We start from the raw sequence: 106805 nt of genomic DNA, 5'->3' as shown, positions 1-106805 counted from the left end.
GGGTTTCTCTGAAGTTTTGGAACCTGTCCTGGAACTAGCTCTTGTAGACCAGGCTGGCCTTGAACTCACAGAGATTCGTCTGCCTCTGCCTCCCGAGTGCTGGGATTAAAGGTGTGCGTCACCACCACCTGACTTGGTACAGTGTCTCTGTGTAGCCCTGGCTGTCCTGGAACTAGCTCTTGTAGACCAGACTAGCCTTGAATTCACAGAGATTCACTTACTACTGCCCACTGTGCTGGGATTACTACCATGACTGGCAGGATTTTTATTTTTATTTTTTGGTTTATTTCATTGTTTGCACTGCCAGCATTAATTCTAGTGCTTCAAAGTAAGCAAGCATTAAGTTAAAAAAAAAAAAACAAAACTTGCCCTAAAGGCAAGTTAGCATACCCTGCTTGTCAGTGCCCATCACACTGCATTACAAACTCTACAAGAATCTTTAGCTCTTGGGAGAGATTGCTTGGGGTTAAAACATTTTTGCAGGGGACCTAGATTCCCTGTGATCCAAGTGGTGGATCACAGCCATCTCCAGTTCCAGGGAATCTAATGTCTTCTTTTAATCTCTATGTGCACCAGCTGTGTATGTGGTACATAGATATGCATGAAGGCAATTATACATATAAAACACTTATACATATAAAAAGAGAAAGAAAGAATCTTTGGTATGTTTTTATTTTGTTTTTGAGGTATGATCTCATGTAGCAAAGACTGAAAACCTTATGTAGTTGAGGATGACCTTGAATTTCTTTTTGAAAAAAAAATCAAATTTTATGTGTATGTGTATTTGGTTGCAAGTATTTATGGGTACCACATGTGTGCAGTATCCACAGAGGCCAGAAGAGGGTATCAGATCCGCTAGAATCAGAATTATAGACAGTTGTGAGTCGCCACGTGAATGCTGAGAATCGAACTAGGTCCTCTGGAAGAACAGTCAATGCTCTTAATCACTCAGCCATCTCTCCAGACCCAGACTTTTTTATAATTCTCTTTCCCTATCCTCCTCCTCCGAGGTATATTCCCAGTCCAGATCTTGCATTCTTGACAGCCTTCCCTCTTGTGCTTCCAAGAGTTGTTTGACTCCTTAGTACATAGTGGGCTCTCTAACAATAATGTAAAAAATTGAACAGACAAACAAAGGATTCATCGAGTTGGAGTTGGTACTACGTATCAGCTCTGAATTCATAAGAATAAATACAGGAAAAATGTGCATCGTAGGCAAACTTCTTAAAATTGTAATGGTTTGGGGGAGCAACGTCAGTAGCTAATTAAATATCAATTCTGTTAGAGGCTTCCTAAATCGATCCGACTGGCGGAAGGCGGGGCGTGAGCCTACCATGGCCACACCCCTCGCCCAGAAATCCACATTTAGTCCCGCCCCCCTCGGCTCGGGCTGCAATTTCAATTGAGGCTTTGGCTAATCCATCAGTGCATCTCGGTGTCTATTGGGTGAGTTTCTGAACCCGGTTGCGCACTTCCTGGAGTTGGGAACGCGGAGCGGACGTCGTCTTTCCGCCATTGCTCTGCGGGCCGAGCCGCTACCTGAGTGAGGGGCGACAGGTGGGTGGCGGGCGTCCGAGGCTGGGCTGCAGACGGTCGGGTGGGCTGAGTGGGCTGAGGAGCAGCGTCAGGCCCCGGCTGCAAGCGCTCAGCCCGCCCGGCGTGCAGGCCAGGTGGCTCCGGACGCATTCCATTTGGCCCTTGTGGGCCCGGGCCTAGCGGCTTAGTTTTGGCTTCCTTCTCATCTCCAGATTCTTCCGGCATGGCCGGAGTCTTTCCTTACCGAGGGCCGGGTAACCCGGTTCCCGGCCCTCTAGCCCCGCTGCCGGACTACATGTCAGAGGAGAAGCTGCAGGAGAAAGGTGAGGGGCGGGTGGGAACCGGACGAGTGGGAACGGCGCGCGCGGGCCGGAACGTGCAGGCGGGTACCCTTCATCCTCAGTAGGCATATCATCGGGGGTCCGATCCCTTGTTAGCCGTGTTTAATTTTTTTTTAATTTAGTCAAATCATTGAAAGATTGGAAGCGCCAGTTGTTTGCAGGAGCTAATGTGTGCGTGTGTGGGCGCGCGCGTGTGTCTTAATAGCAGTGGAGACGAAAGTCTTTTTTGGAGGGCTCACTTTATGGAGCTTGCTTTACAGTGAAGGAATTAGACAGCATTCCCTTCTAAACATCCTTAGAAAAAATGTCAGGTAGTTTGGAGGGAGTAAAATGTCAAGATGCTTGTCAGGGAGTATCCGTGCCAAAGAATGGGGGCATAGGGGTAAGAGTGGGTATAACTGGGAAGGGTGTGCAGCCCTTTAAACCGATGTGTCGTTATAGCTCGAAAATGGCAGCAGTTGCAGGCCAAGCGCTATGCAGAGAAGCGGAAATTTGGGTTTGTGGATGCTCAGAAGGAAGACATGCCCCCAGAACATGTCAGGAAGATCATTCGAGACCATGGAGACATGACCAACAGGAAGTTCCGCCATGACAAAAGGGTCTATTTGGGGTAAGCAATATCCTGGGATAATTTCATGTGGAGTTTGGTGTCTTTCCCCTTCTTAACAGTGGTGGATAGAGGGACTATCATTTGAAACGTCTCTCTGTTACTCTCTCTCTGTCTCTCTGTCTGTCTCTCTCTCTCTCACACACACATACAGGGTTTCCCTATGTTGCTCTGCTATAGACCAGGACTGACTGGCCTCAAACCCAGAGATTCCTGTGTCTCTGGCCTCCCAAGTGCTGGGATTAAAGGCGAGCGCCTCCATGTTCCTGACTGTACATAGTGATGGTTATAAGAGTGAGGAAGAACCACTGGAACTCCATGATATAATTCACATCTTCTACTTATGCCATTGCTCTGCTTTGCCTGCTAATGTCATTGTAAAATGTCTGTTATTCTGAACTGTTTGACGCTCAGACTGAGACACTGTATGCACTCTGTTTGCCTTTAACTTTCCAGTCACCAGAACTTGGGGGTTTGGGGCGTTTAGTTCCTGGAATCTCTGTACCACTGCTAATTCTTCAGCCCTAAGCTGCAGAGATTCTTAGCATTCCATTTGGATACAAAAATTTGGTCTGTTAGTGAGTTGGTATAGGGAAACCTTGGAAGTTTCATTTCAAAAATAATTTCCTAACCAGCCACGGGAGTGTATACCTCTACACCTCTATAATCCTGGTACTTGGTTTGCAGAGACAGGATACTCAAAGGCTCAAGGCCAACTTGGACTATTCCATGAGATGCTTCATTAAAAACAACAAAAGCAAGATGTGGTGGTACAGGCCTTGAATCCCTGCACATGGGACAGAGGCAGGTGAATCTAGCATTCTACATAGTGAGTTCCAGGCCAGCCAGGGCCCTGTGGTGAGACTCTGTCTCAAACAACAACAAACATCAAACATTATTTTTATTACTATTGTTATTGCTCTTGATGCTCAGAATATAGCTGCGAACAGACAGTATTGGTCCTCTCCCTTTTTTTTTTTTTTTTTTTTTTTTTTTGAGGTAGGATTTCTCTGTGTAGCTTTTGGAACCTTTCTTGAAACTTGTGACATAGACCAGACTGGCCTGAACTTGATCCTCTCTCCTTTTAAGAGCATACAATTTAGTGGCGTGACAGATGAGAGACAGAAGGTTGCAGCATAGTACAGTGAATGTGTTGGTTTTCACATGAAGGGCAGAAGGAAGCTACCTTCTAAAGATGACAGTTGGTTTTAGAGGCTGAGTCCCGGTGTGGTGGAACTAAGACATTTAAACCTAGTGAAGGTTGAGGTGGGGAGGTAGGACTCTTAAGTCATGAAGGACCGGAGTCCTAGCTTTTCTGTGGAACGTGTGACCATTTGTGGCCATCAGCACGGGTCAGATACTTAGTCGTCTCTAATGGTCTCCTTGCTCACCTTGCAGAGCCCTCAAGTACATGCCTCATGCCGTTCTCAAGCTCCTGGAGAACATGCCCATGCCTTGGGAGCAGATTCGGGACGTGCCTGTTCTCTACCACATCACTGGTGCCATTTCCTTTGTCAACGAGATTCCCTGGGTTATTGAGCCTGTTTACATCTCCCAGTGGGGGTGAGAAGGGCTGAAATGTGGTGGGTGGTGGTGGTTGGTGTGGTACTTCAGGATGGTGGCAATGGAGGAGCTGTGGGTAGAAACTGTTGTATAATGGTCTTGCCTTCTAGATCGATGTGGATCATGATGCGTCGAGAGAAAAGAGACAGGAGGCATTTCAAGAGGATGCGGTTCCCCCCATTTGATGACGAGGAACCCCCCCTGGATTATGCTGACAACATCTTAGATGTTGAGCCACTGGAAGCCATTCAGCTAGAATTGGACCCTGAGGAGGATGCCCCTGTGTTGGACTGGTTCTATGACCACCAGCCATTGAGAGACAGTAGGAAGTGAGTGGAACTATCCTGTGAGGGGGTGGTGGGTAAGTGGCTTGGATCAATGCCTACTTGATATGGGCCCTCCATCTTTTCCCTAGGTATGTCAATGGTTCCACTTACCAACGCTGGCAGTTTACACTGCCTATGATGTCCACTCTCTACCGCTTGGCCAATCAGCTTCTGACTGACTTGGTTGATGACAACTACTTCTATCTGTTTGATCTGAAGGCCTTCTTTACCTCTAAGGCCCTCAATATGGCCATTCCTGGAGGACCCAAATTTGAACCTCTTGTTCGAGACATCAACCTACAGTAAGTTTTGGAGACTGTCAGTTTTTTAAGCACTTTGTATGTATTGAAATCTACTCTTTAGTCTTAAGATCCTTGTCTAGCAAGGAAAATAGACTACTCATTTAATTTCCTGTTCTAGGGATGAAGACTGGAATGAGTTCAATGATATTAATAAGATCATCATCCGTCAGCCTATTCGTACTGAGTATAAGATTGCTTTTCCTTACCTGTATAACAACCTTCCACACCACGTTCACCTGACCTGGTAAGATGCCTGGAACATAGCAGTTAGACAGGAGAAAGTTGGTTTCTGGTCTGGGCCCGAGCAGAACTTTGGCTGACTCTTGCTTTCCTTACAGGTACCACACTCCTAACGTTGTGTTCATCAAGACTGAGGACCCTGATTTGCCCGCTTTCTACTTTGATCCTCTCATCAACCCCATCTCTCACAGACACTCAGTCAAGGTGAGAGGAAGTCACATGCATTTGGGGGTGTCAGGGAGTGAGAGCCCTGAAGATTGAGCTTGGGGTCTGTTGCATGCCCGGCAGGGTTTCTGCCTCTCAGCAGCCTCTGCCCACTGTTTTATTTTTGGACACAAATTTACTGTGTTGTTCTGGGTTGATCTTGGCACTCTCAGTCCTTTCTTCTGAGCCTCCTCCTAAGTACTGGGTTGTCAGGCTCCCTTCCCTGAGCTCATTGGAGTTTAGTGGGAACTACATACAGTGGGCACCTCCTGTTGTGAGGTACTGGAGCTCCTTTGGGAGGCTTTTAGTGAGTGGTAAGCAGATGGGTTGTTTCCTGGGTTAGCTCTACCTTGTTTTTGCTCCCTTGGCTCCTTTGCCAGGCTCTTTAGGACTCCTCTTGTTAAGCATCCCAGTCTTAATGGCATGTGTGTCACTGTGCTTTGTCCCAGAGAGTTTTCTGCTCATCTCAAGTCTGCACTTAGTGGAAACTGAATCCTCGTGGATTTCTCTTTTAGAGCCAGGAACCACTGCCCGATGATGATGAGGAATTTGAACTCCCAGAGTTTGTGGAGCCCTTCTTGAAGGACACACCCCTCTATACAGACAACACAGCCAATGGCATTGCCCTGCTCTGGGCACCGCGGCCCTTTAACTTACGCTCTGGTCGTACCCGCCGGGCTCTGGACATACCCCTTGTCAAGAACTGGTAAGGTTTCTACCTAAGGGTCTGGTAGAAGAGGCATAATATAGGAAAAAAGGCTGTTTGGATGGGCACGCAGGCTTTCCCAGAATGTCCATAAGAAGAGGGAGGCAAAACTCTGATGGGCTTATTTAACCAGGTATCGGGAACACTGTCCTGCCGGGCAGCCTGTGAAGGTGCGAGTCTCCTATCAGAAGCTGCTTAAGTACTATGTGCTGAACGCCCTCAAGCATCGGCCTCCTAAAGCCCAAAAGAAGAGGTAAGGTGCTTGAGGCCCCTGTACAACTTCTGTTGCAAAGTGTCAGTATTCCAGCTTTAACTCTGTTCTTTGTTCTCACCCAGGTATCTCTTCCGCTCATTCAAAGCTACCAAATTCTTTCAATCCACAAAACTAGACTGGGTGGAGGTAGGACTGCAGGTTTGCCGCCAGGGCTACAACATGCTCAACCTTCTCATTCACCGGAAGAACCTCAACTACCTGCACTTGGACTATAACTTCAACCTGAAGCCTGTCAAGACACTCACCACTAAGGTGCCTTCATCAGACCTCTGGGCTCTGCTGGGCTTAGGGGTGGATGGCACTGTGCCATCCCTCCTTCTGTGGCCACTGGCATTAATGGTTCTTTCTGTTCTTGTTCTTCTCAGGAAAGAAAGAAATCTCGTTTTGGGAATGCCTTCCATCTATGTCGGGAAGTACTGCGTCTAACCAAGCTGGTCGTGGATAGTCATGTGCAGTATCGCTTGGGCAATGTAGATGCCTTCCAGGTGAGGCCAGGTTGCCCTGACCTCTGCCCAGATGGGGAGGTAGGATGAAGCCTGAGCTGGCTGTGGAGCTGGCTCGGGCTCGAAGTCTGACGGGTGATTTTATTGCAGCTGGCAGATGGATTGCAGTATATATTTGCCCACGTGGGACAGTTGACCGGCATGTATCGGTACAAGTACAAACTGATGCGGCAGATCCGCATGTGCAAGGACTTGAAGCATCTCATCTATTATCGCTTCAACACGGTGAGAGCCTGCCTCACTGCCTGCCTTCTCAGATGCTCTTTTGCTTTTTCCTTGCAGTTAGAGCTCTTTCCCCAGACTTCCTTGGAGAGAATCTCTTGACTATGTCATTAGTAAACTTGTTGAATCTCTCAGCACTTCCCCCCAGATCTACCACTGGTTCCATGCAGGAGCTTCACTTTCTACCCTGAAGTTCTCCTAAGCTTCGCTGTTTGAGATTTTGAGGACTCGAGCATTTACCCTGTCCTGCTGCCTGACAGATGCTCTTCCTTCTCTAGCTCTGCCTGCTTTTCTATCTTTTCCTAACAGAATTGTCACTGATGTTTCTGATTTACCATAGGGTCCTGTAGGGAAAGGTCCTGGCTGTGGTTTCTGGGCTGCTGGCTGGCGAGTCTGGCTGTTTTTTATGCGTGGAATTACCCCTTTGCTAGAGCGCTGGCTGGGCAACCTCCTGGCCCGGCAGTTTGAAGGTGAGTGATTTTCTCTACCACATTGTCTCGTTTCTTCAAAGGTGGATCAGGTGTGCCTGTTGTTGCATTTTTTTGTTGGCATTTGTCGGTGTTGTTGCTTCTAAGTTGGTTTCTGTTCTGGTGGTGTTCTGGTTCTTGAACTGCTCTGTGGGATTTGAGCTATCGTGCATTTGCAGCAGAAATTCCTCGGAAGCATGGCTGTGACTGAAGTGACTTGTCTTTTTGCATGTGTGGAGCGTGTGGGCACTTGTTACTATTTACTAGTTTAATCTCTGGGCCATCCTTCCCTTCCAGGTCGTCACTCAAAGGGAGTGGCAAAGACAGTAACAAAGCAGCGAGTGGAGTCCCATTTCGACCTGGAGCTCAGGGCAGCTGTGATGCATGATATCCTGGACATGATGCCTGAGGGCATCAAACAGAACAAGGCCCGGACAATTCTGCAACACCTCAGTGAGGCCTGGCGCTGCTGGAAGGCCAACATTCCCTGGAAGGTAGGCATAGGCACTCATTAGTGTACCCTTAGAGGACTGTCACCCCCCACCCCTCCTTACTTGGGACAGTTTCACTGTGTTGTCCTGGCTGACCTACCTGTACTGCAGGCCAGGCCAGCCTCAAACTCAAGAGATCTGCCTGCCTTTACACTGTGACACAGATGTGAAACTACAAAACTAGACTCAGCTCCCATTTTTCATTGTGTTTGTATTTTCAGGTCCCAGGGCTGCCAACACCTATAGAGAATATGATTCTTCGGTACGTTAAGGCCAAGGCTGATTGGTGGACCAATACTGCCCACTACAACCGTGAACGAATCCGCCGTGGGGCCACTGTAGATAAGACTGTTTGCAAAAAGAACCTGGGCCGCCTCACCCGCCTGTACTTGAAGGCAGAACAGGAGCGGCAGCACAATTACCTGAAGGTTGGGCTGGCTAGGCTGGGTGTGAGGGTTGGGTGGTAAGGGTGGCTGCAGAGTGGGGATCATGCTTTGTCCTCATCTGGATGATAGTGGGAGACTAATTCACGTTCACCTTGCAGGATGGGCCTTACATTACAGCAGAAGAAGCAGTGGCAGTGTATACTACCACTGTGCATTGGTTGGAAAGCCGCAGATTCTCTCCCATCCCATTCCCTCCGCTCTCCTACAAGCACGATACTAAGTTGCTCATCTTGGCTCTGGAGCGCCTCAAGGAAGCTTATAGGTGAGGGGTGGCTGGGAGGATTCCTGCTGGGAGGGTAACAGGAATGGCATTGTGATCAGAGTCCAAAAAAGGTATAGTCCTTTCTGGTTTAGCATCTTCTTGGGTTCTTATTTACCTTTACTTTTGCTTCGTCAGTGTGAAGTCTAGGTTAAACCAGTCTCAGAGGGAGGAGTTGGGTCTGATCGAGCAAGCCTATGACAACCCCCATGAGGCTTTGTCCCGCATCAAGCGTCACCTCCTCACACAGAGAGCCTTTAAAGAAGTGAGTGAGATGTTCCCTGAGCTTTCTTTTGGTCTGTGCTATTTATTCTTGGCATCTAGAGGGTGCCAGGTTGGCTATGTGAATTGATGTGAGCCAGGTTCCTTCTCCCACAGGTGGGCATTGAGTTTATGGATCTCTATAGCCACCTGGTGCCAGTGTATGATGTGGAACCCCTGGAGAAAATAACCGATGCCTACCTGGACCAGTATCTGTGGTATGAAGCAGATAAACGCCGTCTTTTCCCACCCTGGATCAAGCCTGCTGATACAGAACCACCTCCACTGCTTGTTTACAAGTGGTGCCAAGGTAAAGCTTGGCTGGACTTAGCATCCAGCAGAGAAAGGGGGTGAACTGAGTTCTACGTGAAAAGTCTTACCTAGGCTGCGTACTCATTTTACTCTTTTTGCATAAGAGTGAATACTAGGAGGCTGGAGAGATGGCTCAGACGTTAAGGGCACTGGCTTCTCTTCTAGAGGTCCTGAGTTCAATTTCCAGTACCCACATGGTGGCTCACAACCATCTGTAATGAGATGTGATGCCCTCTTCTAGCCTGCAGGCATACATGTAGGCAGAACACTGTATACATAATAAACAAACAAATAATAAATCTTTTTTTAGAAAAAAGAGTTAATACTACTATTCGGTGGTGGTGGCACAGGCTTTAATCCCAGCACTGGGGAGACAAAGGTGGGCAGATCTATGAGTACAAGGCCAACCTAATCTACAAAGCAAGTTCCAGGACAGCCAGAGCCATACAGAGAAACCCTGTCTCAGGAGAGAGAGAAAGAAAAAAAAAGGAATAGTACTATGTTGAGCAAAACTGACACTTGTAGCAACTTGGATGGATGGATGGATGGATGGATGGTAGAGAGTTTTGGAATGTGTTGAGAGCTGCTATAGTTACTCGACCAGGAAAGGAATTTCTAATCTACTATAGCTCTGTCTTGCTTTTTTTAGGCATCAATAACCTGCAGGATGTGTGGGAGACCAGTGAGGGCGAGTGCAATGTCATGTTGGAGTCACGCTTTGAGAAGATGTATGAAAAGATTGACTTGACCCTGCTTAACAGGCTGCTTCGGCTCATTGTGGACCACAACATAGCTGACTACATGACAGCCAAGAACAACGTCGTCATTAACTATAAGGTCCGTCTTGGAGCAAGTAGCAAAAAACGTGTTAACTTGTCTGACCCGTTGAATTAGGATTTGCTGAGGGAGAATGAAGGACCTTGGACCCTGAAGCACCTGCAACACAGCCAGCCTTAGCTATATCTAAGAGTTGTGGTTCTTTTTTTCTTTTTTCTAGGACATGAACCATACAAATTCATATGGGATCATCAGAGGTCTGCAATTTGCCTCATTCATTGTGCAGTACTATGGCTTGGTGATGGATTTGCTTGTATTGGGATTGCACCGGGCCAGTGAGATGGCTGGGCCTCCTCAGATGCCAAATGACTTTCTCAGTTTCCAGGATATAGCCACTGAGGCTGCGCACCCAATCCGACTCTTCTGTAGATACATTGATCGCATCCATATTTTCTTCAGGTAAAGAACATGAACACTGAAGTGTGTCCTGCCTGTGAAGTGGCTCTTATAGCTTAGTTGTCTAATTGCTGAGTTGGGGCTGTAAAGTGAGATGAAGTCTAGAGTGGCTTAGGGTCCCCAGCTGTGGAGCTGACATCCTCAACAGTGTACCTTGTCTTAACCTTGTGTAGGTTCACAGCAGATGAAGCTCGGGATCTGATCCAGCGTTACCTGACAGAGCATCCAGACCCCAACAATGAAAACATTGTTGGCTACAATAACAAGAAATGCTGGCCCCGGGATGCCCGCATGCGCCTCATGAAACATGATGTCAACTTGTGAGTCTCAGTTGGGTTTGTAGGATTTAAAAGGACATCAGTCCTAGGGACCCAGAAAGCAATTAATATTGGGTAGGAGAAATATGGGCCTGTTGGGTACCTTCTGTCTGGTCTTTGAATGCAAATGTCTTCGACAGACTGAATTGCCTATATGTTCTATGTGACAGGGGTCGGGCAGTGTTCTGGGACATTAAAAACCGGCTGCCACGATCAGTGACTACGGTACAGTGGGAGAACAGCTTTGTGTCCGTGTACAGTAAAGACAACCCCAACCTGCTGTTCAACATGTGTGGCTTTGAGTGCCGCATCCTGCCTAAGTGTCGTACCAGCTATGAAGAGTTCACCCACAAGGATGGGGTCTGGAACCTGCAGAATGAGGTACAGTCTGGGAAGGACATGGTCTCACTACTCCTTTAACTGTGGCGTCAGTGGAGTGAAGAACAGTCATACCTTTCACTTTCAGCTCCATTAGCCGTGGGTGGGTTGAGCTTCGTGGTGATCATGGTTAATCCTTGCTTGTGAAGACAGGGTCTCTCTGTAACCCTGACTGACCTGGAATTCATTTTGTAGACCAGACTGGCCCTGATCGTGTCAGAGATATGTGTCTCCAACTCTCCCGGGTTAGGATTAAGGCATGTGCCACCATGCCCAGCTGTCTCCTTTTTTCCTCTTCCTTCCTTCCTTCCTTCCTTCCTCCCTCCCTCCCTCCCTCCCTCCCTTCCCCCCCTCCCTCCCTCCCTCCCTCCTTCCTTTCTTCCTTTTCTTCCTGCCTTCCTTCCTTCTTTCCTTTCTTTTCTTTCCTTCTTTTCTTCCTTCCTTCCTTTTTTAATTTTTATTTTTTGAGACAAGGCTTTACTGTATAGTGTTGGCTGGCCTGGAACTCTGTATAGACCAGGTTGGCCTTGAATTCACCAAGGTCCACGCCCACCTCTGCTTCCTGAGTACTGGTGTTAAATTCATGCACTACCATGTCAGCTTTTCACCTTTTTTATTGCCATGGTACTTTGTGGAGGTTGGAGGACAGCTTGTAGTCAGTCCCACTGTGTGGGTTCTGGGGATTGAACTCGGGAAGTAAGGCTTGCTAGTAAGTCCCTGTGCCTGCTATAATCGTGTCGCCAGGCCCTCTTTTCTGGGACAAGCTAACACTGACTTTGTGGCTTAGGTTACCAAGGAGAGGACAGCACAGTGTTTCCTGCGTGTGGATGATGAGTCGATGCAACGCTTCCATAACCGAGTGCGTCAGATTCTAATGGCCTCTGGCTCCACCACCTTTACCAAGGTATGTAGGACCCTAGGCGTCGGCCTCAGCTTCCCTGCTATTCTCTGTCCGTCCTTCGTTCCTTTCAACTCCCGTGGTTGGAGCTTGCACTTTCCCATGCTTTGTGGGATGGCAACTTAGAGTGTTGGCTCAATTGGGCTTTTTTTTTTTTTTTTTCTGGTTTTTCGAGACAGGGTTTCTCTGTGCCCTGGCTGTCCTGGAACTAGCTCTGTAGACCAGGGCTGGCCTTGAGCTCACAGAGATCTGCCTGCCTCCCTCCCAAGTGCTAGGATTAAAGGCGAACTTCATCACCATCTATCCCAATTGGGCTTTATTTCTGAGAATTCAGTACAAGAATTTATCAATCTGCATCTGTGGGGGTTTGATGATGCATTTTATTTTGATGATTTTAGATTAAGGCAAAAGTAAAAGTTTTTAATTTGAAGAAAAGTATCTATTTTGCATTTTCCCTTAGACTTGTTTTTGTTTGGTTTTTGTTTTTTGAGATAGGATTTCACTGTGTAGCCATGACTATCCTGGAACTCACTCTGTAAGACCAGGCTGACCTCTTGAACTCACAGAGATCCACCTGCCTCTGCCTCCCAAGACTGGGATTAAAGGCGTGCGCCACCACTGCCTAACCTCTTTAATTTTATAATTCTTTACCATATAATAGCTTAGAATGTCAGTTCTGGCTTGTTAGTTTATGGAAAGAGGGTTGTTGCGATAGGGTCTCAAAGTTGAGGCAGCTGTCACTTGTTGAGAATACAGGTGTGCACCAGCCATCACACCTGGCTTTTGTATCCCCGTGGTGCCTTCATCTCTGGAGTAGCTGGGCCTTTGGGATGTGCTGCTATGCCCAGTTTCTTTTTGGGTGGTGAGATTACAGGTGTGTTCCAACAAACCTGACTAAAATAATGTTGAACATTCGTGGACATGGACATTTTCAGCCAGCTGATTTGTTGTGGGAGTTCCTATGGGTATTATTTGGCACTACCCCCAACATTTACCTATCAGATGCCAGTAACATTCCCTATGTTAGAAGCAAACATGTCCTGAGATACATATACCCCCGGGTGTGAGGAGGGTATAGACCTGGCAGTCTGTTGGTGTAGAGGTTGAGAGCCCAAGGGGTGTGTGAGACTGCCAGGAAGAGCAGAGAGTAAGAAAACGAGGGGCAGGTTAGGATGATGGGAACACAGAGGTGTACTGACCAGAACCAGCAGTGTTGGGATGTGGGAGTCGAGGCTGTCAGGAACTGAAGTCCAGAATTGAGCAGGTGTTTACAATGTCAGTTGCCTAAGAACAGTTTGGTTAGAAAAGGACTGAATAGGAGCCAGTGGAATTGGCAGTTAGGACGTCATTGGTGACCTTAGAGCTATTTCAGAAATAGTTGGGATGGAAGCCAGCTGGTGTGGATGTGACTTTATGGGAGATGAGTGGAGACAGTGAGGACAGTTTGCCAGAACTGGAGTAGATGGTTAGAAGCCTCCGAGAGGGGCTGTCTGTCAAAACGGGCAAAACGGGGCTTTGGTTTTCTTTGTTTTGTTTTTTGTTTGTTTGTTTTGTTTTGTTTTGTTTTGGCTTTTTACTTTTATTCACTTTTCTTCCTTTTTTTGTTTTATATGATTTCCTTATGTACAAAGTATTGTAACCATATTGCTCTCTCTCTCTTACTTTTTTTTTATTGATTTTTATTGAGCTCTATATTTTTCCATGCTCCCCTCTCTGCCTCTCCCTCATCACCCTCTCCCAAGATCCCCTTGCTCCCAGTTTACTCAGGAGATCTTGTCTTTTTCTGCTCCCCCCATATTGTTCTCTTATTACCTTCTTTTATTTTCTTCCATTCCTGCTGTCCCTCCTGTAAAGGATGTTTGTGTGGGGGTAGGTGTGTGTGCGTGTGTGCGTGCGTGTGTTGTGCTGCTCTGTCACCCTCTTCTTATTCCTTTGAGGCAAGGTTTCTCCCAGTGGGCTCCAGCAATCCTGTCTCTGCCCTGCTCAGAGCCTGTTGGTGGGGTGACTGAGAATTGAGGGAGGTGCTTCGCAGTCGTGAAACACAATCTAATCTAGAGTCAGGTTGCATTGTTGGCTCTGTTGACCTCAGGCATGTCCTCCACCCTTGCCCTTTACCCCCTTATCTATAAAGTGAGGGTAACCATAGTTGTAGCTCAGAGGGTTTTTGTGAAAATTAATGAACTAATGCATAAAGTAAGCCAATAAGGCTTTTGTTAGAGATTATAAGAGCATAATGTTGGATTTGAACTTTTTTACTCCCCTTTGTTTTGTTATTTGTTTGCCTGCTTGAGGCGAGCTTTATCTATAACCCAGGATGGCACTGAACTCTGTCCTTCTGACTCAGCTTCCTAAGAGCTGGGATTATAGGTTTAAGCCACCCGACTCTGATTTCAGGCCTCCACATGTACATGTTCCCACATGTACATACATGTGGATACATATTCTTACCAACAGGTGTGTGTGTCATGCACAACCACACCAGAAAACTTCTAATCCCTCTCTCCCCTCCCCAGGGGAGGTTAATAGAAGGAAAATTTCCAGGGGGGCTGGCGGTGAATGCACCTTAAAGCTCCCCTTCTTCTTGATTTATGTTATGTCTGTGCTCACAAATATACACATGCCACAACCTATGTGTGGAAGTCAGGACAATGTGCAGGTGTCAGTGTTCTACCGTGTGGGGTCGGAGGGATCAAAAACCTCTAACTCCACTGAGCCAGTTTATCTTTTCAGTTTTTTATGCTATGCTGAGGATTGGACTTGGGGCCGTGCCCATGCTAGGCAAGTGTTCTGCCACTGACCCATGTTATGAGAGTAAGATTTTCCTATGTTGTCCAGACTGGTCTTGAGCTCAAGTGACCTACTGATCTTAGCTTCCCAAATAGCTGAGACTACAGGTATCCTTCACTGTCTGTTTTCCATTCTCTCCAATTCTGTTAGAGTCATGATGTCACTACCATCTTGGGTGCCACCGCCCTTGCTAGGTGTGTGCGATACATTTAACTCAAGCAAGAGTGTGGCCCTTCTCTTAGGTCATATTCCTGATTAACATACAGGCTGAACCATTTAAACAAGACCTTGATGAAGTTCAGGAAAATAGAGCGATAGACTATAGTCTGACTGACAGCTTTGCTTTGTAAAGACCCCAAGGTCGCCCTCCTGATGAATTCCTCCTGCATTCAGCATTGCTGTTTTCTTCTTTGATCTGATCATCACCACAGGTTTCTGTTTGTCTCAAAGGGATAGTGTATTTGAAATCACTAAATAGAAGTTTGACAGCTTATCCTAAGAAAATCTAGTGTTGGGCTGGAGAGATGGCTCAGAGGTTAAGAGCATTGCCTGCTCTTCCAAAGGTCCTGAGTTCAATTCCCAGCAACAATATGGTGGCTCACAACCATCTGTAATGAGGTCTGGTGCCCTCTTCTGGCCAGCAGGCATACACACAGACAGAATATTGTATACATAATAACTAAATAAATACTTTTTTAAAAAAGAAAATTCAGTGTTTTTTCCTTTATGTATCAGTATATTATTACAGATGAAAAATTTTGTGAAATTTTGTTCCCTTTGCTTTCATTGTATTGTCTTATTTTTTCCTTACATTTTATTTACATTTTCCTTACATTTTATTTCATGAATGTTTTGCCTATATGAATATATGTGTACTGTGTGCATGCCTGGTGCCCACATAAGTCAGAAGGCATGGGATCTCCTGAAACTGGAGTTATGATAATGTGGGTGCTAGGTCCCCTGTAAGAAAACAAGAGGTCTTCACCACTGAGCTGTCCTTCCTGCCTCTGCCATCATCATCACAGTCTCCTCCTCCTCCTCTCTATTTCTCTCTGTCTTTCTCTTTTTCTTTCTTTCTTTGTTTTTTTGAGACATGGTTTTATCATGTATTACTGACTAGTCTGCAGCTCAAAGATTAAAAATGCACATCACCCAGAGAAAAATGTAGAGCTCAATAAAAAAAAATCAATAAAAAACACACACACCACCATGCCCAGCACTAAGAAACATTTTCTATTACATTTATTGAGGGGGAAGGGTGCCACAGAGTGCTCGTGGAGGTTAGAGAAGAATCGTGAAGAAGTGGGTTTTTTCCTTCAACTATGTGGATTTGGGGGATTAAACTCAAGTCTTTAGGCTTGGTTACAGTTCTTTTACCCACTGAGCCGTCAAAGTGTCCCAGTCATCTCTCTCATACGATTGTTTCTATCCTAGTGGGTATTAGTATCTCATCTTTTTATTTGTTTGTTTTTTCTACTTACTAATAAGTTTAAGATTAATGCTTTCTTGTATTAGGGTTGTAACTAACTAGATCTAGGCCTGCATTGCTCATGTGGAATTTACTCTTTCCCACGAACTTTAGATTGTGAATAAGTGGAATACAGCTCTCATCGGCCTTATGACATATTTTCGAGAGGCTGTGGTGAACACGCAGGAACTCCTAGACTTATTGGTAAAGTGTGAAAACAAGATCCAGACACGTATCAAGATTGGATTGAACTCCAAGATGCCAAGCCGGTTCCCCCCTGTTGTGTTCTACACCCCTAAGGAGCTGGGTGGACTTGGCATGCTCTCAATGGGCCACGTGCTCATCCCCCAGTCTGATCTCAGGTAGAGCTTGCTTGTCAACCTTCATGTTAGTCTCATTTCTTAGACTCTGAGAGAAGTGGGTATTTCATTTCTTTTGATTTTGCTTTTTATCTCTTGTCTTGATTTTCCAAATCAGGTGGTCTAAGCAAACAGATGTGGGTATCACACACTTCCGTTCAGGAATGAGTCATGAAGAAGACCAACTGATTCCCAACTTGTACCGCTACATACAGCCATGGGAGAGCGAGTTCATTGACTCTCAGCGCGTCTGGGCTGAATATGCACTCAAGAGACAGGAGGCTATTGCTCAGAACAGGTGGGCATCCAGGAGGTGTACCAATCTAAGGGCGGGGGTTGGGCCACAACACTGTGGGCCTTATGTGGAGGTTATGGGCAGAGTATATTTTTAGAAGTTAAGACTGATTCTGCTTATCCTTGGCCAAAGAATGTTGAATATTTCTCTTTGCGTGAGAAAGGATGTTGACTTCATTTTTTCTGGCAGACGGTTGACTTTAGAAGATTTAGAAGATTCATGGGATCGAGGCATTCCACGGATCAATACCCTCTTCCAGAAGGACCGGCACACATTGGCTTATGATAAAGGCTGGCGTGTCCGAACTGACTTTAAGCAGTACCAGGTATATGGAGTAGAGAATGGAGCGAATTTCTCCAAATCAGGATAGCTTTTGGCATCACTGTCATTAGGGTGGTAGGCACTCAGAAGCTTCACCGTTCTTGCCTCGTTATCCAGGTTTTGAAGCAGAACCCCTTCTGGTGGACACATCAGCGGCATGACGGCAAGCTCTGGAACCTCAACAACTACCGCACAGACATGATTCAGGCCCTGGGTGGTGTGGAGGGCATTCTGGAGCACACTCTCTTCAAGGGCACTTACTTCCCTACCTGGGAAGGTCTGTTCTGGTAAGGACTCTGGTTTATAGGACTCGTCACAGCCACCTGAGCTCCTCACTGCTCTCCTCTACTGGGCTGCTGCCTCTCAGTCATCCCTGTGAGCATTAGCCATCTGGGAGATGGACGGGCATCATCTTATTTGGTTCCTCTGCCCCTCAGGGAGAAAGCCAGTGGCTTTGAGGAGTCCATGAAGTGGAAGAAGCTAACCAACGCTCAGCGATCGGGATTAAACCAGATTCCTAATCGTAGATTCACCCTCTGGTGGTCCCCAACAATCAATCGAGCCAATGTGAGTATGAGTCCTCCACATGAGAGATAAGAAAAAGATGATTCTTTTGGCTTCATTTTGTCCTAAGAATTGGTCTCCTGTGTTCTCTGGTCTCTAATGTCATTTCTCTTTCCTGGCAGGTATATGTAGGCTTTCAGGTGCAGCTGGACTTGACAGGAATCTTCATGCATGGCAAGATCCCCACACTGAAGATCTCTCTCATTCAGATATTCCGAGCTCACCTGTGGCAGAAGATCCATGAAAGCATCGTGATGGACTTATGTCAGGTGGGCTGCAGTTGAGGGTGTGGACCACAGAGTCACGTCAGCTTGCTATTTTGATTTTTTTTTTTTTTTGAGACAAAATATTTCTATGTGGCCCTGACCATGTAGACCAGGCTGGCCTCAAAACTCCTAGAGGTCCACCTACCTCTGCCTCCCAAGTGCTGGGATTAAAAGCATGCACCGTATGACCAGCCAGCTTCCTTTTCTGAATATGAGAAATTTGTCCTGGACGCACCAAGGATTAGACTCTTACTGCCTCATTGAACTTCTGTCAGCTCTCACTGTAAGTGAATTTCTGTAATAAGGTCCAGTCTTTTCCTCTTTCCCTCAGGTCTTTGACCAGGAACTGGATGCACTGGAAATCGAGACAGTGCAGAAGGAAACAATCCATCCCCGGAAGTCCTATAAGATGAACTCTTCCTGTGCTGACATACTGCTCTTCGCTTCCTATAAGTGGAATGTCTCCCGGCCCTCACTGCTGGCAGACTCCAAGTAAGTGTTCTTTGGCTCAAGCTTTAGCTACCAGGAACCTTAGAGTTACTATGATAGCCATGTTTCTTAAGGGATTAGTCCTGCCTTTCTGTTTTGTTATTCTGGCTTTGACCTTATAATCCTATTGCCTCAGCCCCCAAAATGCTCTACAAGAGTAGGCACCATTCCCAACTTCTTGCTTATATTCTTTTAAACTTGGAGCCGGTGTTACCCTGTAATCACCAACAATCAGATCTGCCTAATGCTTGGGGTCTTACTCACCTTTTTGTTTTGTTTTGTTTTGTTTATTTTGGTTTTCAACACAGGGCTTCCCTATGTAGCTAAGGATCTTGCTGATCCTCCTGAATGACGAGGGGATGGTTCTGAGATTTAGTTGCAGTGTTTGGGAGTTCTTAGGATTCTGAGAAACCTGAACTTTTCCTGCCTTAGGGATGTGATGGACAGCACAACTACACAGAAGTACTGGATTGACATCCAGTTACGTTGGGGCGACTATGATTCCCACGATATTGAGCGCTATGCCCGGGCCAAATTCCTGGATTATACTACAGACAACATGAGTATCTACCCTTCACCCACAGGTGTGCTCATTGCCATTGACCTGGCCTACAATCTCCACAGGTGAGTTAGGGCTCAAAAGCATGTGTTTTCCATTAGCCCTGTACTTTCTATGTTTTGTTTCATTTATTTGAAGCAGAGTCTCACTATAGCCTTGGCTGGCCTGGAAACTGCTGTGTAGACCAGCTTGGCCTCAAACTCAGCGATCTGTCTGCCTCAGCCTCCCAAGTGCTGGTACTACAAGTGTGTGCCACTACACCCTACACATTAGCCCTTTTATACCAGTTTTAGTTTGCCTGGCTAATGAGGTTTTATCTTTCAGTCACTGACTACTTGTCTCGCTGTATGTGTATACGTTAGCAGATTATCACATAAGCCTGGACAACTGGCTTTGTCCCTTTGCTGTACTTTCTTTCACCTTTTCCTTGGGGCTTTCTGCCTGTGCTTAAGTCTTGGGCCCTTTCGTCCTTACAGTGCCTATGGAAACTGGTTTCCAGGCAGCAAACCTCTGATACAGCAGGCAATGGCCAAGATCATGAAAGCAAACCCTGCCTTGTATGTGTTACGTGAGCGGATACGCAAAGGACTGCAGCTGTATTCATCGGAGCCCACTGAGCCTTATCTGTCCTCCCAGAACTATGGTGAACTCTTCTCTAACCAGATTATCTGGTTTGTGGATGACACCAATGTCTATAGAGTGACTATCCACAAGGTGAGTGTGGGCATGCCGGCCTCAGATGCCTGGAGAGTGGATGAGTGGATGAAGGCAGGGTGGTTATGACTAGTCCATGTTAACTAATATAATTTGTTCTTTAGACCTTTGAGGGGAACTTGACAACCAAACCCATCAATGGGGCCATCTTCATCTTTAACCCACGCACGGGGCAGCTTTTCCTCAAGATAATCCACACATCTGTGTGGGCTGGACAGAAGCGTTTGGGTCAGGTAAGCAGCTGACATGATAGTGAGGCCGTGGAACGTTGCTCTCTCGTTCTTGGTAGGGGTGGAGGGGCGTGATAGAAAATACCTTTTTTTCTATTGAAAGATGGCATTGCTGGGTGTGGTGGCCTCTATCTCAGTACTCAGGAGGCAGAGGGAAGAGGATTGCCATAGGTTTGAGGTTAGGCAGGCTCCATACAGTCAAAGAAGTGGAGATACTGTTTTGTGTGAATCTTGTGCTGAATGCCACTTACTTGGCTTCTTAAGCATCAGGGTTATGAGTGGCCCACATGCTCATGCTTGACACTGAAGTGGGTGCTGGCAATCAGACTCTGGCCTCATACTTGCCCGGCAAGCACTTGACTCAATGACTCAGTTCCCCACCCCCAGAGAAATATTCCCTTGGAGGAGGTCCAAGCATGTGAAGGCCTTCATTACCTCCATACTGGGCTTTCAGTTTCCAAAGCTTATTTCTCCCTCTATTCTCTGTCTGAGAGAGCAACCAAATGCCATCTTTATAAAGGGAATGCATACGCCATACCGTTTGGCTTCCTGGACATTTGATGCCTGGGCTGGGCTATACCTAGCCAGCCACAATTTCTCTTTTCTGTCTTTTTGTTTGTTTGTTTTTGTTTTGTTTTTCAAGACAGGGTTTCTCTGTGAAACAATCCTGGCTGTCTTGGAACTCACTCTGTAGACCAGGCTGGCCTTGAACTCACAGAGATCCACCTGCCTTTGCCTCTCAAGTGCTGGGATTAAAGGTGTGTGCCATCACTGCCTGGCTTTATTTAAATATTTTTTGAAAATGATTTTATTAGACTGGGCATGGCGGTACATGCTTTTAATTCTAGCAGTTGAAAAGCAGAGGTAGGTGTATCTTTGTGAGTTTGAAGTCAGCCTGACCTACATATTAAGTAAGTTTTAGGCCAGTCAGGATCACATAGTGAGATCATGTCTCTTAAAAATAAACATTATTTTGTTTTAATCTTATGTGTGAGTGTATGAGCATGTTGAGGAGAATCAAATCTGGAACTAGAGCTACGGGCAGTTACAAACTGCCTGGTGTGGGTGCTGAGAACCAAGCTCAGGTCCTCTGTAAGAGCAGTACTCTTGAGCTGTGGACCATTGCTCTGGCCTGTATTATTTTGCTGTTCTGAACTATAATTCATTATTAAACATGTAGGTACCTTTTTCTAATTAATAAGTTCAGCAACTGTTTTCATGTTCACTATTGAAATACTTTATTTCAAGATTAGGATTTTTTTAGTTAATTGAGGAAGGTAGACTCAGTTTTGTTTTGTTTTTCTTGGTTGTTAGTTGGCCAAGTGGAAGACAGCTGAGGAAGTGGCTGCCCTGATCCGATCCCTGCCTGTGGAGGAACAGCCTAAACAGATCATTGTCACCAGGAAGGGCATGCTGGATCCATTGGAGGTGAGAGGTGGACACAGCAGAAGAAAGTAGGCCTGAGCCCTCGGGGCTTTCGCTCTGACCTTGGACTTTGCCTTAGGTACACTTGCTGGACTTCCCCAACATTGTGATCAAAGGATCGGAGCTCCAGCTCCCCTTCCAGGCTTGTCTCAAGGTGGAGAAGTTTGGGGATCTCATCCTTAAAGCCACAGAACCCCAGATGGTTCTCTTCAACCTCTACGATGACTGGCTCAAAACTATCTCATCTTACACGGTAATTTGGCACCTTAGGAAGAGGGTTTCTCTGGGGTGGAATTGGTTCCAGGAGAAGATACTGTGTCTTGGGGTTCTCCACAAACCCCTTGATGAGATCATTTTCAAGTTCTTGAGCTACGTATACAATGACCTCTTTTGGCTTGTGAGGGCTTAGCACCTGAAGAATCTGGAGATCATGCTTGCTTTGCCGTGAGGCTAGGGTATGTAACATGAGGGGCGGTTTGTTGGGGTTTCTGTCCCACCCAGTACCCCAACAAGCCAGCAAGTCCCAAATAAAATCACACGGCGTCTACATTAGGTTATAAACTGATTTGCCCATTAGGTCAGCCTTCTTGTTAACTCTTATAACTTATGTTACCCCATTATCCTTATCTATGTTAGCACATGGCTCCGTACCTTTCTCAGCTGGGCAGGTTACATGCTGGCTCTTCAGTGGTCTGCACAGGAATGGCGAGAGAGCTTCTGCTTCCAGAATACTCCCAGTCTTTTTGCTCCACCCCTACTTCCTGTCTGGCTTTCCCACCTATACTGCCTGCCTGGCCAATCAGCATTAAAATATGATTGACAGACTACAGACAGTTCTCCCACACCAAGGGTAAGGAGGGGAACCCCCACAATGCTGCTATCTCCATCTTCTTCCACATCTCCTTCTAGGCTTTCTCTCGTCTCATCCTGATTCTGCGTGCTTTGCACGTGAACAATGATCGGGCAAAGGTGATCCTGAAGCCAGACAAAACCACTATCACAGAACCACACCACATCTGGCCCACGCTGACTGACGAGGAGTGGATCAAGGTGGAGGTGCAGCTCAAGGACCTGATCTTGGCGGACTATGGCAAGAAGAACAAGTGAGTAGGGAGGGCCAGGGAGGCTGCTCAGGACATAGGTTCTGGGGTTTGGAACTTTTAAGCTTAGAAGTTTCTCAGATTTTTTTTAGCTGTGTTTGGTAATGCATGCCTATAATCCCAGCATTTGGTAGGTAGAGGCAAAGGCATCAGAAACTCAATGTTATCTTCAAGTACATGAGTTAGAAGAGGTTAATCTGGGCCACATGAGGTCTTTTCTCAAAAAGAAAAAGAGCATCTCAGAGGTGCTCAGGAAGAAATGTAGTCAATATGCAGTCTCACTATTGACCGCTTGTTCTCAGTGGAAGTTACTGACGCCATTTTGAATAGATGCACTCCTTACTCTCTTGGTTTCTGTTATGGCAGGGTTTCATTATGGATCCCATGTTCTCCTTGAATTTCCAACAATACTCTTGTTTTAACCTTCCAAGTGCTGGATTATTGGTGTGTCTCACTACACCCAATTTGGGATTTCCATTTTTGAGAGTTGTCCTGTGTTGGGGCAAAGTGGGAGAAAAGTAAGAGTTACAGGTGCTGACTAGCTCAGAGTACATGTGCGCTATTGCGTCAGGCTGCTTGGGTGCAGCGGTTCTTCAGAGTGTCCCTGCATCCCCTTGTCATGTAAGTGTCAATTAAAGGATACCAAGCCTTAGGACCTTAGTTCAATCCCTAGAAGCCACAAGGGAAAGAAACCTCCCATAAATTGCCCTTTGACCTCTATACTTGCACTGTGCTATATCCCAGAGTAAATAAATATAAAATTAAAAAGTAAAGAATTGTTCAGATTATCTTGGCAAAGTATGTCCTGTCTACCCAGTTCTACTTTGCCATTAAGACAAAAATGACTGGGAGAGGGATCCTCTTTAACTGACAGTGTCCCCACAGCGTGAACGTGGCATCCCTGACACAATCAGAAATCCGAGACATCATCCTAGGAATGGAGATCTCAGCACCGTCACAGCAGCGCCAGCAGATAGCTGAGATTGAGAAGCAGACCAAGGAACAGTCACAGCTCACTGCCACGCAGACTCGAACTGTCAACAAACATGGCGATGAGATTATCACCTCCACCACTAGCAACTATGAAACCCAGACTTTCTCATCAAAGACTGAATGGAGGGTCAGGTACTGTGGAGGGCAAGAATGCCGGATGGATAGACCCCTTGATGGTGCTGGGTGTGCTTGGGCTGAAACGCTGATGCTCCTTTCTGTTCTTTAGGGCCATCTCTGCTGCCAACCTCCATCTACGGACCAATCACATTTATGTTTCATCTGATGACATCAAGGAGACTGGGTATACTTACATTCTTCCCAAGAATGTGCTTAAGAAGTTCATCTGCATATCTGATCTCCGTGCCCAAGTGAGTAACCACACAGCCAGACCTTATTGTGAGCCCACTTAGTCTGTACCTAAATTTCATTTTTTTTTTCTTTTATTTGGTTTTTCGAGGCAGGTTTCTTTGTGTAACAGACCTACAGTCCTAGCTGTCCTGGAACTAACTCTTGTAAACCAGGCTGGCTTCGAACTCACAGAGTCTGTGCCATATCAAATTTCACTTGATATTTCCATGAACTTTGGGGTGCTGGTTTCAAGACTCAATGGATGAATGAGTAACTTGGAAAAGACGGTGGATCTCTGTGTGTTCAAGGCCAGCCTGGTCTACAGAACAAGTTCCAGGACAGCCAGGACTGTTTCACAGAGAAACCCTGTCTCAAAAAAAAAAAACAAAAAACAAAATAAAGAAAAAGAAAAGGAAAGTGAGAAAAAGAGACATCACAAACAAGAGGGTATCAAAATATTTCACAGAACTATGACAATTAAGAGAAAATATTGAAGTAGAATTTATTGGCAGAGAATAATGGATTCAGATATGTGCATAGTCAAATCTTATTGTTGCATGCTTTATGATATTGAAATAGGAAAGAGCAGGGCCCTTTTTCACACCTCTCAACAAAAGTAAAAAACTATGGATGTAAAATACTAAACTGTTGGAAAATACTGATAATCTTAGTGTTGAGAAAACCTTTCACAGCATCAAACACAGCTGGGCAGAGTGGTGCACTCCTTAATCCTAGCACTTGGACAGCTGAGGCAAGAAGGTTGCTGGGAGTTTAAAGACAAGATTTCACTACCAGCCAGACAGCTGTCTTAGTCTGATATGGTAGCACAGGCCTCTGAGCCAGCTTCTGTGGCCCAGCTGCTACCAAATGAAACTTTCTCAAAGAAATAGATGAAAACCCATTCTAGGCTTGTGTGAAAATGTCAGGCTGGCAAAATTATTCCGTAGGTAAAGGTGCTTGCTGCCAAGTCTGTTGACCAGTTTGAGCTCCAAAATCTATATGATAGGAGAGAGCTGACTTCTGTAAATTGTCCTGTGACCTCCATATTTTCAGTGTGACACATATACTCGCGCATATACATACACTGAATAAGTAAATGGTTAAAGTTTAAAATAAAACCCCAGAAATTGTCCTTGGGCCCCAGGTAACTCAGAAGATAAGGTGTGCTGCACAAAGCTGGAAACCTGAGCAGGGGGAGAATCTGCTCCTCAGAGTTAGCCTCTGACTCTCACATGCACCGTGGCATTTATTCATCTGTAAGTGCACACATATAGTAATAGAGTTAAAAAAAAAGATAGTCTCCTTTTATAACACAGTGCCATGTGAGTTTGAGGCCAGCTTGATCTGCATAGTGAGTTCCAGGATAGCCAGAGCTACCTAGTGAGCTCCTGTCTCAGACACAGAGAGACAAATTTAAAGGGAAAGAAAAACACTATAGAGAAAGCTCAATAACAAAATGCTTGCCTGCCATGCTCTAAGGCCCTGGGTTCAGTTTCTTGAGGAGAAGAAAAAAAAAAAAAAACAACCTGAGGCTGGTGAGCTGGCTCAGAAGGTAAAGCACTTCCCACAAGCTTGACACCCTGAGTTTGATTCCACAGAACTCTGTAAAAGTGGAAGGAAAGAACCTATTTCACAGACTTGTCCTCTGACCTTCACATTCACTCAGTGCCACACAAGTCCTTATGTATATATCTTATGTATATATACATGTACAGAATTACAAAAAGTTAAAAATGTTTTTAAATTAGTTTTATATGCATTGGTGTTTTTGCCTTCATGTATGCCTGTGTGAGGGTGTTAGATCCCCTGGAGCTAAAGTCACAGACAGGTGTGAGCTGCAGTGTGGGTTCTGGGAATTGAATCCAGGTCCTCTGAAAGAGTAGTCAATGATCTTAACTAGTAAGCCATCTGTCCAGCCGTTATATACATACACATATCTGTATGTGTATGTATGTGTATATATATACTTTATGATATTGAAATAGGAAAGAGCAGGGCCCTTTTTCACACCACTCAACAAAAGTAAAATCTAAATAGAGTAAAACTATGGATGTATATGTATGTGTATATATATATATATATGGGTGTTTTGGCTGCATCATATGCATGCAGTACTTGTGGAGGACAGCAGAGAGTGTCAGGTGCCCTGGAACTGGAGTTACAGACAGTTGTGAACCACCATGTGGATGCCAGGAATCTGTCTCAGGTCCACTGGAAGAGCAACCAATACTCTTAACCACTAAGCCATCTCTCCAACTCCAATGATAATTTTTAAGACCTTCTGGGTCTAGTAGGTAAAGAGGTACTTGGACACCAAACCTAATAACCCAAATTTGATTCTCCCAGATCATGGGGGGCATTTGGAATGGGGTTTATGTGTAACATTTTGACCAAGTAACCAGATGATTCTGTCCCAATGGTTTTTGACTGTATTTTGAAAAACCCACCGTTTTCTTGGGATTGGGAAGAAATTATGGCACTCGGAATTGTACTGAGAATAGTTTCTGATCACCTCATCTCTAGATTGCAGGATACCTATATGGGGTGAGTCCTCCAGATAACCCTCAGGTGAAGGAGATCCGCTGTATTGTGATGGTGCCACAGTGGGGCACTCACCAGACTGTGCACCTGCCCAGCCAGCTGCCCCAGCATGAGTACCTCAAGGTTTGTGATGGTGGTGGAGCCTGGAAATTGAGCTTATTGCAGTGTTACCCTGATGGGTGACATTTGTCTGCAGATAGGTTGAACCGCTCCTTATTGCTCTTTCCCTGCAGGAGATGGAGCCCTTGGGTTGGATCCATACTCAGCCCAATGAGTCTCCCCAGTTATCACCCCAAGATGTCACCACTCATGCCAAGATCATGGCTGACAACCCGTCCTGGGATGGCGAGAAGACAATTATCATCACCTGTAGGTAGGTGGGTGTGGCCTCCTTGAGTGGAGATGTCATAGGGTAGGTATTGAGGTTGGAACCTGAATTAGTGGCCTGAGCACTCAACCTGTCTTTCCCCCCCCCCCAGCTTCACCCCAGGCTCCTGCACACTGACAGCCTACAAGCTGACCCCCAGTGGCTATGAGTGGGGCCGACAGAACACTGACAAAGGCAACAATCCCAAAGGCTACCTGCCCTCGCACTACGAGAGGGTCCAGATGCTCCTATCAGACCGATTCCTCGGCTTCTTTATGGTTCCTGCCCAGTCCTCCTGGAACTACAACTTTATGGGTATGTGGTCGTGTGTGACGGCACGGGAAGATGGAATGGTGGTGGAGACAGAAGCCAGCACTCTCGTCTCTTGGGGTCTGACTGCTCAAGGGCCCAAATCAGGTGAGGCAGGGAGACCTTGTTAACATCTGCTGTTTCCCCTTCTCTAAGGTGTTCGGCATGATCCCAACATGAAATATGAGCTGCAGCTGGCAAACCCCAAGGAATTCTACCATGAGGTCCATAGGCCCTCCCACTTCCTCAACTTCGCCCTCCTGCAGGAGGGTGAAGTCTATTCTGCAGACAGAGAGGATCTCTACGCCTAGTTACTTCTTGCTTCCTTCTGCTTCAGATTCCCCAAAGGCTGGAACCTCTGACTCTCCACAGACAAGCTGCTGACATTCAGCAGCCTGGCCCCTTTGTGTTTTGTGCTTGTGTTGTTGATAGACTGTAATTCTGAACAAAATGTAATAAATTTTGTATAAATAGGAGTGCTTTTGTTTTCTTGCTCTTAAGAGTTCAAATTCTGGGTATTGATAACTCTGGGGACTGACTTGGACAATTCACAGCAAGGTACTGCCCCACCCCCCTTTCAGGACTTTGAATATATCCTAGCTGAGTTGGGTCTGGGCCTTCACACTCTATAGACTTTGGCCATTTTTACTGGTTTCTCTGTACTTGGAAACCCACCTATTTTAACATCGCTTCTAGGACTCTGTGGTCCTGTAGCTGTAGTGTCCAGCCTTGTCCATTTGTAAACTTTGTCGTTCCTCATAGAGCAACAAGCACTTTGCTGGCTGTGCCTGCAATCCGGTAGAGGCTGTTTGCTGACCTTCAATCTTTCACCTCTCTGAAGAGCTTGGCAGCCAAGACCAGGGGCGGAGTCTGTATCAGGCGCTATGGGGAGGGTTTTCCTAAAGTGACCACTTAGAGCCCTAGTCCTCAGCTCTTGGATATCTGCTTGGAAATTGGCTGTCCTGTATCCAGTGACCTTGTAGGTGAACCAGAACTGGGCTCCAAAGCACGCCGGGCACTCTCCCACCCCAGGGCCTTTTCCCCTTTTGCTCCTCCCTTGTTGCTTCGTCTCCGCCCCTTATGGCCCTAAACTTCCTGGGCCGGAACTGTTTGGCTTGTTCCTGCCCCAGTTGAGGGTGGGGGCGGCTTTTGGCCTTAGGAGGGAAAAAAATGGAGCCCAGGAGGGCAGCGTCCGGATCACCCAACCAGGGGTGTGCTGTGGGCGCGGGGTCAGCCGCGGAGCTCGTGTATCACCTAGCTGGGGCCTTGGGCACTGAGCTGCAGGAGCTGGCACGCCGTTTCGGGCCCGACGCGGCGGCAGGGCTCGTGCCACTAGTGGTGCGGGCGCTGGAGCTCTTGGAAAAGGCTGCCGTGGGGCCGGCGCCGGACTCGGTGAGTCACTGGCTCCTCCTCTTACCCCGGGCAGCCGGCAGGCCCTAACCCTGAGTTCCCTGGCTCCCCCAGCTGCAGGTGTCCGCGCAGCAGGCCGAACTGGAGCTGCGGCGGCTGAGCGAGGAGAACCAGCGCCTCCGCCAGAAGCTAGGCTCGGGGCCGCAAGGTGAGTGCGGGTTCCGCCCGAGCACAGTGAGCTAGGGGCTCCAGGGCCTTTGGCACCCCGGAGACCGGTGCTAAAAACACCCCATCCTCAGAGGAGCGCGAGCTGCTGCGACAGCTCAAGGAAGTGACGGACCGACAGCGGGACGAGCTTCGGGCACACAGCCGAGATCTAATGCGCCGTAGCCAAGAGACCGAGGCGGTGAGGGCGGAGCCCGACGGGCGAGCGGAGTGGGGCGGGGCTGTGGCCGGCTTCGGAGCCCCGCCCACTAGCTCTCTCGCTCCACCCCCAGCTGCAGGAGCAGCTCCAGCGCCTCCTGCTGGTCAACTCGGAGCTGCGGTACAAGCTGGCCGCAGTGCAGACCCAACTCAGGGCGGCGCAGGACCGGGAGAGGGAGCGCCAAATAGCTCTGGATGGCTCCCGCCAGCTGGCTGAAGAACAGAGACTGAAGCCCGAAGCGGCAACCTTAGATGACCGGGTGAGAGCCGGAGCGGAGTCAGGACATCCCAGAGCTCACAGCATTCAGCTCTTGGTGGGCCCGGCCTGGGTGTGCCATGCCGTATAGAAAAGGTCCACAGGAAGTCCGAAAACTACTGCGTTTCAGTTGCACCTGAAACCTGTCCTCCACCTACTGTAGCAGCCATTTTGTCCCCTAAGTTTTCCTACCAGACAGTTCCCCTAACATTACTGTGAGCACTGGGGTTTAGGGGAGGGCCAAGAGTGACTACCGTCTGACCATGCCTGACCTTGCACAGGTGGATGCTCAGCAGCAGCCAGGGCAACCTCCAGAGGCCGTTCAATGTGGCTTCACCCGGGAGGAGCTTGAGCAGATCCTTCAGGAGCGGAATGAGCTCAAAGCCAACGTATTCTTGCTCAAGGAGGAATTGGCCTACTTCCAGCGGTGAGGGGCCGGAAGCCAGGATGCCTGTTCCTGGCCTACAGGTCACCCCACCTCATCTTTTGGATTATGTATAGAGTCAGCAGTGACATTTGCCAGCATCCTACTCAGGCATTGGGAAGAAATAAATTCCATCGTCCCTGCCCTTCTGGGATCTCATTCAAGCAGGGCAGCACCAAGGGTCACTAAGTGGAAGCAGTAGGCTGGAAGTATCCTGAGAAGGGGCCGCAAAGCTCAGAGGTGTTAGCAATAGAGTGCCTTCAGGTGTTTCCAGGGGAAACAGCTGAGCTCAGGGACTGGCCTGAAACCTACTGTTTCTTCCCTCTCCCACCCATTCTTTAGAGAGCTGCTCTCAGACCACCGGGTCCCTGGGCTTCTACTTGAAGCCATGAAGGTGGCAGTCAAGAAACAGCGGAAGAAGATCAAGGCCAAGATGTTAGGGACACCGGAGGAAGCAGAGAGTAGGTAAGACCCTGCTTCCAAACCTGCTGAACGAACCCTTCTGCCTGCTGCAGTTCTACTACCGTGCCCAGTGAGCCAGCCTCGCTGTGCCCCCTTACACCTCACCTCACCTCACCTACTATCCAGCTGCCATCCTTCCCTCCGGAACCCGCTGCTCCCCTTTGTCCTGGCTGCTGTCCTTCCTGCTGAAGAATTGCTAATGCCACTTCTCCGCATTCATTTGTTTCCTTCCTTGGCTGGATCTCTTTACTAAAGGAAGCTGTGGCTGCAGCCTTGTGAAGGGCTATTGTTTGCCAGGCTATAAAGTGAAACCCTCAAGATGTCCTGTGTCTAGTGTCCCTCTTCTGCCCTGAGGCCTCTCCAGTCACTCCATACTCCCCTGACCTCCTGAAAGTCCTTCACAGGAGCCAGACTCACAGTATCCCTTAAACCCCACATCTCTTTATCCCAGTGACGATGAGGATGACTCATGGCTCCTGCTCTCCAATGACAAGGAAGATGCTCCTCTGGTTCCTGGATCCAGAATACAGAATTTGTAAGTTGGAGGAGGGAAGGGCAGGAGGAGGGTGAAAGAGGGGTCTGCCTGGTTCTTCTCCCCGCCACTTTTCTGCCTTTGGCCCTGTTCTCCCTCCTGCTTCTTTGCCCTGAATGCCTTCTATCCCTGTGACTTTGTACCACCTGCTCTCCTCCAAAGCCCCTCTTCACCTCTCTCTACCACCCGCTCTCCTCCAAAGCCCCCTCTTCACCTCTCTCTACCCTCAGCCTGCCTCACTGGCATCTCTTGTCTTCCTGGTTCAATGTACCTCTCTTGGTTTTCCTTCCAGCTTTAGCTTATGGTATCGCGGTGAAACTGAGACCCCTGAAGCTGAGACCAGCAACACAGCTCCCGGCAGACTACAGGAAGGAGAAGAGGCCCTGCAGCAACGCCACCCGGAACTTTCGGGCAGCCTTTCAGCCCCCAACTCCTGACTAGTCCTTCTCTGCTTTCAGTGACTGTTGTGGTCTGAGGGCTTCAGCTACACAAGAGGACTAACTTTGGGTTCCGGTTGTGTATGGATGTGTGACCTCAAACAAGGGCGAGGCGTCTCTCTATACCTAGCTTGCACTAGACATGATGGGATTTCAGCCTGTCTCCCTTTCTTAACATCTCTGTCCCACACTTCAGAGCCAGGGGTAAAGGTGTCTCTGAGTTCCACTTTCCCCATTGTGAGACAGACGGCTGCCTGCCTTCCTGAGGCTCATGCAACCAGTGCAATAAAACGTTGATCCATAATGCCCCTAAAAATGTTCTCTCTGTCTGTCTGTTGTCTGTTAGTGGTCTGCGTTACCTCCCAGCCCCGCCAGGAACAGAGGCATGGTGATGTTTCATTACAGGGTCTTCTTGGCTTCTCTTTGAGGATGAAGAATGCCTCTTTATTTTGGGAGTATGGCTCCCACCCTCACCCCACCGCTTTGCCTGTCTCTAATACTAAGAGAACCTGTGATTTTAGTCTTTTGGCCTCCTCTAGGCTAAGCTGCTTCAGGCTTCATCATTGTCTGATTTCTCTTTCATTTCTGTATGTTCTGCTGCCTGCCCTCTCAGGGAGGTGCCTTGTAGCAGCCCGCCCTCTGTGCTGGCTTCCTCAGGAAAAGCCTTGAGAGGAAGCAGGAGGGGGTTGGGAGCTGTGGGGATCAGATCAAACCGGGCCCTCCTACTCCACTGGCCGCCATGGGGCCTGGGTTGGTGGTCCCCCTGCTGCTGCTCTGGACTCGGGGTTCCCAGGGATCCACACTGGACCCAACTGGCCAGCACGTCTGTAGAGGCAGCAGGTGGGTCTTGTGGGAGCCTGCCGATAGAGATCACGGCTAACTAGGCTTGGGTCCTTTTGAAAAATAACGAGGAGGGTAGGAGGTTATGGGCCTGAAAGAAGGGTCTCTGAGGGGCAGCCTGGCAGGGCAATAGACGGCAAGGGCAGATGGTGGGAAGGGCAGGGAAGGGGAAGAGAGGGCTTGGGACCATGGGTACTATGACTACACACTGTGACGTCATGGCTAAATTTTCTAAGTGGGGCTGGGAAAGACTCCCACATCTCAGCCAGCATTAGTGACCCATGCTATGGGGACACACTGTCCCCTTTTTGCCCTACAGCCCCTCTGAGCTCCAGTGCTGCCCAGGCTGGAGGCAGAAAGATCAAGAATGCACCATCCGTGAGTAGCAGGACAGTCCCCTAGCCAAGGAAAGGCAGGATATGACCCAGTGACAACCCTTCCTACACTACCTCCCCTCCTGAGCCCTGGAACCAGCGTCCACCCTATGACACATACCACTCTCCAGCATTAAAAGGATGACTTTGAAGGGAGCAGAGCCCCAGGAGTGGGTGAGAGGGGCAGGGATGCCCCTTACGTGTGTCCCAGTCCTTTCCAGCCTGGGTGGGGTGTTTTTCAGCCATCTGTGAAGGGCCTGATGCCTGCAGGAAAGATGAGGTGTGCGTGAAGCCGGGCCTCTGTCGATGTAAACCTGGATTCTTCGGAGCCCAGTGCAGCTCCCGTGAGTTTTGGCGGATGAGTGAAGTTGTTGGGCAGAACTGGGTGAGGGGCAGGAAGTAGGCAAAGCAAACAGAGATGTAAATTTAACCCTTCTGGGAAACGGGTTCATAAATGGGCAATGACCTAAGGAGAGCCTTGGGTGGCCTGGATTTTATATGCTACCTTCCCTTTTAAACTTCTCAGATAGGACAGATAAAGAGGTGGGCAGGAGGTCACGAGTCTGTGATCCCTACTAACTTCCTTGTGATTGAGTAGAAGGAGCCTAGGCTCTCAAGAAGGGGTACCAAGCTGGGCAGTGGCGCACGCCTTTAATCCCAGCACTCAGGAAGCAGAGGCAGGCAGATCTCTGTGAGTTCAAGGCCAGCCTGGTCTACAGAGCGAGTTCCAGGACTGAGTCCTAAACTACACAGAGAAACCCTGTCTTGGGGTGGAGGGAAGAAGGGTACCAAGAATCCCTGGGTTGGAAGGGGCCTCCCCTGCCATCCTGATGGGCATCTTCTACCCTAAATCCAGGTGTCAGTCATGGTCAAGGGTAGGGGGACACCTCAGCATAGAAAGGGAAGGGACTTATGAACAGAATCCCACCCACTTGAGACTGAACACATCACTGTCAAAGTCAAGATTTGTGTTCTAGGATGTAAAATGGAGGTTAGGCCAAGGCAAGGGAGGTGGTTATCTGAATCTGGGGCCGGAAATGAACTGAATCCCAGGAAGAAAGGCTGCCAGATGCTCCCAAGGTCTGTCCTTGGCTCTTGAGGAGCAGGCTTCTATCTTTTTCCTTGAGGAAGGGACAGGGCAAGGACCTGTGCCCAGCCTTGAACCCTTTTATCTCCCATTCCTAACCTCACAGCCTGCCCAGGCCAGTACTGGGGCCATGACTGCCGTGAGACCTGCCTTTGCCATCCTCATGGCCAGTGTGAGCCAGCCACTGGTGTGTGCCACTGTCAGCCTAACTACTGGGGCAGACTCTGTGAGTTTACCTGCACCTGCGGCCCCCACGGACAGTGCGACCCAAAGACGGGCTTGTGCCACTGCGATCCCGGCTGGTGGACATCCACGTGTCTTCGTCCCTGCCAATGCAAGCCAGTAGCGCGCTGTGACCAGGCCACCGGAGCCTGTCTGTGTCCATCCGGCTGGTGGGGCCGCCGCTGCGGCTTCAAGTGCAACTGTCACACCTCGCCCTGCCGACAGGACTCTGGTGACTGCATCTGCCTAAAGGGCTGGTGGGGTCCTGAGTGTAGCCGTAGGTGCCAGTGTGTGCGAGGCCAGTGCAGTGTTTCTTCTGGCCACTGCTCCTGCCCTCCTGGTTTCCACGGAGCCCGCTGTGAGCTGCCCTGCGACCCTGGCCACTATGGAGCACAGTGCAGAGAAAGGTGAGGGGGAAATGGGAGCTGCAGGCAGAGGGGTGCAAGAAATAAGACAACCGTATAGAGGGAAGTATCTCAGGTGACCTCCAGAATACACACAAGGCAGGAATGAAAGAAACAAAACCCCTCAATTCATCTATGTCAACCCATGCCTTCTCCCAGCCCATTAATGTTAAAAAGTAGGACGCTAGGCCAGATGGTGGCGATGTTAATCTCAGCACTCAGAAGACAGATATCTATGAGTTCGAGGCCAACCTGGTCTACAGAGCTAGTTCCAAGGCTATACAGAGAAACTCTGCCTTGAAAAACAAACAAACCAACCTCCGGACTGGAGAGATGGCTCTTCATTATTCTGCTTTTTCAGAGATCTGTGTGTTGTTCTCAGGACCCACATCTGCTGCCCTCTGCTGGCTGATAACTGCACTCAGGTGCACACACCTCCATAGGGATGCTCAGGTATATGGAGCAGTGGTCCACCCTTCCTAAGACTGCGACCCTTTAATACAGCTCCTCATATTGTGGTGACTCCCTAACCATGAAAATTTCTTCATAACTGTAATTTTGCTGCTGTTATGAATCATAATGAAAATATCTGATATGTGGGATATCTGATATGCAACCCCTCTGAAAGGGTAATTCAGCATACTAGCTCATATTTTAATCCCAGCTCCAATGAGCAGTGGCAAGCAGGTCTCCGAGTTCGAAGCCAGCCTGGTTTACATAGTTGGAGGCCAGCCAGAACTACATAGTGAGAGCCTGTCTCATATATCTATATCCCTTATAATCCCAGCACTCAGAAGGCTGAGGCAAGAGAATTCCCTGTGAGGCTGCAAGTTCCTAGCCTGGCTTACATACCAAGTTTAAGCCAGTCTGCATTACAAAAGTGAGACTCTCAAAAACATAAAACAAACAAAAATTCCTGCACAGCCTGTTGTGGTTGGGGTAGGCCTTGAATCCCAGGACTTGGAAGGCTGAAGCATAAGGATGATTACACATTGGATGTCAGCCTGAGGTAGCCAGACTATGTAAGATCAGTAGTAACAAAGTAGAGTAGAGGCAGGAGGTTCCATTTAATACCATCTCTAACAACATAGCAAGTCTGAGGCTAGCCTGGGCTACATGAAGACATTGTCTCGATGATTCCCTTCCCCACAAAGTAGCAACAAGCCACATTTAGAAAAAAGAATGGGTTTGGGGATTCAGCTCTGTAGTAGAGAGCTGGCCTGGCATTCACTAAGCCCTAGGTTCAATTCCCATCACCAGAAAAGTCCAGGAGCAAACCGTGGAGTAAGACATTAGATCCCATGGTAGTGAGTATTTGAAACAAAAGCTGGAGACAAAATATAACCAGACAGTAAAACTCAGCCTTCACTATAACAAACAAGAATGTACCATAGTCTTTTTGTTTGTTTTCTTCTCTCTTTTTTTAAATTTCTCTCTTTGGTTGGTTTGTTCTTTTTTTAGTGTGGGTTTCAAGCTCATGTAGACTAGGCTGACCTCAAACCTCTGATCACCCTTGCCTATACCTCCCAGGTGCTGGGATTACAGGCATGTACCACGGCAGCCAGCTCCTCCCCTCCCCTTTCTTTGATATATTTGAGACAAAGTCTCACTCCATAGCCCATGCAAACCTGGGATACACTATCTAACCCAGGCAATCTTCCTTTCTCTGCTTCCTGAGCACTGAGGTTTCAGGTCCTAGCCACCACTCCCAGCTTGCAGCATTTTTTTTTCCTGAATGCTAGTCAGAATCAGTCAAACTGATTTTTTTTTAATGACAAGGTCTTTTTAGTAACTCAGGCTGGTGTTCGTTTTGCAGAGTTCTTCCTGACTCTGCCTCTGCATGCTAGGATAATGAACATGAGGCCCCACACCCAGTTCAGCTAAGCTAATTTTATGGTTACCTGTTCTCCCTGATAATGGATCCCAGATTATTAAGAATCTGGAGAGAAGAATCAAGTTCCTAGTAACATCAATGGAAAATTAAGATGCACTGATCCTAAAATTATCATGATGATAATTTCTATTTGCTCTATCTATCTATCTATCTATCTATCTATCATCTGTCTGTCTGTCTATCTATCTTTTGGTTTTTTACGACAGAATTTCTCTGTGTAAACTTGACTGTCCTGGAACTCACTGATCTCACACTCAGAGATCCTCCTGCCTCTGCCTCCTGAGTGCTGGGATTAAAGACATTCGCCACCACTGCCTGGCTCATTTATTTATTTTTAATAAATTTTTTATGCATGTGGGAATTTTATCAGCATGTATGTCTATACACTAGTGCCTACAGAGGCCAAAGGCCAGAAGAGGACCCCCCAGATCCCCGAGAACTGTAGTCACATATATTTGTAAGTTACCATGTGGGTACTGGGAACTGACCCTATTCCTCTACACTATTGGTTCCCTTCCTAAGGCTGTGGATGAATGAAATGAAATTTATGCCCTGGCAATGCATGGGTAGCCTGTATATGGCTGTTCTGTTGAACTTGTTCATATTGGGTTTCATGGTCTAAGTTGATGAGGATGACTGACCAGATCTCTTCCTCAAGAGGGCACCAGATCTCATTGTAGATGGCTGCAAGCCACCACGTGGTTGCTGGGAATTGAACTTGGGACCTTTGGAAGGGCAGGCAGTGCTCTTAACAGCTGAGCCATCTCTTCAGCCAGGATATCTGATATGCTACTCCTGTAAAGCGTCATTCAATCCCCAAGGTGTCAGGACTGAGAACCACAGCTCTGCAATTGTTCTTGACTATTGAGCCATCTCTGCAATGCCTATATATATTTTTTGGTTTTTGTTTTTGAGACAGGGTTTCTCTGTGTGACAGTCCTGACTGTCCTGGAACTCACTCTGTAGACCAGTCTGGTCTCAAACTCACAGAGATCCACCTGCCTCTATCTCCCAAGTTCTGGGATTAAAGGTGTGCACCACTATCGCCCAGAGTAAGTACATTCTTATATATAAACTCACAGAGATCTACCTGCTTCTGCCTCTGTGCTACTACATGATTTTTCTGGTGCTGGGATTAAAGATGTGTGACATTACAGCCTGCATTATTTATCTTTTAAAATGACAGAATCTTGGGGATTGGAGGGATGGCGCAGCAGTTAAGTGCACTGGCTGCTCTTACAAAGGACCGGGGTTTGATTCCCAGAACCCACAGGATGGTTTGAAATTATCTGTAACTCCAGTTTCTGAGGCTCTGAAGCCCTCCTCTGGCCTCCTCGGTCACCAAGAATGCAAGTGCTGTACAGATATACATGTGAGCAAAATACTCATGCACATCAAAAAGCAAACAAACAAACAAACCAGGATTTCTACTGGCCTCCAAGGCTGGATCATGTGTGTGATCAAGAAGAACGAGTCTGTAGACTTTTCTGTTATAGTTAAACTAATACACCTTAAAATAAATTTTAAAGGACAGGGTCTCTATATGTTGCCCAGGCTAGCCTCAAGGTAGCCTCTTCTCACAGCCTCCTAGGCAGTTTCTCATGTGCTTGTGTCCCTGCCCCCAGCCGCTCAGAGATTGCGTGAACAGAGAAAGGGGAGGAAGAGAGAGGGGGCGGGAGGGAGGCAGAGAGTGGGTGGTAGCCTCTGGCATCCCTTGTGAACCCAGGGAAGGATGAATCACAGAGCAGGGTCTCAGGAGTGAGGCAGAGACCTGTGAGTCCTCAGGGATCATCTGGCCGACCTTTCCAATGCTCAGCACTGATGAGGCTTGGGTTTGACTGATCCATCTGGGACCTGGATGTTCTCCAGTGTCCCGAGGCCTGAGTGGGCAGTGTGGGTCGTTCACAGGTCGGAAGATATGGGACTCAGTCTGCTCCCAGTGAGCCCATGAACCCTTTTTCTCGCCAGCTGTGGTCACTGCGCGCCAAATGCAACATGCTCTCCTGTCACGGGCAACTGTGAGTCCTGCAAGCCGGGCTGGAATGGGACTCAGTGCAAGCAGCCATGTCCTCCTGGCACCTTTGGTGAGAGGTGCGGTGAGCAGTGCCCCCGCTGCTGGCTTGGAGAGCCCTGTCATGCAGAAACAGGGCAGTGCCAGCGCTGTGAGCCGGGTTGGCTAGGGGACAGGTGAGGGCCTCCCTTTCTTAGAAGACATTTTTCTCCTAGACCCCTCCTCTCAGCTGCTCTTTCTGGGAGGGCTGCCCCCTCCACGAAGTTCACATTCACACAGCTCAGGGCAGCCTTCTGGCCTGCTGAGGGCAAGAGGAGGCTCCAAGAGGGCTCTGGGAAGGGTGTACCTCTAGCGGCCTCCTCCTTGAGTCTTTCCTTCCTCTCCCTTCAGGGACCTGTAATTTGTTACCCACTTGGGTTTGACTCCAGCTCCTAGGCCATGTACACATGAGCTTTGCTGCAGGGGAATGACCCTTTTGGGAGCCTGAGTTCAGGAACATGGGGAAGTCATAGGGTTTTTCTGTCTTCTGAGTTTTGCTTCCCCTATGTGACCCCAGATGTGAGAACCCCTGTCCCCCCGGTTCCTTTGGGGAGGGCTGCATCTCTACCTGCCCTGCCTGTGTTCAGGGGACCTGCGATGCGGTGACAGGGGAATGTGTCTGCAGTGCTGGCTACTGGGGGACCAGGTAAGGACTAGGCTCTGGGGACGGGGTTATGGGCAATGGAGATGAGGTCAGGCCTCTGTGTGCTGTTTCCTCAACATCCCTCACTGAGCCTCTCGACTTCCCAGAAACCCTCCCGTCCCACAACTAACATGTGAATTCTCCTGTATGGGTGGCGTCTTCTGAGGAAACTCAGTGGTTAATCTAAAGGGGTTAAAAAAATAAACGAGACTTTTTAAAAGGAAAGAAAAAAATCATGGGAAAAAAAGGGGGAATGGCAGCTCACTATTCAGAGGAGGACTTAACTTAGGGGTGGGACACAGATCCCTGCTGTTGTTCCTCTAGTTCTTCGGGTGTGAAGCAGCCAGCATCTCCAGGCAGGTGTCCATCTGAAGGCCAGCACATGGTGTCCAGTGGAGACCTGTTTTACAGAGGAAGGGACGAGGGTCCAAGGTGTTTGGGGCAGGACAGGTCCTTCAAGGCCTGCACCCAGCTTCTCCTTCATTAAGGCTGAGGGACGAGGGTTGTCAGAAGCAGGTCCTACCTGAAGTCTCTACAGTCACTCTCACTTTGCATGTGACTTAGAAGTCAGAGGGGTCTACTATCAGGGGCCAGGGACAATACCCAGAAATCTGCTTCTATCTTCCCGTCTGGGGTCCCTTCAGCCTGCCTTTCCTATTCCCTACCCCTAGCTGCAATAGTTCCTGCCCATCTGGTTTCCATGGAAACAACTGCTCCATCCCCTGCCAATGCCCAGAGGGGCTCTGCCACCCTGTGTCTGGGGCCTGCCAGCTGGGTAAGTGGAGGGAGGATGAGGGAACATTTGGTCCTTTCCATGGTCTTCGGGGGTCTCATCTGAGGGGATGGATGTGCTCACTTCAGAGATGGGATCCTCGAAAGCCCTGAATATGTGGTCCTCTCCCATGTCCCTAGGCCACCATGGTAGAAACGCCCTCATTGCGGGTATCCTGGTACCTCTGTTGCTGCTCCTCTTGGGTGTCATCTGCTGTGCCTACTGCTGCTCAGCTAACCGGCTGGCCCCTAAGGACAGGTAATCGCTGGCCCTTCTGTGTGTTCCTACCAGGGTGGGAAGCGCTGAACTTGTCACTTTTCAGGTAGTGATACTTGGCACAGACTGAAGCCTGGCACTGCTTGTCTTCCTTAGAAACCTTTGACAAGGAAGTGTCTGAGTCACATGAACGTGAGCAGGGGAAAACCGAGTGGCGGGAGACTCAAAGTCAGGCTGCAGCAGAAGGCCAGGCCCATGACATCATGACAAGGGCAGGGACAGAGGAGAATCCACACAGCTCAGCAGAGAAGGGAAGAGATCAGATCTCAAAACGTCAGGAAATCCTGGCGGTGGTGGTGTACACCTTTAATCCCAGCACTCAGGAGGCAGAGGCTGGCAGATCTCTGTGAGTTCAAGGCCAGCCTGGTCTACAGAGTTAGTCCCAGGACAGCCAAGGTTATACAGAGAAATTCTGTCCCGAGAAACAAGCAAACACACAAAAGTCAGGAAAGAGGGACAGGAAAGTCTGAGCTGTGGTTTGACAGACAGCATGGCCTGAGAGGGGGTATGGGAGCAGTGTCAGTGAAGGTCAGTGAAGGTCGGGAGAATGTGTTCGCCATCACATTGTTCTCCAAATCTCTTGGCCTCTTGGACACTCACCACTTTGTGGAAGTTTGGAACCGGGATTGTAGTGCTGAGAGGATTCTTTTCCTTGATTTACTCAGACGCTGACGCTCATGGTGTCTTAGCTGCTCATTGATGTGGGGTACCGGGCGGGACAGAAACCCCAACAAGCCGGCCCTCCTACTACAGCTCATGGCTCACACGGAGGCCCTGGATACTTTGACCAGTGTGTTCTTTCTCCTTCATCTTGCTATGAATCATAGCCACAGCTTGGATGGGTTAGGCAAGTGCTCTACAACTGAGCTACACCCTCAGCCTTGCTTGCTTGCTTTTGTTTGTTTGTTTGTTTTTTTGAGAAAATACCTCACTATGTAGACTAAGCTGTCATGAACTGGACATCTTCATGTCTCAGTCACCTGAGTGCTAGGACTCCGGGAATGTGCCACCATACTAGACCCTAATCCTTGATTTGATCCTCTGTGCTACAGGACATTTATAGGTGAGCAAATAGCCTGAGGGTAAAGAAGCAGCCCACCCTACCCCCAGACCCCAGAAGCTGATAAGGACCTGTCCAAAAGCTGTCAGAGAAATTTGACAAGCTGTCATTCCAGTTTGGGGGTCGGGTAGAGTGGGGACAAATGCAGGTGATAGTTTCTCCCAGGATGATAGTCACAAAGAATACCTAGGTACCTGAGAAACCACTGCAGGTACCTAGTGCAGGACCTGGTGCTGGGCCCAGCCAATGGTTCTGTCACATTTACAACTGAGGCCAGGACAGTGAAATCAGAGCCAACATGGCCACCGCCTGGCTCTAGAGCAGTGGTTCTCAGCCTTCCTAATGCCGCAACCCTTTAGTACAGTTCCTCATGTTGTGGTGACCCCAACCATAAAATCATTTTTGTTGCTACTTCATTACTGTAGTTTCACTACTGTTACGAATCAAAATATCAATATTTTTGTAGATGGAGGTTTGCCAAAGGGGTCATGACCCATAGATTGAGAACCACTACTCTAGAGCTATGTTGCTTTCTGTGATTTAGATTTTGGTCTCCATTGTCTTTTTCTGTGTGCCTGGTGCCTGTGGAATCCAGAAAAGGGTGCTGAATTCTCTGGAACTAGAATTGAAGACAGTTGTGAGCTGTCATATGGTTGCTGGGAATTGAACCCAGGTCCTCTGGAAGAGCAGCAAGTGCTCTCAACTGCTGAGCCATGTCTCCAACCTGACCCAGAGACTTCTTATTAATTATGAAAGTTCAATCTATATCTTAGGCTTGTTCATAACTAGCTCTGTTAACCTAACTCATTTATACTGCTCTACATTCTGCCACATGGCTGTTACCTCTCCTCCTGCACATCCTACTTGCTTTGTGTCTCCTAGTGTCTCTACCTCTCTTCTTCCCAGAGTCCTCTCTAACCCTGCCTAACCTCTTCTTGCTTAGCTATTGGCTATTCAGCTCTTGATTAAGCCAATCAGAAGGCACCTTGGCAAAGACACATCTTCACAGTTTAAACAAATATTCTGCAACACTCTATAGTTTGAATCTTATTCTGTCATCAGTTCAGAGCCATTGAAGTAGCTATAGTCACCTGTGACATCCTGTCAGCCTGAGCTGGGCCCCCTTAGAGCTTGTACACTGATCCCCCATCTGCCATCCTCTCAGGCCAGAGAGAAATGGAGCTGCCCTGTTCAGAATGAAGCAACAGGTGTGGGACACACTCACCAGCCTGGGTGCTGCACTGCCCTGTGGCTCCCTCAGTAACTACAAGCTACCCTGGGTGACAGGTAAGTGGGCACTGGGATCAGGATCAGGAGACGAGGGCCAAGATGGGACCAGGCTTCCCATGAGGCCCCAGACCTGACCTGGAGCCCCTGCAGTTTCTCACCACGACCCGGAGGTTCCCTTCAACCACAGCTTTATTGAGCCACCCTCTGCCGGCTGGGCCTCTGATGACTCCTTCTCTTCTGACCCTGACTCTGGAGAAGAGGACGAAGGCCATGCCTACTCCGTGCCACCTCGAGAAGGTAAGCACCCCCAGCAGCCTTGCCCAGTGCAGCGCCTGCCCCCAGCCCCAGCAGCCTTGCCCAGTGCAGCACCTGCCCTGCCCTGGGCCTAAGCCTGTCTTCCCATCACTGGCTGTTTCTGGCTCTGAGAACAAGTTTAGAACAAAGGAGAGCTCTGTCCTCACCAAACTTCTAGTCTGGTGGGCAGTGAAAAGAAAAGGCATGCCAAGGGCCAAGTGTGGGGGTTCATACCTTTAATCCCAGCGTTTGGGAAGCAGAGGTGATAGGTGAGTTTGAGGCCAGTTTTGTCTACATAGTGAATTCCAGGACAGCCACGGGTATATAGAGAGTCCCTGTCCAAAATAAAATAAAATAGAAAGAAAGAAAGAAAGAAAGAAAGAAAGAAAGAAAGAAAGAAAGAAAGAACGTCACCAGACAATAGAGGACAGAATTGTCCTAAAATTCCTTCTGGAGGAAGCACAAGCAACATCCACCCCTTCTTCTAAAACTAAGGTCTCAACAACAAATGGAGGCACAATGCCACCAAAGCTTATTCTGGGAACCAATGAATTTATTGGGTTCCCATATAGTGAGGGTTTATTTAAAGGGGTATGGGTGCTCCTCCCTGCAATAGGGCCATATCTAGAAAGCCTTTACTCAAAAAGATGTGGGCTTATCTAGACGGGTGGCGCCCTCCTCTCCTGTATATTCCCCAGCCTATATATTCTTGCCCCTCCCCAGAGCCCAGGTGCATTTAAGTAGAGTTACATACAACAGGTGGTAGGAAAGGGTCATACTCAGGTGAGGGTCTCTTGACCCTCTCCACCCCTCCAGGAGGGGGTGTAAACAGCAAGCCCAGCTGGGGTAATGCTTTTCCAAGGGCTGAACATTCCCACATGGCATTTGCTTGGCTCAGAGGACAGTCACAACAGTCATGCTTTTTTTAGTGGGGCATGTAAAAAAAAGGAGGAACTCCAAAGCTGCCCTGTTAGTAATAGCTGTATTGAGTCTAGAAGGATCAGTAGGAATTAGCAAGGGAAAATTAGGCAGGAGTGGTGGTGATTAGGGTAAATGGAACCGTGTGCAGTGACTCAAAGGGGGAGGGGTAGAGAGAAAAGAGGGAAGGAGTAGGGTTCTCTACTGCACCAGCCCCTCCCCTGCCTCCCTTTTCCTTGCCACCTCTTGAGGCCTCTGGGAAGATTCCGGGCTTCTGTGTCCCTGCTAGAATGGATTAGAGGAGCAGACCTAGCCTCACACGAGCTCATTCTGTCTTCTCCCCTGCCAGAGATGGTCCCTGTGGCCCAAGAAGAGTCCCCAGCGGCCAGCCTTCCTGGAAGCCCGTTCCCTCTCCCTGAGGACACTTCCACACCATTCCCCATCCCACGCACCTCCAGCCTGGCTCGGGCCAAGAGGCCATCTGTCTCCTTTGCTGAAGGCACTAAGTTTGCACCACAGAATGGCCGAAGCTCTGGGGATCTCTCCAGCCCCATACGAAAACCCAAGAGACTCTCCAAAGGTGCTCAGCCACGTCCTGAAGGGCAGGAGGCTGAGGAGTCCACAGGCCCAGAACAAGCAAACACAGAAGAGGATGCACCTACCACCACAAGAACCGGAGATGCGGTCGCCAGTCACCACCAGCTCCCACCTAGTAACCGGACAGTGGCCGGGTGTGTGGAAACCTCCAATGGCAGCATCCAGGAGAGCTCAGGCTCTGTGGCCACAATCTATATGCTGGCAGGGACACCCCAGAAACCTGAGGGCCATGTCTGGTCTGTCCTCCGTCGTTTGGGAAACTACCAGAAAGATCAGGCAACGCCCAAGGTCAAGAGTGCCATCCCTAAGCCTGTGCGCCGATCTCTGGGTCGGAACCAGGGCAACATTGGGCTGTCCCAGAGCTCTGGCCCAGCTCCAGATGCCATGCTGTCTGGAACCATAAAGCCCACCGAAGTTAGGCCAGAGGAAGCATCCCGAGGTCTGGGAGATGGCACTGAGAGCGTAGGGACAGCCCAGGAACCAGTCTCTGGGAACAACTCTCTGGAACAGGGCTCCCAGAAGCAGGCTGAAGAGAAGGAGCAGGAGGAGCCCCTATATGAGAACGTTGTGCCCATGTCTGTACCACTGCAACACTGAGGACTCTGAATTTGGTGAGTGGGAAGACTGTGGATGGAATGGGGGGAAAGAAGGATGCTGAAACTGCTATGGACCAGTGTGGAGAAAGGAAGATGTTGAAACTGCTATGGACCAGTATGGAGAGAAGAGGATGCTGAAACTGCTATGGACCAGTTTGGAGAGAAGAGGATGCTGAAACTGCTGTGGACTAGTGTGGGGAGAGGAGGATACTGAAACTGCTGTGGACTAGATCGAGCTTTGTGCTGGGAATTGATGCCAAGGCTGCAGCAGACTAAGCAGAAACTACGCCCTGGAAGAGGCCAGGGGTAGAGGCCACTGGCTGTGGGTCTGGCCCTGGCAGTGTCCCCAGGTGGGACTGGAAGGCCTGGGTAGAGACCCTGAGGACTGGGGTCAGAGGAAGGAGGCGGCTACAGGGACTCCCCCTCTGTTGTCCTGGACTCTATGCTTCCTATCACTTCAAAACAGCTCTTTTACTGAAATGGAACACAACCTAAATGTTTGGTGATAAAGACTGATTAAACAAATATTTCTTTTAGAAAATTTATTAATTTATTTATGGGGGGGTGCCACAACATTCACGTGGAGGTCAGAGGCCTCTTGGAAGTTAGTTCCTTCCTGCCTGGGGATGACACTCAGGCTGCCAGGCCTGTGACCCAAGCACTAACCACTGAACCACTTTGCTATAGCCATTCTTTTTTGAGACAAGGTCTCTCATGTAGCCCAGGCTGGTCTCAGACTTGCTCTGTGGCTGGGAATGTCCTTGAATTTCTGATCCTTTTGCCTCTACTTCCCAATGGTTGGCCCGTAGAACCTGAGTTTTCTGTTTTTATAGTGGTTCATGCCTGGTAGGCAAGCGTACTACCAAGTGAGCCATAAATCAGCCCAACGGAACAAGTATTTCTTAAAACTAGTTTCTACACAATGGCTAAATAGGTTATTCAAAAATATTTGTAGGCGGGCGGTGGTGGCATACACCTTTCTCAGTACTTGGGAAGCAGAGGCAGATAGATCTCTGAGTTTGAAGCCAGTCTGTCTGGTCTACAGACTGAGTTCCAGGACAGGCTCCAAAACTACATAGAGAAATCCTGTCTTGAAAACAAAAACAAAAAACAAAACAAAACCAAAAATATTTGCTATGTGGGTCTGAAGAGGTGGCTCAGTGGTTAGGAGGACTGACTGCTCTTCCAGAGGACGTGCGTTTGGTTCCCAGCACCCACATGGTGGCTCACAACCTGGCCTCTGAGGACATTAAGCACAAAGCAGCTTACAGAACACGTATATAGGCAAAATATACACACATATGAACTACAATTAAAAAGTTAAAACCCTGATGCGTGAACGAATGAAATGAGTAACAAAGCGGGGCCACCGAACAGGCCACCTTGCAGGGCCACGAAGCAGGGCCACCTTGCAGGGCCACGGTGCAGGGCCACCATGCAAGGCCACCGTGCAGGGCCACCATGCAGTTCCTGTTCTCCCATTGATGTGTTTTCGGTTCCGTGCTGAGACTGGGCCCAGGGTCTCATTCATACTGAGCATCTGCCCTACTGCCGAACTATATATATCACTGACCCCAACTTCTCTTTAATTTTTTTTTCCTTAAAAAAAATTAATGCCAGCCAGTGGTGGCACACGGCTTTAATCCCATCTCTTGGGAGGCAGAGGCAGTTGGATTTCTGAGTTTGTGGCCAGCCTGGTTTATGGAATGAGTTCCAAGACAGCCAGAACAATAGAGAAAACCTATATTGAAAAACCAAAGGAACAGTTTATTGAGATTTATGTATATATATGAGTGTTTTGTCTGCATGTATCTGTTCACCAGCATGTGCCTGGTACTCCAAGAAGTCAGAAAAGGGTAGTGGATCCCTTGGAACTGGAGTTGTGGATGGTTGTGAACTATCTGTTGGTGCTGGGAACTGAACTGTGTTCTCTGAATGCATATGTGTTCTTAATCGCTGAAACCTCTCTCCAGACCTTTCTGGTTTTTTAGTGTTTGTGCCCATGTGTTCCTGTGCGTGCACCCTTTTCAGTGTGTCCTGTGGAGTACAAAGAACAAGTATTGGATATGGATTCTCTCTTGCTACCTTGTGGATTCCAGGGGTGGCGCTCAGGTCATGAGGCTCGTGGGCAAGTGAGTGTCTCCACTGAACCACCTGGCCAGCCTCACTTTCTGTCTCATGATAACGTGTTGAAAAGCGTCTCTTGTGGTTGGAGAGATGGCTCAGCGGTTAAGAGCATTGCCTGCTCTTCCCAAGGTCCTGAGTTCAATTCCCAGCAACCACATGGTGGCTCACAACCATCTGTAATGAGGTCTGGTGCCCTCTTATGGCCTGCAGGCATACACACAGACAGAATATTGTATACATAATAAATAAATAAATAAATAAATAAATAAAAGAAAAGCGTCTCTTGTTGCTGCCTTACAAATTATGTTTTGTTTTGAGATAGGATCTCACTCTGTACCCTGACTGACTGGCCTGGAACTCACAGAAATCCACCTGCGTCTGCCTCCTGAGTACCAGCATTAAAAGCATGTGTAACCAGGCCTGGCTTTATTTTTAGATATCTGTGATTTTAAAGCTTCTTCATAAAATTTGATGACACTAAAGAAACAATAACAAACAGCAGCAACAACAAAATGGATGTGGTGGTCCGGGGCCCTAATCTCAGCAGCAGGAGGTGGGGGCAGGAAAAGCAGAAGTTCAAGGTACGTAGCAAGTTGGAACCAGGCTATGCTACGTGAGACTTTGTTCCCAAACCAAAATAACATGATCATAAGCTACCTACACCTTCACCCCATGAGCAGTTGTTTGCTTTGCTTCTTCTTTTTTTTTTTTTTTTTTTGTTGTTGTTGTTTTTTGAAACAGGGTTTCTCTATGTAGCCCTGGCTGTCCTAGAACTTGCTCTGTGGATCAGGCTGGCCTCGAATTCAGAAGTCTTCCTGCCTCTGTCTTCTGAGTGTTGGAACTAAAGGTGTGTGCCATTGCCAACTGGCTTGGGTAGTTTTTTTTAATTATTTCAATACAAAATGATGCTGTGGGTTTGAGACTATGTTAAAGCACTCGCTTAGGAATGAGACGCTGGGGACTTGCTAAGAACATTAAGGAGTGTATATACTTGCTCCAAATGGCCCTCCAAAACGTGCATATGGGTTTGTATTCTTGCAAACTATGAGGGTACTAGATGATTGTAGTGGCACATACTTTTAATGTCAGAACTCAGGAGACAGAAGCAGGCAGATCTCAGAGTTCAAGTCCAGCCCGGTCTACAGAGTGAGTTCCACAATAGCCAGGACTACACACACACACACACACACACACACACACACACAAACTTCCTCTTGAAAAAGCAAAAAAAAACCCCAACCAGCCCCCCCCCAAAAAAAAAACCCGAAAAGCAAAAAATTATGAGAGTACTCATTTCCTTACACAAAATCGGAGTAGCTCAGACCAGGTCATGGTGGTGGCACATTCCTTAGTCCCAGCACTTGAGAGGCAGAAGCAGGATCTCTAGGAGTTCAAGGCCAACCTCGTCTATAGAGCTAGTTCCAGAAGAGAAACCCTGTCTCAAAAAAACCAAAACAAAACAAAAGCTTAATATTTTGATATAAAAAAACAACAAAAAAGTAAAGTATTATATACTAAAACTTAAAATCCTACAAACAAAACTTTTTCTCTTTAGTCTTATTGTGGCAGCCAAAGTTGGCTTTGAACTCTGGATCTTCATGTAGACTCTGAAGTGCTGGGATTACAGGCATATATCCCAAGTTAGCCTAGTAAAAAAATGTTTTTTAATCATTCAAAAATGATAGGCATGCTGGTGCATACCTGTAATCCCAGTCCAGAAGCAGAGGTGGGGAATTCCATGCCAGCCTGGACTACAAAGGGGATTCTATTTCAGAAAAACAAAACCCGACGTGGCAGTGGGAGGAGGGGTGAGAGCAGCAGGATGTGGCTTTAGTTCCAGTGCGGGGTGGGGGTGGGGGACAGACAGAGGCAGGAAGAGCCCTGGGGCCTGCAGGTCAGCCAACTTAGCCTACTTTAGGAGCTCACCCTGGTCTGCACAGTGGGTCAAAAAATAAGGTGGTGTGCCATTAAGAAAAGACACACTATATCAAACTCTGGCCCCCTCCCCCTCCATATCACACATGTGATCATGAATATGTGTGTGCACTCATGCATGCAAACGAAACAGTACAGAAAAACAACCAAAAAAACAAAACCATCAGCTGGATGGTGGTGGTGCACTCAGGAGGCAAAGGCAGATGGATCTCTGAGTTCAAGGCCAGCCTGATCTACACAGTGAGTTCCAGGATAGCCAGGGTTATCCAGAGAAACCCTGTCTTAGAAAAACAAAAACAACCAAACAACCAAACAAACCCACAAACCATCATCAGGACTGAGGCTATAATTAGATGGTGTAGAGCTTACTTAGCATATGTAAGGCCCAGGGGTTGATACCCAACACCACCCTCCCCTATATAGAAAAGTACCTTTTAGGTCCCAGCACCCCACAAGGCAGCTCCCAATCTTCTATAACTGTAGTCCCATGGGATCCCATGCTCTTTTCTGGCATGCAGACATACATGCAGACAAAACACCCATATTCAGAAAATAAAAGCATAAATCTTTAAAGAGAGTATCTTAAGATGTTTGGAGAGATGGCTCAGTGGTTAAGAAAATCATTTGCTGCTTTCGAGGAGAGCTGTTTGGTTCCCATCACCTACCTTGGCAACTTAGCCACTTAATTCCAGTTCCAGGTGACCTGATACCCTCTTGTGGCCACCATGGGTAATGCATGTATGTGGTGCACATTAGACAAAACAGATGTCAACTTTAAAAAAGATACTTTGTTACTATTTGAATTTCTATGTTCATTTTAAGTTTGAGGTTCTTTTCAGAGCTTTAAAGTGATTGCATTCTTCAACATATTATCTGATCATATTAAATTCTTCTCGTTTTTGAGACAGTCTCATTCTAGTGCTTAGGTTGACTTGGAACTCAATATAGATTCTAGGCACACATGACAATCCACCTGTTTCAATCTCCTGAGTGTTTGGATTATAGGTGTGAGCCACCAGACCTGACTTACAAAAAACAGGGTCTCAAGTCAGGCAGTGGTAGCACATGCCTTTAATCCCAGGACTCAGGAGGTAGAGGCAGGTGGATCTCCGAGTTCATGGCCAGAATGGTCTTTACAGAGCAAGTTCCAGGACAGTCAGGTTACACAAAGAAACCCTGTCTCCAAAAAAAAAAAAAAAAGGCAAAACAAAATTAAAGGGACTGGAGAGATGGCTCAGTGGTTAAGAACTCTTCCAGAGGTCCTGAGTTCAATTCCCAGCACCCACATGGCAGCTCACAACTGTCTGAAGATCCAGTTCCAGGGAATCTGACACCTTCACACCAATGCACATAAAATAAAAAGTTAAATAAACCATAAAAAAGATTAAAGATTGTGATTTTAAAAAAACATTGATAATAAAGAAATCAGGGTCTCACTGTATAGCCCTGGCTGGTACTGGGCAAGAACTCTGTAGATCTGGCTGACCTTGAATTTAAAATCCCCACCTACCTCTACCTCTCAGGTGCTGAGGTTAACGATGTGTTCTGCCATGCCTGGCTTGGGCTCAAAATTCCAAAGGGGTGTTGTTCTTTTTTTTTTTTTTTTTTTTTTTACTGATTTGTAAGTGCCTTTTATATACTAAGGACATGCTGTTCTCAATTTGTGACTGCTTTTATTTACTTTTCACGTCTGGTATACACGTATATGTATGAGTGGCTCTTACAATCTTCCTGTCCCCTCTTCTGATGGTCCTTGAACCTTGGGGTGTTTTGCTTTGAGACAAGCATTCACGTGCCAAGGCTGGCCTTTAACTCTTGATTCTTCTGCTTCTGCCTCCCAAGTGTTGGGATTACAGTTGTGGGCTGCAACTCCCAGCTTATAACTTTAGATTTGCCAGAAGTCCTGCTAGTTTAGCGGAGGCACTCCCAATTAAAAACAGTTTCGTTCAGAGGGACCTGGTTCAGCTCAACAGTGACTTCTTTCTTGTTCCACTGCTTTGAGAAAGCCCCCAAAATACCCAGTTTTTCACCTGTAATGTAAGGATAATGGCTGTGTCTAGGATTATCGCTGATACTACCATGATCCTTCAGTGCCGTACGATCTTGTGTTCTAGAACCTGGTACTTTTCGCAGGCTCAAGTCTTCATTCCGCAAACTAGTGCTGTACACTGGCTTGAGTTTACTTTAGTATGAAGGGCTAGTAGTACCAATGACTAAGCTATGTCTGCCTTACTGGAGTCTCCAGTGAGTGGAAAATGGAGCTACATCACAGTCAGCAAAGAAAGAGAGCAACAGGCATCATAGAGAATGGCCAGGGAAAGCTTCCCAGAGGAGGTGCTGCCCAAAGCGCCCCTAGTGAGAAGAGCAAATTGAGAACCTCAGCAATTCCACGGGATTGGAGCACCCAAAACCACGAGGAGGAAAAGGCTGCTGGGTAGGAAGCAGCCTGGGCGAGTCAGTTGGGGAACTTGAACTTTATCTGGCAGAACAACTGGTAGTGTTTCTGCAGGATCTAGCAAGAGGTCAGGTTTATCAAGGTCAGGTTTACATTTCCCACAATTCACTGCGGGGTGGATATGAGATGCAGAGATTGCTGGATGAATAGTTGTGTCCCAGAGACAGAAATGGGCAGATTAGATAAACGGGACGCCTGGTTATACTGGTGCACTGGGGGAGGGGGGAGGGAAGCAGAGACTCCCTTTTCTGCTGGAAAGGTAAGCTCACAGCGTGTTATTAGCCCAACACTCGGGAAGCAGAGGCCAGCATGGTATACATAGTGAGTTTCAGGACAGCCAGGGATACATAGTGAGACTCTGTCTCAACAATGCTTCCCCCACTTAAAAAAAAAAAATAGATGGTACTATTATCCCAGGAAGAAGGGGGACACGATTTTAAGGGAGAAACATTTTAGAGATATGTCTGGAGAAAGCCATCAAGCAGATGGCTGAGGGAAAGGACTAAAGGACTGAATATATTTGCAGGTGGCAGGCCCAACTTGAAGCTTGTGAGATTCTGCATAGTGGATCATCAGGCCCCCAAACCCACCCACAAGTCTAGACCAAGTTTGGGAGGGCATGAGATAACAGCATGGCTAACGAAGGTTCAGGGCACCAGGGGGCGCACTCGAGCTGAGGGAAGCAGAGCCAACTTTGTGGGAGGGAGGTGGGGGGACGACTCCCATAGCCCTTTAAAGCAAGCCAGTATGGAGAATCTGAGGGACACCGAGTGTTTCCCGAGGGTAGGCTAGTCTCTGATCAGGGAGACACGGGGGAACAGTTAAACCTCCCGAGCCGATGCTCCATCTCACGTACCGGCAGGTCCTCAGGGCAGTGCCGTTCTGGTGAGGACCCAGAAAGGATGGAGCCCTCTGGACCCTATAGCGTTCTCTAAAGTCAGACTTACACTAGCTGCTCGGAGTTGCCCACAGCACGAGGGACGGAAGAATGAGTGTGTCAGCCATATGAAAGAGACCTTTGGGAAAGGGGAAGGAAGGCAGGGCGCATCAAGGTGACCGGTTTGAACACTGGTCTTCGAGGGCACCGAGAAAAACAGGCACCGGATGGGAACGGTGGCGTGTGGATGGATAACCAGGGACGTCTTAGACCTAAAACCTAACTGCAGATCTTTAAGAGACACCGATTTTGAACCAGGCAGGAGGCACCTGAGGGCAAGGAGCTGGTGAATCAGGAGATCTAGCAGGGATGTATTACAGGACGTCGGGGTCTGCCTAGTTCGGGGGATTCCGACACCCCCAGACGACTCCAGGATAGGACAATTGGGGCAAGGTAGCGAGGAACCCGGACACAAAGCCCGAGGAGCCGGCCGAGAAGCGCAGCACGAAAGGGCAGCAATGGCTCGCTGAGCTGGAGCATCCGGCCGTGATTCTCTCCGGGTGTGGACGGGGGTCTACACTGCGGGCCGAGCGACACGGTGCTGGAGCCCAGCTCAGTATGGACCAAGACTCCCTGAAACGCTGACCCAGGGATTTGACCGGGAAGAGGACTCCGAGCAGGGCGTGGGGCGATGCCCGCAGGGGCTCCGGGTCGAGGGGCACTCCAGTTTCACTGGGTAGAGCCGGGCATGCCCAAGCCGCCCCCAAGCCCCCCCATTCCTCTTGTTTGTCTCCAAGTCCGGCCGGAACCGGCTTCTGCTCGCCGGGGGGCGGGCGGGTAGCTGCTGATTGGTCAAGGCCTGTTTCCAGCCCCACTCAGCCAATCAACGGGCAGCAGTGTTTTTCATCTTAGGGTAGGAATAAAAGGGCTGGAAATAAAGGGGACAGAAAAGGCGCCGGGCGGGCCCGATACACACCGGTAGGAGCCGGGTGAGCTCGACTCCCGAAATCCGGGCCCCAGGCGAGGGTACGGGAACCTGAAGCTGCTCACAGGCGGGGTTGGAAGGAAGGTGCATGCTTGTCAGAGAGAAGACACCGGGCGGGAGATGGAACAAAAAGGGAGAGTTGGAGGATGGAGGGACTGGATCTGCTTCTATGGAAACGGGCTAATTGCTGGGGTAACAGCCCGGCCCGGGGGTCGCGCGGTTGGCTCGCGCCGCCGGTTTGAACCGGCTTCGCCTCTCCCATGCGGGATTCGCGTGGCGGTAGCGCCTAGCGACCTAGACACTGGCCAATGGTGCAGCAGTTCCTGTGCGGTTCCACCAATGAATGCACCGTGGGCGGGCCGTTCCGGAGCTCCCTGCGCTGATCTTGTGGTTGAAGGAACTAGCTCTGGGGAAGGGTCTTGAGTGCGGGCGGGCGGGAGCCTGTCAGGGTCCTTGGGAGTGGCAGCTCTCAGGTGCGCCTCGGTTCAGGTGGCCCTACGGCAAACTACCTCCTTTTAAGGCCCCCATACCAGCTATTCAATCTTGCTTGGGGCCAGGACCAGCTCCACGTCCTTGAGCGTGCATTAGTCCCTTGCCACCTGCCATGCCTCAGTTTACCTCCGAATGAACTGAGGGAGAAGCCTCTCCACTTGGCCCGCAGGGCCCCACCGTGGCCGAAGGTAGCGGTGCCAGCTAGTCGCGGGTTCGGGGTGGCTCAGGTCCCGGACGGGTCTGGGGTTCGCTTCTTTTGAGGCGTGCACTTACAACCTGGGCTGCTGGGGGTTGACAGTCTGGTCGCTGTGCTCCAGCGTCCACACGGGTTGGGTAGGGCCACCGCTGAAGCTGAGGTCTGTGCGCAGGTATCTGTCTGCAGAGCCAGAGCCGGGCTACAGCCGCCACACCGCACCATGGCGCCCACCCTGGCCACTGCCCATCGGCGCCGCTGGTGGATGGCCTGCACGGCTGTGTTGGAAAACCTCCTCTTCTCTGCAGTCCTCCTGGGCTGGGGCTCGCTGCTCATCATGCTCAAGTCGGAGGGCTTTTACTCCTACCTGTGTACGAAGCCAGGTGAGAAGGATGCCTCGGTCAGGGGCAGGTTCCTAGAGTGGGGCTTTGGGAGAGGGAGGGTGGAGATGAACATCTAAGCAATGCCTGCTTGCTGCACAGAGCCTCCTAGTGCCAAAAGGCCCATTTGATCCTCATCCAACTCTCGGTGTTATCATCGTCCCCGTTTGTGGATGGAGAAACTGAGGCTGGGATCAGCCTTCCATTTGTCCAAGCTGCAGACTAATAGACTCGGGACCCCTGCATGCGATCAGGAACATTGTTGGCCTCCTGGCCTCCTAGGCCCTGCAGCATCGCTTGCCTTGCAGTTAAACGTGTGTAAGAAAGAGGAACTCAATTCATAGGCTGGGGTGCAGCAAGAGAGAGGAAGTGGCTTCGCCTCCACCCGAAGGAAGGTTCATCTAGATATATATGTTTTTTTAAGTCAGGCCGTTATGGAGGCTCCTAAAGGCTTGCCAAGATATAATTTCTTGTCTGTTTTTGCTTCTTTATGATTCTCCAAAGGCCATTTCCTCTCCTGAACTGTGAGAACATCTCAGTGGCTTCCAAAACATAGTAGGAAGGAAGGGGATGAGCAAGGGAACGCAGGCTGAGGGTGGCTCTCAACACCCCTCAACCCATCCCTTCCACTGTTTTCCCACCCTGAGGGCTGCAGCTCAGCAGGGTAGGTCCATCGGTAGGGCCCAGTCAGCTCCCAGCCTCTCCCCGCTTTCCTAGGCATCCTGGGTAAGACCTCTTGCCTTGGCTGTGCCCCACTCGGTACTTCAGCCCTCTCTGATGGTGGCCCAGATTTGACTTCTTAGGTTACTGCTAGCATGCCTTTTTCTTTCTAGAGTCCTTTAATTTACTTTTTGACTTTAAATTGTCTTCTTGCATTTATTCATTTGGGGGATGGGGCAGAGCACTGTGTGGAAAGCCAGAGGATGACGTCTGCTTGGCTGGTCCAGCACGTGAGCTCATGAGGTAGAACTCAGGCTGACAGGCCCGAGTGTCACCTCGACAGCTGTTTGTTTCTTTATTTCTTTTGGTTTTTAAAGACAGTTTCTGTGTGAACTACCACCCGGCCCTAAAGTGGTTTTTTGTTTGTTTGTCTTTGTTTTTGAGACAGGATCTTGCCGTGTAGCCCAGACTAGCTTTTAATTTGTAATCCTTACATCTCATTCTCCTGAGTGCTGAGATTATAAGTCTATGCTACCTCACCCAGCCTCTCATTCTTAGCAGGAAGAGAAAGCTTTGGACCCGCTCCTGCTGCCCGTAACTCTGAGTCAGTCTTCATTTTCCTTCTGTGATCTGCCCAGAGGATCCTCAGGGTACAGAGCTTAGCAGGAGAGGGTAAGGGCCAGAGAAAGGGAGGGAATTCAGAGGGCACCTGGGAGAGGGCAGAAAGTCTATCGTTTATAACCAACCTTTAGCCTTTAGCACTCAGAAATATTTCCTAATAGCCAAAGGGTTCTTGGCAGGTCTTTCCCCACATCAGCAAGAAATCTTGAGAGATGAGAGTCAGACCTTGTTCCCTGACCAAGCTTCTGTTCTGCTTAAGAGATGTTAGGAAATTAATGGCCCCGGGGAGATGGGGGAGGGACAGGGACGGGGACTGGAACAGGTAGAGGTGCATGGCTCTTTCTCCCTTTGTTGCAGGGTTCACTGGGTGCTTAAAAGCAGAAGGAAAAAAAAATCTTCATTCCCCAAACAAAACTTAAGTATCTCATCCAGACCAGAGGACTAGTGTGGGCAGACTTTCCTTTCTTTCCTTTTTTTTTTCTTCCCTTTCTTCTTTGACTCGAGTTGTTGGGGAAGTCAAATTGTCCACTTCCACAATTTCTTAGATGGAATGGGCACCGTGGGGCTGGAAACTGCTTTCCTGACGAAACTGTCTTCCTTCCAGTGGCTGTGCAAGCATAGCGCTGAGTTGGTATTTAAGCACCCGAGAGCCTGACAGGTCAGGTCGCTCCTACAAACCCAAGGGAAGGGGACGGGTTAGGACAGTGGGTTGAACATCAACTTCTTATCCCGCGCCTCTGCTCCTCTGTCTGATTTTGGCTTTTCTGATTATCTGGCAAACCCGCTGAGCTTGCATCCTCGGCGGGAAAGTCTGCTGACTCCACACAGCTTATCTCCAGCCTCCTTGTTTCTTGCAGTCCGGGTAACCTGTTGACTTTTGGGACCAGAAGCTTCCGCGCTTCCTTGACTGGGCGTGCCTGGCAAGGTTAGGGTCAAGGTTTGCTCTGTGACCCAGCTTTGTCAACCTCGGTGGATAACCGAGTTGATGGCTTTAGACTTTGAAGGAGCTGACTTGTATATAGCTGACAGAGACGCGAGTGCCTCGGCTTTGTGTTGTTTTCTAAGATCGATGGCGTGAGTGTGTTCATCAAAGGAAATTTGCCTGAACCTGTTGAAAGGTTTTCAGGACTGTGTTGGGACTCTAGCCAGACTCTGGCTGCAGACACGGTGTTGGGTTCCAGTTTGGCAATGTGGGAAAAGGGAAGGAACTCCTTGCGTCTCTGCCGACCCTCAGCCTCTCACACGAACGGGGGCTAGTGCTCGGCAGCTGAGTCCGGGTGTTTCGTGAGTTTTGTATACTACTCACCTGGTAATGGCAATTAGAGACCTCTCTTGTCCTCCTGGTGTGGACAATTGGGAGTCTAGTGTGGAAAGCTTGGCGCTTTCCCAAACTGAGTCCTTTGGCCTCTCTATGACCACCATAGCCACTCACCTGACATGACCCCTTCCTTCATTTTCTCTGTTCTTTTGCTTAGTTTTGGTTTTGGTTTTAGTTTTTCGAGACGGTTTCTCTGTGTGGCCTTGACTGTCTTGGAACTCGCTCTGTAGACCAGGCTGGCCTCGAACTCAGAGATCCGCCTGCCTCTGCCTCCCAAGTGCTGGGACTAAAGGTGTGCGCCACCACTGCCCAGCTCTCTGTTGTTCTTTAGTGGATTTTTAGGTTGTTGATTTGTTTCTGAGACAGTGTTTCATCATATAACTCTGGCTGGCCTGGAATTCCAGCTGTGTTCCCAAGGCTGGCTCATCTGTCTTCCTCTGCCTCTTGGGTGCTGGGGTTACAGGTGTGTGCCAGTACACCTGGCCTTTGGTGGGTTTTGACAGTAGCGGCTTGGGCTACGGGTATCTGTGAATGTTTTTCCTTCTTTTTTAGCTCACACATCCAGTAAGCATTATTTTTATTTGTTTGTTTTGAGATAGGATCTCCATTATGTAGCCCTGAATGTCCTGGAACTCACAGGCTGACTTTGAACTCACAGAGATCCCTCTGCCTCCAGAGTGCTGGGATAAAGGCATACAGCCACCATGCCTTAATAAACCCTATTGAGGTGCTAGACTAGGGGTCCCTTGCTAATAAATCTTTTTTATGATTTACTTATTTTTTATTGTATGTACATTAGTGTTCTGCCTGCATGTATGTCTGTGTGAGAGTATCAGAACTGGAACTATACGGTTGTGAACTGCCATGTGGGTGCTGGGAATTGAACCTGGGTCTTTTGGAAGAGCAGTCAGTGCTCTTAACCTCTGAGCCATCTCTCCAGTTCCACCAATAAGTCTTTACACACAGATTCCATAAAGCTGAGGGTGGTGGGCGTGAGACCATCAGTTGTGCCCAGGTGGAGGCCTTCCTACACTTAAGGCAGAAGCCTAGAGGTGAAGAAGGGTGAGCTGGTGTGTGTGTGTGTGTGTGTGTGTGTGTGTGTGTGTACTCAGAATAGGCCACATCCCACACCTCAGAGGGGAACACAGAAAGGCGGGTACAGCAGAGAGATGGCCGGTGGAAGGGCTGGAAGGCAAGGAAAACTGGATTTTATTCTCAAGGCCAGCAGGAAGCCAGGGAGGCAGAGGACTGCCAGAATTCAGTGAGCCTCTCTGAGGCCCTTGAATGGTTGAGGGCTGCCACATGCTGGGTGTGGGTGGGATGAGGGCTGTGAAGATGGGAATCTCCATGGCCCAGCTCCCAACCTGAAGATGGACCCGTTATGCACATTCATGTACATGCTCTCACATTTATGGGCACGTGAGCGCATGTGTGAGTCAACATCAGGATTCTTCGGTCCCTGTCTCTCGCTGAACCCGGAGCTCACAGCTTTTGTGGACCAGACGCTAGTGTTCACGTTTGCTTTACTACCAGGCTTGACTGTGCTCTTGGCCCTTACAGTCAGGTACTCTTACTGTGCCATCAAGAAACAAGACTGTGTGCCTCTGGAGGGCAGAGGGGCTGCTGTCCCCTGGGGAAGCAGCACAGACCCAGACTTGAGACATGGACAAGGAGAATTCTGGGCTACATCCAGGCCTTCCCTTTTATGGCTTTTATCCATACCTACAAGCCAGTGATGGAAACTTAGCTTTTGGCTTTTATTGCTTATGAGCATAACTGTCTCTATTTTTCTTTGAGACAAGATCTCACTATATAGCTCAGGCTAGCCTTGAACTCATGATCCTCTCAACTCATCTCTCTCCCTTTATTTATATTTTTTTGGACAGTGTTTTATTATTGTTTTATTATGTAACCCTGGTTGGCCTGGAACCGAGGTTAGGATGGCCTCAAACTGCCTCAGCCCCCCAAGTGCTGGGGTTACCCCAATTTGTTTTTTATTAATTTTTTTAGTGCTAGGGACCAAACCCAGGGCTTCACATGCTTTACTCTTAGCTACACATTTAACTCACCCTAATTTATTTTGAACTCAGAAAAATTTCAAAAGAAACAGTAAGAGGGCTAAAAGCTGGGACCCGCAGCCTCAAAAAATGTGCCACAAAAAGAGTTCCCTTGCCTGTCACTGCCTCCCTTACCCTTCTCATGACCTGATTTCCCTCCCTGACATCTGTTGGCTTATTTTGTCTCAGTGTCTCATGAAGGTCCTGTCGGGCATGGGTTGGCTCTTCCGTGGCTTTGTGGGAGAGCCGTGGACCAGCCCTGTTCTCACTAGGTGATAGGAAGGGCCTCTGGGGTGGCCCAGCTTTTTCCCAGCTTTGTTCTCTCAGCCTTTCACATTCCTCTAACCCACGAGGACAGGATAACCATAGTCTCAGACTCTGGTTGGCTCCGTCTGAGCCTAGCTGCTCAAAACCTTCCTCAAGACACACACCTGCTCCGCAGTTCCACTTACTGTCCTGCGGAATATGGGGTCGGAGTGAGAGGGTACGTCAGTGGCAAGTACACAGGCTGTCCACAGGAGGCTGCTGCTGCTGTGACCTCCGAGAGAGGGCCTCTGGCTTGCTCTGTGGCTTAGCCGACCTCTCACCCACATCTCCCCTGCTGGGCTGAGATGCTGCTTCCTGTTGCCGGATAGACTAAGGATGGGAGAGAGGCTGGTGCAGGTACCCTCAGGAGGGCTGGCCGGGCCAGCAGCACGGAGGGGAGGGGTTCAGTCACCAGCCTGAGAAAGATCTGCTAATGAACTAGAGAGTAACTCCTGCCATGTGCCTCTTTGTTCCCTGGGCACCATCAGGGAGATCTTCTGGAGTTCCTCGCTCTCTTTGTTTGCCTGGGCTGAGGGAAGGACTCTGACCTTAGAGAAGCCAAGGGGAGCCCTGAGTGGGGTCACAGAACTCGCTTGCCTCCTCTGCCTTCTCTGTTAAGATTTTGTTTGTGAGCCTTCTGAGTGGGGCCAACAGTACAGGGCATTGTTCTCTCTTCCCGGCCCTGGCAGCCCTAGCCCCGTTCTCAGCACACTCTGGCACACCAGTTTCTTGCCTTTCTTCTCGTTAGCCCTTCCTGACTGTCCTAGCCCGGGCTGCTCTGTCCACCCACGGTGGAAGCACCTATTTAATAGCAGGTGAAGGCAGGACCCAAACAGGCTGGCCTGAGCTAGGTTGGTGATGACTGTTCTCTAGACTGAGCAGGGGACACCTTGGGGCTGGACACTTCTCACGTACATATCTGTTTGTCCCTTTTCTGGCTTTCTGTGGCCCGGTGGGAGAAGACAGGACTGGAGCAGCCTGGGTACGACTGGGCAGCTGTTGGAACCAAGATGACATGTGCAGGCTGTTTATTGCTAACAGAACTCTAGACTCCATGACGGTTCGGTTCCCTCCTCATGTAAGGACATTCGAGTTGTTCCCCAGACACAGAAAAGAGGCCATTTGGCCCCCCAAACCTCAGATAATCTGTGGCTAGACGTCACTTTCTGGAAGGAGATGAGCAGAGGCCTGGTGGCCTCATTGGCAGGGATCTAAGAACAGTTATGGGTGACTTGATGTATTGATCCCTGCTCCAGCATGGAGGAAGGATAGGATACCTGTATTCCAGCCCCTCTCCTCTGGGTTTAGTTGTGGACTGGACAGATCATCAAATAACTTCAGATTTCATCCTCATGTGCTTCTGCCATATCAGGAGACTGAAAATGCCTTTGGATTTAAACTCTTTTAATTACTTTTAGTTGTGTCTGTATGTCTATGTTTGTGTGTGAGCTGCGGTGTTCCTTACTTCGACCTGTCTTTGCTTCAAGTCCTGGGGATGGGACTCAAGTTGTAAGGCTTGGTGGCAAGCGCCTTTACCTGCTGAGCTATCTCACTGGCCCATTTTAGGATTAAAAGAAGTTATTAAGTTACTTTATTTTATGTGTACAAATGTTTTGCCTGAATGTGTTTTTATGTACCACATGTGTGCCTGGTCCATTGGAGATCAGAAGAAAGCACTGGATCCTCCAAAGCTATCATTTTAGGGGTTGTGAGCCAACATGTGGGTGATGGGGTCTGAACCTAAGTCCTCTTAACCACTGAGCCATCTCTCCAGCTCGTAGGATTTTATTTTCATTATATTTACTGCAGTGCTAAGAACTGAACCCAGGACCTGGTGCTGTAACACTGAGCCACATCCCCAACCAGTGTTTTGGAATTTTATCTTCTGTCTCTTGATAAGAAGAGTCAGGGAGAGCTGGGCGAAATTGGCTCATGCCTTTAATCCCAGCATTCAGGAGGCAGAGGTAGGAGGATCTCTATGAGGTCGAGGCCAGCTTGGTCTACAAAGTGAGTTCCAGAACAGCCAGGACTATATAGAGAAGCCCTGTCTTGAAATAAACAACAAAGAGCCATGGAAGCCAGGTGGCAGTGAAATCTTTTAATCCCACCACTCAGGAGGCAAAGGCAGGCAGATCACTGAGTTCTAGACTAGCCTGGTCTACAAAATGAGTTCCAGGACAGCCAGGGCTACTTAGAGAAACCTTGTCTCAAACAAACAAACAAAAAAACAAAAAAGAGTCCTGGATTAACACTTTGGAGAACTCTGGGGGAGCACCTCAATTGGCTGTGTGGTCTTACCCTCACTCCACATTCCTCCTTTCTCCCCTGTTCTGTCTCACCAGAGAGCCCATGGCTCTTAAAGTTCTTGTGTGCAAGTAACTGACTCCAGACCCTGCGTGAGCACAGTCAGGTCTCAGTCTGGCGTGCCCTCCCCCACCTGTCCACGCTATCTCGTCTCTGCTGGCTGTCATACCTGCGCGATTGCCTAGAAATGCTCATTCCTGGGTGGAGGCCCAGTCCCCATACTGCAGGTCCAGTTCCTGTTCTGCTGGCAGGGCTGACACATGAAACTCTCTTTCCCTTCCAGAAGCCGACTCACACCTGCCAGCTACAGCAACACATGGGACCAATGGGCTCAGCGAATGGTGTTTGCCTCGTGTTGTGGCTGCTAGTGTGGAAGATGTCTTGGCAAGGGGATTGAAAGTGACAGGGTTGGGAGTGAGGCCTGAAAGGTTTTGTTTGTGTGTGTTCAGGCTGTTAAACCTGTGGCTCTCATCTCCCTAAGTCCCTCTGTCTTCAGCTTGGCTCTGCGTGTGCTCTTTCCTTTCCCCTGTTAATCCCTTTGGCCACTGAGATGTGCTTCATTGTTTCCAGTCATTCAGTAAACAGCAACTGTGGCAAGGGCCCACTGCGATAATGCAACACAGTAGCCAGTAGCCAGTTTCTAGCCTCAGACTCAGCCCAGTGGGTGATGAACCACCCAGTCACGTGCTCACATGTTGATGTAGCGCCGTGTTCCCTGCCACTCTGAGACGCTGCAGTCCTGTTAAATCACCTCCACCCTGAGCCCCAGTACAACTGACACTAGCAACAACAGTAGTTATTCACCAAACGCTTCGTATGCCCGTTGGGAGCTCTCGATTGTGATCTGGTTTTTCTCATGATACTCCCCAAGGCTCTAGCGGTATAGACTATCCATTATATTGTGTCTAGTTCACAGATAAGTAAACCAACAGCGCAAGATTAAGTCCCATTTCTAAGACTATACAGCAGGAAGCAGGGGAAGGGAAGTTAGGATCCAGAGACAAGTTCTGTCATTATAGTCTCAACATGCCCCTAGCAGGGCTTTTTGCTCAGAGGCTGGCATGTGCCATTAGTCACCCCAAATGCTTTCTTTTCAGTTACCTTGGGTGGCTCTTAGAGGCCCAAGCAGGTTTTGTAGTCCTCGGCTGAGCAACCCCCCACCTCACCCCACCGCACCCCACCCCTGCCGTAGCCATGGGGCTGCACCTGGGAGGCACACAGTTAATGTTCCCTTGGCTCCTTGGTGGAGCCTCAGAGCTAATCAGCGGGCTTGTTTCTGCAGGATTAGTCAGCATCGCTGATGGAGAGATCCCGAGTCCAACTCCCCACTTGTCCCCATCCTCCCTCCAGCTGGTACAGCTCTTCTCCCTTCCTTTTCTGGGTTGTTTTGAAACTGGTTGAACTTTGGAGGGGGCACACACGTGTGCAAGTGTGGCTCACACAGCAGGCTCTGGATGTGGTCGTGGGAGGAGGTGACCATCAACACAATAGCTCCAGTAAGAGAAGTACAAATAGTGCATCTTGCTGGGCAGTGGTGGCGCATGCCTTTAATCCCAGTACTTAGGAGGCAGGTAGATCTCTGTGAGTTCGAGGCCAGCCTGGTCTACAGAGCTAGTTCCAGGACAGGCTCCAAAGTTACAGAGAAACCCTGTCTCAAAAAAACAAAAGAAAACAAGCAAACAAACAAAAGAATAGTGCATCTCAGTAAGTGAAAGGAAATGACTTTGTGCTGTTCACAAAACAAAAACTCAAGCTGGGAGTGTAGCTAAGCGACGGGGGGTAATTTGCTTTACGTACACATGGATCAGGGTTCAGTCCCCAGTACCTCAAAAACAAAACAAAAAATCCAACCCTTTTGGTTCAGAGTTATAATATGCGGTGGTTGGAGGTATGGAAAGTCTAGGGTGAAAGATGTCACATGACTTGTGCTGTGATTTAGTAGAGACAAAGAGGCTCATCCAGTTTGCTCAGAATGGTTGAGGAACACCGAGGTGCTATAGTAAGACCAGCAGCTTGTCTTTCCCAAGTCCTCCACGCTGGCTGCATGGCTTTCTGTGGACAGAGCTCCTGAGAATGTTTGAGATAGCCTGGAGCTCCACAGCCAAGGTTGGGCCCTGAGCTGCTATCACTGGGTATAGAGAATAGAATACTGTAGAGTGAAATCACTTTTTGTTTATTTTTATTTTTTTGAGACAGGTTCTCTCTATGTAGCGCTGACTACCCTAGAACTCTCTGTAGACCAGGCTGGCCTTGAACTCACAGAGATCTACTTGATTCTGAGTGGAAGCTATCTTGAAACTGCCCCCTCACCCTCAAAAAGAAAGGTATTCTTGCCAGGCAGTGGTGGTACTCACCTTTAATCTCAATACTTGGGAGGCAGAGGCAGGGGGATCTCTGTGAGTTCGAGGCCAACCTGGTCTACAGAGTGAGTTCTAGGACAACTAGATGCCTTTTCCTGCTGAGCCATTCTGTCCCATCACCAACTCTCCCATGACACAGGGTTTCCTGTAGCCTAGGCTGCCCTCAGACTCATTATCTGTGGATGATTTGAGCCCCTGGTCCTCCTGCTTAGATAACAGGCTTTCACCATCATTCTAGAATGGGAATCGCAGTCTGGGACTAATGGTGGGTGTCAAGGGACACATGAAGCCCTCGAAGTTGTGAAGAAGATTTTGTGGTTTTTTTTTTAAATTGAATTCTTTGATTGCTCTGTGATTCTACAAATATTGTAAACATCTGCATTATTTCTGCAGGGGTCTGGGCGGCAGAGCCATCTCTTGTCAGTTGCCGGAGCCTTAAGGCTCTCAGAACGAGCTTTGGCTTTCTTAGAGGCAAAATTCTGAAGGAGCATCTGTCTCTTGGGTCTTCGAATGCCTACCATAGCCTCCTCCTTTGTACACACAGAGAATGTCACCAATGGCACGGTCGGGAGCACTGCAGAGCCAGAGCACGAGGAGGTGAGCCTGATGAACGGCTGGCTCAGCTGCAAGGCCCAAGATGAGATTCTAAATTTGGCATTCACTGTGGGTTCCTTCCTGCTCAGTGCCATCACCCTGCCTCTGGGCATCATCATGGACAAGTATGGGCCAAGGAATCTCAGACTACTGGGCAGGTCAGTATGGGTTCCTTGGGGGAAGGATGAGGATAGCAGTCCCCTGAGCTGCATTCCCTGCTGTAGGGAATCTCAGAATGTGCTAGCAGGTGCACCATGGGGCTCCCTCAATGCGCTGGGGCAGGGTTCCTTCACGGTGTGGCACAGAGTCGGGAGCGACTGTGACTCTCCCTGTGTTCTGCATGCAAGCCCCAGGACTCAGGCCCATCTGGAATGACCAGAACTTGCTGGTCTTGTCTTTAACATTAGTTTTTGGGGTCACCAGGATGGCTCTTCAGGTAAAGATACTTACCACCAAGCCTAATGACCTTATTTCCATCCTTGGAACCTACGTGGTAGAAGCTAGAGAACTGACTCCTTCAGGTTGCCCCCAACCCCTCTACTCTGTACCATATACATGGAATGCATGCACCAACATGTGTGTCTGTACGCGCCAAAGTAAAATAAGAAGAGAAGAACATTGGTTTCCAAAGACTTGTGGCCTTATACTTCCTCCAGGAAGAAAAAAGTTTTTGAACATGTATAAGTATATGCAAATGTAGATTAGGTATACATGTACCCTGTGTGTGTGTGTGTGTGTGTGTGTGTGTGTGTGTGTGTGTGTAGGAGTGGTGAAAGGTGCCGCCCATTAAACTCTGCTTAATGTGTGCTAGACAAGTGTTTTACAACTGAGTTATAGCCCACAGATGCCATTCTTAGCACTGTGTGCTTTAAATGTTGTGAATGGGGCTCAGTGGTAGAGTGTTTGCCCAATGTGTACATGGCCCTGGGTTTTACCCCAGCACTGAAAAAAATAGTAAGAATAAAGTTAATCAATTAATTAAAATGAATGAAGTTTTTTGGTTTTGGTTTTGTTTGTTTTTTGTTTTGTTTGTGTGTTTTTTGAGACAGGGTTTCTCTGTAGTTTTGGAGCCTCAGAACTAGCTCTTGTAGACTAGGCTGGCCTTGAATTCACAGAGATCCTCCTGCCTCTGCCTCCTGAGTGCTGGGATTAAAGGGATGTGCCACCACCACCCGGCAAAATGAATGAAATTGTAACAATTATTAAGTGAGGCTGAGGCTGCAGCTCAGCGGTGAAGCACTTGTGTAACACAGAAGACCCCAGGTTCAAGTCTTAGCCCTGAAAACAACTCCCAAGAGACCATCATCCTCCTGGATCATCCTGCATGCCTCATGAGGCGTATTTCCTGGTCTCCCTAGAACTGTTAAGTGGTGATTATAAATGTTCTGAAGTGACACATAGTAAATTACTGCCCCCCATAACTATCTAGTAACAACAGTTGATAACATAGTATCAACTTTCTGTTTGGTTTTAGTGCCTGCTTTGCGGTCTCGTGCTTGCTGATTGCATATGGAGCGAGTAACCCAGACTGTGAGTATGCCTTTTCTTTTATTTGCCTTTTCTTCTTTTTTGCCAGAAGCTGGGGGAAACACCATCGTCCACAGGTGCTCACTGGCCCACCTGCTCTTGGATGCTATCTAGGCTTGGTGCTCCCTGTTCAAGCCAGAAGGGATCCCTCTTAGCTGACTGCTCAGTTACCTCATGGGTGGCCAGGGCCGCTTTCTGACTGGTGGTCTATTGCCTAGGACTTTGCTCTTTCAAATATGTGGCTAGTAAGAGAATAATCACCCCAAGCAGTGTAAGAGAGGTTCTCAGAATGTGTGGGGCTCCTGTCTGATCCCCAAGCCACCAACCCAGTCCATGGTGGTAGCCTCGCTGATGCTACTTGGAAGACAAACTTTGTGGACCAGGCCCAGTACAGGACATGGCCTTCCATGGTGCAGAAATGGTAGCTGAGCCATCTCCTCTTCTTCCTCTTTTTGTTTCAGTACTGGGGATTGAACCCAGGGCTTGTAAATGTCCGGCAAGCTCTCTGCCATCGAACAACATCCCAGCTCTTGGACACTTGAGACAGAGGTAGTCCAAGCTCGCCTTAAACTTGTAGTCCTCCTGGTTCAGCCCGAAGGCTGGGATTGCAGGCATGATACACCACACCTAGCTGAGCGAGGCCTCAGGGCAGCCTAGGGCAGCCCTTGAAAAACAACTTAGGAAACACCTGGATCCCATCCCCAGTTGAGAACTTTAAGGGCTTTTCGCACAACACCAAAATAGGACCGGAATTTCAGTAACCTCCTAGCCAGGCTCGTCTGTGGATTTCCAGGAACCTGGGATTTTGTTGTCTGTGGGCAGACTTTTGGGGTCATTTGATTGGGCCTAGGTCAACAGAAAAGAGAGTGGGCACACGTCTTTTGCTAGAACTCAAGGTCCCTGAGGTAGGCAAGAGGACGGAGGGCGTGCTCTCCAGGCGTCGCTAACCCTTGATGGCCTGTCCTTTATTTTTAGCTCATCTGTAGCCTTCTCAGTGTGGAACACTGTGCTCCTGAGCTCCCCCAATTATGGCTTTCTGTCTGTCCACAGCGCTCTCTGTGCTCATCTTCATCGCCTTGGCTCTGAACGGCTTTGGGGGGATGTGCATGACCTTCACTTCATTAACCGTGAGTATTGGTTTGTTAAGGAACATTTCCAACTGGGGAAGTGCTGGATTCGGGGCCGTATTGGTTGGTGTCCAGGTCCTTTCTTTCCATTGCCCCGTATGCTTGGACGTCCCAAGCAGTGTTGGGCTGTGGTTTCTCTAGCCTGACAGCAAAGCCAGTCCTATAGGTTCTAAAGCAGACAGGTGTGACTCCCAGGGTGACTTGCAGCTGCTTCTGGGCTTGCCTGCATGGGGAATGCAGGTCTCTGTCAGAGAAGAGCTGGGAAAACAAGGGCTGTTGCCCGCGTTGTTTCTTATCATCTGTGGCTGCCGTCCCGAGGCTCTCCAGGAACTCTGGCTAACAGTACCATTTGTTAGACAAGCCTGGCCTGGAACCACCCAGCCCCAACCATTGCAGGTGCCTGGAACTGAGTGGCAACATTGTGACACTCTTCCCGGCTAGGACACAGATGTCTGGCCAGATAGGTGGAACTGTTTCTTGGAATGTGGAGCATGCTCTTGGCAGGACCACCAGGATGCCACAAAACAGGTTTCTTTTTAAGGAGGACTGGAGGAGGAGCTGAAGGAAGTTAAAGAAGGAATAGAAATATCTTTTCCCATTGGAAGACCACAGACTTACACCGACAGGCAAGGGTACCATTCCCAGGCTTCTATCAAGGGATCATTTCCTGGCTCAGTTTACCTCTGAAGAAGGTCTGGGGGTACACTACTGCCATGGCTGTTTATAGTCTGGTTCTGTTTCCCATTATGCTCGAGTCAGGAGTCAAGCTGTTAAGAGGCCTTTTGTTGAGGTTTTGCTCCGAGAGCGCTGGGACCTTTCTGATCAAAAGAATCTGTAGAGGTGCTGGCATCTTGGTTACCAGCCTGCAGGCCTACATCTTCCCCGCTCCCTTTTCCTATGCTTTCCCTGGCAGGGAGGATTAACCATCTTGGCCTGTGTCCATGGACAGGGAAAGTTCACTGCAGTCTCTTCGGGAAAGAAGGCCCAGTGTAGGCAGCATGTGTGATGAGCCCTGGGTGTGGGTGTCTGAGGGTGAGCGACACACTCACCTGGGGGCTCAGTTGCTTCACCTGCTGGTGCCCTCGAGGTGTACTATTTGTTAGGGCATTTTTATTTTTGTTTTTTTTTAATCAGTTACATTTAAAATCAAAATAGATATTGTCTCCCCTATCCTAATCCCAGAGGAAAACAAATGTTGAAACAGGGAGAAGTGTGTTCGCACTGTGAAAAGTACACAGATTCCACTAGGTTGTGTAAATGTGAAACAGGAGTCAGGCATGGTTCTGTTTGTTCTTGGACAGCATGGAAACCACCAACCTTTTTTTTTTTTTTTTATCAAGATGAAAAATAAAAACCTGGCGTCACTCTTGTTATTTTTGTCACGTTGGGCATCTGGTAGGGCAGATCAGAATTTCAGGATATGAGTTTGAGATGGTCCTGGGCCTTGAGGAGCTTCAGTGCAGACAATGCTTAGTCATCATGAAGCATGGGGTAAACGTGGGCTGGGGTGCAGCTCGGGGGCAGAGTGCTTCTCCAGCGTGCACAGGACTCTGGGTGCCAACCCCAGCATCACAGCATAAAAAGAGTTGGGTGGTGTGGTCCGTGCTGTCACCCAGCACTCAGGAGGCAGGGGTGAGATAATTGCTGTGATTTTAAAGCCATCTTGAGGCCTTGACTCTGTACCCCTGGAATAATAAAAAGGACAGCTAGACATGATAATATGGTCCTTCAATCCCTGCGCTCAGAAGGAGTAGAGGATCAGGAGAAGTTCAAGGTTAGCTCAGTTACAGGGAGGTTCAGGGCTACCCTGTCTCAACAGTAACAACATCCATTCTCAGTTACATAGGAGGTTCAAGGCCACTGTGGGCTCAAGGCTCAAACAGTAACAGTAAAAGACAAATAGAGGAAAAGCACCATGTGGGGAGTTCCTTCTAAGACATTCTGTAGGAGCTTTCTGGGGTGACCCACACCTATAATCCCAGCACTCAAGCAGAGGCTGGAGAATCTTCGTGCGTTTTAGGCTAGCTTGATCTACACATTGAGTTCCAGGACAGCCAGGACCGTAGACTCTGTCTCAAAAAAAAGAAAAAAAAAAAGACCCCCTGTAGGGCAGACAGACACTCAATTCCCAGCAACCACACGGTGGCTCACAGCCACTGGCGCCCTCTTCTGGCCTGCAGGCATACATGCAGACAGAACACTGTACATAATAATAATAATAAAAAGAAAGCCTTTAAAATGAAGTTGGAAGCTGTTGTCCAAGGTGCTTTTAAGAAAAAGGAATGAACCCATAAGTATTCTTTTGACTTTTCTTATTTTGTTGTTGTTATAAATAATTTTTTAAAATTACTTAGCATTTTGGAAATTTAAATTGTAGGCTGCAAAATTCTCAATGTCTTATCTTCATCAGCTTTAGAATATATTCTTCATATTTGTCTGTGCATCAGTGTTATTCTTGGCTTATTAGTTTTCTGTATCTGCAGACTTCATCTTCCAGTTCCCTGCCTCTGCATTCTTCCTGTAGTCTCCAGTGATTGTCCTTGCTGTTGTCCAGGTCCATGCTCCCCTGTAGTAGAAACGAACTATAATTCACTTCAACTAGGTTCCCACTCAGGGATGTTCAAGTTGGTTTCCAGTCCTTCCCTTTGTGAACACTGTTGAAATGAACATCCTGTACGTGTATTTCTGTAAAATAAATTCCGGGAAGTGGAATCTCTAAGCTCCAGGATTTGCATGTTTTAACTTTTAATATACACTTTCTTTCTTTCTTTCTTTTTCTTTCTTTTTTTTTTTTTTGTTTTTTGTTTTTTGAGACAGGGTTTCTCTGTAGCTTTGTAGCCTGTCCTGGAACTAGCTCTTGTAGACCAGAATGGCCTCGAACTCACAGAGATCCACCTGCCTCTGCCTCCCGAGTGCTGGGATTAAAGACGTGAGCCACCACTGCCCGGCTAATATACGCTTTCAAGCAGACTTCTAAAATGGAGTCTGCTATCCACGGTTACCGCCCCAGTAACATGTCTGAAAGCGCCATCTTCGTATCACACTCCAAGACTACATCAGCCCTGGCTGTCCTGGAACTCGCTCTGTAAACCAGGCTGAACTCAAACCCAGAGATCACATGCCTCTGCCTCCCGAGTGCTGGGATTAAAGGTGTGCGCCACCACTGCTCGGCTACATCATTCATTTTTTATGTTTTCTTTTTTACATTTATTTGATTTGATTTGTCTGTCGTGTGTGTTTGTTTGTGGCTTCACATGCACATGAAGCCACAGGGAGGTCTGAGGGCTTTCTGAGTTGGTTCTCTCCTCGACCATGTAGGTTCTGGGGAAGGGATTTCCTGGGTCTCAAATGCCTTTATATACTGCACCATCTTGCTGGTCCTCTTTCATCTTTTACTTATTTATTTCATTTTGTTTCTGTAAGCTCTCACTGTGTAGCTGTGGCTGGTCTGCACTTACTGTGTACAGCAGGCTGGCCCCACACTCCCAGAGCCTGTTCCTGCTTCCTGTGTGCTAGGGTTAAAGAGGTGCCTTTTTCATCTCTTGAGTATTAGGCAGTTTGCCACAGTCAAAAATGATACATCATAATTAAAGTTTTTTCTTTAATCAAAAGGAGACAAAGCGCCAGTGGCACATGCCTTTAATCCCAGCACTTGGGAGGCAGAGGCAGGTGGATCTCTGTGAGTTCGAGGCCAACCTGGTCTACAAGAGCTAGTTCTAGGACAGGCACCAAAGTGACAGAGAAACCTTGTTTCAAAAAAAACAAAACAAAAACAAACAAGCAAAAAACCCCAGGGTTTTTAGATTTCGGTATGGCCCATGAATAGGCTCCAGAAAAACTAAGCGCTTAGTCCCCAAGCAAATAGTGGACATGTCCTACTCAGGGTCATGGCTGGCACAGTGTTGCTTGCTTTCATCATCAGTGCGTGTGTGTGCGTGTGTGTGTGCGCGTACGCGCGCGCTTTCTAGTAGCTCCTGGCTCTCCCACCCACCTCACCACTTCAGGTGCCTGGCCATCAGGTGCCTGGCCAGGCTACATGTGAGTGGGTCCTGTGTAAAGCGTTTGGTAGGAGGGATCCACCCTTTTAAGGGAGGTCTAGGGCTTGTCCTCTGACTTCTTTATCTAGAGGGCAGGGGTTAGTGAGCTGCTATCCCAGGCCTAATGCAGACCTCTGCCTGTTTTTATAAACAAGATTTTGCTTGACACATCATTTGGGTTTGCTCACGTGTTGCCTGTGGATGCTTTCATGGCACAGAGGCTGTCAGGCTATTGTGACAGAGACCATATGGCCCACAAAGACAGAAATATTTACCGTCTGGCCCTTTATGGAAAACATTTGCCAGCCTTCAGTCTAGAGTCTCCGAGAAGCTACACTGTCCTCCACCTGAGGGCAGAGGGCCAACACCCCACAGGCTCCCCCAGTATCTCTGGTTGCTCAGGATAGCCCTCCACCCCTTCCCCCAGGCTGGAGGGCTCCCTTTGGACATCCCTTTGTCCCATGAGGCTTCCCACGGGACCTGATCTCTCATGAGAATAAGTGCTGAGAGGAATAGGAAGCGGGCTGTGGAGGACAGACTGAAGCTGTTAGGCAATGTTCCTGGCTCTCTGCTGAGCAGAGCTGAATCTGCTTGTGACACAGCCCAGGCCTTTTAAAAAGCAGAACTGTCAGGCCCAGCTCCCAGAGACACCGCACTGGCAGCACAGTGGCACTTTCTGTGTGTCTCCCATCCGTGTTTTCATTTGGGGGACAAAGGAATCTTCGAGGTTGTCTTTAGAACTCCCTAAATCAAATCTATGAGGCTTTTAAACACAGAATGCCTCCTTGATAACCTGGAATGTGGGGGAATGTGTTGTCAGGGAAACCCTCATGGGGGGACTTTCTCAGGCCCAAGGGGCTTTGTAGAACCTGGGCTGTGGGCTGTTACACCCACCGGTGGAGAAGGGGCCCCAAGTTGGCAAAATGCCTTTTCCTCACAGACCAGGAGGAGGTGGTCATAGCTTGTACCCCACCCCCACCCTCACAGAGCGTTGGGAGTCCATACTCTGTCTTCCACAGTGTGGTCTTTTTCTCTAGTGAGGAGGTTCAGAGGCTATCCAATAGTCAGGGCTGGTTGTCTCAGGTCTCTTGTAGTGTGAGGCATGGGCATCCCTGAGGGAGGGAAACGCCTGTCCACTGGTGTAAGCACACACCCCATGGTGTGGAGCCTTGGCCTCCCTGGACATCTGGCCAGCACACTCTAGTCTGTTTGCTTAATGTCTCTAGTTTGTACAACCCTTTAGCTCGCTCCATCAGCTGAAGCACAAACACCGGCCGGCGGCTGAGGTGGCGTCTTTGGGCCGCCACCCTACAATCCAGGGCCTGGGTTGCTTAGAGATGGGAGCAGACGCAGCCAAAACTGTGACCATATCTTTTCCACTTCATTACCCTGACCCTTGTCAGTGTGGGCGGGATGGGGAGTTCTGGTCTGAAACCCTCACAGAAAAGTGGTTACAAAATGTTCAGGGGGGAAAAAAATCTCTCTGTGGACTTTCCTCATTTTATTCATTGCATTTGGCTTTAAACCCGAGGAAGAAATGATCCCAGGGGAATTAGATTGGAGTTTGAAGAGATTAGAGTACTCATCCGGCTCTTTAAAGACCTGAGGGAGGGGTGGAAGCCAGTGGCCCTTGGGAGTGGATGCTCAGCCCCATTCTGCAGCCAGGCAGGGTGTCATTTGCTTCTCTACCTGGAGAGCCCAGGTGCCAGGCGGGTAAAACAATGCGGGTCCCACAGCCCACGTAACCTCTTTCCTATTTCCATCAATACCCTGGGACGCCGAGGCAGTCATCTGATGGCCATTGGCCTGGGAAAAATGGGCCATCGGAGGGGTTCTACCTCATGAATTTGCTCCACATGACATGTGCTGTGGTTGACAGGAGGCAGTGGCGGGGGGGGGGGGGGGATCGGTAGGGTTCTGGGCCTGCCAGGTGGAATGGGAGGCAGCTGGGAGAAGGCAGTTTTCCCTCCCCGCCCCTGCACCAGTGAAGCGGAAAGGTGACCACAAGGACCTTCCCAGCGAAGGTGTGCTGAGGGGTGCCTGCCAGCCGGTTTCGGTGAGGGAACAGCCCGGCTTTGCTGAGTCCTCTTGTCCAGACTAGCTCCTGGGTAGATAGTCTGGACAAGATAGGCTGGATCCTGGCCTATCCAGGCTTTACTGAACCCAGGATGTGTATACCAGCCACCTGGGGATGAGAGTCCTCTCTGCAAAGGGCCACAGGCCTAGAAGTGTTAACCCCTACCTACTGCTGGGCTCTGACTTCATCAGAGTCAGGGTGTAGCCCCAAGGCGCGCAGATTCAGGAGTTCATGGATATGAAAAGGGGGTGTCACTCACCCCACAGCCCACCCTCGGGATTCTTGTGGGGAAAAAAAAGCATATGGTTTTGGTCATCTTAGGGTCCCTAAGAAAGATGGTCCAAAGTGCTTTTGGCCGTGGCCTCTGGGGATTCTTTTCCAGTGGCCTGAACACCAGGGGAGGGGCTGCCTGCAGCTGCTGTTTCCCCGTGGGGAATGTGACACAGCTGGGCCTGTTTATGGTACAGCTGAGGGACTGAGAGAGTGTGAGTCATCAGGCTGAGGCGTGGAGGACAGGTTTTTCACTCAGAACAGGGGCAGCAAAGTGGCTAGGAAGAAAACAAGAGCTGGAAGAGGGCCTTGAACTGCCCTATGTATGAGTGTGCCTGAGAGCCAGGCGGCAGCCTCTGCTGTGTTTCCCATGCCCCCCAGCATGGCTCCAGCTGCCTGTTTGGCAGCAGAGCTGGTCTTTCCCTCCAGCAGGCCCTCGAGGCCCTGCTAAGGCAGTCAGCTTCACACTTGCTACTTCTTCGGCACCATTTCCCGGCACCACTGTGTCCAGCAAGACTGGAATGAAGCTGGAGGAGAGAATAAACAAGGAGAGACCAGATCAGTGACACAGGGGACCCAGACCTGGAAGAAACAGGACGAGTCCATCTACAAACACATCCCTGGGTGGTGTGGTCCTGGACCCCAGAGGTCAGCTGAGAACAGAGGCTGGTGGGGCTAAGAGGAACATCTGAAAGGATGTAAGAGTCCCCAGTGAGCTGGCATCAGACAGGAGCCCGGAAGGGAGAGAGATGACCTGTGAGGAGAAATGGCTTGAGAGACAAACAGAACCAGGCCTTGATCTGACTACACTTTTGAATCCTATGTTTGACCTTGAGGGAGTCCTTTGATTCTTTAAGTGTTTTGTTCTAAGATAAGGTCCCAGGTAGCTCAGACTGGCCAAGGGTGACTGAGTCTCTGATCCTTCCGCCTCCACCTCCTGAGGGCTGACTACACGTTTGCGCCCCGTGCCCAGTGGAGACGCTGAAAGTTTTGTATTCAGTGAGTGAGCATGACAAGGAGCGGTTAGACAGTTGCTTTCAGGGCTTTAAAGACGCTGTAGAAAGCAGGTGCTAAAATTAGTTGCTGTTGGTATACATACTATTTAATGGGAAGGAAATCTGAGCAAGCTGTCCCTGAGCCAGACAGTGAGGGAAATCTCCGGCAGGCGGGGCTGCTTTGGAAAGAGGAGAAGGACCCAGACCGAGGGAGAAAACACAATCGCTGTTTACCACTTAGGTACAAAGTAACTAATACCACAGGGGAACCCTGCTCTCTGTGCCCTACCCTCCTGTGAGCACTCTGACTATTGTCAGGATGTTTATGCTTTGGGTTTCATTAGCCAAGGTCAGCCTCGCAGTTTCATCCAGTACAAGCGCTAGGTAGTCCGGAAGCCGTAACACACTGGGACTATCTCGCTCTCTGCCTTTCCCCAAGTTTTTAAACAGAGTTAAACTCATTTAATCCTGACCATTTGGTGCAACTTATTCTCCTGTCTTTACGTCCTGAGTGCTAGGACTATAGAGACCTGCCATCATACCCAGCTTGATCACCTATTTAAAATACGTCTTTTTGTTAATTTTTTGTTTAAAAAAAGTATGAAAAAATTGTATATTAAGAGAAAATTAGATTACAATGAGAAACATAATTCCAATATCGGGCATATTGTATGACTTATTTATTTTTATTAATTTTTGGTTAGTATACAAAATAATAGGGCATGCTCATATGCATTTATTACTGTGTCTTACTGATATTTGTCCCCTGCTACTTTCTTCCAGCCCTTCTTCCTCACAAAACACGTTTTCAGTGCTACAGATTAAACCTAGGACCTCACCCATGCTAGGCAAGTCCTCTCCCACCGACTGACCATCTCAGACCATGACTGGCCTTACTTTATAAAAGAATATTTGTAGTAGGGCATACTCAGGTTTTTTTTTTTTTCATTTATACCTCCATCTGGATTATTTTGAATCAACTACTATTAATTACTATTAATTTAATCCATGTATGCAGTTAAGTGTGTATTTTAAGTGAGGTACTGAGAATTGGGTGTGGGGCTCCAGCACAGACAGACCCAGTACTGCCCCCACCCCAAAAAGCAATTCTCTAAACTCTTTTCATGAATAAACATAAAAGGACCTATGATCTAAAACTAAAGCCTTTTAAAACAAGAATGTTGGTGGAGTGACTAGGTTGAAGGTAGGCACACTGTTGGCGGGGTGTCAATTGGCGCAACTCTTCGGATATCGTAAATCCCTAGAAAGTGTGCATTCCCTTCCCTTCAGGGATTTGCCTTGAGATAGAAGCCACCTGCACCTGCACTTACCTTCATCCTTCAGGTTATTCATTGAGCTGAGTGTGGTAGCTCATGCTTGTAATCTAGCTCCTTAGGAGGCTGAGGCCAAAAGATCATGAGTTCAAGGCCATCACAGGTAATATTTTAATTTAAGATCCTGTTTTTAAAAGCAAATTAGCCAGGCCTAGCAGTGTAGGACCTGTAATCCTAGTGACTTGGGAGGCTGAGCTTGGAAGATCCTTAAATTAAAGGCCTGCCTGGACTGCAGAATGAGTTCAAGGCCAGCCTGGATGAATTAGTAAAGCCCCATTGAAAGAAAGTGAAAGGAAGGCAGGAGATGTAGTTCAATGATAGGGCACTTGTCTAACCCGCACAGACGTTGCGTTATAGTCTCAGTACTGCCCTCATCCCAAATAAAATTTTGATTGAAATCTTTTAATGAATAAATGTAAAAGGACCTATGGTCTAAACCCAGAGACATGGTTTCCTAAATTATAGACTGCTCCGATCAGGAAATACGCACAGTCATTTCAGATTGTATCAGAAAGGAACAGCAGATAGCTTTAGAAAGCACTTTATAATAATGTGTCAGGTTAGAAGGGAAAAGTTAGCAATGCGTGCCTGGAATCCTAGTTCTTAGGGAGGCGGTGGCAGAAAACCATTTTTCCAACCCCTAATAGCAAGTTTGAAGCTAACCTGGGCTACCTGAGACCTTTCTCAAAAACAAACAAAAAAACCAAACCAAACAAACAAAAAACGGTGTAGGGGCTGGAGAGATGGCTCAGCAGTTAAGAGCGCTGGCTGCTCCTCTAGAGGACCAACCTGGGTTTGACTTCCAACACTCCCATGGCAGCTCACAACCGTCTATAACTCCAGTTTCAGGGCATCCAACACCTTCTTCTGGCCTCCTTGGGTATCTGCATGCAAATGGTGCATGGATATACATGCCGGCAAAACACCCATGTACATAGAATAAAGCAAAATATTAACCAAAAAAGGAAGTAAAGAAGCCAAGTGGTAGTGGTACGTGCTTTTAATCCCAGCACTCTGAAGGCAGAGGCAGGCAGATCTCTCTGAGTTCAAGGCCAGCCTGGTCTGCAAAGTGAGTTCCAGGATAGCCAGGGCTGCTATACAGAGAAAGTTATATACACCTGTAGTTCCTATTTGAAAGACTAAAGCAAAAAAATAATTATGCCCAGGAGTTCAAGACCAGCATTGGCAACATAGTGCAACTACTTCTAAAAAAAAAAAAAGAAGAAGAAAAGGAAAAGAAAAAGAAAAAAGTTTATGAAACAGTATGTTGGGCTGGTGAGATGGCTTAGGGGACAAAGGTGCTTGCTGCCAAGCCTGATGACCCAAGTTCAATCCCTAGAACCCACACGGTGGAAGGAAAGACCTAACTCCCATAAGTTGTTGTTTTGTTCCAAATGTTTAACAATAGACATGCATTTCTTTTCTAATTAGGAAAAATATTTATAATTTAAAATACAAGATATAGATGTTGTCAGGAAGCTAACATCTTCACCCAAGGCTCTGTGCTGCCCTAAGAATGACATACTGGCCAAAATAACATAATTTTCTTGCTTTGGTGACACTGTTCCAGGTAGGAAGCTGGGTGTGGTGGCCCATGCCAGTAATCCCAGGACTTTGGGAGACAGGGTAGCAAGACTGAAAGATCATGGGAGACCTGTCTCAAAAGAACAAATCAGAACAGGGATGCTCCAGACAGGTAGGCAGGAGGGATAGTTCAAAGGCTGCCATTGATCCTGCGCAGGGCAAACAGGTGAACTGCCCTTCTGTCCCTGTCCTGTCCCTGTCCTGAGTCTAGCGTAAGGAGATCAAAGCTGGGTGGCATACTCATCTCAAGCCCTTGTTATGTTGGTTGGCCTCTGTCTTGGGTGAGAGTTAAGGCAGGCTTGAGTAAAGAAAGACAAAGAAAAGGGCCAACCACTTTGTGGTCTGCTTTTGGGGGTGTTCCCTGGCTCTACTGGGGTGGTTCTGCCCAGGACTGCTTGTGATGCAGGGAATTTTCCCTAAGGGCTGAATAGCTGTGTGTGCCTGAGTGCATGCTCAGAGCTTCCCAGCCTGATCATGCCTGGAGGAGGACTGGCTCTTGGCCTCTAGCTGCCCTGCTGATCCCTCTGATCTCTTCCTTCTCCACTTGTCCAGACTGGACTAGAATCCCCTATGGGTGTGTTTCCCTCTTGCCACATAGGCAGGTGTCATCTTTTGAGTCCCTCCTCCATGGTTCCATGGATGTCTTTGCAACAAGTATGCTTTGCCACCCGAATACACGCATTTGGGAACCGCGTGTGTCCTCGAAGTGCGGCATTCTTTCCGGACAGCTGTGCAGTGACCACAGTTACCTTTCCCGCTCACCTGGGCGTGTTTGTGCATACTTGGCCATGTCACATTTCCTTTGTCTCCTATGCCCCTCACTTGTTCGCCTCTCACCCTTCCCAGAAAGTCTAAAATGGTAAGAAAAATCTTTTGGTATGCTAAGAATTTGGAAGGAAACTTGACTGGTCACCCTGGCCTTGTACCATAAAAGTTATAGATTTGTTAATATTCTTTTTCAGTCCTGATATTCCCAAAACAGTCCTCTTCCTTACCAATATTCTGAAAGCATTACTGATGTATAATGCACGTACCATTCATGTCACGTAGCGTGTACACATTGAGTTTTAGTGATTTCACAGAGGTGTGTAAACATCACTTCAATCCACTGCGTCACCCCAAACTGAGATACCCACTGGCAGTCCTTGCCTGTCTCTAATCTACTCTTTGCTTCTTTGTATTAGTCAACTTGGGGCATTTCAAACAGTGGATGCATATAACACGCATATAATTTTCTTTTTTAAGAAAATCATTTATTTTATGTGTAAAGGTGTTTAGCTTGCATGTATGTATGTTCACCACATGTATGTAGTGCCCATGGAGTCCAGAAGAAGGCATCAGATCCCCTGGAACTGGAGTTACAGATGGTCATTAGCTATCATGTGGTTTCTGGAAGGAACAATCTCTCCAAATCACATAGGATCTTCTGGGGCTGGCTTCTCTCCTAGTTTACTGTTTTTCCAGGTTTACTCCAGTTTTAGCATGTGTTATTGCTTCTCTCCTTTTATATATATAATTTATTTAACTTTATTTTATGTACATTGGTGTAAAGGTGTCAGATCTCCTGGAACTGGAGCTACAGACAGTTGTTAGCTGTCATGTGAGTGCTGGGAATTGAACCTGGGTCCTCTGGGAGAGCAGTCAGTGCTCTTAACCACGGAGCCATCTCTCCAGCTCTGCTTCTCTCCTTTTTGTAATTATGTATACATCACCTTTTGTTTTCCTATATATCTTGATGGACATTAGATTGTTTCCATTTTTTGCTATTATGAAGAATGCTGTTCTAAACATTCATGTGTAACACATACTTTTATTTCTCTTAAGAATGTACCTAGCAGTAGAATTTCTGGGTTATGTGGTTACTTTGTTTTAACTGTCTAGAAAACCAACTGTTTCCAAAGCGGCCATAGTATCATATTCCTCCTGAAAGTTTACACCCGCTCCAGTTTCTCTTTGTTCTCACCAACTCTTGTTACTCTCTAACTTCTTAGAATGGCCACCCTAGCGAGTCTGTGTGAGCATGCCCTGCCCTTGTGGAGGTCGCAGGACAGCTTCTCTTCTTCCTTCGTAGGTCTCAGTGGTTGAACTAAGGTTGTTATCAGACTTGGCAGGAAGTGCCTTTACCCACTGAGCTGTCTGTTAGTCTGTCCCATCCATCCATCCATCCATCCATCCAACCCTCTATCTATCTATCTATCTATCTATCTATCTATCTATCTATCTATCTATCTATCTATCTATCTATCTAATTTATTGAGACTGGGTCTCACTCTGTAGCCCTAGCTGACCTCAAACTCACAAAGTTCCACTCACAAAGTTCCATGCCTCCCAAGTACGGGGATTAAAGGCTTGCACTGTTATACCCAGCCTCTTCTCTTTGTTTTTTTCGAGGCTGGATCTTGCTAGGTAGTCCTAACTGGCCTGAAATTAACTATGTCGACAAGGCTGCCCTCACACTTGTAATGATCCACCTGCCTCTGCCTATTTTTGGAGCATAGACATTTTAAAATTTTTTGATAATATTCATTGCTTATTTATTTAATTGTTAGGAAAACGAGGCAGAAATAATGACAGGCATAGCACCCCAGCTACCCCCATTTTAGTAACAAGAACAGGCTTGCAATGGCCTTTCGTCTTGATAGGGTCTTGCTGTGAGCCTCAGCTGGCCTAGAACTTTGAGATGCTCTTTCCTTAACCACCTGAGTGCTAGGATTCTGGGTGTGTGCCTCTGTGCTCATCATACTGATAAAATAAAATGATCCTAGGCAATGAGGAAAGGCTCACACACAGGGGCTGAATTGAGTGAGCTAGGTGGACATAACTCAAGAGAATGTCCCTAGCACCGATGGCATTGTTTCATGACATGGTACAGGCTCCTGAGAGGGGAGAACGGCTATGGGGAGGGAGTGCTTTGTCCATGTGTTGGATCCCATCCATGGATGTGTTGTGGTAACTTTAATTTTTTTAAAAATTAATTTAATTTTGTGGAGACAGAAAAACACTCTTGGAGGTCAAAAGATGACTTGGGTATTGATTCTCTGGGGCCTTGTGGATCCTGGGATCAAACTCAGGCTGTCAGGCTTGATGGCGAACACCTTTACTGCCTACACTACATCTCAGCAGCCCAATGTGTTGTACCTTTTTTTTTCCAGATATTTTATTTTATGTGTATGAGCGTGTTGTCTATCTGTACAAATGTATGTGTACATGTGTGCAGTACACAGATCAGAAGAAGGTGTTGGAGTTAAGGATGACTGTGAGCCACCCTGTCAGTGCTGAGAACCAAACCCAAGTCCTCTGCAAGAGCAAGTGCTCTTAACTGCTGAGCCACAGCTCTAGGCTGTGATGTGGTGTCTTACCAGGCTTGAGGGTCATGGGGTTCTGCCTTGAAATCATTTCAGATGGGCCTGCTCTTGCTCTGCACCCATGTTCAAAGTGCTCATGGCAAAAACAAACCTGAGTCTTCCTAATCTTAGCTTTCTGGAGGTACCTGCCAGGTGACTCCCAAGCTGGAGTGTTGTCGAGTTGGAGAGAATCCTCTGCTTACTCTCAAAAACCCAGGCAGGAGCTGGGGAGCCACCTGTCTTGTTAGGATTGTGATTGGCGCCTTCCAGAAACATACTTTCAAAACCGAAAGCAGCTTTTGCTGACATCTGGTCCTTTCTGGGACTCTGATATTTTCATTTATAAAATGACACTCATTTCCCCAAATAGAGTCTTATTTTTAACGGGCTTCTTCCCTTTGAGGGGTGCCTAAGGCTCACAGCTTTGCTCTCTGATATCTCCTTTAAATATGGTAACTATGGTTAAGGGGCCCAGTCTGTGTCAAGCGTGGTGGGGGAGTGTGCAGACAGTCAGTGCCGTGTCTTTTCTTCTTCCTTACCTCTGCCCCTTCTCAGTCTCTGTCCGGGAAGGGAAAACTTGCAATTAGCGGCAATTGCCTAGTCTGCTATGCTGTGAATTCCACAGAGGGAGAGCAAGTGAGACGTGAGGCCTGGCCATTGCTAGCTGCTCTCTTCCCTCCTCCCTCAGGCAAGTCCGGCTCAGCCCAGGACAGCAGTGATTGCAACCCAGCACAAAGTCATAAGCTTACTTAAAACAAGGCCTTCTTGCCATTCTTGTCAGCTCAATTGCGTAGCTCTCTGGTATGAATTCTGCAGATGACAGTGTTGTCACAATGTCAAAGATGAGACACACCTGTGACCTAAGCGTTTCTTTCCTCCATCCATCCCCTCAGCTGCCCAATATGTTCGGTGACCTTCGATCTACGTTTATTGCCTTGATGATTGGATCCTACGCTTCCTCAGCAGTTACTTTCCCAGGAATCAAGGTGAGGGTGTGGCCAGCCAGTACCCCCACCCCAACTCATGCTTTATCCTAGCATCTGGGCAGAGTCTCCCCCCGCCCCCCACTAAGCCACTGCAGCCTCTCTGAAGAGAAATAATTATGGGCGTTAGGGATGGCCCCTCAACTGCCCCTCCCACCTGGGCAGGATGCACCTGGCAACACAGGAGCAAGAAAAGAAAACCGCTGGGCCTTCGGGGGGAGGGCTTGAGTGTGTACTGTGGTGTGTGACCACAGGCTGCCTGGGGAAGAGAGGTAGGGTGAGTGAGCTGGCCGCTGGTCCTGGGAGTCTCCGGCCTGTTGATGTTGGGCCGACGTTCCCCATTAGCCAGAGCTCTGCTGGCTGCCAAGTTGCTTCAGCTGTTTCCCTCCCAGGCAGGATTCTGAGCCGGTGGAAGTTACATGGGATCAGGAAGAAGCCCAGGCTCACAATCTCCTAGGCTCAGGTCCCTCCCCTCTTGTGTTGCTCCGTCAGGGTGTCACCAGGGGCTTTGCCCTCCCGAAGCACTGGCATCAAGGTGAAGCTAACTTTGCGGGTGTGGGGTGAGATGATGAGAGGGAGCCACGGGAGTCGGCTGGGAAGCTGGGAGTCCATGCGGTGGGTGGTAGGAATCGGCCAGCCATCCTGTGAACTTTCTCCTGTTCCTGGATGGTAGAGGAAGCAGAAGTTTCTCATCCTCTGTATATACGTACATGCTGGGCTCCATCCTAGAGAGCTAGGAGCTACATAGTAGGACACTGAGGGGACCCTCACATTGGATCTGGGGAGAGCTGAGGATAATCAAGACAGGCCTGGGGACCCAGACCTATAATCATAACTACTAAGGAAGCTGAGGCACGACAGGATGGCAAGTTGGGCTACAAGGATGGCCTACTTGGGCTATAGAGCAAGTTCAAGGGCAACCTGGGCAAGGAAGTCAGGACTTGTCTCACAGGTTTTTGTTTGTTTATTTTTTGTTTTGTGGGTGTTTGCTTGTTTGAGACAGGGTTTCTTTGTGTAGCCTTGGAGCCTGTCCTGGAAATAGCTGTGTAGTCCAAGATGGCCTTGAACTCACAGAGATCCTCCCACTGGGTTTAAAGGCGGGTGCCATCACTGCGCCACCCGCTTCGCCCGCTTGTCTCACAGTTTTTCAAGGGCCAGAGGTAAAGCTAATTGGTAGATACTTGGTCAGCACACAGAAGGCCCTAAGTTCACTCCCTAGTTAAAAAAAAAAAAAAAAAAAAAAGGATGACAGTCAATGCTAAAATGCACAGCAGCATTTACCCTGGCCAAAGCACCCTTTGCAAACAGTGCTGTCCCACGGAGGAGCTAAAGGGGCTGTGTTGGTCAGTCTCCTGAGTATCTTGGAGCATCTGCCATGTGTGTTCTTAAAGGCGAGAGAAACATCAGTGGATGAGGCTGCCAGACCCCTGTTCTTGAGGAACTGGACTGATAGTCGGTGAGCCCAGCAGCAGAAAGGCTAGGCTGCTTGTGGGAGTGGAATCGGGGATCAAGAGTTCAAGACTCCATAGTGAGTTTGAGATCAGCCAGGACTACACGCAAACCTGTCTCAAAACAAAGAAGAGAAACCCTCAGGAGGAGAACAATCTTAGCCAGCTCTGTTCACTGTGACCCTAGGAGACAAGCATGGCAGCAATAAAGTGGTCACCTCTTAAGATGGTGACATTTGTAGCCAGGGCTGTTAAACAAAGAAACCCTGTCTGGGGGAAAAAAAATGATGGTGACATTTAGCCAGCAGAGTTAGCTTATACCTTTAATCCCGCACTCGGGAGACAATCTCTGTGAGTCTAAGGCCATCCTGGTCTACAGAGTAGGTTCCAGGACAGCCAGGGCAACACAGAGAAACCAGGTCTCCAAAAATCAAAGCCAAAAAAAAAAAAAAAAAGGTGACATTTGGTTTAAATTGGATTCCAGGGACAGAAAGTTTGGGATTAGCAGAATACAGGGTTTCTGATAACTAAGCAGTTCAGCTCACAGGGTCGTGCCTTACCATACAACCCAGACAATGGCAGCTCCCAAGTGTCCCTTGCCCATTCTGGCTTCCCACTGATACCTCTGCCCCCTGACAGCTCATCTACGATGCTGGTGCCTCTTTTATTGTCATCCTGGTGGTTTGGGCTGGCTGCTCTGGCCTGGTCTTCTTCAACTGTTTCTTCAACTGGCCGCTAGAGCCCTTCCCAGGACCAGAGGACATGGACTACTCGTAAGTCAGCCCGCTCTCTGTCCTGCCCTCCTGCCAGCCAGGGTCCCGGCAGCATCAGCAAACTCCCTTCCTGTGGCCTCTAGGGTGAAGATAAAGTTCAGCTGGCTGGGCTTTGACCACAAGATCACAGGGAAGCAGTTCTACAAGCAGGTGACCACAGTGGGGCGCCGCCTGAGCGTGGGCAACTCCATGAGGAGCGCCAAGGAGCAAGCTGCGCTGCAGGAGGGTCACAAGCTGTGCCTGTCCACTGTTGACCTGGAGGTGAAGTGCCAGCCTGATGCCGCAGGTATCCAGCACCCGACTCTACGCTCCAGGTTGGCCCAAGAGATCCGTGGGGGCATCCTCATTTATACTGCAGGAGGAGCCTAGGGGGCCCCCTCGGTTGGGAATCGATGGCTGCAGATCTATGGGTAACCCCTCACTGAATTCCCGTTCTGTCTCGCAAGGGACAGAGGCACCACCTGTCCTGTTTTACACACAGACACACACAGACACACACACCACTGAGCTCGGGAAATCTGCTGATGGGCATCAACACCATGAGCCTCGCCATGGGCTTTGCCACCCTCACCTCCCACACAGTCAGCACGTGGGGCCTTCTTCCCTTCCCCAGGATGGGGATGCTGGATGGGCCATGTTTCCTGGCCTGAGCCCCGTGCCTTCTTCCCGCAGCTGCCCCCTCGTTCATGCACAGTGTGTTCAGCCCCATCCTGCTGCTCAGCCTGGTCACCATGTGTGTCACACAGCTGCGGCTCATCTTCTACATGGGGGCCATGAACAGCATCCTTGAGTTCTTGGTCAGCGGTGACCAGAAGACAGGTAAGTGTCATCCGGGCCTTGATGTGCATCCTCAGGGTAGGGTGATGCTGTCACTCTCACCAACCAAGTGAAGCTCACCAGCCCCACCAGCCCCACCAGCCCCACCAGCCCCACCAGCCCCACCAGCGGGAGGTATTCTGTTGCGCTAGATCCGTTGGGCTGGGAAATTGCGGTGTCTGAGGCCCTGTCTGCTTGTCATTGCTGTCTTGCAGCCAGCCTGACTGTTCTTTCATGTCCCCATCAGGGTTTCCCTAGCTAAGGAGGGAGAGAACTGAAATAGTTCCCTGTTTAGGGTGTGGGGTGTCTGTTTCCAGTGCTAGTGGGGAGGGCTCAGGGCTGTGTCTGTACTGAAAACACTGCCCAGAGGAGAAGACAGCAGCAGCCTGCCCCACCCAGTCACATCCCCGATCTGAAGGGAATGGCTTGGCACGTGAACAACCCAGGGGCTGAGGGAAGGACCTTTGTCCTGGCAGAGGACTCTGGGTCAGTGGGGGCCCATTCTAGGATCAGTGTTCCGCCCTGGGAACCAGGGAAAACAGAGGCTTCCCAGGAAGGAGTAATCCAGTTGAGGCTTGTTCACTCTGGAAGCAGAACCGATAACCCACAGGAAGGCCCCGGCAGGTCTTCAGCTGACGAGGGGCTTTGCTTCACAGAGAAAGTCAGTACTTCCCGGGGCCTGGATGACTCAGCTTTAGTCATCCTGAGCAAGCAGGACAAACACATTCGGCAAATCCTCCTTGCTGGCATTCTCACCAGCCTGCCACTTTCTTTTGTTGGCTAACTTGTTTTTACCAAGGGAAAGATAACACAGTCTTTGCAAGGAGCCAAATACCAGTTTTCCACAGGGACAGGAAGGCCTGCTTTCGCAGAGGGAAAAGCTCCAGGCACCTCCTGGATCCTCAGGAGGGAGATAAAAGGGAAAGACACTGGGTATAATGAGCAAAAAATCTTGATGGGGCACAGTGATGGCCTCAGGGTCCTTATGGGAGAAAAAGACTTTCGGCTTTGCTTAGTCCAGTGGTAATTTCCTAACTTTATACCTTTGGTACCTTTTGTTTTGTTTTAAGATACGGGGTCTTGAATTGGAAGTGTGGCTCCCTTGACAGTGTTTTCTTAGCATGAAGCCCATGGTTCGTCCAGTACCACATACACCAATGTGGTGGTAAATGCCTGTAATCAGCACTCCAAAGGTAGCAGCAGTAAGATCAGATGTTCAAAGTCATCTGAGGTTACAGAGCAATTTGGAGGCCTGCCTGGGCTAACCAGAGTGTATCTGGGTGGGTCTTGCTTGCTGCTTCGCCTAGGCTCTCAAGCTGCCCTCCTACTTCAGGCTCCTGTAGCTAGAACTACCACACTGTGGGTCACCCTATGTGGTAAAACACTTTTGTTTTTCTGAGATGTGGTAGCCTAGGCTGGCATGGAACTTGCTTGGTAGACCAGGTTGGCCTCACTGTAGGGGATTCTCCTGTCTCAGCCAAACACGGGGATTGCCATCACATCAGCTTAGCCTTCTGTTATTTCTCTTAGGCCTTTGGGTGGGACCAGCTGAGCAGGTGCAAACGCTGGCTGTCATGTGGCCCTCAGAGCACAGCTTTGAAGAGTCGGTCCTCTCTGTCCCCCATGGGAGACGACTCAGTGTGAGGCTTGCATGGCAAGCACCTTAGCTGTTAAGACATCTCACCGGCCCTAATTTTCTTCCTTTCCATTCTGCTGGACATGGTGGCACAGTCCTTTAATCCCAGCATTCGAGAGCAAAGGCAGGTAGATCTCTGAGTGCAAAGTCAGCTTGATAGTCTGAAGTACACGTGAGTTCCAGACCAACCAGAGCTATGGTGAGACCTCGACTTAAAAAAAAAAAAAAGTCCCAGAACTCAGGAGGCAGAGGAGGCAGGTAGATCATTGCCTTCTAGGACAGCCAAGGATGCTCAGGCAAACCATGTCTAGAAAAACAAACAACAAAAAGATGGTCGTCCCGATTCACTCCCATAATCTCAGATACTGGGCAGGCGAGGCAGGAAGACTAATTTTTGAGGTCAGTTTGGCTGTACAATGAGACCTTTCCAAAAAGAAAAAAGAGAAAGAACAAAAGGTCGGCTTCAGGAAATGGAGGGACTCGCGAGAGGAGGTCTGGAGCATAGTAGACGGGAGCTTTGTTCCCCCAGTCTCTGGCACCACATCCCCAGGCCTGGCTCTGCTCAGAAGGGTGGCCTTGGGGTCAGGGAGCCAGTGAGGGAGAAGACTGGCTGTCTAGGGAGAATGGTGGTGTCAGATGACCGTGACTGGCACGGCTCCTTTGACCTTTCCTTCTGAGTGCAGCGGGAGGCGGGAGGTGGCAGCGACAGAGCAGCTTTCCCACAGGGCCACATGGTCAGACTCTGACTCTGTCAGGGCCTTCAGCACGCCACTTTCCCGTCGTGGTGTCTGTCCAGCTGCCAGGAGGATGTCAGCTGGGCCTGGCTCCCTCACACCCAGCTCTGGAGCTGGAGTGGGCAAGGCCTTCATTGGCTGCTCTGGGGTCTCCTGGGAAGTGGAGTGTGTGGTGGGCCCGCCTCCTGTCTTTCTGTACTTCTACCTCTGACCTCTTCTTTTGCTTTTCCACCTTTGCTCTCTCGGTGAAGTGATGGCAACCGGTAAGCAGGGAGTTGTCAGGGGACCTTGCGACCCCTCTCTCAGCTACTCTATTCAGAGACTTCTCGCCTCAAATTTCAAACATCCCCCTGGACTAAACGGGTGGGGTGGGGGTGGAACATTTAGCGGTCAACTATTTTTTTTGTCCCCCACTCCCTACAATTTTAAGTCTCTGTGAAGATGGGAAGCCCTGACGTCAGAGTCCCCGTGAATGGTGCCTTCCTGGTATATTCTGGGGACAGAAAAGGATGATCAGTCACATATAAAGCCCGGTCATGGGCATTGGTGATTTTGTGGTTTCCAAGTCAGAGTGACTTCCCGAAAGTTTGGTGTTGGGGAGGAATTTGTCATTGTGACATAGCAGGTTTCATTAGTTGTTACAGGGGAAACAGCAGAGGTTTGGAGCAGAAAAGTAAGTTGGCCATTGTTCTAGCTTTGATTTCAGAAGTTACGGCCTGTAGGTTCCCTTCAACCCACACTGACCAGGGGGCTCCAAGGCAGACCTCCGAGAGCCTTGAGCTCCCATGACATACCGTCTTCCTTCCCAGTTGCCCTCTATACGTCCATCTTTGGCGCGCTCCAGCTGCTCTGCCTGCTGACCGCGCCCGTCATCGGCTACATCATGGACTGGAAGCTAAAGGAGTGTGAAGATACTTCTGAGGAGCCTGAGGAGAAAGACACCACTCAGTATGTAGGCCACAGCCCACTCTCGGCCACCAGAGAAGGGCAGCGGGGCCATATTGTGTGTTAGGTAGGGCCTGGTGAGCAGGAGGGGCGAGAGGTGCACTCAGGGCCCTGGCAAGCCCAGGGCCCATTGTTCCCACCCTATGGAACTTCCCTGATGGGATGAAATGGGAGCCATTGAGGCAGATGAGAGCAGAGGGAAACCCAGAACCCCAGGTTTGGCACGAGCCATTGGCACGAGCCGCACAAGGGGGCTACTATTTTAAAGCCACTTGCTGCTGGGGTTCATTGCACTTACTTGAATTGTAAGCTACTCCAACCAAGTATGCTAATGATGTGCTGATTCTGAAGATTCAGCAAGGCTCGGGAGCCCTGCTTTATGGAAGGGCTGGGCTCTAAGATCAGAGGATGAGTTAAACGCTGTCTTCTACACTTCCATCATGTGATAGGCTGTTATTTATTGTATCAGGCCCAATGCCAAGCCCTGAACACACAGTGTCTCACTTCAGCTTCAGTACCATGATGCAATGTGTGTTCGTTAGTGTTATACCCATTTTAGAGATGAGGGAACAAGGGATAAGTGTTTAAGTCTTCTTGCAGAGGTGGCTAGTTAGGAAGTGGTGGGCCTGGGAATTGCTGCCCTCCTTTGCACATTTGCCATTCATTCTTGTGATTATCCTGGGGGTTTCAGTGTGGGTGGCGTGGCTGGAATCAGTAATAGTTAATCCACAAGGAAATAATTACAGAGACTCTCTGTTATCTAGGTTAGGCCCTAGAGCCAAAGGGCTATTTGCCATCCTGGTTCCATCTGCTGTGTATTTGCTTCCCCTCACCCTATCCTGCCCCCCAAGGGGAAACCAGCTCACTCCCTTATTTGGCTTATTATCTGGCTTATTACCAGCTTCCTGCAAGATACAGGTGCAGTGAGGCTTTGCTGCACCCTTGCTGGGGCACACTCTACTCCTCCCCCTCCCTGCCATCAGCCGAGCTCTCTGAGCAGGGGCATGGGGTGACGCTCTTCTCTGCTGTGAGAGCCTCTGCGTGAATCAGCCTCTGCTCAACTCAGAGAGCAGCCTAGAGAGCGTCCCTAGTCTTGACCTAAAATGAGGCTGAGTGGCCTGTGAAACTTGCATTAGCCCACATCCGGGGATCCCTGAGACCTGACCTTCTGGGGGGGGCCACCTTTCTCCAGGGAACATCACCCCCACCCCAAGTCCTGTGTGCTCTTTCTCCAGAGGTGAAAAGAAGCAGAAACGAGACAGGCAGGTCCAGAAAATTACTAACGCCATGCGGGCCTTCGCCTTTACAAACGTGCTGCTGGTGGGCTTTGGGGTGACCTGCCTCATTCCTAATTTGCCTCTACAGGTAGGTCTGGGGAGGGACACAGATGAGGGGTATTTAGAGGCCAAAATATGCACGTGACTTAATTAATTCAGTTTGGCCAGCTGTTAGTGTTTGCTGGAGTCTGCTTAGCCTCCTCCACTCCCCAGGATGGCTGAAGAGGAGGGGCTCCTCTCCAAGAAGGCACATCTGTCCTTAGGCACCTTGTATGCCATGCCATGGGCACCACCATCGTCTGTTTCCGGGAACCATGTGGTTTTGTATTTTCTCAGACACTTGAAATTTGATATCAAAAGAGGTTTAGCCAATGCCGAGGGTGGTGGCACACGCTTGTAATCCCAGCCCTCTTAGTGGCAGAGACAACAATGTCCACGTGACTGTTATCCTAGAGAGAATGGCTGAGCCTGGCTGGGCATAAGGATTCAAAGATTTACTTCCTTTGTACAAGATTTCTTTTGTCTTTTGAGACAGAGTCTTTCTGTGTAGCCTAGGTTGGCCTTAGACTCGATTCTCGTGCCTTGACCCTTCCAGTGCCGGGATCATAAGAACCCACCACCGCTTTTCACCTTGCACAGGATGTCTGAGTGTTCTGAAACCTGACTTGCTAGCTTGCTAGCATTTGTAAGCCAAGTAGACTTTGCACCTCCCTGGTCCCACCCTTCGGTCTGTGAAGACGTTCTAGGAGTCCATTTGGGCCCAAGTCCCACGTTTACAAGGTGGGGGGATGCACCTGATTGCTTCCCAGTGGGTGTAGCCCAAGTGCAGATATGCCTCATGCCAAGTCTGGGAGGAAATGAAGAGGCTCTTTGTTTGCAAGGTGCCAGGTGTTGTTGAGCTACGTTGAGCACACAGGTGAGCACACCCACAGGTACAGCCACACATACATACTGGCACTGGGCGTGCAGACCAGAGTAAGCCGTGGGAGACTTGCACCAGTTCCGGGGAAGGGGGGCGGGGGCGGACTGGCAGACCCCTGTCACGACCATCTTGTCCAGTCGAGGAACAATGCTCAGTTGCAGACAGTCATCCGCCTTTTGTTTCACTCGGTTCTCCTGGAAGGCCAGCTGTGAAAAGGCAGCAATGCATGTGAAGGAAGAGACAGGGCTGTGTAAATCCACAGCTGCATAACCTTTCAAGCCTGCCAGGAGCAGTCCTGACCCTCCATCACCCACAGTCCTGGGAGCAGGGCCTAGCTGCTAATGCAAGATGGCAGGGATATGTATGAAAGATACAAAGGACAGACACAGGGCTCTGGCAGCGGGCTAGTGCCTCTCAGGGGTCATTGACTAACAAGGCCTTCTCAGAGATTGCTAACAGGAAGAGGCCTTTCAAAACCTGTTGAGAGAGGCCTGGAGAGATGGCTCAGAGGGTAAGAGCACTGGCTGCTCTTCCAAAGGTCCTGAGTTCAATTCCCAGCAACTTCATGATGGCTCACACCCATGTGTAATGAGATCTGGTGCCCAGAACACTGTACACATAATAAATAAATAAATCTTAAAAAAAAAAAAAAACAACCCACAAACCTGTGATAGAGATTTGCAAGGCAGATAAAGACAGCCATTAGGGCCAGTAGGGCCTGGATCACCAGGCAGGGAAACCTCTGGGGAAATTCTCATGTAAATATAGATTCTTGGGGTTGGGTAAGGGAACCTTAAGCCTTCATGCATTTGCCTGCAATGTCCATTATGGGAACACTCTCATTGTGGCTGACAGTGTACAATATATGGAAGATGCCTTCAGAATAACAATAGTAATTCTGGTGAAGGAATTAGGAATTGATAAGCTTTGATCATTCATTGCCTTTGTTTTAAGATCATCAATTTAGCTTCTTATTTTGACACAGGGTTTCTCTGATTAATAGCCCTGGCTGTCCTGGAACTCTTTGTAGACCAGTCTGGCCTCAAACTCACAGAGATCTGTCTGCCTCAGCTTCTTGAATGCTGGGATTAAAGGTGTGCACCACCATGCCTGGCTATTTTTCTTTTCTTTCTTCTTTCTTTGTTTTTTAAATTAAACAACAACAACAACAACAACAAAATGTTATTGGTGTTCTGCCTGTATGTGTGTCTGTGTGAGGGTGTCGGATGCCCTAGAACTGGAGTTACAGACAGATATGAGCTGCCATGTGGGTGCTGGGAATTGAATCTGGGTTCTCTGAAAGAGCAGACAGTGTTCTTAGTTGCTGAGCCATCTCTCCAGCCCCGGCACTAGTTTCTTAGTTGTAAGTTTATATAATTTAATTTCTCACAATGACTGTTTAGTAGCTGGCTACAAAATTCATGCAAGGGTCATCAAGGTGGCTTAGCTGTGAAAGACTTCCTGCCAAGCCCGGGGACTTTGACACTAGGACCCACATGGCAGGAGAACCAACCCTCAGTTGTCCTCTGACTTCCACACACGTTGTCACACTTGCACACACGAAATAAATGAATGTAATTTTTTAAACAACAAAAGTTTAAAATTTCTTGTTTTGTGTGTATAGGTGTTTGCCTACATGTGTAAGCCTGTGTACCAAGTGTGCGCCTGGGGCCGAGAGTGGCTGGAAGGCATCATGTCCCCTGGAACTGGAGTTGCAGAGAGTTGTGAGCCACTGCGTGGGTGCTGGGAATTGAACCAGGTCCTCTGGAAGAGCAGGCAGTGTTCTTGATGACTAAGTCATCTCTCTAATCCCAATGTAATTTTTAAAATTACAAAAATGAGGACCTGAAGAGATGGTTCATTGGTTAAGAGTACTGGGTGTGCTTGTGCAAGAACCTGGGTTTGGTTCCCAGCACCCACATGGTGATTCACAACTGTCTGTGACTCCAGTTTCAAGGGATCTGGTACCCTCTTCTAGATTCTGGCACCAGGTACACGAATAGTGTGTGTACATATATGCAGGCTAAACACTGATACACATAAATAAAATTAAGTATACATGCATACATATATACACATATACATGTACATTTAATTTTATTTATATAGGGAGGGTCAGGCCTGTGATTACCAGACTGTTGAGTGTTAATTTTTTTTTAAATATTACAAAAAAGTGTTATCAAAGGCCAGGCATAGTGATGCATGACTTTAATCCCAGCACTGTGGAGGCAGTGGCAAGCATATTTTTGTTAGCTTGAGGCCAGCTTGGTCTATATGAAGAGTTCTAAGATAGCCAGGGATATACAGTGAGACCTTGTCCCCAAAACAAAACCAGGAAAAAATAAGAAAGAAAGAAAAGAGGAAAACAGAAAAAGCACTCTGCTCTAGAGAGCTGGTAGCAGCCAACCCAGATGGCCCTGGTTTCTGTGCCTGAGTCCCCAGGAGCCAGAGGGAAGGACAGAGGGGTCCCTAGGGGTCTCCTGCTCACGCTCTTCTCCTTCCTTCCCTCCCTCAGATCTTCTCCTTCATCCTGCATACAATTGTGCGAGGCTTCATCCACTCTGCAGTAGGGGGCCTATATGCTGCTGTGTAAGTCCTGAAACCTCTGGGTGGTGTGGTGGCCCTGACCCAAGGGAACTACTGCTGCCATGGAGATCCTGAAACTGGCGTGTCCTACCCTTCTGGCATGTTTCATCTTGTATCAGGGGACAAGTACTAGGGTTTCTGCTGTCCGTGTCAGTAAAGGCCACCATACGTACTGACAGTAGGTGAGTCAGTAGGCAGCAGTTGGGTGCCCACGAGCCATGACATTTAACACGAAGTCAGTCTCTCAGCTGGGGTCAGGGCCCCGGGGCTCGCTGTGCAGAGTGCTAGCACTGTCCCTAGCTGCCCACTGGGGCAGGGTTGGGTTCTGGCTGCCTGAAGCTAAATACTGAAGCGTAAATAGTCCTCAGTAGGGGCAGTGACATGGATAACTGATCTCAGAAGAACTGGACTGGCCTCACCCAGGGCTTAAAGAACCTATTTGCTGGCCACAGTCTCCTTGAACCCTGCCTACAGTGACACCTACATCTTTTCCAAGAAGCTAGATAGCTGTTCCTCCTTCTGCCCAGGGCTTGACCCACAAATTGAAACCCAAGTTCTATCATCCACTGTCTGTGACCACACAGGCAGCTTGTTCTTGCCCAGGGCTCCCTTGTATCTCAGGGACAATGGAGGGAGCCTAATGTTCCCCAATATTAAGCCCAGGACTCCTTTCCTCTTTGAGTAGCATCTTACAGGGGTTATTCCAGGTCTGCCTGTCCCCCGCCTTGTCCGTCTCCCCTCTCCCAGGCTTGGAGGAAGTTGTGGCTGCCCTGGCAGGGTGTGAGGGAGGCAGGCAAGAGCGGTGATGCTGAGTTTCCGTTATTGCGCAATGTTCTTGGAGGGGGGTACAGCAGAGCCAGGCTCAGCCTCCAACCTGCTTCCCGGGATCGTTCCCAAGCCGCAGACTCTGCTGGCACCACGCTTTCCACTCTGCTCAGCTCTATACCTATCCTGGCTGAGGGCACATCTGAGTATGGGGTATGGGAGAGGAGGGATAGGCTTTCTTCAGAGTCTGAAGTTCAGGGGCTTGCACCCAACCATCTTGAGGCTGGTCCTGCCTCTTCTCATAGGCACCGATGGTGCAACCCCAGTTACCAGTATACCTGAGCCAAGTCAGTGAGGGATTTGGGGAGCCTGTGAAGGCGCCGTCTGTGACAGGTCTCGTTGCCCCAACAGGTACCCCTCCACGCAGTTCGGTAGCCTCACGGGATTGCAGTCTCTAGTCAGCGCGCTCTTTGCTCTCCTGCAGCAGCCGCTGTTTCTCGCCATGATGGGTCCTCTTGGAGGAGACCCTCTGTGGGTAAGAAGAGTCGGAGTGTCTCCCCATTCTGCTCCTGGGAAAGTGGGGCCCAAGGACAAGAGGCAGTGTGGGAACTTTGGACAGAACCCAGTCAGGGGACCCTGTGGCCAGGCAGTAGAAAAATGACCTCTCTGGACCTGATTCTGGGGTGCATCCTTGGCTTTCCAGCCAAAGACCAGCATTCTTATCCAGATATTGTGAGTTGTCCCAACCCCAGTCCCATCCCTGAAGGCTGCTGAGTGGCCCATGGAGGACTGGGGGGTTTAGATGATGGAATGTGGATTGACAGCCCTGGGACCTCTCCGATCCTAGCATTTAATTTTCACTCTTTCCTCACCTGTGCGTGGGGGAGGGCACTGCCCTGTGGTGAATACAGCTCCTTACGCCAGCCCACTCCCCACCCTCCCAGGTGAACGTGGGTCTGCTTGGTGTGAGCATGCTAGGCTTTTGCCTGCCTCTTTACCTGATCTGCTACCGGCGCCAGCTGGAGAGGCAGCTCCAGCAGAAGCGGGAAGACAGCAAGCTGTTTCTTAAAGTCAATGGCTCATCCAACCGGGAAGCTTTCGTGTAGTGCCCACCACTTCAGCTGTGGTCGACTGCCTGCCTGTGCTTCAGTGACTGGCCGCTGTCATCTACCCGCCCCGGAGGATCCCATGCGCTCCCTGGATCCTGCCCTTCACCATGCCGGAGCCCCGTACTTCCTCACAAAGCCCTGGCCCTGCTGTGGAGTGCTGGTGTGGAAGGGCAGGAGAGGGCCCAGACAAATGTACCTCCCACTGCCAGAAACTGGGCTGGCCTGGCCTAGCTGTCACCCCAGGAGCTCTGGGGTCTTGGATCTCCATGGGGCCTGTGCCTGGAGCCAAGGAGAGCCCTCAGCAAGCAGGCTCTCCCTCACTGATCTGGATTCTGCCTCTTGCCAAAGCAGAGGGGCCTGCCATCCTCTACCCGCACTACCTGTCCCTGAGCTGCATGCCCACCAGCCACGCCTACCTGAGGACAAAGGCTTGCACTGTCTGCGCTCCCCTGGCCTGGCCTTTTACCTTCCCTAACCAGTCTGCGGCTGCCTGAGGAAGGAAGGACCCGCTTCCTGTTGTTGGTGCTAACCCCTTTGTAATCCCAATGCCCCCCCCCAACACTCCTTTCCCCCAGTGGCTAGTCCCTGGCCTGTTTTTTCCTTGAAGGCCTATGGAGATGGCCCCCACCCCCGCCCTGTCTCAGTCTGGGGAAGGGATGAAGGACCGAATAGTTAACAAAGCCTCAGGAATCCTGGGCAAGGCTTATTCCTTATACTGGGGGAATACATTTCTACTGCCGCCCTTGTTCCAGCCTGCAACCTGAAGGGAGCTAAGGGGACATCACAAGGGAAGGTCACCCTTCCACCCACACACAGCTGTTTTTCTGGGGTGGAAATAAGGCGGTGACTGACAGACATGGAGAGCCAGGCCTAGCAAGTAACGGGTGTGTGTGTGTGTGTGTGTGTGTGTGTGTGTGTACATGTACATGTGCATATGTGGTAGAAGGCACCCCCAGGGGCCGCTTTTATTAGAGTGAACCAGACTAGAAGCCAGCCAGACCAGCGGCAGGCTCAAGATGGGAGAGTCAACCTTGCTTTATGATGGGGACCTTGTATGTGGCTGTGTGGTCACAGTGCCCCCTGCTGGCAGACTCTTAACAGGTGTTAACTGTGTTGGAACTATGTTGGGAAAGTCTAGCTGGCCTGCCTGGCTCAATAACCCAATTACCTTGACAACCCCTAGAGACCCTGTCTGAGACTTCTTGGGGTGCCAGGAGGGGTGAATTAGTTTTTAAAAGTCTATTGTTTTCTTTTAAGTTGCATCAGAATTCTTATGAAGCAATAAATCCATTTTCTTGTTGGTAATGGATGACCCTCCTCACATATCAATTGACTACTACATGTGTCCGATTTAAGACTGAGAGGGAAAGGCAAGACAAGAAGGTCTGCCAGTAAGAATAATAAAGACGTCAGACAGTGGCACATGCTCTAATCCCAGCACTGGGAGAGCTGAAGCAGGCAGTTTGAGGCCAGACCAGCCTGGTCTTCATGGAAAGTTTCAGGGCTACATGGTAGGTTCTACAAGTATTCTGCTAGTGACAAACCCAGTTGCACCTGCATGCTCTGTCCTGAGTGGCATGTTCAGAGAGGGGCATGGGCAAAGAAAAACCCTGATGACCCCATACTCCAGGCAAATAGGGCTGTGGAGAAGTGTGGGCTATCCCCTCTGCTGTCAGTTCTAACTGGGCAGGTTAATGCAGCAGCCTTAATCTCTACTGTTTCCTGTCAACTCATAACCCCAAGGGTTCTTATGTGGTAACTACAGGAGAGCCACAGACTAAATAGCTTCAGGGTGGACTGGGGGCAGTCACAGACGAGACACCACCAGGCCGAGTCCGGGCTCTGTAGCAAGAGTGGACTAAAGTCTTGGCTACAGTCCATTCAAACATTAAAGTCATTACCCCCACAACAGTGAACTGCTGGAAGCCCTTCTCGGTGGTTTCTCGTGGTTCGGTAGTAGAGTTTACTCTTCACATGGACAAGGCCTTAGGTTCTGTCTCTCAAAAGAACTGGATCAGCATTTTCCAGAAACCCCTCCCAGCGCGCGGCTTTGTGACGCCTCACTGGTTGTCCTTTGGAAAGCGTCTAGTCAGAGGTCGAGTGTGCAGAGTTGGGGTGCCCACAGCATCTTCCCTGTGTTCATGGACGGGGTGCCCACAGCATCTTCTCTGTGTTCATGAACGGGGTGCCCACAGCATCTTCCCCGTGTTCATGGACATTGCAGCTGTCTAAGAAGGGGTGTAGCACCTGGTGGGGTGGCAAGTCTGTGAGTTGGAGGCCAGTCTGGTCCACATCATGAGTTCCAGGCTAGTAAGGACTACACAATGAGATCCTGTCTTGTTTGTTTGTTTTTTGTTTATCGAGACAGGGTTTCACTATAGTCTTGGAGCCTGTCCTGGAACTAGCTCTTGTAGACCAGGCTGGCCTCGAACTCACAGCAATCTGCCTGCTTCTGCCTCCCAAGTGCTGGGATTAAAGGCGTGTGCCACCACTGCCCGACAAGACCTTGTCTTTAAAAAAAAAAAAAGTTGGTTTTTTTTTTTGTTTTTGTTTTTTAAGAAAACTCACAGTGTTTATAAGGATGTGAGGAAAATTGTAAGTTTTATACATTGCTCTTGGAATGGTAGAGCTATGGAAATGTGATACAGGCCTGTAATGCCAGGATCAGGAGGCAAAGGGTGACATGTTTCAGCCTGAGCTGTAACCGTGCTTCACACACAGGGTGACACGCAGCTCAGTGATGGATGACTAATCAGTCAATCATAAGAGCCATGCCCTTCCTGCATGTGTGACACAGCGGTCACTTGCAGAAGGTCCTACAATGTTACGATTGTAGGCTTCAGGGCAGGGTGAGGATATAGCTCAATTGGTAGCATGTTTGCCTAGCTTACACAGAAGTCCTGGGTTTCATGCCCAGCCCCAAATAAAACTGGGCATGGTGGCACATGCCTCTTATCCAGCACTTGGGAGGTGGTGGCATCAGGATCAGGAGTTGAAGTCATCTTTGGTCACATAGTAAGTTCGAAGCCAGCCTGGGCTTCAGGAGATACCATCTTTTAAAAAACAAAACAGCTGGGTGGTGGTGGCACACGCCTTTAATCCCAGCACTCAGGAGGCAGAGGCAGAGGCAGAGGCAGGTGGATCTCTGAGTTTGAGACCAGCCTGGTCTACAAAGTGAGTTCCAGGACAGGCTCCAAAGCTACACAGAGAAGCCTGTCTCAAAAAAAAAAAAAAAAAAGCTGGGAGGTGGTGGCACACGCCTTTAATCCCAGCAATCAAGAGGTAGAGGCAGGCAAACCTTTGTGAGTATAAGGCCAGCCTGATCTACAGAGTGAGTTCCAGGACAGCCAAGGCTGCACACAAACCTGTGTCTTGGTTTGGTTCTGGTGCTCCCCACAGAGGTTTGGATGCACAAGGAAGGAGGACATAGCTTGAGAGAACGCTGACTGACAAAGCTGTCCCTGCTAGGGACATGCTGAGGTTGCTGAGGCTGCTTAGACATGACCTGTGCTGTCCCCAGCAATACTGAAGGGCCACACCTTCTGAGCACGACAATTTGAGGGAATATCCTAGGATCTAGAAACTAGACATTTGGATGGAAAAGAGCCCAGAGTCAATGTTGCTTGAGGATCAGAGACGTCAGCCGGCAGCAGGGAACAGAGGTGGGGCAAGCCAAATGAGTTGGGAACTCCCTAGTGAAGAGCCATTCTGCCCTGACTTGGCACAAAGCTGACATGTTTTCCTAGTGTCTTTGAATCATGGTAGCAGCCTGGAGTGGAGCAGACACTTAGAGAAACAGTCCCAGAGAGGGAGAGTAACTGCCTCACAGTGTAACAACAAAAACTCTCACGTGGGTGTCAGTCGCTAAAGCAGCCAAGGCCCTCTAGGCCCAAGGATTGCCAGGCTTCCAATAGAGCAGCAAAACCCAAGAGAGGTGGGGCACAAGCTCAGGATGGTCTCCGTGTGCTGGGGTCAAAGCTTTCTCAGATATGGGGCAAGCTGTTTGCACAAGGGTTTTTGGACCATGGAGGCTGGTAGGTACTTGGAGGAATAATTCCCTGATCACTTCACCCTCAAGAGAGGTACCCTGAGATAGGGACAGAACCACAGGCTAGACACAGGCAGAGGCCCCAGTGACCCCAGCCTCTTCATCTCTTCCCTTGTCCTGCAAGCTCTGGGGGTGGAAGGAGCAGGAAGTGACGCCTGGCCTTGTGGTTTCATTTGGGGAGGACAGAGCCAGCCTCACTTGCTCTTCTGGAAGTCCTTACTTTGTGGTCTAGGCACTCCCTCATCAAGAATAGTTTCCCCTGGGCCTCTGCCCTCTTCTCTTGCTGCTCGGGCCTTTTCACAGCCGCCTCCAACCTTAATTAAGGTCAAAGACAAGGCCCTTGGGGGCTGCTTTCCGTGTTATGTCCCCCATGCCTACATCCAGAAGTCCTGGTCAAAATTTGTACATAGCCAGGCAATAGGGAGATATACCTTTAATCCCAGCACTTGGGAGGCAGAGGCAGGCAGATCTCTGAGTTCAAGGCCAGCCTGGTCTACAGAAGAGTTCCAGGACAGCCAGGGATACACAGAGAAACCCTCTCTCGAAAAACCAAAGAGACATAAAAAAAAAAAAAGAAAAAGACTTGTGTGTAAACTCTTCTCATGGTCTTGTACATCCTAGGCTGTCGAAAGGGACTGGCCTAGGCCCCATGTACACTGAAAATGGGCAGAAGGACACATATCCAGTATTGCATTCGTGTGGACAGAACTATCCCAGACGGCAGCACAAACACCTTCAGCTAAGTAGAGGCGTGAGAGTCTGTCTCTTTGTTTTGCTTTGAGGCAGGATCCCACTTGTCTCAGTTGGCTTTGTCCTGGCCATCTTCCTGCCTCAGCCTCCCAAGTGCTTGGGATTGTAGGTGTACCCTGGGATGCCCTGCTCAGTGGGATCTGTTGTACTTCCCTGTACAACCTAGGCAGATGCACCATCTGGTGGGGAGAAGCTTATGCCAGCCTGTGGTGAGGTATGCTGCTCAGAGCTCTGCAGCTGTCCCCACAGAGCCAGGCTATGGGGGCCATTACAGCCTCTGTGCTGCTCCCTATAAAGTGCACTAAGATAGGTTCCCAGGGGCTTTGGGGCGGTGAGGTTCCTTAGCAGTGCAAGTTACCAGGGCCCAACCTAAGTGTATTGACTACTGCCCTCACACACAGACCGTTGCCCGTGAGGATAAACGTCCCCGAGTAGTTCAGGGGGACTGGCTTATCCTCGGGGTGTAGCCCTTCCCTGGGTCAAGGTGAGAGTGTATCCCATGCTCCAACTCATCCTGAGCCCTAGGGTGTGGGCAGAGCCTCCTGAGTGTTCAGGAGAGTCGGTGTCCTCTATGAGGAAGGCATCATGGCCCTGCCAACACAGCCACCATCTGTGCCCCTTGGTCCCTGTAGTGAGTCATTCTTACATGGACAGATCCAAGACAGGCCCAGGGGTCACTTCTTACCCTTGAGTGTTCTCCGAGGGAAGCTCAGAGGTTAGTAGCCACACGTCGTTTTCAGGGAGCGCTCGAGTGTCCTTTCCTCCAGTGGAAGGGATGTGTCTGTCCCCTCACAGATTCGCATGTGTGCAGCATGATACCGAAACTCAACCTTTGAGGGACCCTCTCCCTCCTGTGACAGGACACTGACTGGAAAGGCCAGTACCACTGATCTCGGGCCCCTCAGGACGTCTCCTACAGTGGAGTTTTAAGTTCTCCTCTTCCCCACTTTTCCACTTTGTCTTTCAGCCAAAGAGTTTTGGGGTCAAAGTCCCAGCCCTGGAGTGGCCCTTCCATACCACCTTTTTGAATGACTGCTTGGCTGGGCCAGGTGTGTGTCTGTGTGTGTGTGTGTGTGTGTGTCTGTGTGTGTGTTCTGAGATGTTCTGGTGTGTCTGAGTACATGTGCAGGGGTGCCTGTGTGCTGTAACACGTGCATGTGTGTGTGTGTATGTGTTCTGAGGTGTTCTGCCGTGTTTGAGTACATGTGTAGGGGTGCCTGTGTGCTGTAACACCTGGAGGCAGAGGAAGGAAAGACCCATGTGTCCCTTTCTGTTACTAGGAGCATCTAGGCAGGTCAGAGTCCAGGCCGGGATGTGAGGCCTGAAGGTATGCTCTTCTTCCATTCACCAGGGCCACAGAGTATCACTGATACCTCAGCAGCTGACCTTGGCTCTTCCCTGGCTCTTCACTGTTCCTAGCCCCCAACATACTCCTTGGCACACAGTAAGCACTTAATAAATGTATGCTGAGAATGACTGAGGACTCAGGTGGCTCCCATGTCTCTCTCTGCCGGGATGGCACCACCCTTGCTCAGACTCCCTACCGGTAGTATGAAGTATGGTTCTCTCTGCAGCCTGTGAGGGAGGGGCCCCGAAGCCCAGGAGAGGGGGCAGTCAGAGGGATGGGTGGGTGGGCGGAGATGCTAGGAAGTGAGGCTGCAAACTTGGAAGCCCAGGTGTGCCCCCTGCCCCTGCTTTGTGTTGTCACCGTCCCCACCCCCACCCGCTCTGGATGGAGGCAGCGGGGACATCTCTTTCTCCAGGATAAGCAGAGCCACATCATAAGGTCTGTGGCCAGGCAGGAGCAGCTTGACTTTGACCTCGACCTCAAGGAGGAACCAAGACGTGGAGACTACCACCCCCACATAGGAAGACAACCAGTTCCTGTCAGGTGGAGATGCGCCCCATGGGGCCAGATCTTCTGATATTTTTTTTTTCCCCTGAGAAGCTAGGGATCTTGAGTTTTACATAAAATAGCGTCCTTTTCAAATGTTAGCTCAAAATGAGTTTTTAAAGGAAAATATCACAGCTGCCCAGCTCTGTTTTAACCCTGTAGCAGCCAGGGAGAGGGCGTGGTGAAGGGTCCCCCGCCTCATGGCACACCGAGCCTCCTTCCTGCCCATCCTACTAGGCTCAGCACAGATGCTGCCTCCCTCCAGCACAAGGGTTTGTTTGTTTGTCTTATTTTTTTAATTGCTTCTATTTATCTCTGTCTCTCCCAGTCTGGATCATAACGAATGCTGTTCAAAGACAGTAAATGGGTTAAACACAAGGTCCTTAGTTAGTGACAGGGAATTGTCAGGGGTACTCAGCAGCTTGCCCTCAAGTCTGCCGAAGCCTGCGCCTGGGAGGATCAGCTGGGCAGCTAGAGTCATGGATAATAGGGGTTATTTTAATTTTGTTTCTTTTTGTAGTACTGGGGACAGAACTCAGGGCTTCAAACCCACTAAAGAACCTCACCACCGAGTCCCACCTGCAGCTCGGTCTGCTCTTTGTTCGGTGTCTGTCTACCACCAGAACGCATGTTCCTCGAGAGCTGGCATGAGACCTGTTTTGGTCATCACTATACCTCCAGGGACTCAGATGGCACTGGTGTGAAATAGCTGCCCAAATTTTAAAAAGACAGAGCCAGGCATGGCAGTGTCTACCTGTGATCCCAGCAGCTGAGACAGGAGGGGCGGGCTGGAGGACCATGATTGAGGCTAGCTTGGGCCACAGAGGGAGGGCCTTGTTTTAAGCCAGAGAGAGGAGTTGGGGAAACAGGCTAGCAGACCAGCACACCCTATGCCCTGTCGCCAGCTAGGCAGAGGCAGGGTGCAAAATGGAAACAGTGAAATACAGTCTCCCTGAGATACGCAGAGATGGGTTACAGGTGTGGCTGTAACTGAGGCGGTAAAACAAGGGCCAGCCAGCGAGGGGAGACTGCAGGGCTGAGCCATGAGATCCAGAGACACAAAGATGAAGGACAGGGCATAGTGGGAGGGAGGCAGGGAGACCCACAGAAAGAAGATTGGTGCAAAGAGAAGATAAAAGAAACATAGGCTGACTGTGAGTTCGAGGCCAGCCTGGTCTACAAGAGCTAGTTCCAGGACAGGCTTCAAAGCTACAGAGAAATCCTGTCTCAAAAAAAACAAAACAACAAAAAACCCAAAAAGAACAAAAAAAAAAAAAAGAAAGAAAGAAAGAAAGAGAGAGAGAAAGAAAAAGAAAAAAAACATAGGCTGAAGGTATGCTCCGCAGAGTTCAGTAACAAAGACATAAAATGGAGAGAGGAGGGGGCTGGAGAGATGGCTCAGCAGTTAAGAACACTAGCTGCTCTTCCAGAGGGCTCAGTTTCAACTCCCAGCACCCACAAAAGAGAAGAGAGAGAGAAAAATGTAGAAAGATGGGTAAGACCAGAGAGAGAAAGAGGAGATTAAAAAAAGAAAAGGTGAGGGAAAGGAGAAATGGAGGGATGTCTGCTACTGACATGGCGTGAAGATCAAGAGGTATGGAGGGAGCCAGAGGGGCAGAGAAACAGTGAGAGCCTGTGCCCCTTGCCTTCCCTGTCGGATCATGCAGAAGCAGCTCTGATGCATAGTAAGGTCTAGCCTTCCTCACAACACTCTTTCCCATAAGAATACCATGGAGTTCATTGTGGAGGTGCACAGTTTTATTCAGTGCTTAAAGGCAGAGAGGCTATCAAGTTCCGGGCCTGCCAGGGCTGCACATGAGAGCTTGTCTCGGAAATAAATAGGGGCTGGAGGGATTGCTCAGTGGTTAATGCACCAACTGCTCTTGCCAAGGATCAGGGTTCATTTCCCATCACCCATGTTGGGTGGCTCACAGCCACCTATAACCCCTATTCTAAGGGATCCAACACCTTTTTCTGGACTCCTGCATCTGTACACATGTCTATGCTACATATACTCAGGCACACACACATACATGAGATAAAATTTTAAAAATTGACAAGGGTTTCTCTGTGTAGCCCTGGTTGTCCTAGAACTCACTTTGTAGACCAACTTGGCCTTGAACTCAGAGACCCGCCTGCCTCTGACTCCCGAGCGCTAGGATTAAAGGCATTCAACACCACACCTAGCTAAAAATCTTTAAAGATAATTTTCTTTATCATTTTTACTTGTGTGTAGGTGTGTGTGTCTGTCTGTGGATATGTGCGTTCGAACATGGTTGCTGTCTGAGGTTAGATGGTATCAGCCACTCTGGAGCTGAGTTACATACAGATGACTCACCTGACATGGGTTCTGGGAACTGAACTCAAGGTCTCTAGAAGATCAGCCGGTGCTCTGGGCTGGAGAGATGGCTCAGGGGGTAGGAGCCCTTGCTGCTCTTCTAGTGGACCTGAGTTTGGTTTCCAGTGCCCACGTGGCAGCTCACAACTGTCTATAACTCCAGTTCTGGGGGATTCTGATGCCCTTTTCTGACTTACTCTGTACCAGGCACACAGTGGTACATAGATATACATACAAGCAAAAACACCCATGCCCAGAAAATAATAAAATATTAAAGCTAACATGGACGCGTATCACATGCAGCAAACACTGCTTTAGGTGCACCGACTCCTTAGGCGGCACTTGTCATTGTCCTCACTTCATGAATGAAGAGCTAAGGCACAAACGGGTTAAATAATTCACCCAACGTCACAGAGGTAGCAGAGTGTTAGGGTTGGGACTCCAAGGCATGAGGTTCCAGGGACGACTGTTGGGAAGAAGCTGTAGGGACTGGGAAACGGCTGGAGAACAGTGTGGTCCTTGCATCTGAAGGCCTATGTCTGGATGAATCAAACTTGCCAGGGTAAAAAAGTGATTTTGGAAGCAGAGTTGAGAGGCTGGGGATGTGGCTTGGTGGATAGAGTGCTTGCCCAGCAAACATGAAGCCGTGCCTTCAACCTCCATCACCACATGAACCGAGTGTGCTGGTTCATGGCTGTAATCAGGAGGTAGAGGAGGTAGGATTAGAAAATCAAGGTCGCTGGCAGTGGTGGCATGTGCCTTTAATCCCAGCACTCAGGAGACAGAGGCAAGTGGTTCTTTGTGAGTTTGAGGCCATCCTGGTCTATGAAGCAAGTTCAAGGACAGCTATTACACAGAGAAACCCTTTCTTGAAAAACAAAAGAACAGCAAAAAAAAGGGGGGGGGGAGAAAATCAAGGGCTACAGTAAGTTTGAGATTGGCCTGGGCTACATAGACAAAACAACCACAAGGAAAATCCCATAACCCCAAATGTGTGAAACAAACAAACAAAACCACAGAGAAACCCTGTCTTAAAAAAATGAAAACAAGGGGCTGGAGAGATGGCTCAGTGGTTAAAAGCACTGGCTGTTCTTCTAGGGGACCCTGGTTCAATTCCTAGCACTCACATGACAGTTCACAACTATCTGTAACTCCAGTTCCAGGGGATCTGATACCTTCACACCAATGCACATAAAATAAAGTTAAATAAATTAAAAAGAAAAATGAAAACAAAACCAAAAACTGGTGAGATGACTCTATGGATATAGTGACTTGCTGCTAAGCCTGACAGCCCAAGTTCAAACCAACGGACCCATGGAATGGAAGGAGAGAACTTTTACAAGTTGTCCCTGACCTCCACTTGCACACTGTGGCACATGTACATACTCTCTCTCTCTTTCTCTCTCTCTCTCTCTCTCTCTCTCTGTGCATGTGTCATGGCACATGTGTGGAAATGAGAGGAGACTTTGGAGAATTCAGTTGTCAGACTTGACCTCAAGTACCTTTAACTCACTGAGCCATTGGGTTGGCCCCTATAATACACAACTTCTAATAACAATAATAATAATAATTAATAATAATAATAATAGAATTATAATAAAAGAGTGGAACTGGAGGGAGTGGCTCAGTGGCTAAGAGCACTAGTTGCTGTTCTAGAGGACCTTGGTTCAATTCCCAGCACCCACATGACTTCTTAAAACTGTAACTCCAGTTCCAGGAGATCTGACATCCTTAGATAGCCATCCATGCAGACCAAACACCAATGCACACAAAAACAATAAATATTTAAGAGAGAAAACGATTCATCAAGCTAAGTCCGATAGCAGCACTGTGGGTTCCTTGTTTATCTATGCCCGTGTGGCTCCAACAGTTCCTACGACAAACTCTGCATTCCTAGTAGACACACTGAAGCATGAAGGGTGGGATTGACCTATTTTGGGGACTTGAAAATGCTTGGAGAAAGGAAAGAGACCAGCAGGAGTGGCAAGCCTCCCAAGCTGAATCTAGACAGGAAGTTAGGACTTTGTTAAGGCCCTCTAATTGCTCCCTTATCTCTGGAACCTCTTCACTGGAACTCAAAGTCCTAAGCTCAGCGCTGTCTGTAGGCTACCTCATTTTCCAGTCACTGCAACCAGTATGTGCTGCTCTGGACTCTGGCCCCTTCACCTGGGTCCCCAGTGCTTTCCCTCTGCAGAGGCTGTCCGTCCTTCCTAGTCTTCCCCAGCTCAAGTTGCCTCCACATCTCAAATCTTTTTTTTTTTTTTTCCTTTTTGAGACTGGGTTTCTCTGTGTCGCTCTGGCTGTCCTGAAACTCGCTCTGTAGACCAGGCTGGCTTCAAACTCAGAAATCCACCTGCCTCTGCCTCCCAAATTCTGGGATTAAAGGCATGTGCCACCACTGCCTGGCCCTATCTGGAATCTTAACCAGCAGTGACCCTCCTGTCATCCATGGTCACCTTTGTGACAAACTACTTCAAGTGATGTTTGTGAGATCCAGGTATGAGGAAGCTTCACACATTCTGATAATTTTATGTGTGTATGTGTGTGGTGTGTGTGTGTGTGTTTGTGTGTGTGTGTGGTGTTATTTGAGGCAGGTTTTCATTATATAGCCCTGGTTGGCCTAGAACTCTCTACGTAGAACTGACTGGTCTCTAACTCATAGGGATTTACCTACCTCTGCCTCTCTTCCAAGTGCCATGACTAAAGGTGTGTGTCACCACATCTGGCTTTTACTTAATTTTTATTTGTTTTTGATTTTCAAGACAGGGTTTCTTTGTGTAGCTCAGGCTATCTGAAACTAGCTTTGTCCATCAGGCCTCTGTATCTGCCTCTGTCCTCTGAGTGCTGGGATTAAAAGTGTGAGCCACCATCGCCTACCTTATTTTTTGTTTTTACAATATTTAAATTTATTTATTACATATATAATGTTATGCCTGCATGCCAGAAGAAGGCACAAGGTCTCATTATAGATGGTAGTGAGTTGCCATGTGGTTGTTGGAAACTGAACTCATTCCTCCAGAAGAGCAACCAGTACCCTTAACTTCTGAGCCATCTCTCCAGCCCTCAATTTTTTTATTATTTTAAAATATTATGTATGTATGTCGGTGTGCGAGTATGTGCACGTGAGTACAGATGCAGAGGAGACCGGAGGCATCAGTTACAGGTTGTTACCAGCTGCTTGACATGGGTGCCTGGTGACACGAGTGCCGGGTGACATGGGTGCCGGGTGACATGGATGCCTGGTGACATGGGTGCCTGGTGACATGGGTGCTGGGTGACACGGGTCCTGACACAGGTGTTCCAGTCTTCTGGAAGTGTAGCACACACTCTTAACCAAGCTAAGCCATATCTCTAGTCCTTTGGTTTCTATTTATTATTTATACTTGGACAGGGTCTTGTGTAGCCCAGGGTAGCTTCAAACTGAATGGGTAGCTGAGGATGACCTCAAACTTCCTGTCTCTATCTCAGAAGTGTTGGAATTATAGGCGTGAGCTACCAGAACTGGCTTCTGTGCTACTGGGAGCTGACTTGGGGAATCTGAGTGCCAAGCAAGCACTCTGCCAGGGGAACTGTATCTCCAGCCTCGATGCTGTTTTGTGTTTTTAGTTCCCCTAGTGTGCATCACTGCCCTCCAATCTCATGCTTCAGCCGTTATCAACT

At 48.9% G+C, this 106805-nt stretch overlaps 4 protein-coding genes and 1 long non-coding RNA gene across 10 annotated transcripts; 4 read left to right on the top strand and 1 right to left on the bottom strand.

Annotated features, from left to right (window-relative positions):
- Positions 1-1446: 1446 nt before the first annotated feature.
- Positions 1447-27497, top strand: Prpf8 (pre-mRNA processing factor 8). Its single transcript, XM_085695313.2, has 43 exons — positions 1447-1557; positions 1749-1859; positions 2319-2487; positions 3883-4047; positions 4158-4376; positions 4463-4675; positions 4794-4919; positions 5014-5119; positions 5635-5825; positions 5959-6078; positions 6162-6351; positions 6465-6584; positions 6693-6827; positions 7165-7294; positions 7589-7785; positions 8004-8210; positions 8327-8490; positions 8626-8752; positions 8866-9058; positions 9710-9897; positions 10058-10296; positions 10467-10613; positions 10781-10991; positions 11776-11892; positions 16256-16503; positions 16619-16798; positions 16985-17120; positions 17234-17403; positions 17554-17683; positions 17803-17949; positions 18278-18438; positions 18868-19059; positions 19471-19708; positions 19813-19941; positions 21253-21366; positions 21443-21616; positions 22273-22466; positions 23349-23588; positions 23683-23824; positions 26328-26468; positions 26579-26718; positions 26825-27027; positions 27178-27497. The coding sequence occupies exons 2-43, from the start codon at positions 1760-1762 to the stop codon at positions 27330-27332; spliced, it is 7008 nt and encodes a 2335-aa protein (XP_085551439.1). The 5' UTR covers positions 1447-1557; positions 1749-1759; the 3' UTR covers positions 27333-27497.
- Positions 27498-28017: 520 nt separating this feature from the next.
- On the top strand, positions 28018-31221 carry Rilp (Rab interacting lysosomal protein). The gene is made up of 8 exons (XM_085695321.2): positions 28018-28413; positions 28486-28579; positions 28671-28777; positions 28869-29054; positions 29332-29477; positions 29817-29939; positions 30388-30471; positions 30761-31221. The coding sequence occupies exons 1-8, from the start codon at positions 28192-28194 to the stop codon at positions 30903-30905; spliced, it is 1107 nt and encodes a 368-aa protein (XP_085551447.2). The 5' UTR covers positions 28018-28191; the 3' UTR covers positions 30906-31221.
- Positions 31222-31342: 121 nt separating this feature from the next.
- On the top strand, positions 31343-44703 carry Scarf1 (scavenger receptor class F member 1). 2 transcript variants are annotated; one of them, XM_085695315.2, is made up of 11 exons: positions 31343-31745; positions 32065-32123; positions 32362-32463; positions 33313-33835; positions 37695-37817; positions 38294-38422; positions 39091-39194; positions 39332-39449; positions 41693-41814; positions 41908-42054; positions 43319-44703. In XM_085695315.2, the coding sequence occupies exons 1-11, from the start codon at positions 31645-31647 to the stop codon at positions 44161-44163; spliced, it is 2373 nt and encodes a 790-aa protein (XP_085551441.1). In that variant the 5' UTR covers positions 31343-31644; the 3' UTR covers positions 44164-44703. The 2 variants fall into 2 exon arrangements, with proteins under 2 accessions (XP_085551441.1, XP_085551440.1); XM_085695314.2 differs by having other exon boundaries at positions 37695-37913.
- LOC146893057 (uncharacterized) lies at positions 38360-42387 on the bottom strand. The gene is made up of 2 exons (XR_015738812.1): positions 42286-42387; positions 38360-38819 (listed from the first exon to the last, which is right to left on the bottom strand). It is a non-coding gene; the product is annotated as an uncharacterized LOC146893057 (long non-coding RNA).
- A 7753-nt stretch (positions 44704-52456) lies between the features above and the next one.
- Positions 52457-95420, top strand: Slc43a2 (solute carrier family 43 member 2). Of its 5 annotated transcripts, none has more exons than XM_085695316.2 (14): positions 52457-52582; positions 53402-53609; positions 63777-63984; positions 65301-65356; positions 66404-66480; positions 81015-81107; positions 83192-83325; positions 83409-83611; positions 83998-84144; positions 87321-87459; positions 88692-88821; positions 92171-92244; positions 93418-93541; positions 93951-95420. In XM_085695316.2, the coding sequence occupies exons 2-14, from the start codon at positions 53450-53452 to the stop codon at positions 94110-94112; spliced, it is 1707 nt and encodes a 568-aa protein (XP_085551442.2). In that variant the 5' UTR covers positions 52457-52582; positions 53402-53449; the 3' UTR covers positions 94113-95420. The 5 variants fall into 5 exon arrangements, with proteins under 5 accessions (XP_085551442.2, XP_085551446.2, XP_085551445.2 ...); XM_085695320.2 differs by having other exon boundaries at positions 52518-52534; XM_085695319.2 differs by having other exon boundaries at positions 52523-52545.
- Positions 95421-106805: the final 11385 nt, after the last annotated feature.

Source organism: Myodes glareolus, chromosome 9 (genome assembly GCF_982192425.1).
Source record: "Myodes glareolus chromosome 9, mMyoGla1.1, whole genome shotgun sequence".
Lineage (NCBI taxonomy): Eukaryota > Metazoa > Chordata > Mammalia > Rodentia > Cricetidae > Myodes > Myodes glareolus.
This window is presented reverse-complemented; position numbering and strand designations above follow the sequence as displayed.

Coding starts and splice junctions, on each gene's coding strand:
- Slc43a2 (XM_085695316.2), top strand. CDS start 53,450: ATGGCGCCCACCCTGGCCACTGCCCATCGGCGCCGCTGGTGGATGGCC. Junction 88,822..92,170: donor TTCCTAATTTGCCTCTACAG/GTAGGTCTGGGG, acceptor TCCCTCCCTCAG/ATCTTCTCCTTCATCCTGCA. Junction 92,245..93,417: donor GGGGGCCTATATGCTGCTGT/GTAAGTCCTGAA, acceptor TTGCCCCAACAG/GTACCCCTCCACGCAGTTCG.
- Rilp (XM_085695321.2), top strand. CDS start 28,192: ATGGAGCCCAGGAGGGCAGCGTCCGGATCACCCAACCAGGGGTGTGCT. Junction 28,414..28,485: donor TGGGGCCGGCGCCGGACTCG/GTGAGTCACTGG, acceptor TGGCTCCCCCAG/CTGCAGGTGTCCGCGCAGCA. Junction 29,478..29,816: donor GAATTGGCCTACTTCCAGCG/GTGAGGGGCCGG, acceptor CCCATTCTTTAG/AGAGCTGCTCTCAGACCACC.
- Scarf1 (XM_085695314.2), top strand. CDS start 31,645: ATGGGGCCTGGGTTGGTGGTCCCCCTGCTGCTGCTCTGGACTCGGGGT. Junction 31,746..32,064: donor CACGTCTGTAGAGGCAGCAG/GTGGGTCTTGTG, acceptor TTTGCCCTACAG/CCCCTCTGAGCTCCAGTGCT. Junction 33,836..37,694: donor GGAGCACAGTGCAGAGAAAG/GTGAGGGGGAAA, acceptor TTTTCTCGCCAG/CTGTGGTCACTGCGCGCCAA.
- Prpf8 (XM_085695313.2), top strand. CDS start 1,760: ATGGCCGGAGTCTTTCCTTACCGAGGGCCGGGTAACCCGGTTCCCGGC. Junction 17,121..17,233: donor CTGACTTTAAGCAGTACCAG/GTATATGGAGTA, acceptor CTCGTTATCCAG/GTTTTGAAGCAGAACCCCTT. Junction 22,467..23,348: donor GACTATGGCAAGAAGAACAA/GTGAGTAGGGAG, acceptor GTGTCCCCACAG/CGTGAACGTGGCATCCCTGA.